This window comes from Procambarus clarkii, chromosome 59 (assembly GCF_040958095.1).
Source record: "Procambarus clarkii isolate CNS0578487 chromosome 59, FALCON_Pclarkii_2.0, whole genome shotgun sequence".
Taxonomy (NCBI): Eukaryota; Metazoa; Arthropoda; class Malacostraca; order Decapoda; family Cambaridae; genus Procambarus; species Procambarus clarkii.
In genome coordinates, this window is record NC_091208.1 from 27,399,587 (window position 1) to 27,528,640 (window position 129,054).

The following is a 129,054-nucleotide window of genomic DNA, read 5'->3' on the forward strand; positions in this document are numbered from 1 at the left end:
GCCCGTCCCTTGCCACCCACGCCCGTCCCTTGCCACCCACACCCGTCCCTTGCCGCCCACGCCCGTCCCTTGCCGCCCACACCCGTCCCCTTGCCGCCCACGCCCGTCCCTTGCCGCCCACACCCGTCCCCTTGCCACCCACGCCCGTCCCTTGCCGCCCACACCCGTCCCCTTGCCGCCCACACCCGTCCCTTGCCGCCCACACCCGTCCCCTTGCCACCCACGCCCGTCCCTTGCCGCCCACACCCGTCCCTTGCCGCCCACGCCCGTCCCTTGCCGCCCACACCCGTCCCCTTGCCGCCCACGCCCGTCCCTTGCCGCCCACACCCGTCCCTTGCCGCCCACACCCGTCCCTTGCCGCCCACACCCGTCCCTTGCCGCCCACGCCCGTCCCTTGCCGCCCACACCCGTCCCTTGCCGCCCACGCCCGTCCCTTGCCGCCCACACCCGTCCCTTGCCGCCCACACCCGTCCCTTGCCGCCCACGCCCGTCCCTTGCCGCCCACACCCGTCCTCTTGCCGCCCACGCCCGTCCCTTGCCACCCACGCCCGTCCCCTTGCCACCCACACCCGTCCCTTGCCACCCACGCCCGTCCCTTGCCACCCACGCCCGTCCCTTGCCACCCACGCCCGTCCCCTTGCCACCCACGCCCGTCCCTTGCCACCCACGCCCGTCCCTTGCCACCCACGCCCGTCCCTTGCCACCCACACCCGTCCCTTGCCACCCACGCCCGTCCTCGTGCCGCCCACCTGGCCGCCTCCGACTCGTCCTTCAGCCTGCCAACACGTCCCGTCTTGACCACAAGACACCTACATCAGACACGCTGGTCTTAAGGCATCTTATCCCTTACCTTCCTGAGCGTCTCCTGCCTTACGGTCCTCAGAAGCGTTGCGTAAGGTGGGAAAGGTAAGTGGGGAGGGGGGGGGGACAGTGGTGGTGGGGGGGGGGGGAGGTGGAGTGACTTCGGAGTATAGATGACTTAACACTTTAATATTTTCTTCTCCTACCACCCGTATTCATTATATATATATATATATATATATATATATATATATATATATATATATATATATATATTGGTAGGAGTCTTTCTTGTAAACATATGTTGTTGAATATGGCCGAAAGGGTTAGATTAATGATTCTAACACGAATCTTCTCAATATTTCTTATGGTTTTCTTCACTGTCGGGGGTAGTTGAAAAATTAACTCTCCAAAGTTGTTGACCAGACCACACACTAGAAAGTGAAGGGACGACGACGTTTCAGTCCGTCCTGGACCATTCTCAAGTCGATGAGATCTCCAAAGTTCATTTTCGCAGTTTATATATGGTCTGACGCCTAGAAGCGTTTCGCAAGAAAACATCTTCTTACATTTTCAAAGACAATTTTACATACTCAGATCGTGCTTATATTCGTTTTTAGATGAGGTGATGGGATACAAATGTTCTTGGGTGAGGTGACATGATACAAATGTTCTTGGGTGAGGTGACATGATACGAATGTTCTTGGGTGAGGTGACATGATACGAATGTTCTTGGGTGAGGTGACATGATACGAATGTTCTTGGGTGAGGTGACATGATACGAATGTTCTTGGGTGAGGTGACATGATACGAATGTTCTTGGGTGAGGTGACATGATACGAATGTTCTTGGGTGAGGTGACATGATACGAATGTTCTTGGGTGAGGTGACATGATACGAATGTTCTTGGGTGAGGTGACATGATACAAATGTTCTTGGGTGAGGTGATGGGATACAAATGTTCTTGGGTGAGGTGACATGATACGAATGTTCTTGGGTGAGGTGACATGATACGAATGTTCTTGGGTGAGGTGACATGATACGAATGTTCTTGGGTGAGGTGACATGATACGAATGTTCTTGGGTGAGTTGACATGATACGAATGTTCTTGGGTGAGTTGACATGATACGAATGTTCTTGGGTGAGGTGACATGATACGAATGTTCTTGGGTGAGGTGACATGATACGAATGTTCTTGGGTGAGGTGACATGATACGAATGTTCTTGGGTGAGGTGACATGATACGAATCAATGGGAAAAGACAGAACACGAAACAATGGGTATATTGCGTGTTTTATCTTCATCCTTCCGTGCTGGGTAGAATGTAGTTATCTGTTAATTGCTGGTTTTGACTTTTTGATGTGTAGGGCCTCGCTGATGTCGAGTCTCCTGTTATCATTGTATCTGTCGATAATTTCTGTGTTGCTTGTTAAGATTTCACTGGTGATGGTCTGGTTGTGTGAGGAGAGTATTCGGAGCTCCTTGATGGAGCCCTGTTGTTTCTGCATTGTTAATCGCCTAGAAAGAGACGTTGTTGTCTTGCCTATATACTGAGATCTTTGGGGCTGACAGTCCCCGAGTGGGTATGCGAAGGCATAGACGACGTTGGTTTCTTTCAAGGCGTTCTGTTTGGTGTCTGGGGAGTTTTTTCATGAGTAGGTTGGCCGTTTTCTTGTTTTTTTTGTAGTAAATTGTTAATTGTATCTTCTGATTTGTGTCTGTGGGGATAACGTTCCTATTAATAATATCTTTCAGGACACTTTCCAGAAAGATATTATTAATAGGAACTTTATCCCCTTTTGTTTAAAAAAAAAAAAATAAGAAAGTTGGAGACTTCCTGTAACAATATATATATATATATATATATATATATATATATATATATATATATATATATATATATATATATATATATATATATATATATATATATATATATAAATTTGTGAGGGTACCACCTCTGGTGCAAATGTGGGGGGACCCATTGCCTCGGAAAAGAAAATAGGGAGTATTCAGAGAAGACCTAAACTTTGTTACAAAAAAGGAGTTACATATAGCGTACAAAGATGATTATCATAAGTTGTCTAGTTCCTCCAGTTCCTCAGATGGCGGGCAGGAACCCTGAATGCAGTGTGCATTTCCCCTCTGTATCGCCACACTGAGGCGCTGGAAAAGGAAGCTGGCCGTTCTAGGGTCCCTTGTTGTATCAATTAGACTAGAACCCAGTTCCTTAAAAAAAAACTGGTGGCACTCTTACCCCAGGCACCGAGTGTCTCAGAAGTAATGGGGACAAAATTGTAGTGGTGATCCAGCTCTCTGTACTTACGAGATTTGGCTGATTCCCTGTGAGTGGCAGCGCCACCTGGTTGTGCAACACTCAAGTCAATGTAGGTGTTAGCCAGGGTTGATACGCACGTGTAGTCCCACACCAGCTGCTTGCCATTCTTCCAGGGTTCAGTGATACCATCTGAGCGACCAATAAGAGCGTCAGAGTTACGGGGTGTTAGGTAACGGGGCTCTCTCTCGGCTGGGCATCCAGCTGTGGTGAGGCTCCTCTTGATGATGTCGTTAACTTCACTGTGCCTCGAGTGCCATCCCCCTGTGCTTTGGCAGAGTAGGCCATGGTGGCCGTACCTGTCAGCCACTACCTCGCCGCAAATACACCTATATCTGGTATGGATTGGGGCAGCAAGGCGGAGGGCCACAGCAATTCGGAGGGCGTGTGGTGTGGGACGCGTGCCAGTTGCCGACATTGGGGTTGCTAACAGGAAATCCCCTGCATATGGGGCTGCTACTGCTGTGAGGCGAGCAATGTCGTGTTGTGTTGTTGCAGCACCCAGGCACTCTGCAGCAACTTGGTCTACAATGCAACAAAATAGGTCGAGTCATTAGACAACCAACAGTTAGAGAGGCGGGGTCCAGGAGCTCAATCCTGCGGGCAGAAATATTAGATACAGGTGTAAATTACCAGTACATATCAAGCTCCAATGTCCAGTTTCTCTGCATCACATCACCAGATTATAATATATGAGGCTTTTCTTCCTAACTGTCTTATATATATATATATATATATATGCCAATGAGGGCCTTATATGTCAATATAAGGCCCTCATTGATATAGATATATGAGAGCCTTATATGGCAACGTGAGTACATGTACTTTCCGAGTTTGTAATTATAGTACTAGGCTGCCAAACCGGTTGGCGGAGTAGCAGCAGATTCTTGACTTAGATTTTATTATACAACTGGTCTGATGGGGATCTTTGCCACATGCCGTTAGCGTAGGCAATCTTGCGCTGCCATTGTGGCTTTCTTCACCAGTTATATATTCAATTTATTATAAAGTTTGGCCTCTTAGGAGAGATGGGGAGGGCGGGTGTGAGGGGGCGCACGGGCTGGCTTTGTACTCTAAACGAGCGTGAGTGAGTGAGTGAATACGCTGTGGCTTGGCGAGGAGGGGCGGGCAAGCCGGCGAGCGAGTGTGTCAGTGTCCGTGTAGCAGTGGGAGAGTGAGGGTGTGTGTGTGTGTGCGTGGCGCGCAGGCTCGCTCATAGTCTACTCGTCATACTCGGGGATATATACACCAGCCTGGATAGTGAGGAGTATATCTGGCTGGGTATACCTGACCACCACTGCCGTGGGTTTATATAGGCCTTGTGTGCACCGGTGACATTCTATAGTGGCATTTGTGCCGTTCTTGAAAACGTTTGGGATTTGGATACGTCGCCGAGGACGTGATGGGTCGTAAGGGCTTCTACGACGTCCAGGGCAATGGTAAGTGACGTCGCCAGACGTCGGACACCCCCCCCCCCCAACCCCGCACGACCTCCACCCCTCTCTTAACGTCTATTAACAAGAACAGTTTAGCTGGCGGAACTTATCCAACGATAGTTCGACCCTTAACGTTCACACGTGTAACCTTAATCTACCATGTTAACGTTTAATTGATAAAATAAATAATTGACGTTTAATTGATAAAATAAATAATTGATGTTTAATTGATTCCTGTAGAATAAAGTAATGTTCAGTTTTTTCATTTTAAAATCGTGAAGAATTTGATCAGTAAATTTTGACCCAGTGCCGTGACGTGAAGATTAAATCACAACATTAAATAAATATCTAATTTATTTTCATTATTAAAGTAAAAAAAAAGACATTAACTATAATTAAGTATAAAAATAACTTACAATTGTCATTTTTGTCAATAAAATAACTATTCATGACGTTAATTAACTTAAATAAGAGGCTTCGATGATCAACATTGATACAACAAATACAATAGGGGGTTGTAGTGGCCGCCTTTACACAAATTTATACATTCTAGTTACAGAATACAATCATGTCGGCGTGGTAGCAGAACTGTGAACACGCCGACATGATATCATTCAGGTTACAGAATATTAATTTCGATTCGCAGTTAGGAAGGACAGAGAGATACATTTGGGAACGTTTCGCCTACACCTGTTGCCTCTGTTCACCCTAACAGTATATAAGCACCTGGGAATCGGTAGACTGTTGTGGGTAGTATATATCCTAGGGAAGACCAGTCATTCCCTAGGGTAACCTCCTAGGGTTAACCTTGGAGTTTACCGTTTCTTATCAGGGACAAAAAGCCTATTCTTTCTGTACCTGACAAAGAGTATAATTTAACATATAAGTCACATAGACAGTCGCGAATATATTTTGAATATTTCAAATTCTGTTTCAAAATAAAACAAAAAAACAGAGTTGGAGAATTCCTTCACAACAGCCTAACATTTACCCAAGAAGGTCCTCGTCTCGTTGGATAATTCGTCTCAGAGGCAGCTCCTCCTGCTCGGGTGATCAAAGACGACTCTAAACGACCTCATTTGCGCGGGCCAACCTCTACACTTGCCTACCAACAAGAAATTTGAATATATTTGCACTTAGCGTAGCTCTTCGGGCCCGGGAGTGGGTACAAGTAGCGTAATACCCAAGACGGTTACCCCAACGGCTCGTGAAACCCATATCCAACCCAAGGCAGCCTAGCCTGGGTTAGTCAGCCAAGCCTGGCCTAGCCTGGCCTAGTCAGCCTAGCCTGGCCCCAGTCAGCCTAGCCTGGCCCCAGTCAGCCTAGCCTGGCCCCAGTCAACCTAGCCTGGCCCAGTCAGCCTAGCCTGGCCAAAATATGCGACAATTTGAAAACGAGATTTGTTGAACTGCTTTTGCGCCATCTATCAAGACAATCTCGCTACGTAGCCTCGCTTAATGTATGATCTCACTTGGTGTATAATCTCACTTGGTGTATAATCTCACTTGATGTATCATCTCACTTGATGTATCATCTCACTTGATGTATCATCTCACTTGGCGTATCATCTCACTTGGCGTATCATCTCACTTGGCGTATCATCTCACTTGGCGTATCATCTCACTTGGCGTATCATCTCACTTGGCGTATCATCTCACTTGGCGTATCATCTCACTTGGCGTATCATCTCACTTGGCGTATCATCTCACTTGGCGTATCATCTCACTTGGCGTATCATCTCACTTGGCGTATCATCTCACTTGGCGTATCATCTCACTTGGCGTATCATCTCACTTGGCGTATCATCTCACTTGGCGTATCATCTCACTTGGCGTATCATCTCACTTGGCGTATCATCTCACTTGATGTATCATCTCACTTGGTGTATGCTTGTCATCCTGTGATAAATTTGGGTTAGGTTACCCGTGAGATATACCTGTTGATGTATTTAGGTTACCTGTGACTGGTTTTGAGAGTTGTGCGCTGAGCGAAGCGTGAGGCCAGGCAGGGCAGGTGGCCCACCGCCTGTGCTGGTAGACAATTGCTTATGGGGCCACCTTATGGCCACTCTGGCATCGGCAAATTATCTCTAGATGTGGTGTGTGTATCTCTAGATGTGGTGTATCTCTAGATGTGGTGTGTGTATCTCTAGATGTGGTGTGTGTATCTCTAGATGTGGTGTGTGTATCTCTAGAGGTGTGTGTATCTCTAGATGTGGTGTGTGTATCTCTAGATGTGGTGTGTGTATCTCTAGATGTGGTGTGTGTATCTCTAGATGTGTTTACCTGTACTCGATTTTGAGAGTTTTGGCCTCACAGGCTTGATGAAATTATATCTGAGGGCTGCCTTATCATCCGGGCTTGTCTGAGGGCTGCCTTATCATCCGGGCTTGTCTGAGGGCTGCCTTATCGTCCGGGCTTGTCTGAGGGCTGCCTTATCGTCCGGGCTTGTCTGAGGGCTGCCTTATCGTCCGGGCTTGTCTGAGGGCTGCCTTATCGTCCGGGCTTGTCTGAGGGCTGCCTTATCGTCCGGGCTTGTCTGAGGGCTGCCTTATCGTCCGGGCTTGTCTGAGGGCTGCCTTATCGTCCGGGCTTGTCTGAGGGCTGCCTTATCGTCCGGGCTTGTCTGAGGGCTGCCTTATCGTCCGGGCTTGTCTGAGGGCTGCCTTATCGTCCGGGCTTGTCTGAGGGCTGCCTTATCGTCCGGGCTTGTCTGAGGGCTGCCTTATCGTCCGGGCTTGTCTGAGGGCTGCCTTATCGTCCGGGCTTGTCTGAGGGCTGCCTTATCGTCCGGGCTTGTCTGAGGGCTGCCTTATCGTCCGGGCTTGTCTGAGGGCTGCCTTATCGTCCGGGCTTGTCTGAGGGCTGCCTTATCGTCCGGGCTTGTCTGAGGGCTGCCTTATCGTCCGGGCTTGTGTGAGGGCTGCCTTATCAGCCTGGCTTGTGTGAGGGCTGCCTTATCAGCCTGGCTTGTGTGAGGGCTGCCTTATCAGCCTGGCTTGTGTGAGGGCTGCCTTATCAGCCTGACTTGTGTGAGGGCTGCCTTATCAGCCTGGCTTGTGTGAGGGCTGCCTTATCGTCCGGGCTTGTGTGAGGGCTGCCTTATCGTCCGGGCTTGTGTGAGGGCTGCCTTATCGTCCGGGCTTGTGTGAGGGCTGCCTTATCGTCCGGGCTTGTGTGAGGGCTGCCTTATCGTCCGGGCTTGTGTGAGGGCTGCCTTATCGTCCGGGCTTGTCTGAGGGCTGCCTTATCGTCCGGGCTTGCGTGAGGGCTGCCTTATCGTCCGGGCTTGCGTGAGGGCTGCCTTATCGTCCGGGCTTGCGTGAGGGCTGCCTTATCGTCCGGGCTTGCGTGAGGGCTGCCTTATCGTCCGGGCTTGTGTGAGGGCTGCCTTATCGTCCGGGCTTGTGTGAGGGCTGTCTTTTCGTCCGGGCTTGTGTGAGGGCTGCCTTATCGTCCGGGCTTGTGTGAGGGCTGCATTATCTGCCTGGCTTGTGTGAGGGCTGCCTTATCAGCCTGGCTTGTGTGAGGGCTGCCTTATCAGCCTGGCTTGTGTGAGGGCTGCCTTATCAGCCTGGCTTGTGTGAGGGCTGCCTTATCGTCCTGGCTTGCGTGAGGGCTGCCTTATCGTCCTGGCTTGCCTGAGGGCTGCCTTATCGTCCTGGCTTGCCTGAGGGCTGCCTTATCGTCCGGGCTTGTCTGAGGGCTGCCTTATCGTCCGGGCTTGTCTGAGGGCTGCCTTATCGTCCGGGCTTGTCTGAGGACTGCTTCGTGGGGAAAATCTACCAGTGATTATTTTATTAAATTTATTGAATGTACTGTAATTATTTTAATTATTACTTAATTATTTTATTAAGCGGACTGTATAGATTATTTAAAATTATTGATAAACTTCCACTTGACACATTTGGGGGAATTATTAAATTTGGTTATACCACATTTAAACGGTTAGCATTATTATTTTCACTAAACTGTATTTAAACGGTTTGTGGATGTGATTAGTATAGGTGAATTATAGCCTTATATGACAAGAAGGCTTCGGCAGTTATTATGGAACAGGAGTCGAACACGTGAGCGAGTCAGGCTGTAATAAGCCAACCAGTCCTCGACTCAAGTCCATTCCATCCAGCGGTCGACCTCACAAAGGCATTCATTAAATTTTAACATGCTTTTCATTCAAAACGTGATGAAATGAATATTATAATATATTGTGCATATATAGGCATAGGTTAGGTTAGGTGTTTAGGTTCTCTTGGCGATTATTTGTAGTACCTGTGTGAAGCATTTACAGCGTTGTGGTTCGAACAAAATTCGTCAAGGAAGCACTTGTTTCGGAAGTGTTCGGACGTCAGCAGTTGTGAGTCGTGTGTAAACTGTGTTTCGTTCACAAACAGCGGGGGGTTTGGCGGGTGCTTGGAATCACTTTTGGGTCTTTGTTTGGAGGACGGGCTGACTGTAATGGTGGTGGTGGTTCGTGACGCCGCCTAACTATGAATGCCAATTCTACACAATCGGTGTTATCCAGACTTCAGCCTGTAGAGACAATACAATATGGATAGTCACAACACTACACTAATTATTATTATTATATTTGACATAATTTTGACTGTTTACTCAGTTATTCAACTCGCCCATTTTGAGTCATGCCATCTAACCATCAAGCCTAATAGATCTAATAGATCTTATATTGTGCCCACTACGAACTAGGCAAGACGGAATATAAGCCCTGCCCTGCGTTGTCGTAGTCGAACACGTCCGTCGCAAGAGGTATTGATTATTGTAAATACCAACGGAGCTCTTCAATTGACACTGACAAATTACTTGTGTTAGTTGGGTAGGCTAGATATTGGCTCCCACTGCCTTCCCCTGTCAAGACGAGCCCTTGCCTTCCCCTGTCAAGACGAGCCCTTGCCTTCCCCTGTCAAGACGACCCCTTGCCTTCCCCTGTCAAGACGACCCCTTGCCTTCCCCTGTCAAGACGACCCCTTGCCTTCCCCTGTCAAGACGACCCCTTGCCTTCCCCTGTCAAGACGTCCCCTTGCCTTCCCCTGTCAAGACGACCCCCTTGCCTTCCCCTGTCAAGACGACCCCTTGCCTTCCCCTGTCAAGACGACCCCTTGCCTTCCCCTGTCAAGACGACCCCTTGCCTTCCCCTGTCAAGACGACCCCTTGCCTTCCCCTGTCAAGAGGACCCCCTTGCCTTCCCCTGTCAAGAGGACCCCTTGCCTTCCCCTGTCAAGAGGACCCCTTGCCTTCCCCTGTCAAGAGGACCCCTTGCCTTCCCCTGTCAAGAGGACCCCTTGCCTTCCCCTGTCAAGAGGACCCCTTTGCCTTCCCCTGTCAAGAGGACCCCTTTGCCTTCCCCTGTCAAGAGGACCCCTTTGCCTTCCCCTGTCAAGAGGACCCCCTTGCCTTCCCCTGTCAAGAGGACCTCCTTGCCTTCCGCTGTCAAGAGGACCCCCTTGCCTTCCGCTGTCAAGAGGACCCCCTTGCCTTCCCCTGTCAAGAGGACCCCCTTGCCTTCCGCTGTCAAGAGGACCCCCTTGCCTTCCGCTGTCAAGAGGACCCCCTTGCCTTCCCCTGTCAAGAGGACCCCCTTGCCTTCCCCTGTCAAGAGGACCCCCTTGCCTTCCCCTGTCAAGAGGACCCCCTTGCCTTCCCCTGTCAAGAGGACCCCCTTGCCTTCCCCTGTCAAGAGGACCCCCTTGCCTTCCCCTGTCAAGAGGACCCCTTGCCTAAACGGTTCATTTATGGGTTCTAATAATAATTGGAGGAGTTTGATTATCTTTACTAAATTATTAGTTATCATTTATCTTTGTTATCTTTGTAATTTATTAATTTCAGTCCCGAGACTGTAGTATTATTTTGTGTTTAATTATATGGATATTAAATTAATTCCTGCTATATAATCTCGTTTTCTGCAGAGATTGTACGCGTACTGTTTTTTTTAATGTGTAACTAATTTATTTTAATGGAGGTGTAGATTAATACAGTATTAGCAGTAATATTCTGCTTATTGTATTAGAAGTTAGTAATGTTGTCGGGAATTTTCAACATGGCTTAACATCCGGGTTTGTCTGAGAGCTGCCTTATCATCCAGACTTACCCGAGGGCTGCCTTATCATCCAGGCTTACCTAAGGGCTGCCTTATCATCCAGACTTACCCGAGGGCTGCCTCATCATCCAGACTTTGTCGAGGGCTGCGTCATCATCCAGACTTACCCGAGGGCTGCCTTATCATCCGGGCTTATTCTCAACATGGTCACTTCAGTCTGGCTAATGAAAATAACCTTTCCAAAAATTTATCAGATTTTATATATATATATATATATATATATATATATATATATATATATATATATATATATATATATATATATATGACAATGTCAGACCACGGAGGAAAATGAAACAGGAATTTCCTTAAGTACTTTCGTATATTAAATACATCTTCAGAAGGTATGGTATTCATACCTTCTGACATTGTCACATTCTTAATCACGTGTTTATTTTCGTGATATACACACACACACACACATATATATATATATATATATATATATATATATATATATATATATATATATATATATATATATATATATATATATATATATTATTTATATATGTATGTGTGTGTGTGTGTGTGTGTGTAATTTGATGGCAAATGAACTAGATTTATTTAACGATAAATGAGCAGTATTTCGCCTGATATAATGGAAGCATGTCGAGGTGCAGGGGGTAGGCTGTGTGCCTGAGGAGCTCAGAGGTGGGGGTTCGAGCCCATTGTACTGCTTCTGTATTTCATACATCACGATCTTGTGATTGTATTGGGCATTTTAAAAGTATACCTGGAGTATACCTATCGTGGGTTCTGGGAAATCTACTCCTCAAAGCCCGGCCCGAGGCCAGGCTTGACTTGTGATAACTTAGTCCAACAGGCTGTTGCTTGGAGCGGCCCGCAGGCCCACATAACCACCACAGCCCGGTTGGTCCGGCAGTTCCTGCAAAGAATGTGTCTAATTATTTCTTGAACATGTTCACTTTTTGTAGCTGTGTTCAAGGCAATATTTCTCACGTTTGCTGAGAGGATATGAAACAGGTGTGTGTGTGGGCCTGTGGTGAGTGGGAGGGAACGCCAGGTGTGGGAGTGTGGGAGAGAATGACAGGTGTGGGAAGGGAACCTTCTCTTGAACGTTCATACGGGTTTCCCTCGTTCGCATTCCTCGTTCACATTCCTGACATCAGCTGTGTTTCCTGAGGTTTTTCCCGAGAGCTTCGCTGTCAGACATTCTTTATTTCTGGGATGACCCGCTGTCCCGTGGGATTTGGGGACGGGGTTCTTCGACGACCTGGGTGGGGGGGGGTTAGGGGTTCTTCGACGACCTGGGTGGGGGGTTTAGGGGTTCTTCGACGACCTGGGTGGGGGGGTTTAGGGGTTCTTCGACGACCTGGGTGGGGGGGTTTAGGGGTTCTTCGACGACCTGGGTGGGGGGCTTTAGGGGTTCTTCGACGACCTGGGTGGGGGGTTTAGGGGTTCTTCGACGACCTGGGTGGGGGTCGTTTGGGGGTTCTTCGACGACCTGGGTGGGGGGGTTTGGGGGTTCTTCGACGACCTGGAGGGTGAAAGGGATGGGGAGGGAGGGTCATCTTACGACCATGGGGGTAGTTGAGTAAGACGTTTAAAATAACCCTTTTTCTTACGTATTCGAGTGATGGATTCCGTAATAAACACGACGTTGAAATGAAGATTCACACCAAGACACAACAGAAGATGGAAACCGTTAGATTATACAATGCATATGTGATCCCTGCTGCAATAGCAACACCCTGAATGATCAAATTATCACCAAACAAGACTGGTCTCAGGTCGGGCTATGGGAGCATAACACTCTCAAAATCGTCTACAGGTAAACTGCAGGTACCTGTGAGGACGTTGTTTCTAGCTGCCTCATCTCCCGTCTTCTATCAATGAGGAGAATGAGATAATGAGGATTAGGGAATGAAGGAGTTGATATAATGAGGATTAGGGAATGAAGGAGTATGATATAATGAGGATTAGGGAATGAAGGAGTATGATATAATGAGGATTAGGGAATGAAGGTGTATGAGATAATGAGGATTAGGGAATGAAGAAGTATGATATAATGAGGATAAGGGAATGAAGGAGTGAGAGATAATGAGGATTAGGGAATGAAGGAGTATGATATAATGAGGATTAGGGTATGAAGGAGTGAGATAATGAGGATTAGGGAATGAAGGAGTATGATATAATGAGGATTAGGGAATGAAGGAGTGAGATAATGAGGATTAGGGAATGAAGGAGTATGATATAATGAGGATTAGGGAATGAAGGAGTATGATATAATGAGGATTAGGGAATGAAGAAGTATGATATAATGAGGATTAGGGAATGAAGGAGTATGATATAATGAGGATTAGGGAATGAAGGAGTATGATATAATGAGGATTAGGGAATGAAGGAGTATGATATAATGAGGATTAGGGAATGAAGGAGTATGATATAATGAGGATTAGGGAATGAAGGAGTATGATATAATGAGGATTAGGGAATGAAGGAGTATGATATAATGAGGATTAGGGAATGAAGGAGTATGATGTAATGAGGATTAGGGAATGAAGGAGTATGATATAATGAGGATTAGGGAAGAACAATGAGCATGAGACATCATGAGGGTTGTATATTATGGGCCGTCATGTATAACGGCCGACGGTTGTATGCGTGTATGAACCCGTCATACATCCGGTTGTATAAACAGAATACAAAATGTATCTTGTTAGTCTAGGAGGATGTTCAAAGGCAGGTGTGTGATGATACCTGGTTGATACCTGGTTGATGGGGTTCTGGGAGTTCTTCTACTCCCCAAGCCCGGCCCGAGGCCAGGCTCGACTTGTGAGAGTTTGGTCCACCAGGCTGTTGCTTGGAGCGGCCCGCAGGGCCACGTACCCACCACAGCCCGGCTGATCCGGAACTTCTCTTAGAAAACCGTCCAGTTTTCTCTTGAAGATGTCCACGGTTGTTCCGGCAATATTTCTTATGCTCGCTGGGAGGACGTTGAACAACCGCGGACCCCTGATGTTTATACAGTGCTCTCTGATTGCGCCTATGACACCTCTGCTCTTCACAGGTTCAATCTTGCATTTTCTTCCATATCGTTCACTCCAGTACGTTGTTATTTTACTGTGTAGATTTGGGACCTGACCCTCCAGTATTTTCCAGGTGTATATTATTTGGTATCTCTCTCGTCTCCTTTCTAGAGAGTACATTTGGAGAGCTTTGAGACGATCCCAATAATTTAGGTGTTTTATCTTGTCTATGCGTGCCGTATATGTTCTCTGTATTCCCTCTATTTCAGCAATCTCTCCTGCTCTGAAGGGGGAAGTGAGTACTGAGCAGTACTCGAGACGGGACAGCACAAGTGACTTGAAGAGTACAACCATTGTGATGGGATCCCTGGATTTGAAAGTTCTCGTAATCCATCCGATCATTTTTTCTGGCTGACGCGATATTTGCTTGGTTATGCTCCCTAAACGTTAGATCGTCGGACATCATTATTCCCAAATCCTTGACATGCTGTTTTCCTACTATGGGAAGATTCGATTGTGTTTTGTACCCTGTATTATGTTTCAGATCCTCATTTTTGCCGTACCTGAGTACCTGAAATTTATCACTGTTAAACATCATGTTATTTTCTGCTGCCCAATCAAAAACTTTGTTGACATCTGCTTGTAGTTTTTCAATGTCTTCAGCAGAGGTAATTTTCATGCTGATTTTTGTGTCATCTGCAAAGGACGACACGAAGCTGTGGCGTGTATTTTTGTCTATATCAGATATGAGAATAAGGAACAGTAGCGGTGCAAGGACTGTACCTTGAGGTACAGAGCTTTTAACATCGCTTGGACTCGATTTTATCTGATTGACTGTTACTCTTTGTGTTCTGTTCGACAGGAAATTGAGTATCCAGCGTCCTACTTTTCCAGTTATTCCCATTGACCTCATTTTGTGAGCTATCACCCCATGGTCACATTTGTCGAACGCCTTTGCAAAGTCTGTGTATACAACATCTGCATTTTGCTTTTCTTCTAGGGCTTCTGTGATTTTGTCATAGTGGTTGAGTAACTGTGACAGACAGGATCTTCCCGCTCTAAATCCATGTTGTCCTGGATTGTGCAATTCATTGTTTTCCATAAAACTAGAAATTTGATTCCTAATCACTCTTTCAAACACTTTTATTATGTGTGATGTTAGTGCAACTGGCCTATAATTTTTTGCCAAGGCTTTACTCCCCCCCTTGTGCAACGGAGCTATATCTGCTGATTTAAGTGCTGCTGGTATCTCCCCTGTATCCAGGCTCTTTCTCCATATTACGCTGAGTGCTCTCGCTACTGGTACTTTACATTTCTTTATGAATATTGAATTCCATGAGTCAGGCCCAGGAGCTGAGTGCATAGGCATATTATCAATTTCTCTTTCAAAGTCTTCCGAGTTTGTGGTAATATCCGTTATATTATCTGCAGCTTGAATGTCATTCATAAAGAAGCTGTCTGGGTCATCAACTTTCATGTTGTTTATTGGTGTGCTAAACATAGCCTCATACTGGCTTCTTAGAATTTCACTAATCTCTTTGTTGTCCTCTGTGTACGTACCTTCATTTGTAATTAACGCTCCAATACTGGTCGAGGTTTTGGATTTTGATTTTGCGTATGTGAAAAAATATTTCGGATTTTTCCTTATCTCTTGTATAGCTTTCTGTTCCAATTCCATTTCCTCAGACTCATATGATCGCTTCAACGTTTGTTCTATTTCCTCAATCTCCCTGCTTAGGCTTGTTTTCCTTGCTTGTGATAGTTGTGTCTGCCGAAGCATTTCCGTTATTTTTTTTCCTTCTCCTGTACAGTCGTCTCCGTTCTCTTTCTAGAGTGGTCCTCTTTCTGCCCCTCCTCACAGGCACGTGCTTCAAGCAGACCTTGTAAGCTTCAGCTGTCAGTTGAGCTATTCCCTGTGTGGGAGTTTTGTCGCTTAAGACCGTCTCCCATTGAATGGTTGCAAGGTCTACATTTATTTTTTCCCAGTCAATCCTCTTATTGTTGAAATTGAATTGATTATTGATATGATGTGGTCATTCACATGTGGCATTCCTGATTGAACAGTGTTGGACTCCAACACTGGCGGCAGTGTTGTATAGCAGTGTTGGACTCCAACACTGGCGATGGCATTGTATAGCAGCGTTGGACACCAACACTGGCGGTGGCATTGTATAGCAGCGTTGGACACCAACACTGGCGGTGGTGTTGTATAGCAGCGTTGGACTCCAACACTGCTATACAGTGTTGTATAGCAGTGTAAAGTGTATACAACATACGCTTTCTCTTAACCCCCCTATACAGACCCCCCCTCTCCCTCCCCAAGCAACATAGACCCCTCTCCCTCCCCCACCTGACCCCCCTCCCTCCCCCAGTACTGTGCAACACAGCTCTGCCCCACCAAGGTGTGTGCGACACAGAGGAGCACCTTCAACGACTGTTGGGGGCGGCAATTCTCAACTTAACGACGCAACATGTGCTTGATTACCTCCGCTCGCAAAAGACCATTGCAAGGCATGGCATGAGGCGCTGACCTTTGACCTTCCGCTGTGTCAGGAGGAGGAGGAGGGGGGGATGAGTAGCTGGAGTGGGGGGGGGGGAATTATGATCGATACACACCTGTTTTCAGTGTAGATGGACGCAGGTGTGTGTGTGTATTTGCTATTTAGAGTATGTTAGGATGTATAGACAATGACAATGGGCCAGAGAGTTGGGTAGCGTTTTTCCTTTCACCTCATGCTTCTGGTTACCTAAGAGTTAGAAAGGTGTTGTGGGGTTGCATGCTGGGGATAGTCAGTAGTTGGCATACTAGGCTCGACACGCGCGCGCGCAAACACACACACACACACACACACACACACACACACACACACACACACACACACACACACACACACACACACACACACACACACACACACACACACACCGTGGTGGAGGCAGATTCCATACACAGTTTCAAATGTAGAGCCCAATAGCCTCCTGAATCTGTACACCAGTTGATTGACAGTTGAGAAGGCGGGACCAAAGAGCCGCCGCAAGCACAATTAGGTGAGTACACGCACGCAACTTCCCACCTGGGCCACGGGAGCGACGGGGGGGGGTGATTGTTGCGTCATTGTTGCTTCATTGTTGCAGGTGGTTGATTAGGTTGCTTCCTCGGTGAGAGGACGCGCGAGGCACGTATTCACCTAGTTGTGCTTGCGGGGGTTGAGCTCTGCTCTTTCGGTCCGCCTCTCAACTATCAATCAACTGTTACTATTTCCCAGCCCCCCTCCCCCCACACACACACCTGTCCCCAGAGGTCCACATCAAAAGGATATCATCAGCGGCATATGCTAGACTGGCCAACTTAAGAACTGCCTTTAGAAACGTGTGTAAGGAATATACCACTTATGTCAGACCAATCCTGGAATGTGCAGCTCCAGCCTGGAGTCTGTATCTAGTTAAACACAAGACAAAGTTAAAGAAGATTCAGCGGTATGCCACCAGGCTCGTCCCGGAACTGAGAGGTATGAGCTACGAGGAAAGGCTAAAGGAGCTGAACCTCACATCCCTGGAAAACAGAAGAGTAAGGGGAGACATGATAACTACCTACAAAATTCTCAGGGGAATTAACAGGGTGGACAAAGACAAACTCTTCAGCACGGGTGGGACACGAACAAGGGGACACAGGTGGAAACTTAGTACCCAGATGAACCACAGGGACGTTAGAAATTTTTCAGTGTCAGAGTAGTTAACAGATGGAATACATTAGGCAGTGATGTGGTGGAGGCTGACTCCATACACAGTTTCAAATGTAGATATGATAGAGCCCAGTTGGCTCAGGAACCTGTACACCAGTTGATTGACAGTTGAGAGGCGGGACCAAAGAGCCAGAGCTCAACCCCCGCAAGCACAAATAGGTGAGTACACACACACACACACACACACACACACACACACACACACACACACACACACACACACACACACACACACACACACACACACACACAGGAAGCAGCTCCATAACAGCTAACTCCCAGGTACCTATTTACTGCTAAGTGAACAGGACATCAGGGTGAAAGAAACTCCCCATTTCACACAGAGATGTGTGATGATGTAAGGGCGAAGAGGGAGAGCGGCCTATTGACATAGCTCGGGTGCAGGGGGGGGGGGTTGTTTAATAGCCTGGTTTGTGCCTCGGAGAGGCTACGGGATCCAGTAAGTTCAGTAGAACTTCGGTTTCAACCCTTTTAACCCTGTCTGGGATGCTCCCAGACGCAGGTTTGAATCCTCGTCACGGCCCTTGTGGATTTGTTCATTTAAACTCTCCATTTGTTTCTGCCTCCACCAGGGATCGAACCCGGACCCTAGGATTACGAGCTCAGAGCGCTGTCCACTCAGCTATCAGACCCCAAATAGTTTGTCTTAGTTCGTCAATTCGGCACTGATGACATCAGTGCCCGGGACATTGATGACATCACAGGACATCACTGTCCCGGGCACTGATGACATCACAGGACATCACTGTCCCGGGCACTGATGTCATCACTGTCCCGGGCACTGATGTCATCACTGTCCCGGGCACTGATGTCATCACTGTCCCGGGCACTGATGTCATCAATGTCCCGGGCACTGATGTCCCGTTCTTGTAGCTCGGGTCTCTCAAGTCCGGAACCAGCCGTGTAGGAAATTCCTGGACGTTTGTCTAGCTCTGCCCTGTGGCACATTCTCTAGTACAGACTTAGTCTAGTATACGTAAGAGTATGATGGCGTGTATAGCAACATTTCATTCACTTGGAGCAGAGTGGTCACGTGGTTTACAGTTCCGGACTCGATTCCCGAATGACCCGAGTGGTTATAATAGTCTGCAACGTTCAGAAAGATTTGTTTATTTCAGGTGTCTGAAATAATCAAATCTTCAAAAATGTGGGATGGAACCATGGGATGGACTACCATCCCATGGGTCCATCCCACAGCCATCATGTGGAGTGGACTACCATCCCATGGTTCCATCCCACAGCCATCATGTGGAGTGGACTACCATCCCATGGTTCCATCCCACAGCCATCATATGGAGTGGACTACCATCCCATGGTTCCATCCCACAGCCATCATGTGGAGTGGACTACCATCCCATGGTTCCATCCCACAGCCATCATGTGGAGTGGACTACCATCCCATGGTTCCATCCCACACGTCTATGATCTACTATCAATCCAAGAACGGTCTGAGGACTCTTAGATCTCTCAGATGTTTACTCTTATCAAAGGTCGTTCACATATAAGAGTCTGGCCTCCTTATCTTGGCGCTGATCGATTCATCTAACAAATATAATCCCTGATCTAATATTTTTCTTCTTGGGCTATATTTTTTGTTCCTTGGTTCCTTGGTGTATTTTTTGTTCCTTGGTTCCTTGGTGTATTTTTTGTTCCTTGGGCTGTATTTTTTGTTCCTTGGGCTGTATTTTTTGTTCCTTGGTTCCTTGGTGTATTTTTTGTTCCTTGGTTCCTTGGTGTATTTTTTGTTCCTTGGTTCCTTGGTGTATTTTTTGTTCCTTGGTTCCTTGGTGTATTTTTTGTTCCTTGGTTCCTTGGTGTATTTTTTGTTCCTTGGTGTATTTTTTGTTCCTTGGTTCCTTGGTGTATTTTTTGTTCCTTGGTTCCTTGGTGTATTTTTTGTTCCTTGGCCTATATTTATTGTTCCTTGGCCTATATTTATTGTTCCTTGGCCTGTATTTTTTGTTCCTTGGTGTATTTTTTGTTCCTTGGGCTGTATTTTTTGTTCCTTGGGCTGTATTTTTTGTTCCTTGGGCTGTATTTTTTGTTCCTTGGTGTATTTTTTGTTCCTTGGGCTGTATTTTTTGTTCCTTGGGCTGTATTTTTTGTTCCTTGGTGTATTTTTTGTTCCTTGGGCTGTATTTTTTGTTCCTTGGGCTGTATTTTTTGTTCCTTGGTGTATTTTTTGTTCCTTTGTGTATTTTTTGTTCCTTGGTGTATTTTTTGTTCCTTTGTGTATTTTTTGTTCCTTGGTGTATTTTTTGTTCCTTGGTGTATTTTTTGTTCCTTGGGCTGTATTTTTTGTTCCTTGGTGTATTTTTTGTTCCTTGGTGTATTTTTTGTTCCTTGGTGTATTTTTTGTTCCTTGGGCTGTATTTTTTGTTCCTTGGGCTGTATTTTTTGTTTCTTGGGGCTGTATTTTTTGTTCCTTGGGGCTGTATTTTTTGTTCCTTGGGCTGTATTTTTTGTTCCTTGGGCTGTATTTTTTGTTTCTTGGGGCTGTATTTTTTGTTCCTTGGGGCTGTATTTTTTGTTCCTTGGGCTGTATTTTTTGTTCCTTGGGCTGTATTTTTTGTTTCTTGGGGCTGTATTTTTTGTTCCTTGGGGCTGTATTTTTTGTTCCTTGGGCTGTATTTTTTGTTCCTTGGGCTGTATTTTTTGTTCCTTGGGGCTGTATTTTTTGTTCCTTGGGGCTGTATTTTTTGTTCCTTGGGGCTGTATTTTTTGTTCCTTGGGGCTGTATTTTTTGTTCCTTGGGGCTGTATTTTTTGTTCCTTGGGGCTGTATTTTTTGTTCCTTGGGGCTGTATTTTTTGTTCCTTGGGCTGTATTTTTTGTTTCTTGGGGCTGTATTTTTTGTTCCATGGGGCTGTATTTTTTGTTCCTTGGGGCTGTATTTTTTGTTCCTTGGGGCTGTATTTTTTGTTCCTTGGGCTGTATTTTTTGTTCCTTGGGCTGTATTTTTTGTTCCTTGGGGCTGTATTTTTTGTTCCTTGGGGCTGTATTTTTTGTTCCTTGGGCTGTATTTTTTGTTCCTTGGGGCTGTATTTTTTGTTCCTTGGGGCTGTATTTTTTGTTCCTTGGGGCTGTATTTTTTGTTCCTTGGGGCTGTATTTTTTGTTCCTTGGGGCTGTATTTTTTGTTCCTTGGGCTGTATTTTTTGTTTCTTGGGGCTGTATTTTTTGATGGGGAAATTATTTTTTGCGTGATTTCTTGGCCTGTGTGTGTCTGGGATACCTTGCAATGGTTCCGGGGATCAACGTTCCCGCGGCCCGGTTTCTGCCTTGACCTCCTGGTTGGTGGGCTGGTCAGCCAGCCTGGGAGGGGGGGGGAGGTTTTATTCGAGCGTTTTTTGGCCTATGTTTTTTTTGGGGGGAGGGGGGGGAGTCACAAGCCAAATTTCACGTTTGGCTTGTAATGTTTGGCTCTAGCCGGCTCTGTTGCTCTAGCTGGCTCTGGGGCTCTAGCCGGCTCTGTTGCTCTAGCTGGCTCTGGGGCACTAGCCGGCTCTGTTGCTCTAGCTGGCTCTGGGGCTCTAGCTGGGTCTGGGGCTCTAGCCGGCTCTGGGGCTCTAGCCGGCTCTGGGGCTCTAGCTGGCTCTGGGGCTCTAGCTGGCTCTGTTGCTCTAGCTGGCTCTGGGGCTCTAGCTGGCTCTGTTGCTCTAGCTGGCTCTGGGGCTCTAGCCGGCTCTGTTGCTCTAGCCGGCTCTGGGGCTCTAGCCGGCTCTGTTGCTCTAGCTGGCTCTGGGGCTCTAGCCGGCTGTTGCTCTAGCTGGCTCTGGGGCTCTAGCCGGCTCTGTTGCTCTAGCTGGCTCTGTTGCTCTAGCTGGCTCTGGGGCTCTAGAACTATCGTACGATCTAGGTTTCTCGCTCTGCGCTCGCTATATAATATTAATATATATATATATAATGGGACCCCGCCAGACAGCATGGGTAAAGCATTCAAACTAGCGTGTGACTAATGAGCGGATTTCAGAATTCGTGAGTGAATATCAGGACTCATTAGTGGGTTTCACGAATCATTTGGAGATTTCAGGATTCATTAGTGGACAGGAGAGCAAGGTAGCGTTGGTGGAGGGGTTGTGAATGGTTCCCCAGGACCTTATAGTTGTCATGGCAGCTCTCGTTAGCGTCTACCTGATCGTTAGCAAGTCTCGGATTGTAGGCTCGAAAAAAAATTTATATATATATATATATATATATATATATATATATATATATATATATATATATATATGTCGTACCTAGTAGCCAGAACGCACTTCTCAGCCTACTATGCAAGGCCCGATTTGACTAATAAGCCAAGTTTTCATGAATTAATTGTTTTTCGACTGCCTAACCTACCTAACCTAACCTATCTTTTTCGGCTACGTAACCAAACCTAACCTATAAAGATAGGTTAGGTTAGGTTAGGTAGGGTTGGTTAGGTTCGGTCATATATCTACGTTAATTTTAACTCCAATAATAAAAAATTGACCTCATACATAATGAAATAGGTAGCTTTATCATTTCATAAGAAAAAAAATAGAAAAAATATATTAATTCAGGAAAACTTGGCTTATTAGGCAAATCGGGCCTTGCATAGTAGGCCGAGTACGACGTTCTGGCTACTAGGTACAACATATATATATATATATATATATATATATATATATGTCGTACCTAATAGCCAGAACGCACTTCTCAGCCTACTATTCAAGGCCCGATTTGCCTAATAAGAAAAGTTTTCATGAATTAATGTTTTTTCGTCTACCTAACCTACCTAACCTAACCTAACCTAGCTTTTTTTGGCTGCCTAACCTAACCTTACCTATAAATATAGGTTAGGTTAGGTTAGGTAGGGTTGGTTAGGTTCGGTCATATATCTACGTTAATTTTAACTCCAATAAAAAAAAATTGACCTCATACATAGAGAAAAGGGTTGCTTTATCATTTCATAAGAAAAAAATTATAGTAAATATATTAATTCAGGAAAACTTGGCTTATTAGGCAAATCGGGCCTTGAATAGTAGGCTGAGAAGTGAGTTCTGGCTACTAGGTACGACATATATATATATATATATATATATATATATATATATATATATATTTCCATCCATTCCCATTCAGGAATATTTTTTGGGGGCACAAAAACCGAACCAAATTCTTTGCAAACTAACAATATGAAAGGGTTCAGCAATTCTTATAAAAGCAATATCAATTAAAAAAGACCCAAGAGAATTTCTACCTTTTGTCCACTTTTGTAAAGGGTCAGGAGGGAAAGAAGAAAATAAACTAACCTTACTTATCCTACATCTGGTGTGCTACATAAATGTATGGTATTAGGCCTAGTATTGAATATGCTAGGCTTAGGAAGAAAAACAGACTTAAATTAAGACTGTTAGACTTAGACTTAAATAAGCCTAGTCTTGAGAGAGAGAGAGAGAGTTATCAATGAAAAAGAACCCCATATTAGCGAAAAATAACCCTTTATCAACGAGAGAGAGAACCCCTTAGTGAGAAAAGATAATCCCATATGAATGAGAGATAACCCCCCTTATCAACTAAAGATAACACCAGATACCGAAAGATAACCCCCTTCCCAACAAGAATAACCACTGTTATGCACGAGAGATAACCCCCCATATTGACGAGAAAAATCACCCCCGTTATGCCAATCACATTTTGCAATTTAACTACATCAGGTTTAGGTAACAATTCAACAGCCCACGTGTAATTACCGCGTGAAATAGAAGCCCGGGCCCCAGGCCGGGCTCTGGGCGTAGAAGACCTCTCGAACCCCTCTACAGGTATGTTCCAGAGAGTGAGAGGGAAGGGGGAGTGTAGGGGCGCAATAGCCTGAAGGTAGAGGGAGATAAAGGAGAGATGCTGAGTACATACACCATCATCTCCAGCCTCTGAAGCATCAGCATCTTCATCTCATGGGGTGCATCTGGGGAGGGTTGGGGGGGGGGGACTGGGGACGGGGTGTAGGGAGGGGTTGTAGAGCTGGGGAGGGGGGGGGAGAAGGGTTGTGAAGTGAGTAAACACACATCCCATCTATATTGAATTTTGTAACTAGCTCATCAAGATTGTAACTTGCTTAGCTAAATGAATTGTGGGGTTCAGTCCCTTAGCCCATTATGTGCCTCTGTAACCCTTTCCACTACCGCCCCCAAGATGGGTATGGGGTGCATAATAAATGAACTAAACTTAACTAAACATCCCATCACCATGGGACACATATCCCATCACCATGGGACACATATCCCATCACCATGGGACACATATCCCATCTCTCCATGGGACACATATCCCATCTCTCCATGGGACACATATCCCATCTCTCCATGGGACACATATCCCATCTCTCCATGGGACACATATCCCATCACCATGGGACACATATCCCATCACCATGGGACACATATCCCATCACCATGGGGGACACATCCCATCACCATGGTACACATATCCCATCTCTCCATGGGACATATCCCATCTCTCCATGGGACACATATCCCATCACCATGGGACACATATCCCATCACCATGGGACACATATCCCATCACCATGGGACACATATCCCATCACCATGGGACACATATCCCATCTCTCCATGGGACACATATCCCATCTCTCCATGGGACACGTATCCCATCACCCTGGGATACAAAGTGTTAAATAGGTAATTAACATGTTGCTTGAGCAGTGTTGCCAGGCAACCGCTGAGAGGGGTCATACCCCTTCTTAATGACAATAACAGTGTTCCCCCTTCACCTCTCTCTTCTCCCTCTTCCCGTTTTCTTCCCTCTCCCCCCCTCTCCTGCTTCTCTCTCTCCCCCTCTCTCCTGCTTCTCTCTCTCTCCCCCTCTCTCCTGCTTCTCTCTCTCCCCCCCTCTCTCTCTCCCCCTCTCTCCTGCTTCTCTCTCTCCCCCTCTCTCCTGCTTCTCTCTCTCCCCCTCTCTCCTGCTTCTCTCTCTCCCCCTCTCTCCTGCTTCTCTCTCTCACCCTCTCTCCTGCTTCTCTCTCTCTCCCCCTCCTTTGCTTGCTTCTCACCACTCCCCTCTAAATATTCTACCCGCCCTCCCCTCGCTTTCACCACCCCTACCTCACCCCTTCCTTCCCTCCCTCTCACCATCCCTCTATGGGAGAAAAAGTATTTCGGATTTCTCTCAATTTCACTGATGGTCTTTTGCTGTCTTTGACTCTACTGGATTATTGCATGATTCTTGCAAAGTTCGTCTCAATCGTGTTTAATCCTCTACCTAGTCTTCCTTGGAGGTAGGGCGGGCGTTCACGTTCTTCCTCTTTGTGTTCTTCATCTATAGAGATAGAACGCCGTGCCCATTTGCATCGTTTTTCATAGTAATGTCTTAGGAACGTTTTTCATAACGTCTTGGTAACGTTTTTCATAACGTCTTGGTAACGTTTTTCATAACGTTTTAATAACGTTTCTCGAGGCCCTGGTCTAGGTCTCCATATTCTATAGCTGTTCTTCCCAGCCTATTTCTGTGAGGTGTTGGTTTATTTGTTATCAGGTAACTACAATTTACAATTTATTCCTTACAGTAATAACAATTTATTACAATTATTACAATTTTACAGTTTTGTTATTAAAATTTAATTGGCTGGCTTCTCTGGGCGATCCAATATACATTTACTACAGTTGAAGGGATCACCAGATCAGAAGAGCCCTATAGACAGGCACCACAATTGTGGTGGTATTCAAGAGACAGATGGACAGGTTTCGGCAGGAAGGGTCTGAGTAAACCGGGACGTAGTGAACATGTCCACCTGGTCGACGGTGGACAGACAGGCTCAATATTCACAGACAAGTTGACAGACACAGGCAGGTGGACAGGCATACAAGGTCATACACAGGCTGACAGTCAAGCAGAAAAATAAATCAGACAGACAGACAATTGACAGATATTAGTGAAAACAAGAAATCTTACCTCTTGACGTATTCTTAAGTGGTCCGAGGTCGACATCATTATTTCTTGGAGTGTATAGATCAATGTGGCCTTGACCAGGGGTGACATGAGCTCCTGTCACCCTTGTCTCAGCGCCCTGTCATGTTAAGGGGCGTCTGGGACCCTTGTCTCAGCTCCCTGTCATGTCAAGGGCCGTCTGGGACCCTTGTCTCAGCTCCCTGTCATGTCAAGGGCCGTCTGGGACCCTTGTCTCAGCTCCCTGTCATGTTAAGGGGCGTCTGGGACCCTTGTCTCAGCTCCCTGTCATGTTAAGGGGCGTCTGGGACCCTTGTCTCAGCTCCCTGTCATGTTAAGGGGCGTCTGGGACCCTTGTCTCAGCTCCCTGTCATGTTAAGGGGCCGTCTGGGACCCTTGTCTCAGCTCCCTGTCATGTTAAGGGGCGTCTGGGACCCTTGTCTCAGCGCCCTGTCATGTTAAGGGGCGTCTGGGACCCTTGTCTCAGCTCCCTGTCATGTTAAGGGGCGTCTGGGACCCTTGTCTCAGCTCCCTGTCATGTTAAGGGGCCGTCTTGGACCCTTATCTCAGCTTCAAGTCATCTCAGGCTCCTCTTAAGACCATCTTAAATAATTATACATAGACAGGCGCTCATGATAACGTGATAACACAATATTTGAACGTGTAAACATTGTGATATCTGTTGTAAATAGTTTCTAAATTGGACCTTAAAATTTGACAGAAACACTGGTAGACGACAGGAAATCTGACCTTAACAAGACAGTTATGCTCGTGAGTGTAAGGTCCTAACAACCTTACAATCGTTAACAGAAGTAAGAACCTTACAATCGTTAACATAACCTTACAATCGTTAACAGAACGAACCACCCTACCAGTCCTTAACAGCATCGCCAACACAGGTCCGATATCGGAAACGGTGTCTGTCCTAGGATAACTGTCTTTATTGTGTCGTAAATGAAAGGGGCGATACCCAGTGTTAGTTCATCCTGTGGTGTGTACTGTGGTTGGTGTTGTGTTGAAACAGCACCAGTGAAACCTGATGTTCCTGTGTCGTGTGGTTCTCTTCTGCAGTGAAACCTGATGTTCCTGTGTCTTGTGGTTCTCTTCTGCAGTGAAACCTGATGTTCCTGTGTCGTGTGGTTCTCTTCTGCAGTGAAACCTGATGTTCCTGTGTCTTGTGGTTCTCTTCTGCAGTGAAACCTGATGTTCCTGTGTCGTGTGGTTCTCTTCTGCAGTGAAACCTGATGTTCCTGTGTCTTGTGGTTCTCTTATGCAGTGAAACCTGATGTTCCTGTGGGTTTTGGGTTCTTTTATGCAGTGAAACTTGACTTTCTTGGAACAATATTCCTGTAATCTGTTACAAGAATTCTACTCCAGTTCAAGAGAGAACTGGATAAACACCTCCAAAGGATACCTGATCAACCAGGCTGTGACTCATACGTCAGGCTGCGAGCAGCTGCGTCTAACAGCCTGGTTGATCAGTCCAGTATCCAGGAGGCCTGGTCGATGACCGGGCCGCGGGGACGCTAAGCCCCGGAAGCACCTCAAGGTAACCTGAAAGCCCTGGTCACGGGTCCAGGCTTGTCGTGTAATAACCTGATCCAACAGACTGTTGTTGCTTGCATCGCCCTGTACTGTCTAAACCGTTTAAACCGCGCGCACACACTTGCCATGTGTTGAGAAGGTGTTGTTAACATGTGTGTGTGACAATTCACATGTTTGAACATATTAACGGAGGCTTTTGGGAAAAAAACAGCATGCACATGTTTTTTGTTTGTTTTATGTGACGGGTGTTTGGTGGTTGACGTGATTGGTGGAGGGGGGGGGGGCGGGTGAGAGATTAGTTGACGGGTGAAGGGTAGGAGTTGACGGGTGAGGAGGGGGGGTGGATTGGGTGAGATTGTGGGCTGGGGAGGGGGGGGGGTGTGGATGAACGGGTGAGGGGGGGAGGAGGGTTGTGGATGGGTGGGTAGGAGGAAGAGAGTTGATGGGGGGTAGTGGAGAGAGAGTCCCTGGAAACACAAACCGAAACTGTCTCTATTTTCCGCTTGTTACAACTTGTAATAAAGTTGTTACATCTTGGCTTAACGTGTTTATGACGTATTAGAACGTTGTTACAACTTGCTATATTGGTTGTTATAACTGGTTAGGAAGTGTTAAAACTTGTTCGAACGTTGTACCAACGTCGTAGTTTCGGTGTGTGTTTGGCGGGTGAGAGCTGCAAGAAATAGTTGAGCAAGACAACGTCAGCATAACCTGCTTTCTCCACCACAACAACATGGTGGAGAGGGAGGAAATCACGCCTTTATCATTGTTGTCAGTAAAGCCTAGTTTAATGTGCGTGTGTGTGTGTACTCACCTATTTGTGCTTGCGGGGGTTGAGCTCTGGCTCTTTGGTCCCGCCTCTCAACTGTCAATCAACTGGTGTACAGGTTCCTGAGCCTATAGGGCTCTATCATATCTACATTTGAAACTGTGTATGGAGTCAGCCTCCACCACATCACTGCCTAATGCATTCCATCCGTTAACTACTCTGACACTGAAAAAGTTCCTTCTAACGTCTCTGTGGCTCATGTGGGTACTCAGTTTCCACCTGTGTCCCCTTGTTCGCGTCCCCATCAGTGTTGAATAGTTTGTCCCTTGTTTACCCGGTCGATTCCCCTGAGGATTTTGTAAGTTGTGATCATGTCCCCCCTTACTCATCTGTCTTCCAGTGTCGTAAGGTGCATTTCCCGCAGCCTTTCCTCGTAACTCATGCCTCTTAGTTCTGGGACTAGTCTAGTAGCATACCTTTGGACTTTTTCCAGCTTCGTCTTGTGCTTGACAAGGTACGGGCTCCATGCTGGGGCCGCATACTCCAGGATTGGTCTTACATATGTGGTGTACAAGATTCTGAATGATTCCTTACACAGGTTCCTGAATGCTGTTTTGATGTTAGCCAGCCTCGCATATGCCGCTGATGTTTTTCTTTTTATGTGGGCTTCAGGAGACAAGTTTGATGTGATATCAACTCCTAGATCTTTCTCTCTGTCCGTTTCATTAAGTACTTCATCTCCCTTGTGTGTGTGTGTGTGTGTGTGTACTCACCTAGTTGTGCTTGCGGGGGTTGAGCTCTGGGTCTTTGGTTCCGCCTCTCAACCGTCAATCAACAGGTGTACAGGTTCCTAAGCCTATTGGGCTCTATCATATCTACACTTGAAACTGTGTGTGTGTGTGTGTGTGTGTGTGTGTGTGTGTGTGTGTGTGTGTGTGTGTGTGTGTGTGTGTGTGTGTGTGTGCATGCGTGCGTGCGTGTGCCCTGGCCATACCAGACCACCACCAGACCCTCATCTGTCCACCAAACACCGCACACACCTGCCATCTGGATCAACACCTGACTGCTTGAGGTAGAGGGCGACCTGACGGCCTAACATCACCATGTGAAACATTGCCGGCTACTGCAGGCTCGTCCTTGAAGTCCCGGTAGTCCCCGAGCACCAGGCTGGCCCTCGAGGAGGAGCTGTTGCCCCTCATCTTAAGAACAAGGAGGACCATAAAGTGACAACTTATGGCTAAAGTTTAACATCCTTGTCTTGTTCCACACACTCACACGTCTCTCTTCCTTTGTCTTCGCTCGTAGCCCAGCCGTAGTCAGGATATCAAGCAGGTATCATGTTATCACGCAGGTATCATGTTATCATGATATCACGCAGGTATCATGATATCAAGCAGGTATCAGGCAAGAGTTCCTAACCTCTTGTTGGCCCAACCCACACCATCAGAATCATTCTAAACGTCTAAATATATTCTATCGCGAGCGTGTGACGGGTTCCATGTGCCAGAGAACGGGTGAGTGATTGATTGATGACGATTAGGCCACCCAAGCGGTGGCACGGGCATGAATAGCCCCGTAAAGAGAACAGGACTCGAACAGGTTTGAAATGTCAAAAAGCGAAGTAGATTATGAAACCGACTCGAGGGAGTTAGATAATTTTTGTTTTGCTTTCAATTGCGTTGTTCCTAACCGTTGGGGGACAGATGCATCAGGTTAAATGTCTCATCTTGCCGCGAGGATGTAATATGATTGTATTAAAGTGAGAGGGGGGGGGGAGACAGAGTGGGGGGGGGGGTGACATAAAATGATCCATGGGGTGACCACCTACATCATCGTGGGGCAGATATCTGGGATAGCGGGATCATATCCCACCATGTGTGTGCTTAAGTCACCGCAGTGGTAACACTATCCTCATGTCTCTTGTTTTCTTGCTTATTTCTTCACCCGTTTTTATTTTTGCTCTCTCTCTCTCTCTCTCTCTCTCTCTCTCTCTCTCTCTCTCTCTCTCTCTCTCTCTCTCTCTCTCTCTCTCTCTCTCTCTCTCTCTCTCTCTCTCTCTCTCTCTCTCTCTTCCCTTCTGCAAATTCTTACTTTTCCCCTTTTCTCACTTAAACTCCCCTCTCTAACCACTTGGACTGGACGAGTAGAGCAACGGGCTCATTTCCTGCAGGTCGGCGTTCAATCCCCCGACCGTCCACAAGTGGTTGGCCACCATTCCCTTCCCTCCCGTCCCATCCCAAATCCTTATCCTAAACCCTTCCCAAGGGCTATAGAGTCGTAATGGCTTGATGCTTACTCCAGATACTTCCCTCCCCCCCCCTCTAACATCTCCCCTTCCCCCCTCCCCCCTCACCAGCCTCCGGCATCTTCCAAGACTCATCTACGTAACATCTCCGTTCAATCTCCATCCTCATCTCTCCCTCACTGGTCGACATTCACCACTTTCTTCATATTTGACGGGTTGTATATTCTCTCCCATGTATGTATATTGCACGTATACATGTATGTATGTCCTTGCGTATATGAATAGTTGTGTGTGTTGTCGCTGTTGGGCCTTGTCAACCGTTCATTGTGATAGTCATACATGCAGGTCAGACACACGCACGCACGCACACGCACACGCACACACACACACACACACACACACACACACACACACACACACACACACACACACACACACACACACACACAAAAGGAAGTTCTAAAGGAAGGAGCAAGAGAACTGAGCCTACCACTCTCCATAGTGTATAACAAATCACTGGCAACAGGGGAACTGCCAGATATTTGGAAAGCAGCTAACGTAGTCCCGATATACAAGAAAGGGGATAGACAGGAGGCACTGAACTACAGGCCAGTGTCCCTAACCTGCATACCATGCAAGCTGATGGAGAAGATTGTGCGAAAAAAACTAGTGGAGCATCTGGAGCGAAGGAACTTTGTAACACAGCATCAACATGGGTTCAGGGATGGCAGGTCCTGCCTCACAGGGTTACTTGAATTCTACGACCAGGCAACAAAAATAAGGCAAGAAAGAGAAGGGTGGGCAGACTGCATATTTTTGGATTGTCAGAAAGCCTTTGATACAGTGCCACACAAGAGGCTAGTGCGAAAGTTGGAGATGCAGGCTGGAGTGAGAGGGAAGGTACTCCGGTGGATAGAGGAATACCTAAGCAACAGGAGACAACGAGTCTGTGTGAGGGGTGAGGTCTCAGATTGGCGAGACGTCACAAGTGGAGTCCCGCAGGGGTCAGTCCTTGGACCTATACTGTTTCTGGTATATGTAAATGATCTCCCAGAGGGTATAGATTCGTTCCTCTCAATGTTTGCCGACGATGCAAAAATTATGAGGAGGATTGAAACAGAGGATGATAGTAGGAGGCTACAAGATGACCTGGATAGACTGAGTGAATGGTCCAACAAATGGCTGTTGAAGTTCAACCCGAGTAAATGCAAAGTAATGAAACTAGGCAGTGGAAACAGGAGGCCAGGCACAGGATACAGAATAGGAGATGAAGTACTTAATGAAACAGACAGAGAGAAAGATCTAGGAGTTGATATCACACCAAACCTGTCTCCTGAAGCCCACATAAAGAGAATAACGTCTGCGGCATATGCGAGGCTGGCTAACATCAGAACGGCGTTCAGGAACCTGTGTAAGGAATCATTCAGAATCTTGTACACCACATATGTAAGACCAATCCTGGAGTATGCGGCCCCAGCATGGAGCCCGTACCTTGTCAAGCACAAGACGAAGCTGGAAAAAGTCCAAAGGTATGCTACTAGACTAGTCCCAGAACTAAGAGGCATGAGTTATGAGGAAAGGCTGCGGGAAATGCACCTCACGACACTGGAAGACAGAAGAGTAAGGGGGGACATGATCACAACCTACAAAATCCTCAGGGGAATCGACCGGGTAAACAAGGATGAACTTTTCAACACTGGTGGGACGCGAACAAGGGGACACAGGTGGAAGCTGAGTACCCAAATGAGCCACAGAGACGTTAGAAAGAACTTTTTCAGTGTCAGAGTAGTTAGCAAATGGAATGCATTAGGAAGTGATGTGGTGGAGGCTGACTCCATACACAGTTTCAAATGTAGATATGATAGAGCCCAATAGGCTCAGGAATCTGTACACCAGTTGATTGACGGTTGAGAGGCGGGACCAAAGAGCCAGAGCTCAACCCCCGCAAGCACAATTAGGTGAGTACAATTAGGTGAGTACACACACGTGTGTGAGTTAGGGGGGACATGATCACCACATTCAAGATTCTGAAGGGAATTGATAGGGTAGATAAAGACAGTCTATTTAACACAAGGGGAACACGTACAAGGGGACACAGGTGGAAACTGAGTGCCCAAATGAGCCACAGAGATATTAGAAAGAACTTTTTTAGTGTCAGAGTGGTTGACAAATGGAATGCATTAGGAAGAGATGTGGTGGAGGCTGACTCCATACACAGTTTCAAGTGTAGATATGATAGAGCCCAATAGGCTCAGGAACCTGTACACCAGTTGATTGACGGTTGAGAGGCGGGACCAAAGAGCCAAAGCTCAACCCCCGCAAACACAACTAGGTGAGTGCACACACACACACACACACAACACACACACACACACACACACACACACACACACACACACACACACACACACACACACACACACACACACACACACACACACACACACGAAGATTCGTACGTCACAGGGTGATTGTTGTGGTGACGTCACAGGGTGATTGTTGTGGTGACGTCACAGGGTGATTGTTGTGGTGACGTCACAGGGTGATTGTTGTGGTGACGTCACAGGGTGATTGTTGTGATGACGTCACAGGGTGATTGTTGTGATGACGTCACAGGGTGATTGTTGTGGTGACGTCACAGGGTGATTGTTGTGGTGACGTCACTCAATGGCCTCCCCCCCCCCCCCCCCCAGAGTTGATGACCAGTGTATCAAGACCGAGAATTAAGCTTAACTGGTACCGTTAGGGTCGGGCGCAAGCTCCTAAGCTCCCGTTGTTCCTTGTTCTCCCGCGCCTTGTAGTGAACACGTCCCCTTGTTCTGTCCTTATACTGAACGTCACCTATAACAGCTTGATCAATTTCCCTAAGAATATTGTATGTCGTTATCATGTCTCCTCGATTCCGTTGCAATTTACATATGGTAAGATGTGTCTGCGGGGAGGAGCTTGAGCTCTAGGGCCCCGCCTCATTGCTATTGGTCAGCTAGTCTAGATACCACTGAATCACTTGTAGTCACATTATACATAGAGCTGCGACACTTAATCTGAAACCCTTGCAGATGCTGCTGATGTTTCACACATTACATGTGCCACTGTTCCTGTGTGTCTGTATCTCGCGCCGGGCTCTGGGAGGAGTAAAACTCTCGAAACCCACACCAGGTATGCTCTAAGTATACCTAATTTGTATTTAATATGTGGTCTCCTGTTCCTTTTTGCTATTGAGACATGATCTCGACATGCAAAGTACTCAAGGGAAGTGCTCATGGGTGGTAACCGAACAAGAGGATACAGGGAGAAGAACTATAGCCAGGAATGTACAGTTGATTTAACGTTGAGAGGCAGGACACAAGAGCTGAAGCTCAATTCTTTTGAAAGCACAATTAAGTGCGAACTCGCCATTTTCCCCAATTTTCTCTCTCTCTCCCTCTCCCCCTCTCCCCCTCTCCCTCTCTCCCCCTCTCTCCCTCTCTCCCTATCCCCCTCTCCCCCTCTCCCTCTCTCCCTCTCTCCCCCTCTCCCCCTCTCCCCCTCTCCCCCTCTCTCCCCCTCTCTCCCCCTCTCCCCCTCTCCCCCTCTCTCCATCTCTCCCTCTCTCCCTCTCTCCCTCCTCCCACACCAATCTTGTGCCCGCTTACGCATATAATTTATAACTTAGCTGTCTTAGGAATTCTCCATAAAGCCAGGCAGGTTTTCTTATTAAGCTAGATTGTCAAATGGAAGTTGTGGGGTTGTCTGAGAGAGAGAGAGAGAGGGAGAGGGAGAGGGAGAGGGAGAGAGAGAGAGAGAGGGTGAGAGAGAGAGAGGGTGAGAGAGAGAGAGAGAGGGTGAGAGGGTGAGAGGGTGAGAGAGAGAGAGAGAGAGAGAGAGGGTGAGAGAGAGAAGGGGGGAGGGGGAGAGGTCGGCGGCCGACCAAAGGAAGAGGATTATACTCCAGAAGACGTCCTCACATCCCAGCTCCTTGTCCTCACATCCCAGCTCCTTGTCCTCATATCCCAGCTCCTTGTCAAGTGTTTCCACAAACGGACTAACAACCGTACCACCTTACGATCTTCTAACAACTTTGGTCGTCGTAAGCACCTCATCTCCTCCTGTTATGGTAGTACTTACAGTTACGATGAGGACCATAGTACGTATACCGACTTACAAGGAAATTAGAAAGTAGAAATCTGAACTATTGAGTTGGACAAACTGGAAAACTATTTTTTTTTAACTCGTGTAGCTTTGGCAAACTCAACTAACCTCTGTAGGCCTACTGCGCGATATCTGAGGTGTAATATAGTACATATGTGGGCTATAATAAGTTTAGGAATATTTTAAGTTTGTGTTTTTAGCTTCTTTTATTTTAAAAGAATTCCTTATTAGTCAGTATACTACTATCTAAACACGTACGAATTCGTGACTATTGACGATCGACACAATAGATACTATCTAAACAGGATACTATATAAACATATATATATATATATATATATATATATATATATATATATATATATATATATATATATATATATATATATATATATATGTATGTCGTACCTAGTAGCCAGAACGCACTTCTCTGCCTACTATGCATGGCCCGATTTGTGTAATAAGCCAAGTTTTCTTGAAGTAATATATTTTCTCTAATTTTTTTCTTATGAAATGATAAAGCTACCCATTTCATTCTATATGAGGTCAATTTTTTTTTATTGGAGTTAAAATTAACGTAGATATATGACCGAACCCAACCAACCCTACCTAACCTAACCTATCTTTATAGGTTAGGTTAAGTTAGGTAGCCGAAAAAGTTAGGTTAGGTAAGGTTAGGTAGGTTAGGTAGTCGAAAAACAAATAATTCATGAAAACTTGGCTTATTAGGCAAATCGGGCCTTGTTTTGTATGTTTTTCTTCATTGTCGGGGGTAGTTGAAAAATTAACTCTACAAAGTTCATTTTCACTTGTTTATTGTTACCATGATGGAATCCAGCAATCAACAGCCAATTAACACATAATTACATTCTATCCCCTTCAAGACCTCGAACCAGCACAGAAGCAAGAGGATAGAATGTATACCCATGGTTATATGCCCGTTGTATATATCTATGTATATCCATTATTTCATGTTTTGTCTTTTGTTTCCCATCTCCTCACCCAAAAACAAATATAAGGACGATCTTAGTAACTATAAAATGTCTTTGAAAATGTGAAGTGTTCGTTCGAAACGCTTCTAGGCGTCAGACCATAAATAAACCAGTGAAAATGAACTTTGGAGAGTTAATTTTTCAACTACCCCCGACAGTGAAGAAAAACATAAGAAATATTAAGAAGATTCGTGTTAGAATCATTACTCTTACCGTTTCTGTCATATATATATATATATATATATATATGCAAACAAGCCTGAATGGTCCCCAGGACTATATACAACTGAAAACTCACACCCCAGAAGTGACTCGAACCCATACTCCCACAACTGGTATGTACAGGGACGCCTTAATCCGCTTGACCATCACGACCGGACTAAGGAAGTGATAGCCGAGGCTATATGAACCACTTCCCCGCCGGCACTCGGATGGTAATCTTGGGCATAGCATTTTATCAAATCACCTCATTCTTTGGGGCACACGTGAGGAACACAAATGCAAACAAGCCTGAATGGTCCCCAGGACTATATACAACTGAAAACTCACACCCCAGAAGTGACTCGAACCCATACTCCCACAACTGGTATGTACAGGGACGCCTTAATCCGCTTGACCATCACGACCGGACTAAGGAAGTGATAGCCGAGGCTATATGAACCACTTCCCCGCCGGCACTCGGATGGTAATCTTGGGCATAGCATTTTATCAAATCACCTCATTCTTTGGGGCACACGTGAGGAACACACGTGTGTGTTCTTTGTGGGAGTATGGGTTCGAGTCACTTCTGGGGTGTGAGTTTTCAGTTGTATATAGTCCTGGGGACCATTCAGGCTTGTTTGCATTTGTGTTCCTCACGTGTGCCCCAAAGAATGAGGTGATTTGATAAAATGCTATGCCCAAGATTACCATCCGAGTGCCGGCGGGGAAGTGGTTCATATAGCCTCGGCTATCACTTCCTTAGTCCGGTCGTGATGGTCAAGCGGATTAAGGCGTCCCTGTACATACCAGTTGTGGGAGTATGGGTTCGAGTCACTTCTGGGGTGTGAGTTTTCAGTTGTATATAGTCCTGGGGACCATTCAGGCTTGTTTGCATTTGTGTTCCTCACGTGTGCCCCAAAGAATGAGGTGATTTGATAAAATGCTATGCCCAAGATTACCATCCGAGTGCCGGCGGGGAAGTGGTTCATATAGCCTCGGCTATCACTTCCTTAGTCCGGTCGTGATGGTCAAGCGGATTAAGGCGTCCCTGTACATACCAGTTGTGGGAGTATGGGTTCGAGTCACTTCTGGGGTGTGAGTTTTCAGTTGTATATAGTCCTGGGGACCATTCAGGCTTGTTTGCATTTGTGTTCCTCACGTGTGCCCCAAAGAATGAGGTGATTTGATAAAATGCTATGCCCAAGATTACCATCCGAGTGCCGGCGGGGAAGTGGTTCATATAGCCTCGGCTATCACTTCCTTAGTCCGGTCGTGATGGTCAAGCGGATTAAGGCGTCCCTGTACATACCAGTTGTGGGAGTATGGGTTCGAGTCACTTCTGGGGTGTGAGTTTTCAGTTGTATATAGTCCTGGGGACCATTCAGGCTTGTTTGCATTTGTGTTCCTCACGTGTGCCCCAAAGAATGAGGTGATTTGATAAAATGCTATGCCCAAGATTACCATCCGAGTGCCGGCGGGGAAGTGGTTCATATAGCCTCGGCTATCACTTCCTTAGTCCGGTCGTGATGGTCAAGCGGATTAAGGCGTCCCTGTACATACCAGTTGTGGGAGTATGGGTTCGAGTCACTTCTGGGGTGTGAGTTTTCAGTTGTATATAGTCCTGGGGACCATTCAGGCTTGTTTGCATTTGTGTTCCTCACGTGTGCCCCAAAGAATGAGGTGATTTGATAAAATGCTATGCCCAAGATTACCATCCGAGTGCCGGCGGGGAAGTGGTTCATATAGCCTCGGCTATCACTTCCTTAGTCCGGTCGTGATGGTCAAGCGGATTAAGGCGTCCCTGTACATACCAGTTGTGGGAGTATGGGTTCGAGTCACTTCTGGGGTGTGAGTTTTCAGTTGTATATAGTCCTGGGGACCATTCAGGCTTGTTTGCATTTGTGTTCCTCACGTGTGCCCCAAAGAATGAGGTGATTTGATAAAATGCTATGCCCAAGATTACCATCCGAGTGCCGGCGGGGAAGTGGTTCATATAGCCTCGGCTATCACTTCCTTAGTCCGGTCGTGATGGTCAAGCGGATTAAGGCGTCCCTGTACATACCAGTTGTGGGAGTATGGGTTCGAGTCACTTCTGGGGTGTGAGTTTTCAGTTGTATATAGTCCTGGGGACCATTCAGGCTTGTTTGCATTTGTGTTCCTCACGTGTGCCCCAAAGAATGAGGTGATTTGATAAAATGCTATGCCCAAGATTACCATCCGAGTGCCGGCGGGGAAGTGGTTCATATAGCCTCGGCTATCACTTCCTTAGTCCGGTCGTGATGGTCAAGCGGATTAAGGCGTCCCTGTACATACCAGTTGTGGGAGTATGGGTTCGAGTCACTTCTGGGGTGTGAGTTTTCAGTTGTATATAGTCCTGGGGACCATTCAGGCTTGTTTGCATTTGTGTTCCTCACGTGTGCCCCAAAGAATGAGGTGATTTGATAAAATGCTATGCCCAAGATTACCATCCGAGTGCCGGCGGGGAAGTGGTTCATATAGCCTCGGCTATCACTTCCTTAGTCCGGTCGTGATGGTCAAGCGGATTAAGGCGTCCCTGTACATACCAGTTGTGGGAGTATGGGTTCGAGTCACTTCTGGGGTGTGAGTTTTCAGTTGTATATAGTCCTGGGGACCATTCAGGCTTGTTTGCATTTGTGTTCCTCACGTGTGCCCCAAAGAATGAGGTGATTTGATAAAATGCTATGCCCAAGATTACCATCCGAGTGCCGGCGGGGAAGTGGTTCATATAGCCTCGGCTATCACTTCCTTAGTCCGGTCGTGATGGTCAAGCGGATTAAGGCGTCCCTGTACATACCAGTTGTGGGAGTATGGGTTCGAGTCACTTCTGGGGTGTGAGTTTTCAGTTGTATATAGTCCTGGGGACCATTCAGGCTTGTTTGCATTTGTGTTCCTCACGTGTGCCCCAAAGAATGAGGTGATTTGATAAAATGCTATGCCCAAGATTACCATCCGAGTGCCGGCGGGGAAGTGGTTCATATAGCCTCGGCTATCACTTCCTTAGTCCGGTCGTGATGGTCAAGCGGATTAAGGCGTCCCTGTACATACCAGTTGTGGGAGTATGGGTTCGAGTCACTTCTGGGGTGTGAGTTTTCAGTTGTATATAGTCCTGGGGACCATTCAGGCTTGTTTGCATTTGTGTTCCTCACGTGTGCCCCAAAGAATGAGGTGATTTGATAAAATGCTATGCCCAAGATTACCATCCGAGTGCCGGCGGGGAAGTGGTTCATATAGCCTCGGCTATCACTTCCTTAGTCCGGTCGTGATGGTCAAGCGGATTAAGGCGTCCCTGTACATACCAGTTGTGGGAGTATGGGTTCGAGTCACTTCTGGGGTGTGAGTTTTCAGTTGTATATAGTCCTGGGGACCATTCAGGCTTGTTTGCATTTGTGTTCCTCACGTGTGCCCCAAAGAATGAGGTGATTTGATAAAATGCTATGCCCAAGATTACCATCCGAGTGCCGGCGGGGAAGTGGTTCATATAGCCTCGGCTATCACTTCCTTAGTCCGGTCGTGATGGTCAAGCGGATTAAGGCGTCCCTGTACATACCAGTTGTGGGAGTATGGGTTCGAGTCACTTCTGGGGTGTGAGTTTTCAGTTGTATATAGTCCTGGGGACCATTCAGGCTTGTTTGCATTTGTGTTCCTCACGTGTGCCCCAAAGAATGAGGTGATTTGATAAAATGCTATGCCCAAGATTACCATCCGAGTGCCGGCGGGGAAGTGGTTCATATAGCCTCGGCTATCACTTCCTTAGTCCGGTCGTGATGGTCAAGCGGATTAAGGCGTCCCTGTACATACCAGTTGTGGGAGTATGGGTTCGAGTCACTTCTGGGGTGTGAGTTTTCAGTTGTATATAGTCCTGGGGACCATTCAGGCTTGTTTGCATTTGTGTTCCTCACGTTTGCCCCAAAGAATGAGGTGATTTGATAAAATGCTATGCCCAAGATTACCATCCGAGTGCCGGCGGGGAAGTGGTTCATATAGCCTCGGCTATCACTTCCTTAGTCCGGTCGTGTTGGTCAAGCGGATTAAGGCGTCCCTGTACATACCAGTGTGGGAGTATGGGTTCGAGTCACTTCTGGGGTGTGAGTTTTCAGTTGTATATAGTCCTGGGGACCATTCAGGCTTGTTTGCATTTGTGTTCCTCACGTGTGCCCCAAAGAATGAGGTGATTTGATAAAATGCTATGCCCAAGATTACCATCCGAGTGCCGGCGGGGAAGTGGTTCATATAGCCTCGGCTATCACTTCCTTAGTCCGGTCGTGATGGTCAAGCGGATTAAGGCGTCCCTGTACATACCAGTTGTGGGAGTATGGGTTCGAGTCACTTCTGGGGTGTGAGTTTTCAGTTGTATATAGTCCTGGGGACCATTCAGGCTTGTTTGCATTTGTGTTCCTCACGTGTGCCCCAAAGAATGAGGTGATTTGATAAAATGCTATGCCCAAGATTACCATCCGAGTGCCGGCGGGGAAGTGGTTCATATAGCCTCGGCTATCACTTCCTTAGTCCGGTCGTGATGGTCAAGCGGATTAAGGCGTCCCTGTACATACCAGTTGTGGGAGTATGGGTTCGAGTCACTTCTGGGGTGTGAGTTTTCAGTTGTATATAGTCCTGGGGACCATTCAGGCTTGTTTGCATTTGTGTTCCTCACGTGTGCCCCAAGGAATGAGGTGATTTGATAAAATGCTATGCCCAAGATTACCATCCGAGTGCCGGCGGGGAAGTGGTTCATATAGCCTCGGCTATCACTTCCTTAGTCCGGTCGTGATGGTCAAGCGGATTAAGGCGTCCCTGTACATACCAGTTGTGGGAGTATGGGTTCGAGTCACTTCTGGGGTGTGAGTTTTCAGTTATATATATATATATATATATATATATATATATATATATATATATATATATATATATATATATATATATATAATATATATATATATATATAATGCACATACATATATATCGCAATTATTGTTCAATATTTTTATATTTTTTTCTCCATCAAATTTTCCTGGAATACACAATATTGTAGATGAAAGGAAGCGGAGAGGAGGAGACCAAATGGTATTACACGAGAGAGAGGGGCGATATACATTATATATATATATATATATATATATATATATATATATATATATATATATATATATATATATATATATATATATCGTACATATTTGCGTCGTAAACACTTGACACATTGGTTAATGGAAATACAGAATTGGGAAGTGTTGCCGTGTCACGTTATCCTGAGATGGAAGTCGGATGGATAGTTGAGATGGATGGCTTGTCAGAGGTGGTCATTCCAGGTTCCCGTAGCCGACCTTGCTACAGTGACCAGACCCTCGTCAGCTTGGGGCGCGGCTTGTAGTTCTTCCGAAAGGTTTCCAGTTGGATAAAACACGTGAGATGACCCAGTTTATCCGGCACACTCAGGGTCCTCGTAGCCTGGTGGATAGCGCGCAGGACTCGTAATTCTGTGGCGCGGGTTCGATTCCCGCACGAGGCAGAAACAAATGGGCAAAGTTTCTTTCTGTGGCCGAGTGGACAGCACGCTGGACTTGTGATCCTGGGTTCGATCCCAGGCGCCGGCGAGAAACATTGGGGAGTTTCTTTCACCCTATGCCCCTGTTACCTAGCAGTAAATAGGTACCTGGGAGTTAGTCACCTGTCACAGGCTGCTTCCTGGGTGTGTGTGGTGTGGAGAAAAAAAAGTAGTTAGTAAATAGTTGATTGACAGTTGAGAGGCGGGCCGAAAGAGCAAACACAACTAGGTGAATACAACTAGTTGAACACACACACACACACACACACACACACACACACACACACACACACACACACACACACACACACACACACACACACACACTGTCAACCCAGCCCAAGAAGAACTTCTCTAGAGACACCCCTCCCTGACAGGCTGTTGACAGAGGGGGCGTGGCCATCGTCAAGGTTAAGATAAGCAGGCTTAAGATAACCAGGCTTAAGATAACTAAGAACATCCAGATAAAAAGAACATCAAGAGAAAACTTCCAAATTCCCCCAAAATAGAACAAACTAAGCAATTCTCAAAGTGGAACGCCTCAGCCCATTCTCCTAATGGAACAAATTAGCTAATATGCAAATTGCCCTGTTAATAACTAAAGGTGCAGCAGATATGTCAGGAAACAGTTCTGTCACTTTTAGGGTTGACCAGACCACACACTAGAAAGTGAAGGGACGACGAGGTTTCGGTCCGTCCTGGACCAATCTTGAGTCAATTGTGATGAGAGAAGTTGTTGTTGTTGTTTAAGATTCGCTAATTCGAACAAAAAATTCCAAGTAGCACGGTCTATGGTGAGCCCGTGTTGATAAGGGAAGGAGGTAAAGGCAATAAATAGGCAAGAGAGGGAGGTGAGGAGAAGAAAGTCTTAGAGAAAAAGCAAGGCAAAAGCTACGAAAGGTGAGGTGTAATAAAGGGGATAATAATAGGACTAAGAAAGGGATCATAAGAGAAAACAAGGGAAAGAAAAAGAAAGAAGAAATGAGAAAGAGAGATAAATGGAAGGGTAAGCTTATGTTTGGTCACGTTTGTTAGAAAGTTTATCTAAATTTTTATTTTAGGAGTTTATGCTCTGAACTTTCTTAACAAACGTGACCTAACATAAGCTTCCCCTTCCATTTATCTCTCTTTCTCTTTTCTTCTTTCTTGATCCCAGAACTACGAGGACTGAGTTACGATCCAAAGCTACGTGAATTAATCCTCAACTCGCTGGAAGACAGAAGAGTGAGGGGGAAGACATGATTACCACATGCAAAATTCTCTGGGGAATTGGTAGGTTAGATACACACAGACAATTTTAGCACGGGTGGGGACACAGGTGGAAATTGAGAACCCAAATGAGCCACAGGGACGTTAGAAAGAACTTTTTCAGTGTCAGAGTAGTTAACAGGTAGAATGCATTAGGCAGTGATGTGGTGGAGGCTGACTCCATACACAGTTTCAAATGTAGATATGATAGAGCCCAATAGGCTCAGGAACCTGTACACCAGTTGATTGACAGTTGAGAGACGGGACTAAAGAGCAACCAAGCACAATTAGGGTGAGTACAATTCGGTGAGTACACACATAGCTCTCTGATTTAAAAAATAAAATACATAATTTAATGCAATCCTCCCCCTACCCCCCCCCCTCCCTAATGCCCAAAGGCAGAATACATCCCCCCCCCCCACAAAATGGGCCCAATAGGTTGTAATTACCACTCTGCCCATTACGAGTTCAGCCACACAGAGTCGTGTCCGCGGAACGAAACCACTCTGCCACGGAGCCATATTGTCCTATATTTGGCCCCCGTCATTTTATTTCGAAGCCATTGGCAGTAACTGCAAATTCCTTTGTAATAGAGTAGACAAGTTGTGTGTTGTATAGTGTTGTATTGTTGGCTCAGTGTTGTATTGTTGGCTCAGTGTTGTATACTGTTGTATTGTTGGCTCAGTGTTGTATTATTGGCTCAGTGTTTGTATAGTGTTGTATTGTTGGCTCAGTGTTTGTATAGTGTTGTATTGTTGGCTCAGTGTTGTATAGTGTTGTATTGTTGGCTCAGTGTTGTATTGTTGGCTCAGTGTTTGTATAGTGTTGTATTGTTGGCTCAGTGTTGTATAGTGTTGTATTGTTGGCTCAGTGTTGTATAGTGTTGTATTGTTGGCTCAGTGTTGTATTGTTGGCTCAGTGTTGTATTGTTGGCTCAGTGTTGTATTGTTGGCTCAGTGTTGTATTGTTGGCTCAGTGTTGTATTGTTGGCTCAGTGTTGTATTGTTGGCTCAGTGTTGTATACTGTTGTATTGTTGGCTCAGTGTTGTATTATTGGCTCAGTGTTTGTATAGTGTTGTATTGTTGGCTCAGTGTTTGTATAGTGTTGTATTGTTGGCTCAGTGTTTGTATAGTGTTGTATTGTTGGCTCAGTGTTTGTATAGTGTTGTATTGTTGGCTCAGTGTTGTATAGTGTTGTATTGTTGGCTCAGTGTTGTATTGTTGGCTCAGTGTTTGTATAGTGTTGTATTGTTGGCTCAGTGTTTGTATAGTGTTGTATTGTTGGCTCAGTGTTGTATAGTGTTGTATTGTTGGCTCAGTGTTGTATTGTTGGCTCAGTGTTGTATAGTGTTGTATTGTTGGCTCAGTGTTGTATTGTTGGCTCAGTGTTGTATTGTTGGCTCAGTGTTGTATTGTTGGCTCAGTGTTGTATTGTTGGCTCAGTGTTGTATAGTGTTGTATTGTTGGCTCAGTGTTGTATTATTGGCTCAGTGTTTGTATAGTGTTGTATTGTTGGCTCAGTGTTGTATTGTTGGCTCAGTGTTGTATAGTGTTGTATTGTTGGCTCAGTGTTGTATAGTGTTGTATTGTTGGCTCAGTGTTGTATTGTTGGCTCAGTGTTGTATAGTGTTGTATTGTTGGCTCAGTGTTGTATAGTGTTGTATTGTTGGCTCAGTGTTTGTATAGTGTTGTATTGTTGGCTCAGTGTTGTATTGTTGGCTCAGTGTTGTATAGTGTTGTATTGTTGGCTCAGTGTTTGTATAGTGTTGTATTGTTGGCTCAGTGTTGTATAGTGTTGTATTGTTGGCTCAGTGTTGTATAGTGTTGTATTGTTGGCTCAGTGTTGTATTGTTGGCTCAGTGTTGTATTGTTGGCTCAGTGTTGTATAGTGTTGTATTGTTGGCTCAGTGTTGTATACTGTTGTATTGTTGGCTCAGTGTTGTATTGTTGGCTCAGTGTTGTATTGTTGGCTCAAGTGTTGTATAGTGTTGTATTGTTGGCTCAGTGTTGTATTGTTGGCTCAGTGTTGTATAGTGTTGTATTGTTGGCTCAGTGTTGTATACTGTTGTATTGTTGGCTCAGTGTTGTATTGTTGGCTCAGTGTTGTATTGTTGGCTCAGTGTTGTATAGTGTTGTATTGTTGGCTCAGTGTTGTATACTGTTGTATTGTTGGCTCAGTGTTGTATTGTTGGCTCAGTGTTGTATAGTGTTGTATTGTTGGCTCAGTGTTGTATACTGTTGTATTGTTGGCTCAGTGTTGTATACTGTTGTATTGTTGGCTCAGTGTTGTATTGTTGGCTCAGTGTTGTATTGTTGGCTCAGTGTTGTATTGTTGGCTCAGTGTTGTATACTGTTGTATTGTTGGCTCAGTGTTGTATACTGTTGTATTGTTGGCTCAGTGTTGTATAGTGTTGTATTGTTGGCTCAGTGTTGTATACTATTGTATTGTTGGCTCAGTGTTGTATACTGTTGTATTGTTGGCTCAGTGTTGTATACTGTTGTATTGTTGGCTCAGTGTTGTATACTGTTGTATTGTTGGCTCAGTGTTGTATTGTTGGCTCAGTGTTGTATTGTTGGCTCAGTGTTGTATTGTTGGCTCAGTGTTGTATACTGTTGTATTGTTGGCTCAGTGTTGTATTGTTGGCTCAGTGTTGTATACTGTTGTATTGTTGGCTCAGTGTTGTATTGTTGGCTCAGTGTTGTATACTGTTGTATTGTTGGCTCAGTGTTGTATACTGTTGTATTGTTGGCTCAGTGTTGTATTGTTGGCTCAGTGTTGTATTGTTGGCTCAGTGTTGTATACTGTTGTATTGTTGGCTCAGTGTTGTATACTGTTGTATTGTTGGCTCAGTGTTGTATTGTTGGCTCAGTGTTGTATACTGTTGTATTGTTGGCTCAGTGTTGTATACTGTTGTATTGTTGGCTCAGTGTTGTATACTGTTGTATTGTTGGCTCAGTGTTTGTATAGTGTTGTATTGTTGGCTCAGTGTTGTATTGTTGGCTCAGTGTTGTATTGTTGGCTCAGTGTTGTATTGTTGGCTCAGTGTTGTATAGTGTTGTATTGTTGGCTCAGTGTTGTATAGTGTTGTATTGTTGGCTCAGTGTTGTATACTGTTGTATTGTTGGCTCAGTGTTGTATAGTGTTGTATTGTTGGCTCAGTGTTGTATTGTTGGCTCAGTGTTGTATTGTTGGCTCAGTGTTGTATACTGTTGTATTGTTGGCTCAGTGTTGTATACTGTTGTATTGTTGGCTCAGTGTTGTATTGTTGGCTCAGTGTTGTATAGTGTTGTATTGTTGGCTCAGTGTTGTATACTGTTGTATTGTTGGCTCAGTGTTGTATACTGTTGTATTGTTGGCTCAGTGTTGTATTGTTGGCTCAGTGTTGTATTGTTGGCTCAGTGTTGTATTGTTGGCTCAGTGTTGTATACTGTTGTATTGTTGGCTCAGTGTTGTATTGTTGGCTCAGTGTTGTATTGTTGGCTCAGTGTTTGTATAGTGTTGTATTGTTGGCTCAGTGTTGTATACTGTTGTATTGTTGGCTCAGTGTTGTATACTGTTGTATTGTTGGCTCAGTGTTGTATTGTTGGCTCAGTGTTGTATTGTTTACCCAGTGTTGTATTGTTTACTCAGTGTTGTATTGTTGGCTCAGTGTTGTATTGTTGGCTCAGTGTTGTATACTGTTGTATTGTTGGCTCAGTGTTGTATTGTTGGCTCAGTGTTGTATTGTTTACCCAGTGTTGTATTGTTTACTCAGTGTTGTATTGTTGGCTCAGTGTTGTATTGTTGGCTCAGTGTTGTATAGTGTTGTATTGTTGGCTCAGTGTTGTATACTGTTGTATTGTTGGCTCAGTGTTGTATACTGTTGTATTGTTGGCTCAGTGTTGTATAGTGTTGTATTGTTGGCTCAGTGTTGTATTGTTGGCTCAGTGTTGTATACTGTTGTATTGTTGGCTCAGTGTTGTATTGTTGGCTCAGTGTTGTATAGTGTTGTATTGTTGGCTCAGTGTTGTATACTGTTGTATTGTTGGCTCAGTGTTGTATTGTTGGCTCAGTGTTGTATTGTTGGCTCAGTGTTGTATAGTGTTGTATTGTTGGCTCAGTGTTGTATACTGTTGTATTGTTGGCTCAGTGTTGTATTGTTGGCTCAGTGTTGTATAGTGTTGTATTGTTGGCTCAGTGTTGTATACTGTTGTATTGTTGGCTCAGTGTTGTATTGTTGGCTCAGTGTTGTATTGTTGGCTCAGTGTTGTATACTGTTGTATTGTTTACTCAGTGTTGTATTGTTGGCTCAGTGTTGTATAGTGTTGTATTGTTTACCCAGTGTTGTATTGTTTACTCAGTGTTGTATTGTTGGCTCAGTGTTGTATAGTGTTGTATTGTTGGCTCAGTGTTGTATTGTTGGCTCAGTGTTGTATTGTTTGCTCAGTGTTGTATTGTTTGCTCAGTGTTGTATTGTTGGCTCAGTGTTGTATTGTTTACTCAGTGTTGTATTGTTTACTCAGTGTTGTATTGTTGGCTCAGTGTTGTATAGTGTAATCAACGCGAAATATCACTGCGTATTTCGCGTTGAATAATATTGTCTTGTTTCAGGCTTCTATCCCTCTAATTGTCTAGTGAACCTCGGCTTAATTGGAAGAGGATGTTCTCCAAATGTTCTTTTGTTCTGGATTGAGGACAAATAGAACAAAATAGAACTGTATGATGTATTATAAGTAGTATATTTTTCACAACCTTCCGAACCTACAAGGTTCATGAACACATATAACGTGCTACTTTAAGATTCAGCTACTGGGAACAAAACGTTCCAAGTAGCACGGGCTATGGTGAGCCCGTAGTGGACTTACCTGGCACAGGAGCGGGGCAAGTAGCGCGGGCTATGGTGAGCCCGTAGTGGACTTACCTGGCACAGGAGCGGGGCAAGTAGCGCGGGCTATGGTGAGCCCGTAGTGGACTTACCTGGCACAGGAGCGGGGCAAGTAGCACGGGCTATGGTGAGCCCGTAGTGGACTTACCTGGCACAGGAGCGGGGCAAGTAGCACGGGCTATGGTGAGCCCGTAGTGGACTTACCTGGCACAGGAGCGGGGCAAGTAGCACGGGCTATGGTGAGCCCGTAGTGGACTTACCTGGCACAGGAGCGGGGCTGTAACTTGAATGAACTAATAAACATCTCATTTATATATAATTGGCAAGTAGTCAGATGCATAACTTGGAGGTCACATGCATACGAAAGTATGTTAGCTGATAGGCCAATGGGAATTCAGAGGATGGGGAAGAAGGCTTGACTAGTGAAGTGAACGGTAGCATTTTGGCTTTCTGGAGTTGCTGGTATCCTCATGGTGGAGCCGGTCGGCCGAGCGGACAGCACGCTGGACTTGTGATCCTGTGGTCCTGGGTTCGATCCCAGGCGCCGGCGAGAAACAATGGGCAGAGTTTCTTTCACCCTATGCCCCTGTTACCTAGCAGTAAAATAGGTACCTGGGTGTTAGTCAGCTGTCACGGGCTGCTTCCTGGGGGTGGAGGCCTGGTCGAGGACCGGGCCGCGGGGACACTAAAGCCCCGAAATCATCTCAAGATAACCTCAAGATGGTGGGGGAGGTGAGTAATTTAGGTGCTCTGGGGTGTTTAAGGTTAGGTTCTGATTTGATGTCTGTTATACTCAAATTCTGTCAGTTGAAATGTAACCAATCACAGGCAAGTAGGCCTCTGACGTCATGCCAGACAGAGGAGCATCAAGCATGCTCCCAGCAGCCTCAGTTATCCTCACAGACCCAGAGTAGGTGGACCTCGGCTGGCCAGTTATACACCTGGTTGCCTCACTCAATAAATATATACAGAAGCGACTACTGTGTCTACATTCAACCCGAACAAGGCAAACGAATACTGGTAGCAGCAGTGGGATCCAGAAATTTTTTTCTGGAAGCAAAAGTTCCAGTACCCAGCATCGCCTCGTGTTCCAGCCAAAACCGCCGCCACCGCCACCGCCATAAGCCGCCATCCTGCCACCCACGCATCAAATATTGTGCCAGACCGGGGTCCTGCCATCAACCACTACTCCAGGCTAACGTTTTAGAAGTAAGGGTCAATATTTTCCTGTGAGAACGCTCACTCATCAGTGAGGAGGAAGGAAGCTTCCCGCGCCAGCCATTTTTGAACCTCGCGCCACCACGTGGGAACCACCTATTACACCCACCACCACCACCACCGCCACCCAAGCTGACAGTATCAAGCTTCGTGAGGGTGCAAGCTACTGCAATCGTCGTCAGCCATCGTCGCAGGTATCAACTGGTTATTCCATCGTCGCAATATTGTCGTCGTCAGAATTTATCTTCGTGCCTCTAGCCTGAACAGTGTGGGGTCCCTGAGTCTCGCGCCACCGCCGCCAGGAGCGCTGCCGTCGCATCCAGTTTGTAAACACGCCTCACATGGGCCTCTTCAGATCTTCACGACGCTTCTCCTACTTTGGCTACTGGTGATCCTCATAAATTACAACCCTGAGATAAGTAATTGCTAGTTGAGAACAACGTGCCAAGTGTTAAAAAGTGACTTATGTAATAATTCCCATAATATCCTGTGAATTAACCATTCAGTGACTTGTTAAATATTGGAGCTGGTTCAGTACTGCACTCCCCACAGTTTTCCTGTGTGATTTCAACATTCCTGCTTCTTACAGTAATTTCATTGAATTTTAATTGTTCTCCTAGAGTGTTATTGGTAAATTCAAATTCCAGTGAATTAAGAAATCCTTGTTTTAGTAGCAGTTAAGGATTTGTGCAATATAATTTTTTTTAATTTCTCCAGACCTAACTTGAAATTTATCCTTTAAGCATTTTATTTTAAACTTTTACCATAGGAGTTATATACATTCCTGTGTCCAGTTTATGTGCTACATCCATATTTCTTGCATTGCCACCTGTTGTGTTGAATCTTTTTAATGAAATTTTGCAATTGCATTTCCCAGTTTTTATTCTAAATTGCTGTGCTTAGTCTGGTTTAATTAATTTACATACATCTAATTCCAGTCATTTTTTTAATGAAAGATTGCTAAATTTAGTTTACAATTGCTTGTTCTTGATTATTTTCTTGCCTAGCCCAATTTAATAATTTTATTTCTGCCATTTTTACTTTAGCCAAGTTGATATTTTTTTGTGTTTATTTTTGTGTATACTATTTCTGATGCCAGGTGCACTTAATTATAATCTGCGTTCAAATATTACTTCCACGGCTGTGACAATGCCTACCACTGTTGAAACCCCTTCAGAATCAATGGGAACAGTTGCTTGTCCCAATGGCCAGAGATCAGCTCAGGAAATGGCTATTCCTCTTTTTGCTGGGGAATCGCGTTTATTAGAATCATGGTTTAGTAAGGTTGAAGCGAAAACAGTTGCACGTTTTTCTAAGCCTACTGATGCCGAATACTTAGCAATTGCACGGTCAGCCGTGGACACAACCAAAGGTGATGCACGTTTTGTTGTTGATGAGAAAGCCATTGTTAGCCTTCAGTCTTGGCCTGAATTTAAGGATTTCTTTCGCCGTCGCTTTGTTAATAAAGGAGACCTTGACCCATATAGGTTAGTCAAGAAAATTGCCAATGCCACCATGCAGCCTGGTGAATCGTTTAATGCGTTTACTAGCCGTCTCGATCAGTATCTGTATGCCTTAGTTTCTGCTATGAATAATTCAACTTGGTTAGATAAGGACAATAATCTGTCCCCTGAGGCTATGGCCAAAATGATAGCATTTGGTACTTTAATGCATTTTGCCCCCGAGCATACAAAACCAATCGTTGAGCAACAAAATTTTGGTGTTAAACATGAAATTGGTGAAGTATTTGAGGCTATTAACAATGCCGCAGATAAACTAGCTCCCCGAAGTGCTCAACTGTTGCCACCCTCTGATGCTGTAAATGTAGTCACAAGCTCTCAGCATCCTCCCACAAATTCTCAAAACTCTTGGTCGCAGAAGCGTACCCATGCTCGTAGCCCCCAGTCAAATTCGCCGCCTCATAAAATGCCGAAACGCCATAGTCCACAACCATCCACTCCCTCATGTTGGCATTGTGGTAAGAGTAACCACCTTGCAAGGGACTGTTGGTCCGCCCCTAGATCATCACCTCCTAGACAATTCTCTCGGCCCCCTCATCAATCTAATCATTCTAGGCTTCCATATTGCACGTACCATAAACAAGTTGGTCACCACACTGCGGATTGTAGAGCTAGGCAAAGGACATCTCCACCTCGTAACTCCCATGGTCAGTCTTGGCGAGGCTCACAGCGTCCAAGACATTATCAGAACTCTCGTAATTACAACTCCCAGCCCAGCTATAATGCAACTTCAAATTATAATGCTCAGTCACAGAATGCTGGAGCTCAGAATGTTCACTCCATGTCGTCGGGAAACCCCCAAGGCCATCCGCTAACCAATTCAAGCTAGCCAATCCTAGTGCCCTCCCTGTGTATTCAGTAGCTACCCAAAATAGATTTGGACACTTGACAGAGGAGGACACTGACTCTAGACCAGTTGTAGATGTTGACGGATCCACAGTAAATTTGACACAAACAAGACACAGATATCCCAGACAACATAAGTCAAAAATAGTAACTTGTCCAGTCTCAAGTGATGGTCCCCTTGTATCAGCCATTGTACATGGTAGAGTTTTAAAAGTTTTTCTTGACTCAGGTGCAAAAATTAATATTGTCAAGCCCTCAGCTCTTAGAGACATTGAGAGTAAGCACCCTACTATTTTAAAACAGTCACACATACCTTTTCTAAGTGGTATTTCAGGAAATAAAGTAAAAGTTCAGGGTGAAATTGACCTCCCACTCAAGTTCAATGATGTCACATTGTCTATAACATGTTTAGTTGTTGACATTATTCATTTTCCTGGAGACATTCTCTTAGGTCTGTACACCATGATTGATGAAAATATTGCATTGTTTCCCCATCGTTGGAACATAAGTATCAAAGACCATGTCATACCCTTGTGTAGCATGTATCGACAGGGCCACGAGTTCAATCTTCAATCAGATTACGTTAATTTTGTTGACACCCGCCTTGCAAGCGTAGGTTTGTCAGATCATTGTCGTGGTAGCATACCCGAGAAAACAGGCACTCGATTGAAGCATAGTAGTTGTGCAGTTGTTAAGGAGAATGAGTATCGGGACTTTCTGGAAGGGGACGCCCTAACGGATTCTCGTTGTCTCGCTCGCCTGGCAGCTTCCATCTCTGAAGTCAGTGGTTCCACGGCTACTGACACTGTGCTACACCCTCATTCTCTCACCAGAATAAGAGTTAAGGTTCAGGGAGTGCCTGAGTTGTCGGATGTGATTGCGGAAAGTGAAACATGTAAAGTGAATGGTACATTTGTTGAACCCTCCTGGCACACAGTGCAGGATGGTACTGTCTCACTTTTTATCGCGAACACAAGTAATGCCGATATCCATCTCCAGTCTGGTACCCATGTTGTAGATTTTGCCCATTACTCGTTACCGGTGCGAGTTGTGGATGATGTCTCCATGGATCATACTGTTTGTACACTCACACCAGGAGAACAGGGATCTCAGCCAGAGGTGCAAGCGCAACACCTCAGTCCTACTGATTTTCCTGACTCTGTGGCTCAGCTTTTGGAAATTTTGAACAGGAATAGAGCTGTTGTTGCTCTACCAGGAGAAAAATTAGGTCTCACTCCTCTTATTACACATAAAATTCCCCTTGAACAAGGAACTACGCCTATTTATGTACCAGCTTACCGTCTTCCCCATTCTCAGAGAGCAGAAGCAGATAGACTTGTAGAAGAAATGTTACAGAGTGATGTAATTGAATCGAGTAATTCGCCATGGAACGCTCCATTGATTCTTGTACCAAAGCGAGATGGGACTTGGAGACCTGTAATCGATTATCGCAAGCTTAACAGAGTAACAATACCTGATCGTTTCCCACTTCCAGTTCTCAATGATTTGTTGCAAAGTATTGGTCGAAACAAAGTATTCTCAACGTTAGATTTGTTGCAGGGATTCTGGCAAATCCCCCTTGATGAGGAAAGTAAACAATTGACAGCCTTTAGTACTCCCAATGGTCATTTTCATTTCAAAAGAATGCCGTTTGGTTTGCGTAGTAGTCCAATAACCTTTTCACGGCTCATGACAAATCTATTTCGTAGATTGATAGGAAGTACGCTTCTAGTTTACCTTGATGATCTCATAATCATGTCGCAAGATGTTCAGACTCATTTCCAGAACCTTGAAAAAGTACTTGCAAAGCTCGCTGAAGCTAATTTAAAAATAAAGCTTGCAAAATGTTCATTTTTAAAGCAAAAGATTAATTTCCTAGGTCATACAGTTACACCTTCAGGTATTACATTGAATGAATCAAAAATTATTGCTGCCCGTGATTTTCCAACACCTCGTACCGCAGAAGCCGTAAGACAGTTCACAGGTCTTGTAGGATTTTATCGTTCATTTATTGCTGGATTCTCTATTATAGCCGCTCCGCTTTACAAGTTGCAAAGAAAAGATGAACCCTTTGTTTGGGGAGAGGCCCAGGATCAGTCATTCAAAAAACTCAAAGCAGCCTTGATTTCGTCACCTGTCCTTAGGTATCCAGATTTTTCTAAACCTTTTACGTTGGTTACAGATGCTAGTGACATAGGTCTAGGTGCTGCATTACTTCAAACAGAAGGTCACAGAGATCACGCAATAGCTTATGCTAGCCGCACATTATCCAAAGAAGAGAAAAATTATAGTGCAACAGAACGAGAAGCCTTGGCAGTTGTTTGGGCACTTAAACATTTCAAGGATACAATTTATAATTACCCAGTTCATGTTCTTACAGATCACCAACCATTAATTCCCTTGTTCAAAAATAAGAATCCAGTTGGAAAGTTTGCTAGATATTTGCTCACAATTCAAGAATTCAATCCCACATTTGGATATATTCCAGGAAAGCAAAATGTTGTAGCCGATGCGTTTTCTCGACACGTAGCTGCGATTCAGTTAAATTACCCAGCATTAGATGCTACAGTAGTAGAAACGGAACAAAGACAAGACCCCATATGGGCACCTGTCATTAAATTTTTGACTAAGCAAGACACTCGCCCGATTCATAAACCGCCAGTACCATTGAAAGAACTAGTTATGTTGGACAATTTACTGTGTAGAGTAGTAAAGCTAGGGACAGCCCCGAGGAAATGTTGTCAGTTAGTTGTTCCAGCTGTCTTGGTACCAACTGTGTTAAAAATTATCCATGATGCTCCTGCAAGTGCACATCCAGGAAAGGATCGTACACTCCAACAAGGTCGATTGAAATATTTTTGGCCAAAAATGGCTAAGGAGATTGCTCATTATGTTGACAGATGTTTAACTTGTTTACAGCACAAGGGACATGTTTCAGGACCTAATCCAATTCAGGTGTACCCAGCAACTAAAGCTCCTTGGGAACGAATATCGATGGATTTATTGACAAATTTTGCGGAAACAGAGAAAGGGAACAAACATTTGCTTGTAATGGTCGATAATTTTTCACGGTTTTGCGAACTAGTTCCTATCCCGAACAAAACAGCAGAAACCATAGCCAGCGCATTCCATGACCAAATAATTTGTAGATATAGTATGCCTAAAGTAATCCTTTCAGATAATGGACCAGAATTCAGTAATAGTATTCTAACTAGCTTGTGTGATTTATATAACATCAAAAAATGTAGCATTATGCCTTACCATCCGGCAAGTAATGGACTAGCTGAACGTACTAACAGGAAAGTGTTAGATGCCTTGAGAGTCACGTTGAATTTTGATAACCACAATTGGGATGATTTTATACCCTTAATTCAGTGTGCTATAAATTCTTCAATTAATGTTTCTACTGGTGACACACCTCACGCTATTCTTTATGGTACAGATAAGATCCTCCCTAATGAATTGATTAACGTACCTCCTACTCCCTTATATAACGTAGATGATTTTGTTCAAGTGAAGCGTAGACAAATGCAATTAGTATTCAAGAAAATACGAGAACAACTGTCCAAAGCAACAGCCGAGTTCACTCTAGCAAGGAATGCACGAGCTAAACCCAATAAAATAACTATTGGATCTGTAGTAATGATACTTAACCAACACAGGTCTGGTCCTATGTACAAGTTAACTAAGAAATTTTTGGGTCCATATAAGGTAATCGAGCTTATTAAAGGTAACAAATACAGACTTAAGAACTTGTTAACAGGAGAGTATATAAATGAACATTTAGACCACATGAAGTTAGCTAAAATGACTGTTGACGAGACTGATGAGGAAGATGACAATGAACTTACCCAGACAGATACTCCTACTCGGACACCACCTTCTGTGGTTGACAGACCACTTGATGTTCAGCAACCCCATACTAGCAATTATAATCTTAGATCTAGACCTCTCGTTTCAACCGTGCACTCACCACACGTCCATTGGCTAGATGTTAACGAGGATATCTCTCAAGATGATAGTTTGTCACATGAAGTTTCACCTGTTCCGGACCTTCAGTCAGAGCCAGAGTTGTATAGTGCTCTGGATGAGCTAGGTGTAGATATCCGCAGAATTTATAATTGATTGCACTCTGTAGTTATTCTGTTTGTTTTGAAAAAAAAAAAAAAAAAAAAAAACTCAATTGCAGTATTTCTACCACATGTGTCTTATTATTACCATTATATATAATGTATAGTTTTTCTCAACTTTATTTTGTTATGAATTAGATGCCATTGTCAAGTCTACTACCATTTGTATTTTTACAGTGCTTGTCATAAGAGTTATTATTGTTCTAGCAACCACATTGTGGCCAGTGAATCCTGACTGCTATCACGCAGATGTTAGTCTTCTTGATCCAGGTCTTGTATATGCTTGTAAATATATTGCACATTATATATATTGTACATTGGTCTTGTAAATATATTGTATATTTCGAAAAAAAAAAAAAAAAAAGAGAAAAAAAAAAAAATTATCTATCTTGAAATTCAATTGTGGTTGTTAGGTCAGAACTTTGTTCTATTAATGTAATAATTGTTTAATTTTGTATGGTTTTCAAGCACATGCCATTGACACATGTTAATAATTTTGTTTAGGCAATACCTTGAGTTGTATTGTTCATATCTGATCAGTAGACATACACATGTTCTTAATACTCTGATTTAATCAAAGCATCGTTACCATGATTTTCACCTATTATGATGAATTTTTTTTTTGGTGCATATATGCCGAGTTGTTTGTATTACGCACACCTGATCTTCTTTCAATGTTTTATTATGCAAATTTCACATGTAAGCCATTATTGTATGCCACCGAGGTCCTTTCAGTATCATTGTAACTATATAGCTAGCCAGAGCTTGTCGACAAGGGACGTCGACTTGGTAGCGTGTCCGAGCGGTGTTATACTCAAATTCTGTCAGTTGAAATGTAACCAATCACAGGCAAGTAGGCCTCTGACGTCATGCCAGACAGAGGAGCATCAAGCATGCTCCCAGCAGCCTCAGTTATCCTCACAGACCCAGAGTAGGTGGACCTCGGCTGGCCAGTTATACACCTGGTTGCCTCACTCAATAAATATATACAGAAGCGACTACTGTGTCTACATTCAACCCGAACAAGGCAAACGAATATGTCTAAGGCTTCAAGAACCAGGAATATAAGACACCTTGAACTATATCTAATTATTCACATGATGTTGTTCAGCGTGACTTTTGTTAAGGTGATATCACGGGCCTGTCTCGTGTGATTTTGAAGAGCAGCCCCATTGAAGATAACAGGTTAAACGCCTTGTGAACTTGGTCGATAGCATATACCTAGGTACTTAGACTAATGTTTACATCCGTCATATGTACATATATACCGCATATATATGTATGTACAGGTGTACATATATATCGCATTCGACAGCTGAAGGGGGATATATTCTGGGTCGACTTTGGGCTGTTTTGATATATAAAATTGTGTGTACTCACCTAGTTGTACTCACCTAGTTGTGTTTGCGGGGGTTGAGCTCTGGCTCTTTGGTCCCGCCTCTCAACCGTCAATCAACAGGTGTACAGATTCCTGAGCCTATCGGGCTCTGTCATATCTACACTTGAAACTGTGTATGGAGTCAGCCTCCACCACATCACCTCCTAATGCATTCCATTTGTCAACCACTCTGACACTAAAAAAGTTCTTTCTAATATCTGTGTGTGTGTGTGTGTGTGTGTGTGTGTGTGTGTGTGTGTGTGTGTGTGTGTGTGTTATATCACTATCTAATAATATTTTCTGTCTTCTAGGTAAGGGACAGTGAAGGTGACTTGGTTTTCTTCTCGGCTGACCAGGTAAAGTGATCCTTGCGGCCCAGTCTCCGACCTGGCTTCCTAGTTAGGTGGTCTGATCAACCAGGCTGTTATTCGCCACTGCTCTACAGTCTGACGTATGAGCCACAGCCTGGTTGATCAGGTATCCTTAAGAGATTTTAATCAAGTTATCTTTTGAACATCGTGAGAGGTTTAAACGGCTAAAGTCTAGCTTCTACCATGGGGCCAGATTCACGAAGTAGTTACGCAAGCACTTACGAACGTGTCCATCTTTCCTCAATCTTTGACGGCTTTGGTTACATTTATTAAACAGTTTACAAGCATGAAAACTTGCCAATCAACTGTTGTTATTGTTATAATCAGCCTCCTGGTGCTTCGGAGCTCATTAACTGTTTAATAATTGTAAACAAAGCCGCTAAAGTTTGAGAAAAGATGGACAGGTTCGTAAGTGCTTGCGTAACTGCTTCGTGAATCTGGCCCCAGGTCTCCTAGCGGTTAGGACCTAGCCTCTGGGACAAGCGTCCGCCAAATTGTCAACAGGGAGGGGGTCAAAAGCCCCCCCCCTAGCCGGGAGTGGACGAATGGTGATGTTATTGCCAGATTACTCTTACGATTAATGAGTGGCGATTTACCTGGATTAATCCATCATTTGATCGGCAGGAAATTAGTGAATTTGGATTTTTTGGGTGGGAAAAAATGTTTGTGTTCTATGAATTGAAGGTTTTGTCCTTTGATGTGGGATTGATGGGATTATATATCCTGGGATTTGTGGGTTTATATTTACAGGAATTGGTGGATTTATTTCAGGAATTGGTGTGTTCCAATTTCAGGATTTTGTGTGTGTGTGTGTGTGTGTGTTCTCACCTAGTTGTGTTTGCGGGGGTTGAGCTCTGGCTCTTTGGTCCCGCCTCTCAACTGTCAATCAACAGGTGTACAGGTTCCTGAGCCTATTGGGCTCTATCATATCTACACTTGAAACTGTGTATGGAGTCAGCCTCCACCACATCACTGCCTAATGCATTCCATTTGTCAACCACTCTGACACTAAAAAAGTGTGTGTGTGTGTGTGTGTGTGTGTGTGTGTGTGTGTGTGTGTGTAGCGAGGACCGCGTTGAGGACGAGTGTGTGTGTTTGATGGCCACAGTTGATGGGGGGAGGGGTGGTGGGGGGGGGAGGTGATTGGCCATCAGGGGGTGTAAGTGATTGGGCCCATTAGGAGGAGGGTCGACCAGCCACACATCAACGTTGGGGACCACTTTAACCTGTCGGTCGTGTGTGTGTGACCACCTGCCTCCACCACCTGTCACCACTATACTGCCACCACTACACTACCACCACCACCTGCCACCAGTAACTAGTAAACGAGTCATCTCCGTGAAACATATCATACCACATTAGAACCAGCGTGTACACTAGACCAAGGTTACAGGATGAAAGACTAGAAGAAACACTGGATGACATCGTAGTCACTGTGTAAGAAGTGAAAACAAATCCCGTAGGAACCAGTTGTGATAAAACTAGTGGGACCAGACCTAACCTTACCATGACTACTGAAGGAGGCAACAGAAGTTCCCTGTCACCTTGTGTCTAAAATTGTTAATAAAACGCTTGGAACAGGAAATCTCCCAAGATCTCTGAAGAAAGACCAACATGGGAACAGTATTAAAAATAGGGGATATATAGGAGACACTAAAGTTCACACCAATATTATTGATAAGTATTTCTATCATCGTTAGCTGTGGTGATAGTAGCCTAGGGATGGTGGTTGTGATGGTGGTGGTGGAGATAGAGGTGAAAGTACTTGAAGGAAGGTCTCCTACAGTACACTGTGGACCTTCCTCGTTACCTTTGTATCGTTGGTAAACAATGACGCGCACGAGCGCGCTCCCGCCGGTAGACCATTCACATACACATTAGGTACACTAGTGGCCCCAGGACCGAGCCTTGAGGCCCCCCAGGACCGAGCCTTGTGGCCCCCCAGGACCGAGCCTTGTGGCCCCCCAGGACCGAGCCTTGTGGCCCCCCAGGACCGAGCCTTGTGGCCCCCCAGGACCGAGCCTTGTGGCCCCCCAGGACCGAGCCTTGTGGCCCCCCAGGACCGAGCCTTGTGGCCCCCCAGGACCGAGCCTTGTGGCCCCCCAGGACCGAGCCTTGTGGCCCCCCAGGACCGAGCCTTGTGGCCCCCCAGGACCGAGCCTTGTGGCCCCCCAGGACCGAGCCTTGTGGCCCCCCAGGACCGAGCCTTGTGGCCCCCCAGGACCGAGCCTTGTGGCCCCCCAGGACCGAGCCTTGTGGCCCCCCAGGACCGAGCCTTGTGGCCCCCAGGACCGAGCCTTGTGGCCCCCAGGACCGAGCCTTGTGGCCCCCAGGACCGAGCCTTGTGGCCCCCAGGACCGAGCCTTGTGGCCCCCAGGACCGAGCCTTGTGGCCCCCAGGACCGAGCCTTGTGGCCCCCAGGACCGAGCCTTGTGGCCCCCAGGACCGAGCCTTGTGGCCCCCAGGACCGAGCCTTGTGGCCCCCAGGACCGAGCCTTGTGGCCCCCAGGACCGAGCCTTGTGGCCCCCAGGACCGAGCCTTGTGGCCCCCAGGACCGAGCCTTGTGGCCCCCAGGACCGAGCCTTGTGGCCCCCAGGACCGAGCCTTGTGGCCCCCAGGACCGAGCCTTGTGGCCCCCAGGACCGAGCCTTGTGGCCCCCAGGACCGAGCCTTGTGGCCCCCAGGACCGAGCCTTGTGGCCCCCAGGACCGAGCCTTGTGGCCCCCAGGACCGAGCCTTGTGGCCCCCAGGACCGAGCCTTGTGGCTCCCCAGGACCGAGCCTTGTGGCTCCCCAGGACCGAGCCTTGTGGCCCCCAGGACCGAGCCTTGTGGCCCCCAGGACCGAGCCTTGTGGCCCCCAGGACCGAGCCTTGTGGCCCCCAGGACCGAGCCTTGTGGCTCCCCAGGACCGAGCCTTGTGGCCCCCAGGACCGAGCCTTGTGGCTCCCCAGGACCGAGCCTTGTGGCTCCCCAGGACCGAGCCTTGTGGCCCCCCAGGACCGAGCCTTGTGGCCCCCCAGGACCGAGCCTTGTGGCTCCCCAGGACCGAGCCTTGTGGCTCCCCAGGACCGAGCCTTGTGGCCCCCCAGGACCGAGCCTTGTGGCCCCCAGGACCGAGCCTTGTGGCCCCCCAGGACCGAGCCTTGTGGCCCCCCAGGACCGAGCCTTGTGGCCCCCCAGGACCGAGCCTTGTGGCCCCCAGGACCGAGCCTTGTGGCTCCCCAGGACCGAGCCTTGTGGCCCCCCAGGACCGAGCCTTGTGGCCCCCAGGACCGAGCCTTGTGGGCCCCCAGGACCGAGCCTTGTGGCCTCCCAGGACCGAGCCTTGTGGCCTCCCAGGACCGAGCCTTGTGGCCCCCAGGACCGAGCCTTGTGGCCCCCAGGACCGAGCCTTGTGGCCCCCAGGACCGAGCCTTGTGGGCCCCCAGGACCGAGCCTTGTGGGCCCCCAGGACCGAGCCTTGTGGGCCCCAGGACCGAGCCTTGTGGCTCCCCAGGACCGAGCCTTGTGGCCCCCCAGGACCGAGCCTTGTGGCTCCCCCAGGACCGAGCCTTGTGGCTCCCCCAGGACCGAGCCTTGTGGCCCCCCAGGACCGAGCCTTGTGGCCCCCCAGGACCGAGCCTTGTGGCCCCCCAGGACCGAGCCTTGTGGCCCCCAGGACCGAGCCTTGTGGCTCCCCAGGACCGAGCCTTGTGGCCCCCAGGACCGAGCCTTGTGGCTCCCCAGGACCGAGCCTTGTGGGCTCCCCAGGACCGAGCCTTGTGGCTCCCCAGGACCGAGCCTTGTGGCTCCCCAGGACCGAGCCTTGTGGCCCCCAGGACCGAGCCTTGTGCCCCCAGGACCGAGCCTTGTGGGCCCCCAGGACCGAGCCTTGTGGGCCCCCAGGACCGAGCCTTGTGGGCCCCAGGACCGAGCCTTGTGGCTCCCCAGGACCGAGCCTTGTGGGCCCCCAGGACCGAGCCTTGTGGGCCCCCAGGACCGAGCCTTGTGGCCCCCCAGGACCGAGCCTTGTGGCTCCCCAGGACCGAGCCTTGTGGGCCGCCAGGACCGAGCCTTGTGGCTGCCCAGGACCGAGCCTTGTGGCCCCCCAAGACCGAGCCTTGTGGCCCCCCAGGACCGAGCCTTGTGGCTCCCCAGGACCGAGCCTTGTGGGCCCCAGGACCGAGCTTAGGGAAGGAGCAGGGGAAAGATATACCCATTTTAGGAATCCTTACCTAAATCACCTATCCTTTAAATAAGGATACTCGCTAGCAGGATAGGTGTACTGGCTTGCTGGTAATTGAGGCAAGGGTTCTCGCAAGTTATATAGGAATACTAGCCTGTAGTTGAGGCATGCTGGCTAGTACACAATTACTACTAGTACAAAAGTGCTAGGATTGCTATTAGACTAGTACAAAATTGCTAAAACTAGTACAGAATTGCAGTCAACATTGCAGCTTCATCTAGTATATGATGGGTATAAGCAGGCAAGCCACCATACAGAAGTGTAACCTCCCAGATAACCTTGTGGGGCAGGCTGCCTTAAGACGCCATTCACCTCACAAAATCCACCTGAGCACTAATGAGGACTCGAACCTATGTGATGGGTGTTCCCAGACACACACACACACACACACACACACACACACACACACACACACACACACACACACACACACACACACACACACACACACACACACACGCACACACACACACACACGCACACACGCACACACGCACACACGCACACACACGCACGCACACACACACAGACACACACACACACACACACACACACACACACACACGCGCACACACGCGCACACACGCGCACACACGCACACACACGCACACACGCACACACACACACACACACTAAAGTTGTGATGGTGGTAGGCTCGCACATGAGACTGCTGTTGAAGCTCGAGAGGCAGGCGGGGGTGGGGGGAAAGGTCCTAGAATGGATAAGGAACTACCTAACAGGAAGGAGCCAAAGAGTTACGGTAAGGGGCGAGAAGTCGGACTGGCGAACAGTAACAAGTGGAGTACCACAAGGATCGGTGCTGGGACCAATTCTATTTCTTGTATATGTTAACGACATGTTTACAGGCGTAGAGTCCTACATGTCGATGTTTGCGGATGATGCAAAGTTGATGAGAAGAGTTGTGACAGATGAGGATTGCAGGATCCTCCAAGAGGACCTGAACAGATTGCAGAGATGGTCAGAGAAATGGCTACTAGAATTCAACACGAGCAAATGTAAAGTTATGGAAATGGGACTAGGAGATAGGAGACCAAAGGGACAGTACACAATGAAGGGGAACAGCCTACCTGTAACGACGCGTGAAAGAGACCTGGGGGTGGACGTAACACCTAATCTATCTCCTGAGGCACATATTAATAGGATAACGACAGCAGCGTACTCTACACTGGCAAAAGTTAGAACATCATTCAGAAACCTAAGTAAGGAGGCATTTAGGGCGCTTTACACTGCCTACGTAAGGCCAGTCTTAGAGTATGCCGCCTCATCATGGAGTCCCCATCTGAAGAAGCATATAATGAAACTGGAAAAGGTTCAGAGGTTTGCAACGAGACTCGTCCCAGAGCTACGAGGGATGGGGTATGAAGAGCGCCTGAGGGAACTGTGCCTTACGACACTAGAAAGAAGAAGGGAGAGGGGGGACATGATAGGAACGTATAAGATACTCAGAGGAATTGACAGAGTGGACATAGACGAAATGTTCACACGGAATAGTAACAGAACGAGAGGACATGGATGGAAGCTTGAAACTCAGATGAGTCACAGAGATGTTAGGAAGTTTTCTTTTAGCGTGAGAGTAGTGGGGAAATGGAATGCACTTCAGGAACAGGTTGTGGAAGCAAATACTATTCATAATTTTAAAACCAGGTATGATAGGGAAATAGGACAGGAGTCATTGCTGTAAACAACCGATGCTCGAAAGGCGGGATCCAAGAGTCAATGCTCGATCCTGCAGACACAACTAGGTGAGTACACACACACACACACACGCACACGCACACACGCACACACGCACACACACACGCACGCACACACACACACGCGCACACACACGCACACACACGCGCGCGCACACACACACACGCGCACACACGCACACACACGCACACACACACGCACACACACACGCACACACACACGCACACACACACGCACACACACACGCACACACACGCACACACACACACACGCACACACACACACACACACACACACACACACACACACACACACACACACACACACACACACACACACACACACACACACACACGCACGCACACACGCACACGCTCCAAACGACTACGCCGCGACATGGTCGAAATTATTGCAACCTGGAAGGGGGGAGGGAGGGTTCTTCTGAACCGTATCGTAGCTTCAGGGAGAGGTATCGTAGCTTCAGGGAGAGGTATCGTAGAATCAGTGAGAGGTATCGTAGCTTCAGTGAGAGGTATCGTAGCTTCAGTGAGAGGTATCGTAGCTTGAGGGAGAGGTATCGTAGCTTGAGGGAGAGGTATCGTAGCTTGAGGGAGAGGTATCGTAGCTTGAGGGAGAGGTATCGTAGCTTGAGGGAGAGGTATCGTAGCTTGAGGGAGAGGTATCGTAGCTTCAGGGAGAGGTATCGTAGCTTCAGGGAGAGGTATCGTAGCTTCAGGGAGAGGTATCGTAGCTTCAGGGAGACGTATCGTAGCTTCAGAGAGACGTATCGTAGCTTCAGAGAGACGTATCGTAGCTTCAGAGAGACGTATCGTAGCGGACAGCTTAACTAGCGACACACACAAGATCACTTGCGACCTGGTCGTACATTAACAAGTTGTAAACATAGCGATAGGGAACTTTTCGCTAAAATTTCAGCTTCGGAGAGCAAGTTATAATTGACGGATTGTTGAAGTTGATATTGTGGACGGTCGGGGGGACGAGGGACGTCCATGGGTGTGGACCGATGGCGTCCCCTAGGTCTATCCCCTGTCCCCACTCTCCTATTCCCTCCAATTTCACCCTCTGTCTCCTATTTCCATATTCAGATCTGTGGTTCCTTCCTCTACCATTTCCATCAGTCTTCCATATGATGGGTCTGGTCTCTGGTAACTCTTTAACATAACATCTACCTGGTAATTATCATTGATACCTCACATACTTCTTTATCGTTCTCGGTGTGTCCGTCGGTTCTTGTGACCCGTCGGGGTTCTCCTGTGGGTTCTGTTCCTCTCTCTCTCCCTCTATAGAACTCTGATTACCTAAAACATTACGCTTAAATTCCTTGCCCTTAAATGTGTCCATCAAAAGTGAACACAATGATAGCTTCCAGAAGTCCTTGTAAAAAGCAATCCAGGAGATCCTGATGTTGCTGGATAGGCTGAAGGACATAGGGGAGTCAATCCTATAGGCCTAGAGCCTTTGCAATCCGGCTGGTCCAGCACAATTTACAGGAAGCGGTTTGGCTTCACTGGTTTGGAGGAATTTTTCATCTGGTATCCATTGTGTGGGGTGGTATAGTGGTAAGGTCTCTGATGGCGTGCTGAGAGGCGGTAAATCTCATATTTTATCATCACTAAATCACCCTTGTCTCCTATACTATGCTGGCTGGCTGGCTGGCTCTATCGCGCTCTCTCTCTCTCGCTCTCTCTCTCTCTCTCTCTCTCTCTCTCTCTCTCTCTCTCTCTCTCTCTCTCTCTCTCTCTCTCTCTCTCTCTCTCTCTCTCTCTCTCTCTCTCTCTTGCTCTCGTAGAGAGAGAGAGAGAGAGAGAGAGCGAGCGAGAGAGAGAGCGAGCGAGCGAGAGAGAGTCGTCTTAAGGGCTCGGGTTCGATTTCCTGCCGAAGTAGAAACCAATTAGCAGAGTTTCTTTCACCCTGCTGCACCTATTAACCTAGCAGTAAAAAGGTACCTGGGAGTTAGACAGCTGCTACGGGCTGCTTCCTGGGGATATATGTGTGTGTGTGTGTTAGAGAGAGAAATATGTGTAGTAGACATAATACGAGGAAAAGCGACTGGTTAGAAAGGCGGGGTCCAAGAGCTAAGTGCTTGATTCTGCAGGCACAAATAGTAAATACACACACGGGTTCAAAGAGATGGTATACCAAATTGCTTCGTCAGTATACGTGAAACTCTCACACAGATAAATATCATTTACGACCCTAGGGAAGAAGAATAATTAAGGCTAATCAGCCGAATTAAAAGCAACATCCCCCCAACCTACCTACCCCTTGGGGCCTATTGGAGCCGATACACATTGTCCCTAAGGGCGTCAATTCTAAGGGGTTTATCATGTCCCTAAACCACCACAATTTTTACATCGGGGGAGTTACCTTGAGATGCTTCCGGGTCTTAGCGTCCCCGCGGCCCGGTCGTAGATCAGGTCTCCTGGTTGCTGGACTTGTTAACCAGGGGCCAGATTCACGAAAGTACTTACGAACGTGTACATCTTTCCTCAACCTTTGACGACTTTGGTTACATTTATTAAGCAGTTTACAAGCATGAAAACTTCCCATTCAACTGTTATTTTTATAAACAGCCTCCTGGTGCTTCGGAGCTCATTAACTGTTTAATTAATAATTGGAAACAAAGCCGCCAAAGATTGAGAAAAGATGTACAGGTTCGTAAGTGTTTGCGTAAGTGCGTTCGTGAATCTGGCCCCAGGTTGTTTAACGCGGCTGCTCGCAGTTTGACGTATGAGTCACAGCCTGGTTGATCAGGTATTCTTTGGAGGTGTTTATCCAGTTCTCTCTTGAACACTGTGAGGGGTCGGCCAGTTATGTCCCTTATGTGTAGTGGAAGCGTGTTGAACATTCTCGGGCCTCTGATGTTGATACTTTTCTCTTGAACACTGTGAGGGGTCAGCCAGTTATGTCCCTTATGTGTAGTGGAAGCGTGTTGAACAGTCTCGGGCCTCTGATGTTAATAGTTCTCTCTTGAACACTGTGAGGGGTCGGCCAGTTATGCCCCTTATGTGTAGTGGAAGCGTGTTGAACAGTCTCGGGCCTCTGATGTTGATAGTTCTCTCTCAGAGTACCTGTTGCACCTCTGCTCTTCAACGGGGGTATTCTGCACATCCTGCCATGCCTCCTGGTCTCATGTGGTGTTATTTCTGTGTGCAGGTTTGGGACCAGCCCCTCTACACAGTACAGGGGGCTGAACGGGGGTCGATTGTGTAAGAATACAGCGAGGCCTATTGTAGATGCTGGTGCACCAGGTGTGAAAATACAGGAGGCATACAAGAGTATGCAACAGTATGCAACAGAGGCGAAAAACCAATACAAGACAAAGCAGAACAAGGGGAGGATGTTCAGTACAACACAAGGGAGTAGATGTACTGAATTCAAGCCGTTCTCGCACTTGCTTATAGTCAATATTGGTTTACTAATAAGTGCATATGTGACATACTAATTTATTGTGAATATTTTAGTTTACCTTGAAAAGCTTAATAGAAAACACCGACCTAACCTAACCTTCTTTGTATGTTAAGATAAGCATCTTATTGCTTCTTAATTACAATTATTACTTAACCTATACCCTTATAAAAACCGTTTCTGTCATTCCCGTAAGACATGGGGGGGGGGGCGTGGCTGGAGTGTGGGTGTTGTTGATGGGTCCACCAGACTGTTGACTCTGGCGCGGGGTATCGCAAAGGTTTACACCCGCCGCTGACATCACCGTCGGCCCGTAGAGCAGCGCTCTCTTGGCCTCGTGTGGAATGGGAGGCCTCTGTGGCCCTGGGACAGTTAGCCTAGAGGGATATCAGCACCATGAACGGTGTCAACAGGAGCAGGAGCAACAGGAGCAGGAGCAGTGGTACTTCAGGTGGGTACCGCACTAACCCCAACCACCACTACTGTAATGATCAGTGGGTCTGCGCACGGCTGTGAGGGGGGTGGGAGGGGAGGGGGGGCGGTCATTACCCCCTGAACCCTCCCCCCATACTCCCCCCCCCCTTCCTCCTCACCACCTGTTCACCAGACAATTCCCATGACCTTCATCGACACTTCTGTACCACACTCCTTGTACACCACACCTTTCAACATTCGTGAGACCCATACTGGCATGTGCAGCCTCGGCATAGATCCCGCACCTTGTGAAGCATAGAACCCAAATATAAACAGTATATAAGCTTTACAACACGTGCCAGCACTAATACCATTAGGAGAATTGAACCTCACAACCCTAGAGAAGAGACGAAGCCTAGCATATGATCACGACATACAAGATACTGCGAGATGAAGGTAACAGAAACCGAAGAGAACATATATGGAAGCTGGAGACGCAAATGATTGGAAGGAATATTAGAAAATACTGGTTCCCTGACCTAGGGGGATCCGACGGCTGAGTGGACAGCGCTCAGGATTCGTAATCCTGAGTTTCCGGGTTCGATCCCCTACGGAGGCGGAAACAAATGGGCAGTTTATTTCATCCTGAGGCTCGTGTTCCCCCAGCAGTTAAATAGGTACATGGGAGTTAGACAGCTGCCACGGGCTGCTTCCTGGGGATGTGTAACAAAAAGGAACTCTGGTTTCCCTTCAAAACGGATACATAAAGGAGGCCCTGGTCGAGGACCGGGCCGCGGGGACGCTAAGCCCCGAAGGAAGAAGCTGTGGAGGCCACCTCCGTCCACAGCATGAAGGTCAGACTGGACACGCACTAACGTGGTCATAGTTCAAGTGTAATGTTAGGGGTGAGAGAAGGGCTGAGAGGTAAATGCCACCACTAGACCATCATAGACCACTTGTACACTCCCAGACGGTGTACACGGTACACGGCCCCCAGACGGTGTACACGGTACAAGCCCAGACGGTGTACACGGCCAAACGGTACACACGGTACACGGTACAAGCCCAAACGGTTCAGGATGCATTACCTTAATGAGAGCATCTCATTAGCCCGTCTTGAGGGCGCGTTGATCGCTGCAATATTGAGGGATTACGGGAGGCTTATTGCAAGGATGGCAGCGTGTGGCATGGCACCGTCTTGCACCCTACTGACGTAGCAGGCATTATGGCCTCTTTATCACCGTAACACTAGGGCAATTGAGCCTTATTGCCACGAACAGTTTGGTGTTGTTTCAGACCGTTCTATTAAGGTTTCCTCTACGTCAAGAAACTGTCGTACTGAAGTGCCCTTATCCTAACCTACCAGAGGACCCAAAACAGATGTTGGACGCCAGTTAGTCGCCCATGGACATACACATAGGGTGACCTAATACCCTCTTAAGCTAAACAACTTAATAAGTATCAACAACGTGTCAGCAGATTTGAATGCAATCTACTCTGCTGCAGACCACAGACCTCAGACACACCCACTTCGGTCTTAGACATGCCCAGCGATACTACCCCACCACGTACTCACACATACAATCTTCGGTCCAGACCTGTTATTTCGACAGTACACTACCAACAGTCTGATGATTCCTCTTCGTGTGACTGTGGTGTTCCAGTCTGTAAGGGACAATGGATGCGTTCTATCTGCTCCCCTCTCCCTGCCTGTTCATACATGGCAGAGGGGGACTACGTTCGTGATGGACTAGCACCTGAGAATTCATAGTTTTATGACTAGATTTAAGAGTGATTACAACATTCGTTTCGCACCCCTCGGTTCAATGTATATAGACCCTTCCACCTCAGGTATCTTCGTTCGTAGTTTATTGATCTTGTCGTGTCTCTATACACTATGTAGGTCCTCGTGTTCCTGCCACGTTCATGCTCTCCATATTTTAGTGGAAATGACGCTTATTCTATGTATTGCCATGTAATATATTGTGCCTACGTTAGTGTCTACCGTTTATAATCTACTTAACAGGTAACACTGTGGCTGAGCATCATGAATTCTTACGCGCAACTTCTGGTCCGCTGACTACCGCTACCGCCTCTACCTGCTGCCGGACCTCCTGCCTCCAGTTGTGCAGACATTTAGCTAGTTAGTCATGATGCTCCATGGATAGCTTAGTTTAAGGATTATATTTAAGCATTGTACTCATTATTCATGCATGTCCGAGACGGTGTTGGACGTCTCAAAACTTGTTTGTTTACGGCCACTATAGGTAAATCACTGTATATAACGTTAGGTACACGCCCAAGGGTTTTCAAATTTTTCAATCAGATCGCCGAGGACGCCGATGATAGCGTGCCGAGCGGTGTTGGACGCCAGTTAGTCGCCCATGGACATACACATAGGGTGACCTAATACCCTCTTAAGCTAAACAACTTAATAAGTATCAAGAACGTGTCAGCAGATTTGAATGCAATCTAATCTGCTGCAGACCACAGACCTCAGACACAGCCCGGGCATCAGAGCGTCTACACGCGCTCCCTTACACACTCTACAAGCTAGTTCGTGGCCCGTGTAGAAGATAGAAGATATATATATATTTATAATAAACTAAGAAAAAGCAGTGGACGTTTGGTACTCCAATTCCTGCCCACAACCTAATCATTCTACAACCACATCGACCGATGTTACACAGAAAACGGAGCGTCAATTTCGCCAGCCGCTTCCATTTTATAGTACGACGAATTTTGGTCTTAAAGTATACGTCAAAATGCGACGGTTGATTGCTCAACCTGTCCTCTTACAAAGAACGTTGCATTTCGTACGTATGTGTTACATAAAGCAAAAAAAATTGTCGTACTAGAAAATGGAAGCGGCTAGCGAAATTGACGCTCCGTTTTCTGTTTTGGCTCCTCTGGTGGGTTAGGATAAGGACACTTTAAATAATGGGCCAGATTTTTTGGGTGTAAATATAGGACTAGGCTGCAGGAGCCGGTGGCTGAGCGGACAGAACACTGGACGCGTGATCCTGTGGTCCCGGGTTCGATCCCGGGCGCCGGCGAGAACCAATGGGCAGAGTTTCTTTCACCCTGATACTCCTGTTACCTAGCAGTAAATAGGTACCTGGGAGTTAGTTAGCTGTCACGGGCTGCTTCCTGGGGGTGGAGGCCTGGTCGAGGACCGGGCCGCGGGGACACTAAAGACCCGAAATCATCTCAAGATGATGTCCCTCGGGGCATAGTGGAGCGTGTTTGCTCTTGCTCCGCTAAGTCATTTAAACACTTTTTGACCTTACTGACCTTATTTGTGCAGGTGCCACTAGCCGGCATCTTGGCCCAGCTATCTACAGTGTTATGGCGCCACCGTCTGTGGCCTCAGCGGGTGTCGAAAGTCTTCCCGGTGGTTTCCCCTGTGGGTGGGTGTTCCGTCCCTGGCTCCCAGGGGCGCGCCAAGGGACGCCAAACATCTCCCCCTCACATGGAGATTGTCACACAATAGAGGTGTTCCGTCCCTGGCTCCCAGGGGCGCGCCAAGGGACGCCAAACATCTCCCCCTCACATGGAGATTGTCATACAATAGAGGGACACATCTCCACCTGATATTCCAAAACATCACTTGGAAGGGGACACGATGCTTACTAGACCAATGGCAGAATGCGTAAACAAATAGTCCCACTGAAAGTAGGGAATGTGGCAAGCACTTAAGGGCCAGCTTAAGGGCTAAGCTTAAGGGCCAAGTATAAGCGAGAGCAAAAAAAAGTCTCCCTTATTACCCCTTTCATCAAAAAGCTGCTATCTCACCCTGACGGTCCGTTTTCTACGACTAATGTATCAGATTGTGTTTGAGAGCGAGATGCCAGCACCAACAATCATACTGATCAGGGACACGGTTCACCATTAACATTACCACTGGCCAAAACCTGGATATTTATTTAGTCTGTGAGCTCCAAGGCCAAATGAGGTTGTTTAACAACACTAATAATCTTGCGTTATCATGCTTGCAAACTTGTTAACTGCTTAATTGATGTAAACAAAGCAACTATGATTAGGGAAAGATGAAGTGGTTTCGTTCGGTGGTTGCGTTGGTGATTGGTGAATCGTGGCCCGGGTCGTTAGTTAGAAAGGCCGAACCAGTGAGGAATCCACTGAAACTATCGCTAGACACCTGGTAGACCAATTAGCCTAACTGTGAACTATTTAGTCCTTTGAAGTGGATAACCCTTATCCTTGACTGTCTTCATCAAGGATAACCTTTATCCTTGACTATCTTACACAAGGATAACCTTTATCCTTGACTATCTTCCTCAAGGATAACCTTTATCCTTGACTATCTTCCTCAAGGATAACCTTTATCCTTGACTATCTTCCTCAAGGATAAACTTTATCCTTGATCGTCTTCATCAAGGATAACCTTATCCTTGACTGTCTTCTTCAAGGATAACCTTTATCCTTGACTGTCTTTCTGATATCTTTACCTAAAGATTACCTTGAGGTGATATATATATATATATATATATATATATATATATATATATATATCAAATACGTTCTTTTACCATAACCCTTACCCCCCCCCCCCCGTTTGTATCTTGCTTTGCTTTATTAGTTATTTAAAGACTACAGTTTATACATTGATGAATACAGTGAGTGGTTACAAGTTAATGGAGCTCTTGGAGCACCTCAGCCTCCGGACCGGACCGAGGACGCAGCAATTTACACACACATTAATATATACTGTGTGTATAAATTGCAAATATATTCGCGTTGGGTACTTGTTTACAAGTTGTGACAAAGAAGATGGACACCGCGAGGCTCGCAAAACGGGTAACTGCGCTAAATTGTGAGTGAATGGCGTTGTTGCCAAAACCCTGCTTGTCGCCACCACTGTGACAAGCTCAGGTGTTGGTTGTTTAAATCAGCTGCTGGTTGTTTAAATCAGCTGTTGGTTGTTTAAATCAGCTGCTGGTTGTTTAAATCAGCTGCTGGTTGTTTAAATCAGCTGCTGGTTGTTTAAATCAGCTGCTGGTTGTTTAAATCAGCTGTTGGTTGTTTAAATCAGCTGCTGGTTGTTTAAATCAGCTGCCTTATGTGTGCCGTCTTCATTGTGTGTGTTTGTGTGTGTGTTTGTGTGTTTGTGTGTGTGTTTGTGTGTGTGTTTGTGTGTGTTTGTGTGTGTGTGTGTGTGTGTGTGTTTGTGTGTGTGTGTGTGTGTGTGTGTGTGTGTGTGTGTGTGTGTGTGTGTTTGTGTGTGTTTGTGTTTGTGTGTGTGTTTGTGTGTGTGTTTGTGTGTGTGTGTGTGTGTGTGTGTGTGTGTGTGTGTGTGTGTGTGTGTGTGTGAGGGAGTCAGAGAATACCAGGATCTCACAACAGATTATTTTAATGTTTCAATTATGGATTTTATAGCTCTTCCTCATAAACAATGGCTAATTGCTCGTTACTCCAGCCGCCATATTAGTTGTTCGAACAGCTGCAGGTTGTTCGAACCTTGAACAGTGTTTCGATCACCTCTCCAAGTACCCCAAGTACTTCAAACACAAATAGTTACCAAACAGAACCCAAATACCTTACCTAACCTGTCCCCAAACCTAACTTCACCAAAAAAAATTACCACATGTAATGATATTCATTTTTAATCGAGAAAGAGTAAATTGAATTTATCGAGTAAGGCATAGTGGCTACCTAGTCCCTGCCAGGAGACTTGGCGTCCCACAGACGCCTTGATCACAATGTAATCTAAGTATACTCAATAGGTATACCCAGTAGGTTGAAAAAATGATTTAGTTTGAGGTAAAGTATGAATGTTTACGCGGGGTAATAGTTCCAACACAATGGGCACTGCCTCCTATGACAGATGATTCTATGACAGATGATTCTATGACAGATGATTCTATGACAGATGATTCTATGCCAGATGATTCTATGACAGATGATTCTATGCCCTCATAGCGTCACATTATAGTAGAGAGAATCATCTTGGTGTTCAAGCAGCCTCTTGCTGCTTTCCCCACTGTCTACGAGAGAAACATCACGACCCCCTTAAAAGATGTACACAATAGTCACTTGAGTCGTATCCTTGACAACATGATGGCTGCTGGGAGGAGATTGGATGATCGCAAGGGAGCACGGTATAGGCTTGATCTGGGTATAAGGAATTGTTGGCGCACACAGATGTCTGCCCGCGCCATTTATCAATCTTGGCTTGTTAAGGCATGCTCGTGGCCTTGTGGGTAAGATCACATCTTACACTGATCTTGCTCTGATCGAGACGCTCAAGATCGAGACCAGTGAAGAGCAGAGGTGTCATAGGCACAATCAGAGAACACTGTATAAACATCAGAGGTCCGCGGTTGTTCAACGTCCTCCCAGCGAGCATAAGAAATATTGCCGGAACAACCGTGGACATCTTCAAGAGGAAACTAGATTGTTTCCTCCAAGGAGTGCCGGACCAACCGGGCTGTGGTGGGTATGTGGGCCTGCGGGCCGCTCCAAGCAACAGCCTGGTGGACCAAACTCTCACAAGTCAAACCTGGCCTCGTGCCGGGCTTGGGGAGTAAAACAACTCCCAGAACCCCATCAACCAGGTATCAACCAGGTAAGAGTCTGAGACTCACCTCAGTCTTGGTAGAAGTAAGATTGGGGATTGTGTTGCGCTTTTTAATCATCGTTAAGACAGCAAATCTGCGAGTATGCAAATTGGTGTTGTTGTAACAGATGATTTGATGATTTAAGGCATGTTATTGGTTGGAGTTTGGTCGTATCATCGAGTAACAGCGACGTGGGGCACAGTAATGTTGGCGAGAGCTGTCTTTACAACTCTTCCTGTCAGGTAGAGAGCCGGTCGGCCGAGCGGACAGCACGCTGGACTTGTGATCCTGTAGTCCCGGGTTCGATCCCAGGCGCCGGCGAGAAACAATGGGCAGAGTATCTTTCACCCTATGCCCCTGTTACCTAGCAGTAAAATAGGTACCTGGGTGTTAGTCAGCTGTCACGGGCTGCTTCCTGGGGGTGGAGGCCTGGTCGAGGACCGGGCCGCGGGGACACTAAAGCCCCGAAATCATCTCAAGATAACCTCATGGTAAAGCTGCCCAGAGCATATTCTTGCACAGATTTGATATTGGTATGCTGCCCTGAGCATACCCCGGCACCGACCTGACCTTGCCATGCTGCCCTGAGCATACCCCGGCACCGACACCTAACCTTGCCATGCTGCCCTGAGCATACCCCGGCACCGACACCTAACCTTGCCATGCTGCCCAGAGCATACCCCGGCACCGACCTAACCTTGCCATGCTGCCCTGAGCATACCCCGGCACCGACCTAACCTTGCCATGCTGCCCTGAGCATACCCCGGCACCGACCTGTCCTTGCCATGCTGCCCTGAGCATACCCCGGCACCGACACCTAACGTTGCCATGTTGCCCTGAGCATACCCCGGCACCGACACCTAACCTTGCCATGCTGCCCAGAGCATACCCCGGCGCCGACCTAACCTTGCCATGCTGCCCTGAGCATACCCCGGCACCGACCTAACCTTGCCATGCTGCCCTGAGCATACCCCGGCACCGACACCTAACCTTGCCATGCTGCCCAGAGCATACCCCGGCACCGACCTAACCTTGCCATGCTGCCCTGAGCATACCCCGGCACCGACACCTAACCTTGCCATGCTGCCCAGAGCATACCCCGGCACCGACCTAACCTTGCCATGCTGCCCTGAGCATACCCCGGCACCGACACCTAACCTTGCCATGCTGCCCAGAGCATACCCCGGCACCGACCTAACCTTGCCATGCTGCCCTGAGCATACCCCGGCACCGACCTAACCTTGCCATGCTGCCCTGAGCATACCCCGGCACCGACACCTAACCTTGCCATGCTGCCCAGAGCATACCCCGGCACCGACCTAACCTTGCCATGCTGCCCTGAGCATACCCCGGCACCGACCTGCCAAGATATGCTCATTTATGCAAGCACTTTTGAGACCACTGCATCTTTCCTTAATTAATTAATCATGGCAACTTTACAGTAATTAACAACTTGACGAGCTCGTCAACTTCACAACCCAAGGTTATGATTGTTATAAACTACCTCGTGGTGCTCCAGTGCTCATCAATTATCTAATGAACGCAAAATTGATGTACAGGTTTCGTAAATAGTTGCGTAAAGGCATGATGGTGCGACTTGCAGGTGAGGCGTGAGGTCTCGTTAGTAGTGGGATAAGGCACTACGAGTGTCCGTTTTGCTTTTTCTGGGGGACACTCGTAGTGCCGGGGGTTTTCGTGACATTTAGCCGCGGACACTCGTAGGGCCAGGGGTTTTCATGACATTTAGCCGCGGACACTCGTAGGGCCAGGGGGTTTTCGTGACATTTAGCCGCGGACACTCGTAGGGCCAGGGGTTTTTCGTGACATTTAGCCGCGGACACTCGTAGGGCCAGGGGTTTTTCGTGACATTTAGCCTCGGACACTCGTAGGGCCAGGGGTTTTGGGGGACACTCGTAGTGCCGGGGGTTTTCGTGACATTTAGCCGCGGACACTCGTAGGGCCAGGGGTTTTCATGACATTTAGCCGCGGACACTCGTAGGGCCAGGGGGTTTTCGTGGGACGCGTTCTGGCGTACCTGTTTTTCATCTCAGTTTTGATGGGACACGTTCTGGCGTACCTGTTTTTCGTTATAGTTTTGATGGGACGCGTTCTGGCGTACCTGTTTTTCATCTCAGTTTTGATGGGACACGTTCTGGCGTACCTGTTTTTCGTTATAGTTTTAAGGGGACACGTTCTGGCGTACCTGTTTTTCATCTCAGTTTTAATGGGACACGTTCTGGCGTACCTGTTTTTCGTTATAGTTTTAAGGGGACACGTTCTGGCGTACCTGTTTTTCGTTGCAGTTTTGATGGGACACGTTCTGGCGTACCTGTTTTTCGTTGCAGTTTTGATGGGACACGTTCTGGCGTACCTGTTTTTCGTTGCAGTTTTAAGGGGACACGTTCTGGCGTACCTGTTTTTCGTTGCAGTTTTAAGGGGACACGTTCTGGCGTACCTGTTTTTCGTTGCAGTTTTGATGGGACACGTTCTGGCGTACCTGTTTTTCGATGCAGTTTTGATGGGACACGTTCTGGCGTACCTGTTTTTCGTTGCAGTTTTGATGGGACACGTTCTGGCGTACCTGTTTTTCGATGCAGTTTTGATGGGACACGTTCTGGCGTACCTGTTTTTCGTTGCAGTTTTGATGGGACACGTTCTGGCGTACCTGTTTTTCGTTACCCCAGTGGGCCATGCACAGACATTGCTAATGGTCAATGACGTCACCCCCGTCTTCATCTTCCCTGTGTAAGTCCGTTTTCTGTTATAGTGTAATTATTCCCATTTTCAATATTTATAGCAAAGGGGGATTCAAATGCTGCCTTCTGTCAAGTCTAATGTGCAATGGCGTTAACCATTATAAGCTCGTTTTTTCACAATTAGGTATTACCATACGGTTTCCCATTGTCTAAGATCATTTTATAGCTAAGATTACATAATAATAACATAAGAAATGAGTTCAAACCCTGTTTACAGAACCAGTATTTACCCAGGTCTTTTTCCTAAATATAAAACTTATCCAGTTCATTTCCTATTCTGTTTCATGTTGATACGTATAATAGGTTAATAATATTCCCCTTTACTATGACCATTCAGTCACACCTCTATCATGTCACCCCTATTTCTTCTTCGTCGTCGTCGTTCTAGAGAAAGTAATTTGAGCTTTGATAATCTTTCTTAAAGGAATGTTTATTATACATAGGGCAAAAAATAAAACTGCTATCAGTCGTTTATATTAAAAAATAGAGGCCTGGGCATTTGTGATTTCAATGCGAGTTCGGTAGTGACCCTTTCCTTATGCGCGTCTCACATTCGCTCAAAACATACCTCCCACACCATACTGTAGCATTTAACAAATAAAAAACTCATTCAGTAAAAGCAAGCCTCTCATATTTTGAAATAAAGCCTTCTGCAGATACCGCCCTTTGTGACGTCATCATCCCTAATGTGGCGCGAGGCGCGCTAAATGCGGATCCCAGGAGGTTCACACATAAGTGTGAACTCTTAATCTAGCTTAATACCTCAACTGTACTCTGTGCTTCATCAAAGTTGATATTCAGCTACAATAGCTCGTATTTTCGCTCATTACTTATATTTTCTGTTATTCAAACCTTCCTAACCTAACCTAACCTATCATATTATATATAACAAACAAATACATTCTACAGAAAAGTTATTGTTGTTGTTTAGTGACATCGTGAAAAGCGACCTCAGGTATAGGGATAAGGTATTGCTGGCCATTAGCACATAGGTATGAAGGTATTACTGCACCTTACTGGTCAACTATGTATGACGTCACCAGACAACCAATGCGACCTTTGGCGTTCTACTGGCATATGTATTTAATGTTATTATTCAAAAATGACTAGACTAACCATCCCCACCTAACCTAATCAGAGGACTAAGAATATACATTTTAGTCATCCACAACTGTAATCATTATTCAGTGATAAGTTCAAAAGTATAACAGAAGCCCAAATGTCGTACTGCAATTTAAGCCGAATCGTACATCTGGCAGCATAGCAGGTGAGCTGAACATAAGAATAAAGGTAACTGCACAGGTCCTATTGGCCCATACGAGGCAGCTCCTATATATTTCCACCCAATCTCATTCATGTCCACCCTATGCCTAAAACAACCAAGGGATCCCACTTAAAGTATTAGTTTACTATAATAGTTTTAATAAATAGCTATCATTCTAGTTTTATACACAACAGCAATTATGAAACCCTATAGCTAGATATTCTACTATAATCCACAAGTAGTTACCACACATCTGGCAGTACAGCAGATTAGTGGCTGTGTTCATAGGCTAGTCAACTGTCCTCACATCCATCAAATAGATATCCAAATGTCGCACCTCAATTCATCCATCTAGCAACTCAGCTGGATGTTAGCCACTATATTCATAGGCTAATCATTTCTACACCTCAAAAAATCCTAGTCTTGCTACGCAAATCAGGTAACTTGTTTCTAAACCAACAGTCGCAAATACAATCATGCGTACCTACACATACTTCAAAACCTATGCATTCATAGAGAATAGCCTAGTTTTTTTGCCACCATTTCCCCATTAATCAGATGTAATTTATGCCATACACACAGAAAATGCAGCATTTACACGCCAAATAAGCCATTTATGCACAAAATATATTATTTACACTCAAAATATGCCATCACATAAAAAAATATGAAATTTTCATACAAAATATGTCAGTTGCATACAAAAATATACCATTTATACAATATTGCATGTACACTCAGAGTATGACATTTACACAAAGTACAGTATTTTGCACAAATATATCAAAAGTCTGATGCATTTAGACAATCAAAAATGCACTTTCACTAAAATTACACAATTTCACATACATAATTTTCACAAAATACCCACACATTGACTCATAAACCAAAATACACTTACAATATTGAGATCTATTTTATCAGATTACAGAGCTTACACAAAATACACAATTTTCACACACAAATACAGTTGCACCAGTTCCACTTCCACAAAAATTATTATAAAACATGGACAATTATTACAGTTTGTGTAATTATTTTACATCTTTGCACAATTAATACAAGAAAACTTGCTATATAATTACTCAACTTGCACAATGACAATCAATACGCAAAGGTATAAATAAACAATTCGTCCATATGCAATTACACAACATGCGCAATTAATACACATCTTATACAAATATTACACATCTTTCATAATTATTACACACAACTTGTACAAATACATATCTAGCACAAATACATACAATACATAACTACCCCAAATATGAAAATACACAACTAGCATAAATACACGATTTACACAAATACAATTGCGGCATTTACACAACTTGCTCAAAAATATAATCAATACACAACTTACCAAAATATGAACAATACATAACTAGCACATATTCCTTAAATACACAACTATGCAATTTCCGCAAATACACATACAAAAACATATACAATTAATACATACAACTTGCACAAAACAATACACAATTTATAGAAATATAATCAATACATAATTGCAATAATCATACAACTTATGCAAAATACATAATCTGCACAATTAATACACAAGTATATTAATTGTGCTATATATGTACAAACACAACCAACTAGGACAAACAATACACAATTTGCATGATATTTTTCTGGGTATATATAGGACATTAATTATAATATGCTGAGTTTAACCAACTCCCCAAAAGTCAGAATTTCACATATAAAAATTGTTCATATGACTTCCGATGAGCTCAATATATAACACATTCTTTTTCCATTAGGATATCAACATTATTAGCGCTAAACTATTCATCAAACATATGTCCACTGTTTTTATGTCTTATTAATACCTTCCTTGTTACATTCTCTCCAATCAGGCCACCATATTTATGTATTTATTCAAACCATCTAACAGACTTATTTGTTCTAGCCTTAGTTATGTTAGGGCAGGTGGGGTTAGGTGAAGTCAGTATTGTCTATGATAATTTTAGACAAATTTGGTATATCTTATCAAAATGCTTCCTGTTAAAACTTAAATTCATCTAAATCTATCAAAAATATACTTATACTACGCAAATTTGACTAAATTCAACCTAGCTAAACTTACTAAATATGAGCATCCCATATCCTCACATACAAGCCTATGTCGCCTCTGTCCATACATTATATGAATCTGCCATATAGCACGAACCCCAAATAGGAAAATTTACACTATTTCATAAACATACTAGTTCATTAGCCTAAGATATTATATATGTCCTTCCCTACACGACCTCACCTAACCTGACCTAGCATATCCAACCCTGGATTTGGTTAAAGTTGGCGAAATTTATGCTATGCCACCTAAATTTCACCAAATTTAAGGCAATTTCCACCAAATATACCCAAATGTTGCGTAGCATAGCACTGCCAAAGCCCATTTTCTCCTATTCCATACTACCCTACACAACCTCACCTAACGTGACCTAGCATATCCAAACCCGGATTTGGTTAAAGTTGGCGAAATTTATGCTATGCCACCTAAATTACACCTAATTGAAGGCAATTTCCACCATATATACCCAAATGTTGTGTATCATAGCATCGCCAAAGCCCATTTTCTCCTATTCCATACTACCCTACACAACCTCACCTAACCTGACCTAGCATATCCAAACCTGACCTAGCATATCCAAACCTGGATTTGGTTAAAGTCGGCGAAATTTATGCTATGCCACCTAAATTCGACCAAATATACCCAAATGTTGTGTATCATAGCATCGCCAAAGTCCATTTTTACCTACATTTTCTCGTATTCCATCCTACCCTACACAACCTCACCTAACCTATCCTAGCATATCCAAACCTAGATTTGGTTAAAGTCTGCGAAATTTAAGCTATCCCACCTAAATTCTATCTAATTTAAGGCAATTCCCACCAAATATATCCAAATGTTCTGTATCACAGCACTGCCAAAGCCCATTTTTACCTACATTTTCTCCTATTCCATCCTACCCTACGCAACCTTACCTAACCTATCCTAGCATATCCAAACCTAGATTTGGTTAAAGTCGGGTAAATTTAAGTTATCCCATATAAATTTGACCTAATTTAAGACAATTCCCACCAAATATACCCAAAAATGTTTTTGGAACATAGCACGGCCAAAGCTCATTTTAGCTGAGTTTTCATCTATTCCAACCTGCCCTAGACAACCCTACCCATCCTCTCCTGGCAGATCCAAAGTCAGATTTGCATATAGTTGGCAAAAAATTTATGCCTTTCCCACCTAAAATTTATCCTAATTTAAGCCAATTTCCACCGAATATACCCAAATGTTTTGTATCTTAGCATGGCCAAAGTTAATTTCACCCAAGTTTTCACCTATTTCATCTTACCTTACACAGCCATACCTAACCTGACCTAGCATATCCCAAGCTAGATTTGATTAGAGTTCGTGAAATTTATGCTTACTCGCCTAAATTCAACCTAATTTAAGACAATTTCTACCCAATATACCCAAAATGTTTTGTTACATAGCTCAGCCAAAGACCATTTTAGCCAAGTTTTCACATATTCCATCCTACCCTACATAGCCTTACCTATCCCTGACCTAGCAGATTTGATTAAAGTTGGGGAAATTTAAGCTATAGCCATCAAATTGGAGACAATTTCCACCAAATATGCCTAAATGTTGTGTATCATAGCACAGCCAAAACCCATTTTACCAGCATTTTCGCCCATTCCATCTAAACCTGGACCTAGCCTCTGATACTACATATACTCAGAGAAGTGATGTTTTTTTGGATATGAGCCTAAATGCCCGTGCCTAACCTGCAAGAGTCTTGGAGCTTTGTTGAATATTTTATCTATTTTTCTTCGAAAACTTAAGTTTTGGATATGAACCTATCCGCACTGTGCCTAACCTGCTAGGATCTTTGTTGAACATTGTAACCATATTCATAGAAAAGTGATGTTTTGGATATGGACCTAACAGCCCCTCTCCTTTAAAACTTGGAACTGTGTTCAATATTGTAGATATAGTGTTGGGTATGTGTTTTGTTTTTACACATCAACCCAACCGTCCTTGACCTAACCTCCCTTTATCTAACTTCAAATTTATCGCAAATATGGAAGGAACGTGTTGTTTGTGCAACAACCCAACCGTCCTGGACCTAACCTCCCTTCATCTAACTTCAAATTTATCGTAAATATGGAAGGACGTGTTGTTTGTGCATCAACCCAACCGTCCTGGACCTAACCTCCCTTCATCTAACTTTAAATTTATCGTAAATATGGAAGGACGTGTTGTTTGTGCAACAACCCAACTGCCCTGGACCTAACCTCTGATACACGAATCTTGGTTCAACATTGCATCATACTCGTAGCATATTTTTTTTCACATAATTCAACCATCCTCAACCTAACCTCTATTACCTGGGGGGAGGGAGGTTAATGGAAAATATGATAATAATGGGAATTTTCTCTACATCAGTTCAACTTAACCATCCTTAACCTAACCTTAGTTAGAAAGGGATATAACTCACCAAAACTATTTAATTACCATTTACCTTATTTTCCTTATCCTAACCCATAACCAGAGGGTTTAGACCCCCCTTTACCTCGAAATTATACAATATATTTAAGGTAGGAATATATTTTCACACATAAACTTAACATTCCCTAATTTAACCCTATACTCTAATTTCGAGGTAAAGGGGGGTCTAAACCCTCTGGTTATGGGTTAGGATAAGGAAAATAAGGTAAATGGTAATTAAATAGTTTTGGTGAGTTATATCCCTTTCTAACTAAGGTTAGGTTAAGGATGGTTAAGTTGAACTGATGTAGAGAAAATTCCCATTATTATCATATTTTCCATTAACCTCCCTCCCCCCAGGTAATAGAGGTTAGGTTGAGGATGGTTGAATTATGTGAAAAAAAATATGCTACGAGTATGATGCAATGTTGAACCAAGATTCGTGTATCAGAGGTTAGGTCCAGGGCAGTTGGGTTGTTGCACAAACAACACGTCCTTCCATATTTACGATAAATTTAAAGTTAGATGAAGGGAGGTTAGGTCCAGGACGGTTGGGTTGATGCACAAACAACACGTCCTTCCATATTTACGATAAATTTGAAGTTAGATGAAGGGAGGTTAGGTCCAGGACGGTTGGGTTGTTGCACAAACAACACGTTCCTTCCATATTTGCGATAAATTTGAAGTTAGATAAAGGGAGGTTAGGTCAAGGACGGTTGGGTTGATGTGTAAAAACAAAACACATACCCAACACTATATCTACAATATTGAACACAGTTCCAAGTTTTAAAGGAGAGGGGCTGTTAGGTCCATATCCAAAACATCACTTTTCTATGAATATGGTTACAATGTTCAACAAAGATCCTAGCAGGTTAGGCACAGTGCGGATAGGTTCATATCCAAAACTTAAGTTTTCGAAGAAAAATAGATAAAATATTCAACAAAGCTCCAAGACTCTTGCAGGTTAGGCACGGGCATTTAGGCTCATATCCAAAAAAACATCACTTCTCTGAGTATATGTAGTATCAGAGGCTAGGTCCAGGTTTAGATGGAATGGGCGAAAATGCTGGTAAAATGGGTTTTGGCTGTGCTTTGATACACAACATTTAGGCATATTTGGTGGAAATTGTCTCCAATTTGATGGCTATAGCTTAAATTTCCCCAACTTTAATCAAATCTGCTAGGTCAGGGATAGGTAAGGCTATGTAGGGTAGGATGGAATATGTGAAAACTTGGCTAAAATGGTCTTTGGCTGAGCTATGTAACAAAACATTTTGGGTATATTGGGTAGAAATTGTCTTAAATTAGGTTGAATTTAGGCGAGTAAGCATAAATTTCACGAACTCTAATCAAATCTAGCTTGGGATATGCTAGGTCAGGTTAGGTATGGCTGTGTAAGGTAAGATGAAATAGGTGAAAACTTGGGTGAAATTAACTTTGGCCATGCTAAGATACAAAACATTTGGGTATATTCGGTGGAAATTGGCTTAAATTAGGATAAATTTTAGGTGGGAAAGGCATAAATTTTTTGCCAACTATATGCAAATCTGACTTTGGATCTGCCAGGAGAGGATGGGTAGGGTTGTCTAGGGCAGGTTGGAATAGATGAAAACTCAGCTAAAATGAGCTTTGGCCGTGCTATGTTCCAAAAACATTTTTGGGTATATTTGGTGGGAATTGTCTTAAATTAGGTCAAATTTATATGGGATAACTTAAATTTACCCGACTTTAACCAAATCTAGGTTTGGATATGCTAGGATAGGTTAGGTAAGGTTGCGTAGGGTAGGATGGAATAGGAGAAAATGTAGGTAAAAATGGGCTTTGGCAGTGCTGTGATACAGAACATTTGGATATATTTGGTGGGAATTGCCTTAAATTAGATAGAATTTAGGTGGGATAGCTTAAATTTCGCAGACTTTAACCAAATCTAGGTTTGGATATGCTAGGATAGGTTAGGTGAGGTTGTGTAGGGTAGGATGGAATACGAGAAAATGTAGGTAAAAATGGACTTTGGCGATGCTATGATACACAACATTTGGGTATATTTGGTCGAATTTAGGTGGCATAGCATAAATTTCGCCGACTTTAACCAAATCCAGGTTTGGATATGCTAGGTCAGGTTTGGATATGCTAGGTCAGGTTAGGTGAGGTTGTGTAGGGTAGTATGGAATAGGAGAAAATGGGCTTTGGCGATGCTATGATACACAACATTTGGGTATATATGGTGGAAATTGCCTTCAATTAGGTGTAATTTAGGTGGCATAGCATAAATTTCGCCAACTTTAACCAAATCCGGGTTTGGATATGCTAGGTCACGTTAGGTGAGGTTGTGTAGGGTAGTATGGAATAGGAGAAAATGGGCTTTGGCAGTGCTATGCTACGCAACATTTGGGTATATTTGGTGGAAATTGCCTTAAATTTGGTGAAATTTAGGTGGCATAGCATAAATTTCGCCAACTTTAACCAAATCCAGGGTTGGATATGCTAGGTCAGGTTAGGTGAGGTCGTGTAGGGAAGGACATATATAATATCTTAGGCTAATGAACTAGTATGTTTATGAAATAGTGTAAATTTTCCTATTTGGGGTTCGTGCTATATGGCAGATTCATATAATGTATGGACAGAGGCGACATAGGCTTGTATGTGAGGATATGGGATGCTCATATTTAGTAAGTTTAGCTAGGTTGAATTTAGTCAAATTTGCGTAGTATAAGTATATTTTTGATAGATTTAGATGAATTTAAGTTTTAACAGGAAGCATTTTGATAAGATATACCAAATTTGTCTAAAATTATCATAGACAATACTGACTTCACCTAACCCCACCTGCCCTAACATAACTAAGGCTAGAACAAATAAGTCTGTTAGATGGTTTGAATAAATACATAAATATGGTGGCCTGATTGGAGAGAATGTAACAAGGAAGGTATTAATAAGACATAAAAACAGTGGACATATGTTTGATGAATAGTTTAGCGCTAATAATGTTGATATCCTAATGGAAAAAGAATGTGTTATATATTGAGCTCATCGGAAGTCATATGAACAATTTTTATATGTGAAATTCTGACTTTTGGGGAGTTGGTTAAACTCAGCATATTATAATTAATGTCCTATATATACCCAGAAAAATATCATGCAAATTGTGTATTGTTTGTCCTAGTTGGTTGTGTTTGTACATATATAGCACAATTAATATACTTGTGTATTAATTGTGCAGATTATGTATTTTGCATAAGTTGTATGATTATTGCAATTATGTATTGATTATATTTCTATAAATTGTGTATTGTTTTGTGCAAGTTGTATGTATTAATTGTATATGTTTTTGTATGTGTATTTGCGGAAATTGCATAGTTGTGTATTTAAGGAATATGTGCTAGTTATGTATTGTTCATATTTTGGTAAGTTGTGTATTGATTATATTTTTGAGCAAGTTGTGTAAATGCCGCAATTGTATTTGTGTAAATCGTGTATTTATGCTAGTTGTGTATTTTCATATTTGGGGTAGTTATGTATTGTATGTATTTGTGCTAGATATGTATTTGTACAAGTTGTGTGTAATAATTATGAAAGATGTGTAATATTTGTATAAGATGTGTATTAATTGCGCATGTTGTGTAATTGCATATGGACGAATTGTTTATTTATACCTTTGCGTATTGATTGTCATTGTGCAAGTTGAGTAATTATATAGCAAGTTTTCTTGTATTAATTGTGCAAAGATGTAAAATAATTACACAAACTGTAATAATTGTCCATGTTTTATAATAATTTTTGTGGAAGTGGAACTGGTGCAACTGTATTTGTGTGTGAAAATTGTGTATTTTGTGTAAGCTCTGTAATCTGATAAAATAGATCTCAATATTGTAAGTGTATTTTGGTTTATGAGTCAATGTGTGGGTATTTTGTGAAAATTATGTATGTGAAATTGTGTAATTTTAGTGAAAGTGCATTTTTGATTGTCTAAATGCATCAGACTTTTGATATATTTGTGCAAAATACTGTACTTTGTGTAAATGTCATACTCTGAGTGTACATGCAATATTGTATAAATGGTATATTTTTGTATGCAACTGACATATTTTGTATGAAAATTTCATATTTTTTTATGTGATGGCATATTTTGAGTGTAAATAATATATTTTGTGCATAAATGGCTTATTTGGCGTGTAAATGCTGCATTTTCTGTGTGTATGGCATAAATTACATCTGATTAATGGGGAAATGGTGGCAAAAAAACTAGGCTATTCTCTATGAATGCATAGGTTTTGAAGTATGTGTAGGTACGCATGATTGTATTTGCGACTGTTGGTTTAGAAACAAGTTACCTGATTTGCGTAGCAAGACTAGGATTTTTTGAGGTGTAGAAATGATTAGCCTATGAATATAGTGGCTAACATCCAGCTGAGTTGCTAGATGGATGAATTGAGGTGCGACATTTGGATATCTATTTGATGGATGTGAGGACAGTTGACTAGCCTATGAACACAGCCACTAATCTGCTGTACTGCCAGATGTGTGGTAACTACTTGTGGATTATAGTAGAATATCTAGCTATAGGGTTTCATAATTGCTGTTGTGTATAAAACTAGAATGATAGCTATTTATTAAAACTATTATAGTAAACTAATACTTTAAGTGGGATCCCTTGGTTGTTTTAGGCATAGGGTGGACATGAATGAGATTGGGTGGAAATATATAGGAGCTGCCTCGTATGGGCCAATAGGACCTGTGCAGTTACCTTTATTCTTATGTTCAGCTCACCTGCTATGCTGCCAGATGTACGATTCGGCTTAAATTGCAGTACGACATTTGGGCTTCTGTTATACTTTTGAACTTATCACTGAATAATGATTACAGTTGTGGATGACTAAAATGTATATTCTTAGTCCTCTGATTAGGTTAGGTGGGGATGGTTAGTCTAGTCATTTTTGAATAATAACATTAAATACATATGCCAGTAGAACGCCAAAGGTCGCATTGGTTGTCTGGTGACGTCATACATAGTTGACCAGTAAGGTGCAGTAATACCTTCATACCTATGTGCTAATGACCAGCAATACCTTATCCCTATACCTGAGGTCGCTTTTCACGATGTCACTAAACAACAACAATAACTTTTCTGTAGAATGTATTTGTTTGTTATATATAATATGATAGGTTAGGTTAGGTTAGGAAGGTTTGAATAACAGAAAATATAAGTAATGAGCGAAAATACGAGCTATTGTAGCTGAATATCAACTTTGATGAAGCACAGAGTACAGTTGAGGTATTAAGCTAGATTAAGAGTTCACACTTATGTGTGAACCTCCTGGGATCCGCATTTAGCGCGCCTCGCGCCACATTAGGGATGATGACGTCACAAAGGGCGGTATCTGCAGAAGGCTTTATTTCAAAATATGAGAGGCTTGCTTTTACTGAATGAGTTTTTTATTTGTTAAATGCTACAGTATGGTGTGGGAGGTATGTTTTGAGCGAATGTGAGACGCGCATAAGGAAAGGGTCACTACCGAACTCGCATTGAAATCACAAATGCCCAGGCCTCTATTTTTTAATATAAACGACTGATAGCAGTTTTATTTTTTGCCCTATGTATAATAAACATTCCTTTAAGAAAGATTATCAAAGCTCAAATTACTTTCTCTAGAACGACGACGACGAAGAAGAAATAGGGGTGACATGATAGAGGTGTGACTGAATGGTCATAGTAAAGGGGAATATTATTAACCTATTATACGTATCAACATGAAACAGAATAGGAAATGAACTGGATAAGTTTTATATTTAGGAAAAAGACCTGGGTAAATACTGGTTCTGTAAACAGGGTTTGAACTCATTTCTTATGTTATTATTATGTAATCTTAGCTATAAAATGATCTTAGACAATGGGAAACCGTATGGTAATACCTAATTGTGAAAAAACGAGCTTATAATGGTTAACGCCATTGCACATTAGACTTGACAGAAGGCAGCATTTGAATCCCCCTTTGCTATAAATATTGAAAATGGGAATAATTACACTATAACAGAAAACGGACTTACACAGGGAAGATGAAGACGGGGGTGACGTCATTGACCATTAGCAATGTCTGTGCATGGCCCACTGGGGTAACGAAAAACAGGTACGCCAGAACGTGTCCCATCAAAACTGCAACGAAAAACAGGTACGCCAGAACGTGTCCCATCAAAACTGCATCGAAAAACAGGTACGCCAGAACGTGTCCCATCAAAACTGCAACGAAAAACAGGTACGCCAGAACGTGTCCCATCAAAACTGCATCGAAAAACAGGTACGCCAGAACGTGTCCCATCAAAACTGCAACGAAAAACAGGTACGCCAGAACGTGTCCCCTTAAAACTGCAACGAAAAACAGGTACGCCAGAACGTGTCCCCTTAAAACTGCAACGAAAAACAGGTACGCCAGAACGTGTCCCATCAAAACTGCAACGAAAAACAGGTACGCCAGAACGTGTCCCATCAAAACTGCAACGAAAAACAGGTACGCCAGAACGTGTCCCCTTAAAACTATAACGAAAAACAGGTACGCCAGAACGTGTCCCATTAAAACTGAGATGAAAAACAGGTACGCCAGAACGTGTCCCCTTAAAACTATAACGAAAAACAGGTACGCCAGAACGTGTCCCATCAAAACTGAGATGAAAAACAGGTACGCCAGAACGCGTCCCATCAAAACTATAACGAAAAACAGGTACGCCAGAACGTGTCCCATCAAAACTGAGATGAAAAACAGGTACGCCAGAACGCGTCCCACGAAAACCCCCTGGCCCTACGAGTGTCCGCGGCTAAATGTCATGAAAACCCCTGGCCCTACGAGTGTCCGCGGCTAAATGTCACGAAAACCCCCGGCACTACGAGTGTCCCCCAAAACCCCTGGCCCTACGAGTGTCCGAGGCTAAATGTCACGAAAAACCCCTGGCCCTACGAGTGTCCGCGGCTAAATGTCACGAAAAACCCCTGGCCCTACGAGTGTCCGCGGCTAAATGTCACGAAAACCCCCTGGCCCTACGAGTGTCCGCGGCTAAATGTCATGAAAACCCCTGGCCCTACGAGTGTCCGCGGCTAAATGTCACGAAAACCCCCGGCACTACGAGTGTCCCCCAGAAAAAGCAAAACGGACACTCGTAGTGCCTTATCCCACTACTCTCGTTCCCTCCAGTGTAAGTGTAGTTTGAGCTTTGTAAACGAGGAGGCGGACTTAATTACAGGCAGCTTGTTACGTAGTGATAGTTAAGGTTGATGCCATGTGGCAGGTCTTTTGAGATGATGCCATGGCAGTGTTGGCACTACGCTGTTTGGAGACAGGTTCAAGGGTCACTGCGCTGTTTGGAGACAGGTCCAGGGGTCACTGCGCTGTTTGGAGACAGGTCCAGGGGGCACTGCGCTGTTTGGAGACAGGTTCACGAGGCACTGCGCTGTCTGGAGACAGGTCCAGGAGGCACTGCGCTGTTTGGAGACGGGTCCAGGAGGCACTGCGCTGTCTGGAGACAGGTCCAGGGGGTCACTGCGCTGTCTGGAGACAGGTCCAGGGGGTCACTGCGCTGTCTGGAGACAGGTCCAGGGGTCACTGCGCTGTCTGGAGACAGGTCCAGGGGTCACTGCGCTGTCTGGAGACAGGTCCAGGGGTCACTGCGCTGTCTGGAGACAGGTCCAGGGGTCACTGCGCTGTCTGGAGACAGGTCCAGGGGGCACTGCGCTGTCTGGAGACAGGTCCAGGGGGCACTGCGCTGTCTGGAGACAGGTCCAGGGGGCACTGCGCTGTCTGGAGACAGGTCCAGGGGGCACTGCGCTGTCTGGAGACAGGTCCAGGGGGCACTGCGCTGTCTGGAGACAGGTTCACGAGGCACTGCGCTGTCTGGAGACAGGTTCACGAGGCACTGCGCTGTCTGGAGACAGGTTCACGAGGCACTGCGCGGTCTGGAGACAGGTCCAGGAGGCACTGCGCTGTTTGGAGACAGGTCCAGGGGGCACTGCGCTGTTTGGAGACAGGTCCAGGAGGCACTGCGCTGCTTGGAGACAGGTCCAGGGGGCACTGCGCTCTCTGGAGACGGCCTGAATGTTGAGCAGACTAACCTAACCTTACCCATCTTAGCATGTTTTCAAGCTATCCTACCCCTCCTAGCCTCTACCAGCCTAACCTATCCCCTCTCTCTCCTTAACCAACCTATCCTAGCTATTTACAGTCTAATCTCTCTCACCTAATCTCTCCCAATGTATCCTAATACTGCGTCTGAGAGCTGCTAATGGTTCAGAATAGGCTTTAGAGGGCGCTTAATTATTGGCGCTTAGCTGCCCGCTCTTGGAACTGATGGAGGTGGCTTTCACGACTTCTTTCGGTGCGTTTCACTTGACTGTTCGTATAAGGTACGAGCATTAGGTTACCTTGCGTTATCTTTGAATCATCTGTTTTTAGCTGTTTCTGGCTATCGTCTGATGCTATCAGTGATCCGTGGTGATAGGTGACTTTAGATAGGTGACTCGGTATATATGAATTGAGCGGGACAAGAGCGAATTCTCACAGAAACCGACAAGGAGTTATGTGAGGAAATTAACCAAATATTTCAGATCTTTACAAACGCACAAACACGGAGACCAGGAAGATAGGGGATGAAACACAAGAAGCAGCACCGAATGACGTAGTAGTCACTGTAGACGAGGCAGAACAAACAACTGGGCAACTAGATGTGAGAAAAATCATTGGAACCAGACATACTATCCCCATGACTGCTGGAGGAATTACATTTCACCTTTGTGAATGTACATTAATGACACTATGTAAAAGACACATCTAACACTTTATGTAGGGCATACGTAAATCTGTGTATCTATGTATTTACGTATGTAGGTTAGCTTAGCATGTTAAAAGCACCGAATCACCTTCTGTGGTTAATTGTTCAATAAACCCTTGAACTCTATGTTTAACATTTCTCTAACCCTGTCCATGGAGGACAGAAGAAAATGTATATATGCTGGTTAGCATTGTAAATGTGTGGCCACGTCTGTGGTAGAAAATAATAAAATAAAAACTGCTGAAGGAGGCGGACCAGATGTACTTTGTCACCCCCTAACTAAACAGTTTAAATAAACCACTTGATACCAGAAACCTCCCAGAACTGTGGAGAAAGGCAAACATGCTCCCAATATTCAAAAAGGAAGAGGCACCAAATTACAATACCAGATTCACTGTCAAGCATTCAGTGTAATGCTGGACAAAGTAGGCGGGTTGAGAATAGTCGAGGTTATCTTGAGGTTATCTTGAGATGATTTCGGGGCTTTAGTGTCCCCGCGGCCCGGTCCTCGACCAGGCCTCCACCCCCAGGAAGCAGCCCGTGACAGCTGACTAACACCCAGGTACCTATTTTACTGCTAGGTAACAGGGGCATGGGGTGAAAGAAACTCTGCCCATTGTTTCTCGCCGGCGCCTGGGATCGAACCCAGGACCACAGGATCACAAGTCCCGCGTGCTGTCCGCTCGGCCGACCGGCTCCCAGCACCAGGAGACGAGAAACTGTTACGGAAGGGAAGCATGGATTTAGAAGAGGGAAGTCATGTATTACAAACATGATCGAGGTCTATGACCAATGTTTTAAAATAAGGCATGAAACAGAAGGGATTTGGTAGATTGGATTTTTCTAGACGGCAAAAAAGCATTTCATACTGTTCCTTTTGATATTGTGTTCAAGGTAAAGTAAGCTGGAATATCCGGGAAACACTGAACTGGGCGGGGGAGTATCTGAGGTACAGAAATCAAGTTGCTACAAACAGAGAGTAGGTAAATTTTAAATTTTTCTCCGAGGGGCGAGTTTATTGGGCAGCGCCACTCATCCTGTGAGTGGACACACCGCCATAGTGACAGTATTGGGCAGCGCCACTCATCCTGTGAGTGGACACACCGCCATAGTGACAGTATTGGGCAGCGCCACTCATCCTGTGAGTGGACACACCGCCATAGTGACAGTATTGGGCAGCGGCACTCATCCTGTGAGTGGACACACCGCCATAGTGACAGTATTGGGCAGCGCCACTCATCCTGTGGGTGGACACACCGCCATAGTGACAGTATTGGGCAGCGGCACTCATCCTGTGAGTGGACACACCGCCATAGTGACAGTATTGGGCAGCGCCACTCATCCTGTGGGTGAACATACCGCCATAGTGACAGTATTGGGCAGCGGCACTCATCCTGTGGGTGAACATACCGCCATAGTGACAGTATTGGGCAGCGCCACTCATCCTGTGAGTGGACACATCGCCATAGTGACAGTATTGGGCAGCGCCACTCATCCTGTGAGTGGACACATCGCCATAGTGACAGTATTGGGCAGCGCCATTCATCCTGTGAGTGGACACACCGCCATAGTGACAGTATTGGGCAGCGCCACTCATCCTGTGAGTGGACACACCGCCATAGTGACAGTATTGGGCAGCGCCACCCATCCTGTGAGTGGACACACCGCCATAGTGACAGTATTGGGCAGCGGCACTCATCCTGTGGGTGGACACACCGCCATAGTGACAGTATTGGGCAGCACCACTCATCCTGTGAGTGGACACATCGCCATAGTGACAGTATTGGGCAGCGCCATTCATCCTGTGAGTGGACACACCGCCATAGTGACAGTATTGGGCAGCGCCACTCATCCTGTGAGTGGACACACCACCATAGTGACAGTATTGGGCAGCGCCACTCATCCTGTGAGTGGACACACCGCCATAGTGACAGTATTGGGCAGCGCCACTCATCCTGTGAGTGGACTCACCACCATAGCAGCATGTACAACACTCCCCAATAGGAAGAAAACCCGCTGGGTTCATCCTCTCACTTCAGAGTAGGTTTCACACCTGACGAATGTAATAAGTAGTCTCCCAAGCCTTGTTCTTGACACCTCTACTGCTCCTAACTGATGGGAACGACCTCCACGAGGGAGTGAGCTCGCACATGTTAACTGTTTTTAGATGACGCAAAGCTGATGAGGAATGCAAAAACAGAGGAAGACTGCAGGAAGTTACAGGAGGACATTGGCAAACACCAGGAGTGGTCAGACAAAAATGGTTGCTGGAATTCAATCCCAATAATTGTATGATAATGAAGATAAGAAAGGGAGATATTAGACCAGTAGGCATCTATCCCATAACGTAAAGACAACGGCGGGAATCATAAACAGAGAAATAATTGGCAATGAATATAACTCCAGCACTCACACCGGAGGCACACACAAACAGGATAACATCAGCAGCATATGTGACGCTGGCAAATATAAGAACATCGTTTAGAAGCCAAAATCAGGACACCTTAAAGGCAATCAACACAACTTTGCTAGACGACTACTGGAATGTGCAGCACTGGCTTTTAATCCCAACTTTGTGAAGCATAAAAGTTGAAAAAAGTACCAAGGTTTGCAACAAGATTGGTGCCGGAGCTGAGAGGGTTAAGACATGCGGCTGGGCTAATTGAACCCTCACAACCCTAGAGTATAGAAGCAACAGAGCGGAAATGATGACAACATTCAAGAATACAGTGAGAGAAGTTCAGGAAGCCACCTCACTCTATCACTTTAAGGCTTGGGGCGACACGGAACTACAACGTCAGAACATTCAATTATAATTCAACAAGTACAGAAAGACCAGGAAGAAGATGAACAACATGAACTAGACCTCACTGAACGAGAACACCACACACACACACACACACACACACACACACACACACACACACACACACACACACACACACACACACACACACACACACATCGACACACACACACACACACATCGACACACACACACACACACACACACACACAGACACACACACACACAGACACACACACACACAGACACACACACACACACACACACACACACATCGACACACACACACATCGACACACACACACACACACACACACGACACACACACACACACACACACACACACACACACACACACACACACACACACACACACACACACACACACACACACATCGACACACACACACACACACACCTCAGGAACCTGTACATTAGTTGATTGACAGTTGAGAGGCGGGACCAAAGAGCCAGAGCTCAACCCCCGCAAGCACAATTAGCTAAGTACACACACACACACACACACACACCACACACACACACACACACACACACACACACACACACACATACACACACACACACAAACACACACAAACACACACACACACACAAATGATTATTATCAAGAGCCAAAGTTCTCGCGCTAAACCTCTGGTGTGTTCCCAATTGAGGTTTAAAATATTACTGCGAGCCGTCAAGACGACACACACGCCCTGACTCCCAGCTGTCAAGCCAGGACTGTCATCTGTAATGAAGCTTGACAGCGAGACAGGCGGGCCTGTGACGGGTGCAGGCGTCACTCCGCCTGTCACTTCACGACCCTTGATAGACAAGCGGGATTTCGGGGGCATGTGAATGTTAATCTATCGAGGATCCACATGGAAGACGTCTCGATAGACGGGATGGGCAGTGGTGGGGTGCGATAGACCTAGGTTATTGTATCCCTGTACTATGAGGATTAGTCTGGGTTGGGTGTTATAGATTTTTTCCTGCTATGGCGTTCGAATGTCAGGTCCTGTGGGGGTCCTCTGTTCACTTTTTCGTATATCTAATTTCACCTTGATGGGAAGTCCGGCATGTGTTAATGGTCCTTCACTCTGAGTCCTGTGCTCTCTGGCTATTGTTATAGGAATTTTATAATGTATTCGTAGATTGTTATTGTTTGGCAATGGCAATTGATCTCCTGTTCCTTTCATTGTGCTGTTATGCACTTCTTCAGTAGGTTGAGTCTGGCCTCGGGCCGGGCTCGGGGAGTAGAAGAACTCCCAGAACCCTCTCCAGGTATGCTGCAGGTATGATGCAGGTTTGCTCCAGGTATGCTGCAGGTATGCTGCCAGGTATGCTGCAGGTATGCTGCCAGGTATGCTATTTCTGAAGGGGACTTGAGAGTGTAGTTTAGTGTAGCACCTTGTGTGTGAGTATCTTGTCATGTCTGGTGAGTTCATCATTGTCCTTCCTATGTTTGTCTACTGATATGTTGCTTGAGGAAGTTTCTCGCTGCTACCTTCATTAGTTTTACTCTCCATGTATTTGTGGCCTGATGACGTTCTCTGTTTTCTAAATCTATTTTTCAATGTGTGTTTTGCTAGGAATATTCACCTAGTTGTGCTTGAAGGGTCGGGCGTCAGCTCTTAAGCCCCGCTTGTCGACCCTCAGTAGTTCAATCCAAGTACTATTTCCCGCATCATGTTTCGTTATCATATTTACATTTAAAACTAATTACAACATTGTGCTTATTGAGGGTTGAGCTTCTGCTCCTTGGTTCTGCCTCTCAACCTTCAGTCAACTGGCGATCAGGGTCCAGATTCACGAAGCAGTTACGCAATCACTTACGAACCTGTACATCTTTTCTCGTTCTTTGGCGGCTTTGTTTACAATTATTAAACAGTTATTGAGCTCCGAAGCACCAGGAGGCTGTTTATAGCAATAACAACACTTGATTGGGATGATTTCATGCTTGTAAACTGTTTAATAAATGTAAACAAAAGCCGTCAAATTTTGAGGAAAGATGTACAAGTTCGTAAGTACTTGCGTAACTGCTTCGTGAATCTGGCCCCAGGTTACCAAGCCTATTGGGTTCTGTTGTATCTATATAGGAAGTTGTGTACATTGAGTCAGCCTCACCTCCTCGCTTGTAATAGACAAATAGACAAATGTGTATGACATTTGTCTATTACACTGGACAAAGACTTTCTGTTGCGTCTGTGGCTCAACTTGGTAATTTTTACACGTGTCCCCTTGTTCTGTCCTGGCTATTCAACTGAGAATTTTGTATGTGGTAATTATGTCTCCCCCTGTTTCTTCACTCTTCCTGCTATGGGAGTTTAAATTTCCCTTAATATTTCTCGGTAAATCATGCCTCTCGCCTCCGGGACTAGTCTGGTGACAGGCCTTTGGACCTTCTCCAGCTTCGTTTAGGGTTTAATGAGATCAGGAGTCCAGGCTGGTGCCGCATACTGATCTGTCTTCAGGAGCGTAACACTGCAAGATGTGTAACACTGCACACACACTGCACACACTCATTCACTGCACACACTGCACACACTCATTCACTCGCCGACACACTCACATAAAAGGACACACACTCATGCACTCGCCGACACACTCATATAAAAGGACACACACTCATTCACTCGCCGACACACTCACATAAAAGGACACACACTCATTCACTCGCCGACACACTCACATAAAAGGAACTCGCACACATTGAGTGCTGCAAGTGTATGCTTTTGTTTTTCTGTCTACCTTCGTCGTTTTCCCTCTGGTTTTGTCATTTTCTGTCTATGGCTCTATTTTCTGTCTATGGCTCTATTTTCTGTCTATGGCTCTATTTTCTGTCTATGGCTCTATTTTCTGTCTATGGCTCTATTTTCTGTCTATGGCTCTATTTTCTGTCTATGGCTCTATTTTCTGTCTATGGCTCTATTTTCTGTCTATGGCTCTATTTTCTGTCTATGGCTCTATTTTGTATATGGCTCTATTTTCTATCTTATGGCGCCAGTGACCTGATTCTTACGACGTGGAAGAAATGCTAAAACAACCAGTATGTGTCCCTTAAGCACCTATGTGTCCCTTGAGGTGCCTGTGACCTGTCCCTTAAGGGGGCGAGTCAGGCCAGCGGCACTCTGGTGCCTGGACGGTGCCACTCAGAGGCAGGACGGGCAGGTTTGGGAGAGGTGGGAAGGTGTGGAATGTTGTCATTGTAATGTGATTTTATGACGCCTGCGGGGTACAGAGGGGCATCAACCCGGGTACAGCTTGATGCTCCTCTGATGTACCCAGCATCAACCCGGGCACAGCTTGATGCTCCTCTGATGTACCCAGCATCAACGCTGGGTACAGCTTGATGACGGGTATGGGTTTCGGTATTTGATGCTCGGTGAGTACGAGTAGTTTTTGTACTAATGAACTTAAGTACATGTGCGTTGATGCGGTTACTCTAGACTATATGAAGGGTTACATGGTGTGTGTGTGTGTGTCTAGACATACTGTATGTCTGATAGCTACGTGATTCATGTCCGCATCTCACAGGATGGTTATTCATGCAGAGTCATGTGGTCAGAAGCCTGCACTGGCAAACTCTGGGGGCATTATGAGGATATCCTCAAGAACACGAGAGGTAATAAAGTGATTACAAAACTCTAGGTGCCTCATTCCTGCAAGTCTGAAAGGTCTGGTGATTGGAGATTCAAGAATACAATGAGTGAGGTCATGACCTAGTTCTGCTCACAGAGTTTGCACCTGGAGTGCTCAGGATTGGGAGATCCGTCACCTGTAGCCACCTGCCACAGGTAACGGTACTCACCTGTAGCCACCTGCCACAGGTAACGGTACTCACCTGTAGCCACCTGCCACAGGTAACGGTACTCACCTGTAGCCACCTGCCACAGGTAACGGTACTCACCTGTAGCCACCTGCCACAAGTAACGGTAACCCAACCTGATCCTGGAAACCACTGTGTCGCATAGATGGAATGCACAAGTCAGTGATGTGGTGGAGGCTGACTCCATACACAGTTTCAAATGTAGATATGATAGAGCCCAGTAGGCTCAGGAATCTGTACACCAGTTGATTGACGGTTGAGAGGCGGGACCAAAGAGACAAGACTCAACCCCCGCAAGCACAAATAGGCGAGTACAGTCTGATGGACGTTTTGTGCTGCCTATGTAGGCATCTGATCTAAACAAATCATAGCTTTTTACACTAGTGTTTTCAGGCCTTTCACAGAGTATGATTTGTCTCCAATCAGACCAGTGTGTTGAAGTAGACTCAGGTGGGGGGGGGGGGACACTTGCTGCAACTCTACGCTTCCTTATCAACTGGAACCACTTGGGCTGGACGGTAGAGCGACGGTCTCGCTTCATGCAGGTCGGCGTTCAATCCCCGACCGTCCACAAGTGGTTGGGGCACCATTCCTTTCCCCCGTCCCATCCCAAATCCTTATCCTAACCCCTTCCCAGTGCTATATATTCATAATAGCTTGGCGCTTTCTATAATTTTTATAGTATTATATTACCAAGTTGGTTTTCTTGTACTGAAGACGTAGGAGGGATTCGAACCATTCGGTGTACAGTATATTAGCAAATTTCCCTCCACTTCGCCACACACACACACACACACACACTCTTCCTACGCGTCCCTAATGGACCAGTTGCATCCACAACAGCCTCGTTGATCAACTACGAGGAAGAAATATGACATCTTGGTGGTTTAAAAACAGATGAGCAGCGGGAAGGTGTTGGGAGGTGGGCTTGGATGCAACTGTGGTGGGCTTTTTTTTTTTTTTTTTTTTTTTTTTTTTTTTTTTTTTTTTTGAGGGATATTCCTGCGCGGGCCCTAAGCCTCTGGCTGGCCCACTAAGTGTTGCTTGTTTCTGTTTTACTTGGGCGGAGTATGAGTATTTATGACTCGTATGGTCGCTTCAGTAAGATTTTGTCCCATGTGTTTAACAACTACTTCTGCTCTATTGAATCTAAGTTGAAATCTTAATGGGTTTGTAACTGTGAACTGTGTTAGATAATGTTCCAGTGGTCTGTTGTGGCTGTAACTGTGAACTGTGTTAGATATTGTTCCAGTGGTCTGTTGTGGCTGTAACTGTGAACTGTGTTAGATAATGTTCCAGTGGTCTGTTGTGGCTGTAACTGTGAACTGTGTTAGATATTGTTCCAGTGGTCTGTTGTGGCTGTAACTGTGAACTGTGTTAGATATTGTTCCAGTGGTCTGTTGTGGCTGTAACTGTGAACTGTGTTAGATAATGTTCCAGTGGTCTGTTGTGGCTGTAACTGTGAACTGTGTTAGATATTGTTCCAGTGGTCTGTTGTGGCTGTAACTGTGAACTGTGTTAGATATTGTTCCAGTGGTCTGTTGTGGCTGTAACTGTGAACTGTGTTAGATAATGTTCCAGTGGTCTGTTGTGGCTGTAACTGTGAACTGTGTTAGATATTGTTCCAGTGGTCTGTTGTGGCTGTAACTGTGAACTGTGTTAGATATTGTTCCAGTGGTCTGTTGTGGCTGTAACTGTGCACTGTGTTAGATATTGTTCCAGTGGTCTGTTGTGGCTGTAACTGTGAACTGTGTTAGATACTGTTCCAGTGGTCTGTTGTGGCTGTAACTATGCACTGTGTTAGATAATGTTCCAGTGGTCTGTTGTGGCTGTAACTGTGCACTGTGTTAGATAATGTTCCAGTGGTCTGTCGGGCATTTCTCCGCAGTGTTGACATTTCCTCTCATCTTCCGGAACCCGTAAGCCTATTTCCCATGCACATGGGCATCCAAGCCTGATGCGATGTAAGTGTACTTCTGTTGCTCTACTGCTTCCTTTCATCAAACTAAGTGGTTCGTAGTTGGTTGAATTCTTGTACCAACCCGCAGATCCTGATGTTGCAACTGCTGTGTTGTGGTCACTGTACATCTTTTGCATTGCTCTGTTTCTAATTACTTTCTTAATCTATGATAGACTCTGTGGTATGTAAATGTCTACATTTCTTCTCTTAGTTGCAAGTTTTGCAGCTTCGTCTGCAGTGTCATTTCCTATTATTCCCACATGACTTGGCACCCAGTTGATAAGTACCTGTCGGCCTTGTCGTTTGAGTGTTTGCATTAATGATATGACATTTGTGATCAGATGTATGTTATCACATATGTGTTCTTGTTGCAAGGTTTCAATGGCGGTTCTCGAATCTGTATGTATGATAACATGTTGTCAAGAGCATGTTCCAAAGCCTTTTGAATGGCTAGCATCTCTGTAAAGTCGAACACCCATTTGAGAGCCTCCAACTATTTACAGAGTTTCCTGCTTTAACTGCAGCTCCGGTTTCTTGTCCCTGCTGGTCTACTGATCCATCTGTGAAGTGAAGCTGTCGGATGTCAAGTTTGCTTCTATATGCATCTGTGCAATGTTACGTAGCAGATGAGGATTAGTCTGGTTCTTTTTTCCTTCAATAACCATAATCATAAAGTCTGCTGGCGGAGATGCCCAAGGGGCTTGCATAACAAAGTCTGCATGTATTTCGTCGACACCCTTCTCAGTGACTGTGTTTGTTATATCGAATGTATTGATGGTGTTTATCGCACAATGGGTCCACCTGTTGCTATTGGAGGCTCTTCTGTCCAGAGTTAGTGCTCCAGTGATTATATCTTTAAGGAACTGATTCTAGGTCTAGTCAATATCTTGGTCAGCATGCACGCAGCGATCCCTTTTACCCTTATTTCAATCAACGTTAGCTTGGTTTCTAGTCTTAGGTTCAGTATTTTAGTCCATCTGGGAGCTCCTGTTATGATTCGCAATGCATCGTTTTGAATAACCTCAACGTTTGCCCACTGACCAGGAGAAAGAGTGAATAAGGCAGGCGCTGCATAATCAACCAGGGAACGAACGGCGTGTATGTAAAACATTCTTAACACTTTGTGTACCGCTCCTAGACGGGGCCCTGTGATTGCTCTCATTATATTTAGTCGTGACTTTGCTTTCTCCTTTACATATTGAATAGCTTTGTTTGCAGCAGCTGCAATGGCTTCCTGCAGATTGGTCTCGTGTATGTTCAAATCCTCAGATGGCGTGTATGTTGCATACCATTTTTCAAGTTCTTTTTGGTATATATTCCAATTGGCCTTTCTTAAATTCTGGCTAGGTTGTGCAGGTGGTGTAGGAGGTGGTTCTATGTTTAGTGTTGTGACAGTAGCATAGTGGTCACTGGTGATCACCGGGTCTACTTCCCACTTCGCCTGATGCTTGAGTGCTGTCGAGATTAATGTAAGATCAAGGGAACCTCCTAGAATGTGAGCGAGTGAAGCTGAAGCCCCGGTGTTGAGAAGTGTAATTTCAGGTACTTCTCGCAGAGCTGCACCCAAATGGCGCCCATCTGCATTGGCTGGCCCAGTCGCACCTAACTCTTGATGATGAGCATTGAAATCCCCAGCAATAATTACATTTTCCTGCGTGGCCAAGGCAAGCACTGCCTCTGCTTCTAGTGTATGTCTAGGGCGCTTGTAAACGTTGTATATGAGGAGCTCAATATTAGCCATATTCACTGTTACTGCTAATACCTCTACTCCATCCCCACATGAAACTGGGTCTATTTTCTTGCTGGGTATGGTGTTCCTGACTAGTATCATTAACCCTCTTTGTCTCCCCTGCTCATACGGTATAACATAGTGCTGATATCCAGCTAATCTGAAGGATTTTGTGGCTGGGAAAAGAGTTTCTTACAAAACGATTATATCTGCTTTCGTGCTGATTGCCGCCTCCTGAAGTGTGTGGTTTTTATTTCCAAGATCTTGTATGTTCCACTGTAGTATTCGTAATGGCCAGACGACGGTTTCGGTTGGTGTTGCTTGTTCTAGTAGAACTCCTCTTCGGAATCGACCTCTATATTCTCCACCTCGCAAGTCGTGTCGCTGCAAATCGGAATGCATTGATTGGTCGTGGTCATCCCCGGCATTGTTGGAATCTGTGCATAACTGTGGTCCACCACTTTGTTGTTGGTATTGCTGCATGTCGGACTGCATTGATTGCTCGTGGCTGCTTGTTGTGTTGTTGGAACCTGTGCATCTCTGCTGTTCAATACGTCTTTGTTGGCGTTGCTGCATATCAGACTGCATTGGCTGTTGTTGTCTGTCTCTTGTGTTGTAAGATTCTGTTGATCTTGGGTGGTCACTGCTTCTTGCAGTTGCTTTTGTGAATGTTGATGTTCTGGTGTCTTGACTTCCTGACTGTTGTTGGTAGTCTGTATGTCCATGTTGCGTTGTTTGTCCTCTTGTGCTCCGTCTTGTCTCAGACTGTCTATTTCTTGTGTAACTGTGGTCTGTTGCACGATCTTGTCCATTATCACACAAGTGATTTCTTGAGTCTGTTGCTGTGAGGCGTTCTGCGTCATCTGTAGGCAATTGATAATGGTCTCTGCCATGATCTTCTCGATGTTTTTCAGCTGGACCTCGGTGGTAAAACTGTATATCTGTTGTGTTGATTCCGAAAGTAATTGTTTTTTGCTCTTTTGCATTTGCTGTATTTCTGCAGCACTTCTGTGTATTTTCTGATTTGGAATTAATAGATTCGGGAAATTTTGCTCTGTGAGAGTGTGTGTCTGTTGTGGCTGTGTACGAGTGTTCCAGACGTTGGTGTTGGTGTATGTAGTGCTGGTGTGTGTGTTTATCCTGTCCTGAGCTGTCTGCACTTTTTCTTTCCGTGCAGAGCAGGTTGTGTTCCAGGCATGATGTTTGCCTCCACAATTTGGACATTTGGCTGTTGTGGCCTGGTTTGCCTTGTGCTTGGCTATACAGTCTTTGGTTGGATGTCTCAGGCTGCACACTCCGCATCTCTCCTGTCCGGTGCAGCGTGATTGATGGTGGCCGTATTTCTGACACCTGAAGCAGCGCAGGGGTTCCGGGACGTATGGTCTCTGTCGGTATGTTCCCCAATTTCCAAGACTGAATGTTTCTGGCACATGTCCCATGACGGTCACCAGAACCTGACGTGTCGCTGCCTTGTCTACTTTTGTGCGGCATCGTTCCACATTCAGGATTTGCTTGTGTTCTCGTACTGGATCCAGGGGAAAGTCGATTGGATATCCCAAAAGCACGACTTGTGTGCGTCTTTCGGAAGGGTCCAGCTTTTCCAAGCATACAGGTTTCCCTTGCAGGACTCTTACTTTTTCTAAGTAATTTGCAGTCTGTTGGTCTTGTGGTGTCATTACAGTCACCATCACAGTCATGGTGACTGTGATGGAAAGTTTGAGCTCTGGTTGTTCTTTATCCATTGCCGTTACTACTCCATATGCTGTAGGAAAGTGATCTGTCTGCATTATCTTGACTTTTGGAAGATGTGCAGAGTCTGGCGATGTCTGATGTGTGACTGGTGGTGTCCTCTCCTGTCTCATACTGTTGTCCTGTGGCTGGGCTGTGGAGAGAGGTACATTGTCTAACACTGGCTGGTGTGTGACTGGTGGTGTCCTCTCCTGTCTCATACTGTCGTCCTGTGGCCGTGTTGTGGACAGAGAAGCATTGTCCACAAAACTGCGATGAATTGAGCTGATGGGTGCTCAGAATCGCGAGTTTTTCCGGGAACAAATCCGTGTGCGGGCAGCTAGCTATGGCGCCAGCAGCGAGTGTGGGCGTGCCTGCCACTGTGGTGGGCGTGGCTGCCACTGAGGTGGGCGTGGCTGCCCTACACTATGGCCCAGGTGAGGCAGGATATCAGGTAGCGGACCTGGACCTCACCTGTAATCTTAGCGACACTGAGATAGCTCTTATCGTATTCCTGAGCACGGGGAAGGCTCTCCCCTTGAATTGGGGCCCGGGAGCTTGTACTTGGTTTCACTGCTGTAGTGATGAACATGGCTCAAACCAACGAGCTGAAGACAAACAATACAGAGCAAAGGAAACAATACAGTAGATTGTATTGTTTACAATACAACACACACTAACAATACACTAGGGCAGTAGCACTCCAGGTTGCAATTCTTTTGACCATGTCGTGGTGCAGTGGACCAGAGCGCGTCTGGGAACACTCAGCGCATAGGTTCGAACCCTCATCACGTCTCCTGTGGATTTGTTCAAAGAAAAAATGATAGATAAACTATCTATCTGCGAATTATTATAAATACTGTAGAATAACGAGAACAATCAGCGATAGATAAACACTGTTGAACAAAGAGAACAACGATAGACAAACACTGTAGAACAGAGTGAACAATCAACAATACCTGGAGCATACCTGGGAGTATACCTGGAGAGGGTTCTGGGAGTTCTACTCCCCGAGCCCGACCCTGAGGCCAGGCTTGACTTGTGATAACTTGGTCCAAAAGGCTGTTGCTTGGAGCGGATCGCAGGTCCACTATGGCCTGGTTGGTCTTGCATTTCTTGCAAGAACTTATCTAAGTGCCTCTTGAATACATCCACCTTTGTTCCAGCAATATTTCTAATGCTTGCTGGGAGGGTGTTGAACAGCTGTGGACCTCTGATGTTCAGACAGTGTTCTCTGATTGTGCCCATGGCACCTCTACTCTTCACTGGTTCTATTCTGCATTTCCTTCCGTACCTTTTGCTCCAGTACGTTGTTATTTTACTGTGCAAATTTGGGACCTGGCCCTCCAGTATCTTCCATGTATATATTATTTGACACCTTTCTCGTCTCCTTTCCAAAGAGTACATTTCGAGAGCTTTGAGACGGTCCCAATAATTTAGATGTTTTATCGTGCCTATGTGTGCCGTATATGTTCTCTGTATTCCCTCTAATTCAGAGAACTCTCCCGCTCTGAAAGGGGAAGTGAGTACCGAGCAATACTCAAGACGGGACAGCACCAGTGATTTAAATAGTATTACCATTGCTGTGGGGTCTCTGGATGTGAACGTTCACATAATCCATCCTATCATTTTCCTGGCCGCCGCCGCTATATTTGCTCGGTTATGTTCACTAAATGTCAGGTCGTCAGACATTATAATTCCCAGATCTTTTACATGTTGCTTTCCTTCTATGAGTAGGTCTGATTGTGTCCTGTACCCTGTGTGTCGTTTAACTTCCTCGTTTCCACCATACCTCAGTACCTGGAGCTTGTCACCGTTAAACATCATGTTATTTTCAGTTTCACAATCGAAAATCTTATTAATATCTGCCTGCAGCTTTTCAGTGTCTTCTACCAAGGAAATTTTCATGCTGATTTTTGTTTCATCTGCAAAGGGTGACACGAAGCTGTAATTAGTATTTTGGTTTATATCCGAGATAAGAATGGAAAACAGCAGCGGTGCAAGGGCGGTGCCCTGAGGTACAGAGCTTTTCACTGCACTTGGGCTTGATCCTATTTGATTAACCGTCACTCTCAACATTCTGTTTGACAAAGTAGAAAATCCAACGCCTCACTTTACCCGTTATTCCTATTGACCTCATTTTATGGACTATCACTCCATGGTCACATTTGTCGAATGCCTTTGCAAAGTCTGTGTATACAACATCTGCATTTTGCTTTTCTTCTAAAGGTTCTGTGATTTTGTCATAGTGGTTGAGTAACTGTGACAGACAGGATCTTCCCGCTCTAAATCCATGTTGTCCTGGGTTGTGTAACTAATTATTTTCCATAAAACTAGAAATGTGATTCCTAATCACTCTTTCAAAAACTTTTATTATGTGTGATGTTAGTGCAACTGGTCTATAATTCTTTGCCAAGACTTTACTACCTCCCTTGTGCAGAGAAGCTATATCTGCTGATTTAAGTGCTGCTGGTATCTTCCCTGTATCTAGGCTCTTTCTCCATATTACACTGAGTGCTCTCGCTACTGGTACTTTACATTTCTTTATGAATCCTGAATTCCATGAGTCAGGACCAGGGGCTGAGTGCATAGGCAAATTGTCAATTTCTCTTTCAAAGTCATCCGAAATCGTGTTAATATCCGTTATATTATCTGCAGCTTGAATGTCATTCATAAAGAAGCTGTCTGGCTCGTCAACTTTCATGTTGTTTATTGGTGTGATAAACATGGCCTCATACTGGCTTCTTAGAATTTCACTAATTTCTTTGTTGTTCTCTGTGTACGTACCTTAAGTTGTAATTAAAGGTCCAATACTGGTGGAGGTTTTTGATTTTGCATATGTGAACAAATATTTTGGATTTTTTTTTTCTCGTGTATAGCTTTCTGTTCCAATTCCATTTCCTCAGACTCATATGATCGCTTCAGCGTTTGTTCTATTTCTTCGATCTCCCTGTTTAGGTTTCTTTTCTTTTCTGGTGATAGTCGTGTCTGCTTAAGCATTTCCGTTATTTCGTTCCTTCTCCTATACAGTCGTCTGTGTTCTCTTTCTAGAGTGGTCCTCTTTCTGCCCCTCCTCACAGGCACGTGCTTCAAGCAGACCTTGTATGCTTCAAGCAGACCTTGTATGCTTCAAGCAGACCTTGTATGCTTCAAGCAGACCTTGTATGCTTCAAGCAGACCTTGTATGCTTCAGCTGTCAGTTGAGCTATTACCCTATGTGGGAATTTTGTCGCTAGGGCATAGGGGTCGGGTACAGAGCTAGGGTATAGGGTTGGCGTACAGGGTTGGCGTACAGGGTTGGGGTACAGGGCTGGGGTACAGGGCTGGGGTACAGGGCTGGGGTGCAGGGCTGAGGTACAGGGCTGGGGTACAGGGCTGGGGTACAGGGCTGGGGTGCAGGGCTAGGGTACAAGGTTGGGGGTACAGGGCTGAGGTACAGGGCTGGGGTGCAGGGCTAGGGTACAGGGTTGGGGTACAGGGCTGGGGTACAGGGCTGGGGTACAGGGCTGGGGTACAGGGCTGGGGTACAGGGCTGGGGTACAGGGCTGGGGTGCAGGGCTGAGGTACAGGGCTGGGGTACAGGGCTGGGGTACAGGGCTGGGGTGCAGGGCTAGGGTACAAGGTTGGGGGTACAGGGCTGAGGTACAGGGCTGGGGTGCAGGGCTAGGGTACAGGGTTGGGGTGCAGGGCTGGGATACAGGGCTGGGATACAGGGCTGGGGTACAGGGCTGGGGTACAGGGCTGGGGTACAGGGCTGGGGTACAGGGCTGGGATACGTGGGTAGGTTTTACAGAGAAACCAGACAACATGAGAACATTTCCGAGAATGGAGACGGCCAGACCCAACCTTCCGCTGGGCTGAACAGCATGCCACAGTGATTACCCTTCCATCTGACCACACCCACAGCCACACTCACTGCCCCGAAAGGAAAGTGACGTTGGGGCTGAGGGAGTGGTGTTTGAGTCTTCGTGGGAGGGGTGGGTGTGGGAAGGGAGGTTTATTGTGGAAGAGGAGGTTGGTCTGGGGGTGTTCGGTTGAGAGGTACGTGTACTTACCCTATTATGCTTGCAGAGGGGCTGAGCTTTAGTCTTCGGTCCCGCCTCTCAAGCATTGATGAACTGGTGTTGAGTTTCCCGAGCCTACTGGCCTCTTGTTTACACTTGAAGCTGTGCATGGAGTCTACCTCCATATACAACCTCAGTCCACTTTCCCTCTGCCTCCGCTGATGCTGATGAATGCTTTAACGAAACGCGGCCTGTAGTGACACTCATCTGACCTATTCAAATAGTAAATTGAACCTTAGAGAGTTCATTTTTAAACTTCCTTTCTAGTGAAGCACACAGATTCTAGTACGAGGAAACTTGTACTAGAAATATTGATCTAGTTCAGCCTAACGGGAGGTCCAGCCCTCTAGAGCGTTCCCTTGAAATAATTCCGGGTCGTATATTAGATAAACACGCGCACACAAACACACACGGACTTTCTTGACTACGACAAGGTCACGTTTTGTGTCGTTACAAGATATACATGGTTGATACAAAAAGTGCTTAAAGGTTAAGGAACTCTTGAAAAACACGACAATGGGAAACAGATAAATGTAACAGAGAGGCTCGATCATTGTTGGAAGTCACATGCACTTACCTGGAATGCAACAGGCATTCCCCTTCTGAATCGCAACACTGAGGCGCTGGAACAATAAACTTTTTGGTCTCTGGTGTTTTGTAGCGCCGATCAATTTGTCCCCCAATTCCTTCAGGATTTTCAGTGCACATTTTCCCCGCGAACTGAGGGTCTCCGAGCCGATCGGAACAAAGCTGTAGCAGTGGGCCAGACCTCTGTGTTTGATAATTTTCTGCAATTCCCTGAAAGAAGCAGCACCACCGCTTTCACGTGTACTGTGGTGGAGGTAGGTACTGGCCAGTGTGGCAGGGCACGTGTAGTCCCACACCACTTGCTTACCATCCTTCCAAGGTAGCAAGGTGACCCCATCTGGGCGCTTCTGAGGGTCGTTGGGTCTGAATAAGTGTGGTTCTCTTTGTGCTGGGCAGCGGGCCGTGGCGAGGCTCCTCTTGATGATGTCGTTGACTTTTTCATGTCTTGCAATCTTACTCTGTGATTTACGACCAGACCATGACGACCACATTGGTCTGCCATCACAGTTCCGCAGATGCACCTATGTTGGGTAAGGATGGGGGGGGGGAAAGCCAAGGGCAACTCCAATGCGGAGAGCGTCATGATTGAGGCGAGTTCCCAGGGCTGCATTGGGCACAGCAAATAAAAAATCCCCGGCGTGGGGTGCTGTTACCGCTAGGAGGCGGGCTTTTTTCAGTATCTGAGTTTTCAATCATTGTTGTGACAGTCTTTTCCATTATGGGGCTATTCCAGTGGGCCTGCTTGTGGTCTTTTGGGGTTTGTTGTCGTGGTAAGGGGTGTGCAATGGTTTCCCATTGTGTGGTTGCTTCGATGAACGTTTGATCATGAGTTTCTGCTGTGTGTATATATATATATATATATATATATGTCGTACCTAGTAGCCAGAACTCACTTCTGAGCCTACTATGCGAGGCCCGATTTGCCTAATAAGCCAAGTTTTCATGAATTAATTGCTTTTCGACTACCTAACCTACCTATCCTAACTTTTTTGGCTACCTAACCTAACCTAACCTATAAAGATAGGTTAGGTTAGGTTAGGTTAGGTTAGGTTAGGTTAGGTTAGGTTAGGTTAGGTAGGGTTGGTTAGGTTCGGTCATATATCTACGTTAATTTTAACTCCAATAAAAAAAAATTGACCTCCTACATAATGAAATGGGTAGCTTTATCATTTCATTAGAAAAAAATTAGAGAAAATATATTAATTCATGAAAACTTGGCTTATTAGGCAAATCGGGCCTTGCATTGTAGGCTGAAAAGTGCGTTCTGGCTACTAGGTACGACATATATATATATATATATATATATATATATATATATATATATATATATATATATATATATATATATATATATATATATATATATATATATATATGTATATATATATATATATATATATGTATATATATATATATATATATATGTATATATATATATATATATATATATATGTATATATATATATATATATATATATATATATATATATATATATATATATGTATATATATATATATATAAAATATATATATAATATGGAAATGTTAGTTTGTTCCAAATCGCTAATCTCCGAAAGTTCTTGACCGATTGCTTTGAAATTTTGACACAACGTTGCATTCGAATAGGCGCGGGTTTTTATACACCTACTATATACATGCATCACTTGTGACAGGAAAAACATGTTTTTTTTTATATCAGCGCCATCTGTTGGATGTAATAGCAACACACACAGTAATCTCCGAAAATTCTTCACTGATTGCTTTGTAATTTTGACACTACGTTCCATTCAAATATGCGCATGTTTTTATATACCTATTATATAGATGCCACACCTGTGACAGGTAAAACTATGCCTTTTTTGAAAAACAGCGCCATCTGTTGCACGTAAGAACAACACTCACTATACTAAATATGTCATGATTCCATTTCAATGTTTCCGATTGCATTGATAAATTTAATTTTCATTGATTTCGATTTATTTTCATTCTGATTTAATTATTGTGTGACATTGCATTGGAATTGAGCTGTGTTGTTGCTGTGACTCCCTGTCAGTGTAGCCTCCACAGAGAAATCTCACAAAATCTCACAAGAGGAGTCCCACAGATGAACCTTGCTGTAGAGCCGCACAGATGAACCCTATCTTGAGGTTATCTTGAGATGATTTCGGGGCTTTAGTGTCCACGCGGCCCGGGTCCTCGACCAGGACTCCACCCCCTTGAAGCAGCCCGTGACAGCTGACTAACACCCAGGTACTTAATTTTCTGCTAGATAACAGGGGCATAGGGTGAGAGAAACTTTTCCCATTGTTTCTCGCCGGCGCCCGGGATCGAACCCGGGACCACAGGATCATAAGTATAGCATGCTGTCCGCTCGGCCGACCGGCTCCCCTATTGGGGAGCCCTCAAAGATTCCTTCCTCCCCCTACTCTGTGTGGTTATAAATCCTAGCTCGTTTGCTGGCTGCTACCGAAGGATCTTCACCCCCCTTCCTTATCTACACCAATCCCCTGGCCTCCCCTTCCTCTCCGGGGTTGGTATGGGTATTACAGGTACCCTTTTACCCTTCCCGCACCACCTACCTGCCCTATACTTAGGGCCTGGAGCACTTTGCAGCCAAGACTAACATCCTCTGGACGCCGCGAGAGGTCAGCACTGCTCCTGCGTGAACGCATGCAGATTAGAGTCTAGTCGCTAGTGTTTATGGTGTTGGTCTGCTGGTTGGATGGGTTCTTGGAAGCCTGCGCTCAATACCATAGGGTACGGAAGCCGACGGCTTGATCAGTCGAGGCAGTAACGCAGGTCGGGGCTGGTAACGCTGTCGAAGTGGCCCTAATTGACCTTGAGGTTACCTTGAGGTGCTTCAGGGGCTTAGCGTCCCCGCGGCCCGGTCGTCGACCAGGCCTCCTGGTTGCTGGACTGATCAACCAGCGCCCTGTTGTTAGCACAGAGGAAGGTGGTAAGGTAGCGGGGGGTGTTTTAATAACGTGTTGTTGGCAGGTGGCGGCCATCTTGTTTATGTATACGGTGGTGCCTTGAACAGGGCGTTGGTGCTCGTTATCAAGGGTGTTGCTGGCTAGCCTCCTGTGTGTGTGTGTGTGTGTACTCGCCTATTTGTGCTTCCGGGGGTTGAGCTCTGGCTCTTTGGTCCCGCCTCTCAACCGTCAATCAACTGGTGTACAGGTTCCTGAGCCTACTGGGCTCTATCATATCTACACTTGAAACTGTGTATGGAGTCAGCCTCCACCACATCACTTCCTAATGCATTCCATTTGTCAACCACTCTGACACTAAAAAAGTTCTTTCTAATATCTAAATATAATATGTGTGTGTGTGTGTGGTCCACATGTTTGACTCCTCAAGCCACATACTGCTAAGAAAAAGAGAAAGAGATGCAGACGGGAACGTCGTTCACTCTATAGGTAAAGAAAACAGATCACGGAACAACGTGAGAGTCGCCCTCTATCTCAGGAACGACGGAGGTGGTTAGGTAGAGAAATACAAACGATTGAACTAGTTACAAGAATCATATGCCTCCTACAACACTGGGACGTATGTCCCCTACAACACTGGGACGTATGCCTCCTACAACACTGGGACGTATGCCTCCTACAACACTGGGACGTATGCCTCCTACAACACTGGGACGTATGCCTCCTACAACACTGGGACGTATGTCTCCTACAACACTGGGACGTATGCCTCCTACAACACTGGGACGTATGTCTCCTACAACACTGGGACGTATGCCTCCTGCAACACTGGGCCGTATGCCTCCTACAACACTGGGACGTATGTCTCCTACAACACTGGGACGTATGTCTCCTACAACACTGGGACGTATGTCTCCTACAACACTGGGCCGTATGTCTCCTACAACACTGGGACGTATGCCTCCTACAACACTGGGACGTATGCCTCCTACAACACTGGGACGTATGTCTCCTACAACACTGGGACGTATGTCTCCTACAACGCTACGAAGCCCCCTACAACACTGGGACGTATGCCCCCTACAACACTGGGCCGTATGCCTCCTACAACGCTACGAAGCCTCCTACAACACTGGGACGTATGCCCCCTACAACACTGGGCCGTATGCCTCCTACAACGCTACGAAGCCTCCTACAACACTGGGACGTATGCCCCCTACAACACTGGGCCGTATGCCTCCTACAACGCTACGAAGCCTCCTACAACACTGGGACGTATGCCTCCTACAACGCTACGAAGCCTCCTACAACACTGGGACATATGCCTCCTACAACGCTACGAAGCCTCCTACAACACTGGGACGTATGCCTCCTACAACGCTACGAAGCCTCCTACAACACTGGGACGTATGCCTCCTACAACGCTACGAAGCCTCCTACAACACTGGGACATATGCCTCCTACAACGCTACGAAGCCTCCTACAACACTGGGACGTATGCCTCCTACAACGCTACGAAGCCTCCTACAACACTGGGACGTATGCCCCCTACAACACTGGGACGTATGCCCCCTACAACACTGGGCCGTATGCCTCCTACAACGCTACGAAGCCTCCTACAACACTGGGACATATGCCTCCTACAACGCTACGAAGCCTCCTACAACACTGGGACGTATGCAGTAGTAGGGTTGGCGCCACACAGACGAATTTTTTTTTCTGGGAGAAAAATCCCCTGTGCGCCCCAAGGGTTTCAGGTAAATTTAGAATATCCCCTGTGCGCCCCAAGGGTTTCAGGTAAATTTAGAAATTCGTGTTTGTGAGCCAGGGTTTTTCAGGCGAATTTGGGCAGTCACAGATTTTAGAAGTATGGATTTCTTATGAGAAAAATAATTTCCGAGACTTAGAAGTTTGTTAAAGCCTTATGGGAGAAATTCAAATAACGTGTGTAGCACTTTAGGGCTTCCAGGAGAACTCTGGGAAAAAAAGTGCCTGTGCGCCCCAAGGGTTTCAGGTAAATTTAGAAATTCGTGTTTGTGAGCCAGGGTTTTTCAGGCGAATTTGGGCAGTCACAGATTTTAGAAGTATGGATTTCTTATGAGAAAAATAATTTCCGAGACTTAGAAGTTTGTTAAAGCCTTATGGGAGAAATTCAAATAACGTGTGTAGCACTTTAGGGCTTCCAGGAGAACTCTGGGAAAAAAAGTGCCTGTGCGCCCCAAGGGTTTCAGGTAAATTTAGAAATTCGTGTTTGTGAGCCAGGGTTTTTCAGGCGAATTTGGGCAGTCACAGATTTTAGAAGTATGGATTTCTTATGAGAAAAATAATTTCCGAGACTTAGAAGTTTGTTAAAGCCTTATGGGAGAAATTCAAATAACGTGTGTAGCACTTTAGGGCTTCCAGGAGAACTCTGGGAAAAAAAGTGCCTGTGCGCCCCAAGGGTTTCAGGTAAATTTAGAAATTCGTGTTTGTGAGCCAGGGTTTTTCAGGCGAATTTGGGCAGTCACAGATTTTAGAAGTATGGATTTCTTATGAGAAAAATAATTTCCGAGACTTAGAAGTTTGTTAAAGCCTTATGGGAGAAATTCAAATAACGTGTGTAGCACTTTAGGGCTTCCAGGAGAACTCTGGGAAAAAAAGTGCCTGTGCGCCCCAAGGGTTTCAGGTAAATTTAGAATATCCCCTGTGCGCCCCAAGGGTTTCAGGTCAAAAATCCCCTGTGCGCCCCAAGGGTTTCAGGTCAAATATCCCCTGTGCGCCCCAAGGGTTTTCAGGTGAATTTGGGGAGTCACAGATTTAGAATTAGGGAATTCTTATAATGAAAAATAATGTCATACGAGTTTGCTAAAGTTCTTATAAGAAAAATAATTTCCGAGACTTAGAAGTTTGTTAAGGCCTTATGGGAGAAATTCAAATAACATGTGTAGCACTTTAGGGCTTCCAGGAGAACTCTACGGACATATTTTACATGTTTTCAACTTACAAAATCGTCTATGTAAGCCTTAGTTATTCATATAAATTTAGAAAATCACCTGTGTAAGTCATTGTTTTCAGGGTTTCGTACATCACACCCCCCTCCCTCCCCCCCGTACCTCGCAATCTGTCGCCTCACCTGTGTTTACTTTACGCCCGGTCAGCCAGACCTCTTATCTTATGTTATCTTCTCATAATATCTGGACCGTCCCTCCTCTCTCTCTCTCCTTTCATTCAGTTCAACTATTTTCCAACATCGTATGTTTGCTCCTTTTCATTAAGCAAGTCAGTATGTTTGCTCCTTTTCATTAAGCAAGTCAGTTTTACACAAATAAATCATGTTAGTAAGCAAGTTCTAGCTCACGTTCCCCACCTTAGTCCCCTGTCGTATAAAGAATACTATCATTCCAATCCCTCTAAAATTTAAAAATAATCATATTTCAAACGTAGTTCAATACAGTAATTAGTTACCAAGCTCCAGCTCTTGTCCTCCACCTTAGCTCTCTCTCGTATCTTCGTTAGTATCAGTCCAATTTCCCTGAAATTTCTACCCTCTGTATTTCAGACATAGTTTAGTAAATGCAAACAATTATCAAACTCTAGCTCTTGTCCCCAGCTTAGTTCATTTGTACAAAATCATTAGTAACAGTCCAATTTCCCTTAAATTGTTACCCTCTGTATTTCAGACGCCGTAAATAAAATCAAATAGTTATCGAGCTCCAGCTCTCGTCCCCGCCTTAATTCTCTTTCGTATCTTTGTAAATAACCCATCAATTTCCCTAAAATTAAAAGCAGACATACTTCAAAGTTAGTAAATAAGATCAAGTCAGTTACTGAGCTCCAGCTCTCGTCCCCGCCTTAGTTCTCTTTCATATCTTCGTTAGTATCAGTCCAATTTCCCTGAAATTTTTACCCTCTGTATTTCAGACATAGTAAATATGAAGTAAACAATTATAAAACTCTAGCTCTTGTCCTCTGTCCAAGCTCACTTTTGTAAAATCATTACTCTCAGTCCAAATCACCCAACTACATTTTCAGACATAGTAAATAAAAAACCAGTTCAGTTATTAAGTTTCAACTCTTGTGCCCCAGCTTAGTTCATTTGTACAAGTTCTTTATTTTCCAACTAAATCACCCTGAGATTTAAGATCACCGTATTTTCTAACGTAGTAAAATTAATCTGGACATTAGCCTTAGATCATCAGACATAAATATATTCGATCAAGTCCGTCTCCAGCGTATCTCTTATCCGAGTATACACATAACCCCAACCTGTTTAATTATCTTTCACCCCCTCCCACCTTCCTCCATCTCATCCAAGTCTCGTAAATTTAAAATGTAGCTGTTAATTTGCGTTCTTTCCCCGTTCATAGCATATTCTCTGTAAGTTCAGATCTGTACTTAGTCTTACATATTCTCTACTTCTTTCCAATTTTATACAAGACTTAAACAACTATTACCGTCTCCTCTATCTTATTTAAACATGAGTCATATGTAAATATACCCCGACTCTTTCCATCCAATACAAGTCCTAGCTTGTTCACCGCCCAACTCACTACGCTATTTCTACTCTACATGTTATAGCATGTTTTCCGCTCATCTTGGTACCAACCCTTACAATCTCTCTCTCATTCCTTTTACATGTCTCAGCATGTCTCAGCATGTTCGCCTCGCATCTTACTACGCTGTCTACTTTACATGTTGTAGCGTGTATTACTGTGTCCCATATCTTATTTAAACATGAGTCATATGTAAATATACCCGACTCCTTCCATCCATTACAAGTCCTAGCTTGTTCACCGCCCAACTCTCTACACTGTCTACTTTACATGTTGTAGCATGTTTTCCGCACATCTTGATACCATCCCTTACAATCTCTCAATCCTTTACACATCCCAACTTTCAACCCTTTCTTACAATTTTCCTCCATCCCTCCGCTACATGTTCTTACCCGTTCATTACAGTCCACTACTTATTCTCTAATCATCTCTGTACTAATTCTCAAAACTAGTTGGTTCTGTCATTTTAGTAAGTAAGTAAGTAGATCATCGTTATTAACAACGACAACAACAACAACAACAGTAACATTACTAATTCACAGTAAGTTACTACTGAGCATTTGGTAGTTATCCATTTTCAAATAATGTCAATATAAATCATTCTAAGACATCTTCGTACAATTAAAGATACTTGCCCGTGCACTAAGTCATTACTTACAGTAGCATCTTAAGGCATTGTTTTCGTAACTCAGTTTTATTAAACATACACCTTCATTAGTCAAAGGAAAACTTTTCAAGTCATTGTATTCAATATTTCCGTTAAACTTACTACATCATGTCATTATTCGGTTTCATAATTAAGTACTTGTTTCAGTCCTCCAATGTAATAAGCAAATTATTCTATTAAGGATAAAGAAATCTTATTTAGAAGAGGCATTAAGTTTATTACAACATTTAACGCATACAAGTGTTCTTAGTAGTTATACAGGTATTCAAGAAATCATAAGTGTTCTTAGTAGTTATACAGGTATTCAAGAAATCTTAAGTGTTCAAGAAGCAATTGGATTTATTATATATAAAATATTTCCTCTACAAATTGGACAGCATTTCAGAGCTAAAAGACAACCACTGCACGTCACCATATGTTTACATGGTAGTATTACAATATTTATATTTTTATCCATACAAACTCTGCATAAAATATCTTCTTCCCAAGATTGTTCTGTACAGTCCTTGTTTTCAACAGTGTTAGTACAAGTCTCCGGTAAAGTTTTCAATCCCAGATCTTCAAGCGTAACTTCTTGTTCCTTTTTATCATCAACTGCTTCATAAATTAAGTCCCGTACCCGTAAATAAATATCTGTTCCCTCTTGCATATACCTCAACACGATTTCTAGACATCTACTTTGTATAATAAAAGGCAACAAATCTCTGGATTCCTTAAGGTACTCACTTAAAGCATATCTTATACTCTCCACAGGTATTAATTTTTTATGAATCAGATGTTTGAACTTATCCATACCCTCCATTAAGATATTAATTAAATCATTGTCTATAGGTTTTATAGGTAATGGTATTGTCAATCTAGCATTCTTAACAAATTCCTTGCCCCTTGCAAGAATAATGTAAGCACATTCTGGACTACATCTCGCATGTAACGTCCAAGGATCATCTTCTGGTCTCCAATTTCGTATTCCACAGGCGCAGTGATAGCAGCAGACGTGGTCACTTATACCTGAAAACCATAAAACAATCCAGCATTATCTCGTTACTATCTTTTAACAAATATTCATTATTTCTTTACTTATAACTCTATTAAGTTTAAAATAGTTAAAACACTTCATACCACAGTAAAAAAAACCAGCTTCTGCCAGCTCATGAGAAGTTTGCTTGACGCTTCCAGGCCATGTCATATCAAATGTCTCTAGGCGACATTTATAAGTTACCAATCCTGGATTCAGCGATTTCCTAAATTTTATCAATCCCAGATCTTCCTTAGGAGGAGCACCACCTAAAAAAAAATATAACGTAGTTACGTAAATTATTCTTTAGAAGAATAAGAAGTATCTATTTAAGCAATCAAGTTTTGTACAGAGTATATAAGACTGGTATAAGAATACATCATAAGAATATATACTTACTACTACCACTTATTTTCTTATTTCCCAGTTCTATTTTATGGGAAACAAATTCCAGTCCATATTTGAAAGCTATCTCAGACACCTCTAAAGAAACATTGTCACTCCTCTCGCCTCTAATAAAGGCACAGTCTTGATTAATGATCTTATGACGTCTTCTGGGGGTATCACCAACAATCCATGCACCTACTATACAATAACAAAATGCACACAAACAGTAATCACTATTGCGAAGGTAATAGAACCCATCTTCAACTAAGTCAATAGGGTTTAACCACTTAATGGGCCAATCCACAAATGTTTGTAGTCTAACTCCTGCACATTTAAGGCTTTCTATACTGTAAAACTTCCTGGCACACAAAGGATCCATCGTGTGAGGGCAGCACTAGCTATTAGAGTAGGATAAGCAAGTATATATATCCCTAAAATAAGTATCGTACATCGCTACATATTTAACAGTTTCCTCATTTATAATAGACAGTAATCTCCTCTAAATACTTCTCTATTTAAAAATCCTTAAAGTTTCATAATTAAATGAAGCTCTTATATAAATACTTAGTAAACTACTTTCATTATTTATTAGACTTATTAGAAAAATACATCACTTTGGCAATCTCGCTAAAAGTATACTGTTACGTCATTATTCGTAGCTGCCGTACATAATGATAGATATATATATATATAATTTAGTAGTAAATTCTTATTTAATCTAATTAAAATATATGCTTAAAGCATCTATATCCTAAAATGAAATATACTATTAGTTATAATGTAATATATAATATCACTCTAAGGTAACAAAAATCCTTATTAATATATTCAAATAAGTGGTAACTTTTACATTTCCCCCAATATAAGAGCGCGGACCTCGCATTAGGGATATTATTACGACTATCTGGTTCGTATCTACTACCTTACGAGGAAGAAAATTCACCATGGATACTGTTCTGACAACTTGTCAGGGTTATTTAACCGACGATTCATTTTGTAATAATGAAACCTGTATTGTGTACGGAGTGAACTGTATATCCTGTGTTCCCAGAGGAATGGCTCTAGACTTAGCCAAGAAATATTCTCATGCTGATGCTTATAATGTTCGCCGACCCTTGTACAGTCTTAAGAGATGTATCCCTGAAGATCGTCCAGTACCAGGAACAATTCATATCTCTAAAGGAGAAAATCTTCCGTATATTGTTGCTATAGCCACACAATACGGTATTGGATTACCTATAGAAAGTAATAACATTGCTCAGGGAATTATAGAAAACTCAAAAGACAGAAACATGCTCTCTGGATTAAACGAAGATACATCCATTAATCGTCTCGTCTACTTCAAGAATGGTATGAAAGATTTATTTAACTTTATCAAGGGCTCTCCTCAAATTATGAGAGTTATAATACCAACAGGAATTGGGATTACATGTGTTCGAAGAGATAAAGTTTGGGAAAATACTTATCTTCCTGTTATTGAAGATATGTATAAACAGTTAAAACCCTACGGAGTGGAAGTTAAATTACTGTTTAACGAGGAGATTATGCAGAGGAAGAGCAAGTAACACTTGGCAACCTTTTGTGTGCGCAGTGTTTCTACGCGCAGCCTAAAGATGTATATATGCTTCCCCCGGAGTGATCTCTTACGGTGTCCTCCTCTTCTTGGATGTCAGAATCTACTTCAAGCTCGGATATTCAAGGCTATGGAGATCAAGACTATTATTGGAGACTTTGCCTCCCTGCCCGTCTACAATAATCACGACTGTTTATTGTACGATCTTGATGCTACGAGTGTACAAATGTGTAAAATTGTGCAAGGATTGTGGGATCGTTACCCATATGCGAGATTACATCGTGAAAACTTTCCTTACAAAAACAGGGCTGTTGTATCTTATCGCAGTAACCCTGGCAGTATACATATTGGAGAACCACCTGAATTTAACAACAGGATGGATGAAGATCCCCATCTACCCCTTATTATTGGTTTAGTGACTCAGTTTGCTAGTAGACCTGCAACTTTACCAGCATATGAAAATCCTCCGTGTGAAGTACGAAGTTTAGATGAACATTTTTACGATGGACTTGAAAAAGATACAGAATATCAGAGATGGCGCTGGTTTGAAAATGCTCTGAAGGAAGCCCTTGTTTTCATTCTTAAAAGATGTGTTAAGAGAATTATTATTCCATATGGGTTTGGCATGTCAAGTTATTTGGACAACTGCGCAGTATGGGAAAGTAAATATTTGCCTATACTTGAGAAAATAGGACAAAAACTACGAAAACGAGGTATTGTACTCTTCATAGTACGTCCCGAAAACATCGTTCCTCCTCAGTCATCCACCCACGGCATCTTTGAAAATAAGATTCCATACATTGCTGTTCTTCAAAATGGATCCACAACTAATGCTACTGATGCTGCTAGGACACCTGAAGATGATGCTACGCCTGCTACCGCTGATGCTAGTTCACCTTCTATCAACACTAAGTTGTCTGATACAATTAATTCAACACCTGTTAATGTTACTACGTCTGTTGATACTAATGTTACAATGTGTGTTAGTAGTAGTTTTACAAATTTAGAAGAGAAGATGGATTGGGAATAATAATGTCTGTAAATAATTTATACTTTGTACATTTTTACAAATTAAATACATTGTACATTTTTACACATTAAATAACAAAATAGAAACTCGTGTGTTTATTTTCTCCCTTTTTAATGTCTAAATGTCAACTCTACTTTTCTGAGTATATAGGAAGAGGTACGAAACTTTTTCTGTCTTACTTCAAGATGGATTGTTCTATGTACATGCAAGTGAAGCTTAAGCGTTTGAATAAGTGTATTATAGATGCTGATTTTACTAGTGATGAAATTCTAAAACCTGGAGACTGTCTTGTCTACGATTCTCATAATTTATCTGGTGGATTTGCACAACTGTTATGGGAAAAATATCCTTACAGTAAAGTTTCCGAGTGTGAAGTGGTACAGAATAATATAACTCCTGGTGGTATAGTACTTGCTTTATCTCCAGAACCAGAAATAAAACCTCATATTATAGGACTTCAATACAGTAGCTCTAATGAAGATCTAGGATTACAGAAAGATATTATTAAACGTTGGAGTTTTAAATCTGCAATAAGGCAAATTTGTTGTCAGGCAAGAAATAATAATTTAATCCAGCGTATAATTATTCCATATGGTATTGGGTTTAATGACGGAATAGGATGGAGTAAAGAAGAACAAGAAGAATGGGAGACACACTATTTTCCAGGACTAGCCCATTTAGCTTATGTTTTAAAGAATAATAAAAAAGAATTATTAATGGTTCGTATACCTCTTGGAGAAGATGTTACGGGGACTGGGAGAGAGAAGAAACAAGTAGAGGGTAGATCTAATAAACGGAAGAGAATGTCGTAGTTAAAACTAGTAGATCTGAAATAATACATATAACTAATTTGGAAACTACAGCTAAGAGAGAGGGGGCGGAGCGTAACAATCTCCGATGTGATAAGCTAGGTCGGGATATATCTTGACATAAACTCCCCATCTCGGTCCAGCAGTGAGAAGACATACTCGGATCGATGGCTGCTGTATACAGTAAGTGATTATTGTATGATGTACTTACAGTACTCGTTATATTTGTTGTGATATAATTTTTGCTTATTATTGAATATCTTTTAGTTTTGAAATATTATGATTATTTAATAGTCCCTGTGTTAAATATTGTATTTTTCTTTGTTTAAAGATCTACCCCATGTGATGGATGTGAAGAGTCTACCAGGGTTTGGAAGCATGCCTGATCTTGTGTCAGAAACTATATGGCAAAGTCCAGCTTCGACTGTTTTGTGGAAGAATATGCCCCTGGCTGAAAAACGGACTTATAAAGTGATGACACATACTGATAAATGTACGCATGAGAACATTGTTCCAGCTCTAGCAAAGTTTATTAGCAAAAGTGAAAATGTTTTAATGATACTGATCGGTCATGATTTTATAAAGTTGAAAGAAGAACTTCCAATGATAAAATGCGACATAGTCTTATTTAGCTTAAAAGAGAGTGTTACAGATGTACTCAAGAAACATGAGAATTGTCAAGTGTTGTTGCTGACGAAAACTCCTAGTAAGGCCGAGATGAAGAAAATTTCTTTGTTATTTAAAGGCGATAAAATAATTTGCACTTTTAGACCTAAACCCCGTTTTAAATACATATTTCCAGAATTTGAAGAAGTGCCTATAGGATGTAACTTAAAGGATAAATTTTTTATAAGAAAATTTGTGGATGAAATTGGTTCTCCAAATGCTGCAAACTGGTTTATTAATAAGTTGAGTTCTGAAGAACGAGAAGTGTATACTATAATGAGCCAGGATGAACTGCAACAGCAGGTAAATAGTAAGACTGTGAAAGAGCTTAGTATTATTCACCCTAAAACAGAAGAAGATGAACATTGGAGTTTAATTGATCATATGGAGGAGAGCTTTCCATCTTTTCCGTTAAATTTAATAAAGATGAGACCAGAAATAGGATATCATACCCCCCAAAAGATAGAAATAGAGGCAGTGATGAGATTTATAGGACAGGATCCTGTACTTGGTGTTTTCTCTGGTATGGCCTTTATTGAAAATCTTATTAGGATAAGACATACTAATGTGGTACGAGCTACAGATAATTACTCGAATATGGGTGAGAGTAAGTGGATGGAGGTTGAACAAATGGATGCTGTAGAAGCAGTTAGGACTTATTGTAATGACAGAGAAGTACTTCTAATGTCCTGGCCTGAATTGATTCGTGATGATAATGTTTATAGCGATGCTTTCTATGTTTTAAAGGAATTTAAGGGACAAAAACTAATCTATTTTGGAGAAGGGGAAGGGGGATGCTGTGCATGTGATGGATTTTTTAACTTGCTGGATAGTGAGTTTCATTGTGTGAAATCAAATACATGTTTTACTTATAATTCTTTTATAAATTCAAATGTTTATTTCTATATAAGACTATAGTGTTTATGATTTCTTGAACACTTGTATAACTACTAAGAACACTTGTATATGATTTTCTTGAACACTTGTATAACTACTAAGAATACTTGTATATAATTGCTTCTTGAACACTTATGATTTTCTTGAACACTTGTATAACTACTAAGAACACTTGTATATGATTTTCTTGAACACTTGTATAACTACTAAGAATACTTGTATATAATTGCTTCTTGAACACTTATGATTTCTTGAACACTTGTATAACTACTAAGAACACTTATGATTTCTTGAATACCTGTATAACTACTAAGAACACTTGTATGCGTTAAATGTTGTAATAAACTTAATGCCTCTTCTAAATAAGATTTCTTTATCCTTAATAGAATAATTTGCTTATTACATTGGAGGACTGAAACAAGTACTTAATTATGAAACCGAATAATGACATGATGTAGTAAGTTTAACGGAAATATTGAATACAATGACTTGAAAAGTTTTCCTTTGACTAATGAAGGTGTATGTTTAATAAAACTGAGTTACGAAAACAATGCCTTAAGATGCTACTGTAAGTAATGACTTAGTGCACGGGCAAGTATCTTTAATTGTACGAAGATGTCTTAGAATGATTTATATTGACATTATTTGAAAATGGATAACTACCAAATGCTCAGTAGTAACTTACTGTGAATTAGTAATGTTACTGTTGTTGTTGTTGTTGTCGTTGTTAATAACGATGATCTACTTACTTACTTACTAAAATGACAGAACCAACTAGTTTTGAGAATTAGTACAGAGATGATTAGAGAATAAGTAGTGGACTGTAATGAACGGGTAAGAACATGTAGCGGAGGGATGGAGGAAAATTGTAAGAAAGGGTTGAAAGTTGGGATGTGTAAAGGATTGAGAGATTGTAAGGGATGGTATCAAGATGTGCGGAAAACATGCTACAACATGTAAAGTAGACAGTGTAGAGAGTTGGGCGGTGAACAAGCTAGGACTTGTAATGGATGGAAGGAGTCGGGTATATTTACATATGACTCATGTTTAAATAAGATATGGGACACAGTAATACACGCTACAACATGTAAAGTAGACAGCGTAGTAAGATGCGAGGCGAACATGCTGAGACATGCTGAGACATGTAAAAGGAATGAGAGAGAGATTGTAAGGGTTGGTACCAAGATGAGCGGAAAACATGCTATAACATGTAGAGTAGAAATAGCGTAGTGAGTTGGGCGGTGAACAAGCTAGGACTTGTATTGGATGGAAAGAGTCGGGGTATATTTACATATGACTCATGTTTAAATAAGATAGAGGAGACGGTAATAGTTGTTTAAGTCTTGTATAAAATTGGAAAGAAGTAGAGAATATGTAAGACTAAGTACAGATCTGAACTTACAGAGAATATGCTATGAACGGGGAAAGAACGCAAATTAACAGCTACATTTTAAATTTACGAGACTTGGATGAGATGGAGGAAGGTGGGAGGGGGTGAAAGATAATTAAACAGGTTGGGGTTATGTGTATACTCGGATAAGAGATACGCTGGAGACGGACTTGATCGAATATATTTATGTCTGATGATCTAAGGCTAATGTCCAGATTAATTTTACTACGTTAGAAAATACGGTGATCTTAAATCTCAGGGTGATTTAGTTGGAAAATAAAGAACTTGTACAAATGAACTAAGCTGGGGCACAAGAGTTGAAACTTAATAACTGAACTGGTTTTTTATTTACTATGTCTGAAAATGTAGTTGGGTGATTTGGACTGAGAGTAATGATTTTACAAAAGTGAGCTTGGACAGAGGACAAGAGCTAGAGTTTTATAATTGTTTACTTCATATTTACTATGTCTGAAATACAGAGGGTAAAAATTTCAGGGAAATTGGACTGATACTAACGAAGATATGAAAGAGAACTAAGGCGGGGACGAGAGCTGGAGCTCAGTAACTGACTTGATCTTATTTACTAACTTTGAAGTATGTCTGCTTTTAATTTTAGGGAAATTGATGGGTTATTTACAAAGATACGAAAGAGAATTAAGGCGGGGACGAGAGCTGGAGCTCGATAACTATTTGATTTTATTTACGGCGTCTGAAATACAGAGGGTAACAATTTAAGGGAAATTGGACTGTTACTAATGATTTTGTACAAATGAACTAAGCTGGGGACAAGAGCTAGAGTTTGATAATTGTTTGCATTTACTAAACTATGTCTGAAATACAGAGGGTAGAAATTTCAGGGAAATTGGACTGATACTAACGAAGATACGAGAGAGAGCTAAGGTGGAGGACAAGAGCTGGAGCTTGGTAACTAATTACTGTATTGAACTACGTTTGAAATATGATTATTTTTAAATTTTAGAGGGATTGGAATGATAGTATTCTTTATACGACAGGGGACTAAGGTGGGGAACGTGAGCTAGAACTTGCTTACTAACATGATTTATTTGTGTAAAACTGACTTGCTTAATGAAAAGGAGCAAACATACTGACTTGCTTAATGAAAAGGAGCAAACATACGATGTTGGAAAATAGTTGAACTGAATGAAAGGAGAGAGAGAGAGGAGGGACGGTCCAGATATTATGAGAAGATAACATAAGATAAGAGGTCTGGCTGACCGGGCGTAAAGTAAACACAGGTGAGGCGACAGATTGCGAGGTACGGGGGGGAGGGAGGGGGGTGTGATGTACGAAACCCTGAAAACAATGACTTACACAGGTGATTTTCTAAATTTATATGAATAACTAAGGCTTACATAGACGATTTTGTAAGTTGAAAACATGTAAAATATGTCCGTAGAGTTCTCCTGGAAGCCCTAAAGTGCTACACATGTTATTTGAATTTCTCCCATAAGGCCTTAACAAACTTCTAAGTCTCGGAAATTATTTTTCTTATAAGAACTTTAGCAAACTCGTATGACATTATTTTTCATTATAAGAATTCCCTAATTCTAAATCTGTGACTCCCCAAATTCACCTGAAAACCCTTGGGGCGCACAGGGGATATTTGACCTGAAACCCTTGGGGCGCACAGGGGATTTTTGACCTGAAACCCTTGGGGCGCACAGGGGATATTCTAAATTTACCTGAAACCCTTGGGGCGCACAGGCACTTTTTTTCCCAGAGTTCTCCTGGAAGCCCTAAAGTGCTACACACGTTATTTGAATTTCTCCCATAAGGCTTTAACAAACTTCTAAGTCTCGGAAATTATTTTTCTCATAAGAAATCCATACTTCTAAAATCTGTGACTGCCCAAATTCGCCTGAAAAACCCTGGCTCACAAACACGAATTTCTAAATTTACCTGAAACCCTTGGGGCGCACAGGCACTTTTTTTCCCAGAGTTCTCCTGGAAGCCCTAAAGTGCTACACACGTTATTTGAATTTCTCCCATAAGGCTTTAACAAACTTCTAAGTCTCGGAAATTATTTTTCTCATAAGAAATCCATACTTCTAAAATCTGTGACTGCCCAAATTCGCCTGAAAAACCCTGGCTCACAAACACGAATTTCTAAATTTACCTGAAACCCTTGGGGCGCACAGGCACTTTTTTTCCCAGAGTTCTCCTGGAAGCCCTAAAGTGCTACACACGTTATTTGAATTTCTCCCATAAGGCTTTAACAAACTTCTAAGTCTCGGAAATTATTTTTCTCATAAGAAATCCATACTTCTAAAATCTGTGACTGCCCAAATTCGCCTGAAAAACCCTGGCTCACAAACACGAATTTCTAAATTTACCTGAAACCCTTGGGGCGCACAGACGATATTCTAAATTTACCTGAAACCCTTGGGGCGCACAGGGGATTTTTCTCCCAGAAAAAAAAATTCGTCTGTGTGGCGCCAACCCTACTACTGTATGCCTCCTACAACGCTACGAAGCCTCCTACAACACTGGGACGTATGCCTCCTACAACGCTACGAAGCCTCCTACAACACTGGGACGTATGCCCCCTACAACACTGGGCCGTATGCCTCCTACAACGCTACGAAGCCTCCTACAACACTGGGACGTATGCCTCCTACAACGCTACGAAGCCTCCTACAACACTGGGACATATGCCTCCTACAACGCTACGAAGCCTCCTACAACACTGGGACGTATGCCTCCTACAACGCTACGAAGCCTCCTACAACACTGGGCCGTATGCCCCCTACAACACTGGCCCGTATGCCTCCTACAACGCTACGAAGCCTCCTACAACACTGGGACGTATGCCCCCTACAACACTGGGCCGTATGCCTCCTACAACGCTACGAAGCCTCCTACAACACTGGGACGTATGCCTCCTACAACGCTACGAAGCCTCCTACAACACTGGGACGTATGCCCCCTACAACACTGGGACGTATGCCCCCTACAACACTGGGCCGTATGCCTCCTACAACGCTACGAAGCCTCCTACAACACTGGGCCGTATGCCTCCTACAACGCTACGAAGCCTCCTACAACACTGGGCCGTATGCCTCCTACAACGCTACGAAGCCTCCTACAACACTGGGACGTATGCCTCCTACAACGCTACGAAGCCTCCTACAACACTGGGACGTATGCCCCCTACAACACTGGGACGTATGCCCCCTACAACACTGGGCCGTATGCCTCCTACAACGCTACGAAGCCTCCTACAACACTGGGCCGTATGCCTCCTACAACGCTACGAAGCCTCCTACAACACTGGGACGTATGCCTCCTACAACGCTACGAAGCCTCCTACAACAGTGGGACGTATGCCTCCTACAACGCTACGAAGCCTCCTACAACACTGGGACGTATGCCTCCTACAACACTGGGACGTATGCCTCCTACAACACTGGGACGTATGCCTCCTACAACACTGGGACGTATGCCTCCTACAACACTGGGACGTATGCCTCCTACAACACTGGGACGTATGCCTCCTACAACACTGGGACGTATGCCTCCTACAACACTGGGACGTATGCCTCCTACACCACTACGAAGCCTCCTACAACGCTACGAAGCCTCCTACAACACTGGGACGTATGCCTCCTACAACGCTACGAAGCCTCCTACAACACTGGGACGTATGCCTCCTACAACACTGGGACGTATGCCTCCTACACCACTGGGCAGGCGCCCCTCCCCAGTGGTAGCATTAATTTCCAGACTACCGCTGCTCTGTGGGGGAGCGGGTGCTGTGAGAGGCAGCCCGGCTCTCCCCTTTCTCTCCCGGGTCGAATCCCCGTCCAAAAATAATTGCCCATGTGCCTTCCTGGTGTCCCATCTTCTCGACCCGTCTCAGAGCCAGAGTTAAGGGATCTAATTTGGTCCACCTTTCGGACGGGTGACCGTCCACCGGAGGACTAGAGCCACTGTTTGCGGGGGTTGAGGCGGGACCAAAGAGCCAGAGCTCAACCCCCGCAAACACAACTAGGTGAGTACACACGATTGACTGACACAATGGTGGGTTTCTGCTCTCTGGTGGAATCTTTTATTTATTTATTTATTTATTTATTTATTTATTTATTTTAATTTATTTATTTATTTATATTTATATACGAGAATGTACATTGGGCTTGTGAGAATACATAGCATGGTATTTACAATCTTGTAAAGCCACTAGTACGCGCAGCGTTTCGGGCTGAAATGAGTCTTGAGGCAAGAGGAAGAAGAGTCCTCTCAGGCATCCACACTGGCTTGGAGATACATAATTATTGACTGGCTTTGGCATAGACAGCTTGTCGGGCTTGGCATGATTCTCCAGTGACGCCTGTCAAACACAGGTTCATTGATCACTGTCACGCGGCTGAGCCACCTGTCTGTTGTCAACCCTTGACAGTAGCCGAAGTATCTGTGTGTAAATAAGCTTTGATCCTTATTGACATATCACCGGCGCGCTTCAGCTCAAGCTTTGCTTCAGTCCGCCATACAGAGAGAAGGGATGAGAGAACAGTCTCCGTGGTTTAGCGGTAAGACACTTGCCTGGCGTTCCGCGAGCGCTTTGTCATGGGTTCGTATCCTGGCCGGGGAGGATTTACTGGGCGCAATTCCTTAACTGTAGCCTCTGTTTAACGCAACAGTAAAATGTGTACTTGGTTGTAACAACGATTCTTCGCGGCGGGGATCGTATTCCAGGGACTTGCCCGAAACGCTACGCGTACTAGTGGCTCTACAAGAATGTAACAACTCTTGTATACATCTCAAAAAAAAAAAAAAAATTACAGACTTGAGGCAGACTCCCGGAAGTGTCAAGTATTTCACCTTCGTTGTGAGAGCTTAGATCAGAGTGAGCATTGGAGCCAGCCAATCATAGAGATCGGCGATGCTAAGCCACGTAGCTAAGCTCCTCCTTATTGGTCGAGCTCACGGCCCCCTCAGCCAATCAAATACCACCATGGAAGTGACGTAGAAGCATACCCGAGCGCCATCTTTATTGCCCGTAAAATAACTCATTAATTTAAATACTTTAATAGTAGTAATGCCACCGCGTCACACACGTTAACTTGGCCCAAAGTAAACCAAAGGTTTACCTTGAATGCGGCACCGTAAACCTTTTTAAGAGCGTAGTCTACCCCAATTTTTACCTGAAAAATGTTTTTACCAGAAAAATTGACCACAAACAACAATGATATTTTAAGACAAAGCTAGAACAACTATCTAAGTAAACTTCAATAAATAGTCTACATGGAGGAGTAGGCAAATTATTACAACTTTTTATCTTAATATTCTCGTCACAGGGTTGTCGATCTTGTCACCAATACAAGTTATTCAAATTGCATTCAGAATGAGTTAAGGTAAAAAAAAAAAATTGGCCTCATCTTTAACTTTATTTTCTGTAATACAATTCCCGAATTTATGGGGAACCGGTGTGGTCCGGTTTAAACAGGTGTTGGGCCGGATTTGAGAGCCGTGAACCGGTTGAAACAAGCGTTGGCCGGTTTCTTAAAAAATGAAACCGGTTTAGACAGGCGTGAGTTACTTTAAACAGGCTTTGACCGGTTTTATCATGTATGAAACCGGTTTCGACAGGTATTAGTTAGCGTACGCTAGCCGCCGATAACACAACGGTGGAATTGGGTGATTAGCAATGGAACACGTAACCGTTAATATGATTGAAGACGAGAATAATTGAGAATGTCAGTAATTCCAAGCCACGTTAGACGATGCAAGGGTTGTTTACCCGTAACAAGGCCCAGAGTCCAGTTTACCCATAACAAGGCCCCAGAGTCCAGTTTACCCATAACAAGGCCCAGAGTCCAGTTTACCCATAACAAGGCCCCAGAGTCCAGTTTACCCATAACAAGCCCCCCCCCCAGAGTCCAGTTTACCCATAACAAGCCCCCCCCCCCCAGAGTCCAGTTTACCCATAACAAGCCCCCCCCCCAGAGTCCAGTTTACCCATAACAAGCCCCCCCCCCAGAGTCCAGTTTACCCATAACAAGCCCCCCCCAGAGTCCAGTTTACCCATAACAAGCCCCCCCCCCCCGAGTCCAGTTTACCCATAACAAGCCCCCCCCAGAGTCCAGTTTACCCATAACAAGCCCCCCCAGAGTCCAGTTTACCCATAACAAGCCCCCAGAGTCCAGTTTACTCATAACAAGCCCCCCCAGAGTCCAGTTTACTCATAACAAGCCCCCCCCAGAGTCCAGTTTACCCATAACAAGGCCCCAGAGTCCAGTTTACCCGTAACAAGGCCCCAGAGTCCAGTTTACCCGTAACAAGGCCCCAGAGTCCAGTTTACCCGTAACAAGGCCCCAGAGTCCAGTTTACCCGTAAC

At 44.6% G+C, this 129,054-nt stretch overlaps 3 protein-coding genes across 5 annotated transcripts in view; 1 reads left to right on the forward strand and 2 right to left on the reverse strand.

Moving 5' to 3' along the window:
• The window catches only part of LOC138353763 (PE-PGRS family protein PE_PGRS16-like), a 1,581-nt gene extending 271 nt beyond the window's left edge, over positions 1–1,310 (reverse strand). Inside the window, exons 1-2 of the mRNA XM_069307162.1 lie at positions 1,278–1,310; positions 1–776 (exon numbers count right to left, since the gene is read on the reverse strand). The exon at positions 1–776 is cut by the window's left edge and continues 271 nt beyond it. Coding sequence (XP_069163263.1) covers positions 1–776; positions 1,278–1,310 — 809 coding nt within the window. The remainder of the gene's footprint in view (positions 777–1,277) is intronic.
• Positions 1,311–4,234: 2,924 nt separating this feature from the next.
• LOC138353698 (uncharacterized) lies at positions 4,235–121,675 on the forward strand. 3 transcript variants are annotated; one of them, XR_011223280.1, is made up of 2 exons: positions 4,235–4,576; positions 68,207–68,790. XR_011223280.1 is itself a non-coding variant. In XM_069307055.1 (2 exons), exons 1-2 carry the CDS (start codon positions 4,540–4,542, stop codon positions 121,328–121,330), a joined length of 1,290 nt encoding a protein of 429 aa, XP_069163156.1. In that variant the 5' UTR covers positions 4,253–4,539; the 3' UTR covers positions 121,331–121,675. The 3 variants fall into 3 exon arrangements, 2 of the variants coding, with proteins under 2 accessions (XP_069163156.1, XP_069163157.1); XM_069307055.1 differs by lacking the exon at positions 68,207–68,790 and adding an exon at positions 120,078–121,675 and having other exon boundaries at positions 4,253–4,576; XM_069307056.1 differs by lacking the exons at positions 4,235–4,576; positions 68,207–68,790 and adding exons at positions 118,348–119,929; positions 120,078–121,675.
• LOC138353699 (baculoviral IAP repeat-containing protein 8-like) lies at positions 115,204–117,019 on the reverse strand. Its single transcript, XM_069307057.1, has 3 exons — positions 116,347–117,019; positions 116,052–116,216; positions 115,204–115,940 (listed from the first exon to the last, which is right to left on the reverse strand). The coding sequence occupies exons 1-3, from the start codon at positions 116,711–116,713 to the stop codon at positions 115,255–115,257; spliced, it is 1,218 nt and encodes a 405-aa protein (XP_069163158.1). The 5' UTR covers positions 116,714–117,019; the 3' UTR covers positions 115,204–115,254.
• Positions 121,676–129,054: the final 7,379 nt, after the last annotated feature.

Bases quoted from the DNA above. Each gene is read 5' to 3' on its own strand.
- LOC138353698 (XM_069307055.1), top strand. From the start codon at position 4,540: ATGGGTCGTAAGGGCTTCTACGACGTCCAGGGCAATG. The intron at 4,577-120,077 runs GTAAGTGACGTC...CTTTGTTTAAAG, and splicing joins CTACGACGTCCAGGGCAATG to ATCTACCCCATGTGATGGAT.
- LOC138353699 (XM_069307057.1), bottom strand. From the start codon at position 116,713: ATGGATCCTTTGTGTGCCAGGAAGTTTTACAGTATAGAAAGCCTTAAA. The intron at 116,217-116,346 runs GTAAGTATATAT...ATTTTTTTTTAG, and splicing joins TAAGAAAATAAGTGGTAGTA to GTGGTGCTCCTCCTAAGGAA. The intron at 115,941-116,051 runs GTATGAAGTGTT...TATGGTTTTCAG, and splicing joins AGCTGGTTTTTTTTACTGTG to GTATAAGTGACCACGTCTGC.